The following is a 144,179-nucleotide window of genomic DNA, read 5'->3' on the forward strand; positions in this document are numbered from 1 at the left end:
GGAGAAGCAAGGGGCAGTTACCTTTCCAAGGAAATGTACTTCCTAAATAGGCCTATGATTAGGCTATAGTTTACAAAATTGCCTATAAATAAATATTGGCCACCTATATTTCTCCGTCTGAGTTTCCTCCCATTCCTAAAAGGTAGGATATAAAAATAGCTCAAGACAAGATCTCCATCTCTCCAACTCTGATCTCTTCAAACTACATCTATCATATTGGCTGACAGAGTCCAGTAATACAGATAGCCTACTATAGTCATCTATCATATTGGCTGATATAGCCCAATAATACAGATAGCCTACTATAATCATCTATCATATTGGCTGATATAGTCGAATAATACAGATAGCCTACAATAATCATCTATCATATTGGCTGACAGAGTCCAGTAATACAGATAGCCTACTATAAGCATCTATCATATTGGCTGCCAGTAATACAGATAGCCTACTATAATACTCTACCATAGTGGCTGACAGAGTCCAGTAATACAGAAAGCCTACTATAATAATCTACCATAGTGGCTGAAATAGTCCAGTAATACAGATAGCCTACTATAATAATCTACCATAGTGGCTGCCAGTAATACAGATAGCCTACTATAATAATCTACCATAGTGGCTGATATAGTCCAGTAATACAGATAGCCTAATATAATAATCTACCATAGTGGATGCCAGTAATACAGATAGCCTACTATAATAATCTACCATAGTGGCTGATATAGTCCAGTAATACAGATAGACTAATATAATAATCTACCATAGTGGCTGATATAGTCCAGTAATACAGATAGCCTACTATAATAATCTACCATAGTGGCTGATATAGTCCAGTAATACAGATAGCCTACTATAATAATCTACCATTGTGGCTGATATTGTCCATTAATACAGATAGCCTACTATAATAATCTATCATAGTGGCTGATATAGCCCAGTAATACAGATAGCCTACTATAATAATCTACCATAGTGGCTGCCAGTAATACAGATAGCCTACTATAATAATCTATCATAGTGGCTGATATAGTCCAGTAATACAGATAGCCCACTATAATAATCTACCATAGTGGCTGACAGTAATACAGATAGCCTAATATAATAATCTATCATAGTGGCGGATATAGCCCAGTAATACAGATAGCCTACTATAATAATGTACCATAGTGGCTGCCAGTAATACAGATAGACTACTATAATAATCGATCATAGTGGATGATATAGTCCAGTAATACAGATAGCCTACTATAATAATCTACCATTGTGGTTGATATTGTCCAGTAATACAGATAGCCTACTATAATAATCTACCTGTCACGTCCTGACCAGTAAAAGGGGTTATTTGTTATTGTAGTTTGGTCAGGGCGTGGCAGGAGGTGTTTGTTTTGTGTGTTTCGGGGTTTTTGGTTTATGTTCTATGTTTTCTATTTCTATGTGGGTTTTCTAGTTTGTCTATTCTATGTTAGTTTTGGGAACAACCTCCAATTAGAAGCAGCAGGTTGTCGTTGCTTTTAATTGGAGGCCATATTTAAGTGGGTTTATTTTCTCTTGTGTTTGTGGGTGGTTGTTCCATGTATAGTCATTGTACCTTACAGGACTGTTTTTCGTCGTTCTTTTGGTCAGTGATAATTTCTTTAATAAATCAAGAAGATGATTCACATCCCTGCTGCAGTTTGGTCCGATCATTACGACGCTTATGACAATACCATAGTGGCTGATATTGTCCAGTAATACAGATAGCCTACTATAATAATCTACCATAGTGGCTGCCAGTAATACATATGGCCCCCTATAATAATCTACCATAGTGGCTGATATTGTCCAGTAATACAGATACCCTAATATAATAATCTACCATAGTGGTTGCCAGTAATACAGATAGCCTACTATAATAATCTACCATAGTGGCAGATATAGTCCAGTAATACAGATAGCCTACTATAATAATCTACCATTGTGGCTGATATTGTCCATTAATACAGATAGCCTACTATAATAATCTACCATAGTGGCTGATATAGTCCAGTAATACAGATAGCCTACTATAATAATCTACCATAGTGGCTGCCAGTAATACAGATAGCCTACTATAATAATCTACCATTGTGGCTGATATTGTCCAGTAATACAGATAGCCTACTATAATAATCTACCTGTCACGTCCTGACCAGTAAAAGGGGTTATTTGTTATTGTAGTTTGGTCAGGGCGTGGCAGGAGGTGTTTGTTTTGTGTGTTTCGGGGTTTTTGGTTTATGTTCTATGTTTTCTATTTCTATGTGGGTTTTCTAGTTTGTCTATTCTATGTTAGTTTTGGGAACGACCTCCAATTAGAAGCAGCTGGTTGTCGTTGCTTCTAATTGGAGGCCATATTTAAGTGGGTTTATTTTCTCTTGTGTTTGTGGGTGGTTGTTCCATGTATAGTCATTGTACCTTACAGGACTGTTTTTCGTCGTTCTTTTGGTCAGTGTTAATTTCTTTAATAAATCAAGAAGATGATTCACATCCCCGCTGCAGTTTGGTCCGATCATTACGACGCTTATGACAATACCATAGTGGCTGATAGCCCACTATAATAATCTACCATAGTGGCTGCCAGTAATACATATGGCCCCCTATAATAATCTACCACAGTGGCTGATATTGTCCAGTAATACAGATAGCCTAATATAATAATCTACCATAGTGGTTGCCAGTAATACAGATAGCCTACTATAATAATCTACAAAAGTGGCAGATATAGTCCAGTAATACAGATAGCCTACTATAATAATCTACCATAGTGGCTGATATTGTCCAGTAATACAGATAGCCTACTATAATAATCTACCATAGTGGCTGATATTGTCCAGTAATACAGATAGCCTACTATAATAATCTACCATAGTGGCTGACATTGTCCATGAATACAGATAGTCTACTATAATAATCTACCATAGTGGCTGATATTGTCCAGTAATACAGATAGCCTACTATAATAATCTACCATAGTGGCTGATATTGTCCAGTAATACAGATAGCCTACTATAATAATCTACCATAGTGGCTGATATAGTCCAGTAATACAGATAGCCTACTATAATAATCTACCATAGTGGCTGCCAGTAATACAGATAGCCTACTATAATCATCTACCATAGTGACTGATATAGTCCAGTAATACAGATAGCCTACTATAATCATCTACCATAGTGGCTGATATAGTCCAGTAATACAGATAGCCTACTATAATCATCTACCATAGTGGCTGATATAGTCCAGTAATACAGATAGCCTACTATAATCATCTACCATAGTGGCTGATATAGTCCAGTAATACAGATAGCCTACTATAATCATCTACCATAGTGGCTGATATAGTCCAGTAATACAGATAGCCTACTATAATCATCTACCATAGTGGCTGATATAGTCCAGTAATACAGATAGCCTACTATAATCATCTACCATAGTGGCTGCCAGTAATACAGATAGCCTACTATAATCATCTACCATAGTGGCTGATATAGTCCAGTAATACAGATAGCCTACTATAATAATCTACCATAGTGGCTGATATAGTCCAGTAATACAGATAGCCTACTATAATAATCTACCATAGTGGCTGATATAGTCCAGTAATACAGATAGCCTACTATAATGTGCCACGTGAAAATCTCTCATATTTTAACCTATTTCTTAAGTTATTTTTTGCGCATTTGATATTGCCTATACAGGGCGCAAAAATGCTGGGACCATGGCTTGCAAGTGAGCTTCGTCACATACGTCTAAAATAACATTGCGGGACTGCGGTTGGGTTTGGGACCAGTTCTTGCGGTAGCGGGTTGGAGTCGGGACATAAAACCAGCGGGTGCGCTATGAAAAGCTGTGGGGACCGGAGGCTAACCCCAAATCAAACACTTCACTACCAAACCATACAAGGATATCAATAGTCAATGATTTGTGTATCAGTAATCTTTTGTCAAAGAACAGGACATTCGTTGTTTGGGGTAGGCGATAGTTCAGAATTCATGAGTGAATGATTCTTCTCCAGTGTTGCGGGAAGTGCCGGAACAAAACGGGGAACTCTGAGGTAAAACAAATACATTATAATAAATTATAATAAAGCAGTAAAGGTATATAATTGCATTTGCGTAGTGGCCTAGAGCAGTAGAGTAGAGGCACTTATAGAAGTTGCAAACATGGCGAATTTCTTTTGTAGCCTATGGTCCCGAGAAAAAAAATTGGCCTTTTATAAAAGCATTTCATGCAATTTTATGTCATTTTACATGACTGGAGACTTTGTCACAATCTTTTTTTAATACTAAACACATGATCGAAATGTCAGGCTACTTTGACATAACAAACTGACAATCTGAGATCAATAAAAACGACCTTGTCTTGAATCCATCAATAGCCTTAGTGTGTGGATACACTCTAAACATGTGGGGTTCAACAAGGGTTACCTCTAAGATCCTCAAAGTTCTTCAAAGAACCTTAGGGTTCTTGGCACTGAAAATTGGCCCCCAAAAGGTTCCTCCAAGAACCCCCCCATAGGAGGTGGGGTTCATCGTGGAACCTCCTTAGATGGTGGGGTTTCTTGCAGGAACCTAACTGCCCAACTGAAACATTTGGATTTGAATTTGAAAGAACAGCAGGTGAAGGCACTAAACTGAATTTTTTTTAAGATCTCCTCAGTTTAAGGAAAGGTTGGTCCCTTATATATAATCTACATTGATTTGGTTTTATGATCATATCATCTATCTTTTTATATTGGTGCAAATCTTTCTAAAAACAGAAAATGGACACAATTCAATGGTTATCAATCAACAAAGAGGTCAGAATATGTCGGCTATGAGAACATGTTGAAGGCTAGCTGTATTGGATGCAGATGACTGAACTGCTCACTTTTGTGTCTGTGTCTGGGCCTGTGTCTGCCTGTGCCTGTGTCTGTCTCTGTGCCTGTGTCTGGGCCTGTGCCTGTGTCTGGGCCTGTGTCTGGGCCTGTGTCTGTGTCTGTCTCTGCAGGTATACAGACGAGGAGTCATACAAGGGTATGTCAAAAAAGAAGAAAGAAAAAAAGAAATGTCCCCCCACTTCTAAAACCAAAGTCGTGCCCCTGGTATAATTAGTAAATACTATTTTTGGGGGATTCACAGATTTGACCCTCCCTACACCTCTGATGAATATAACAGGAAACCTGTTCCTGCACGGGCAAAATTATTCTGGCTATGGATACGGAGAACATCACCACATTAACATCAACACACCAGAGGATATATCCAATGGACTTAGGGCTCTGCTGGGAGTTTACCTCATATTAAAATCATAAACACCGATAACAAAAATATTGTGTTATTGTTATGCATATTATTATTAATAAAAGAATAGGGGGGCTAGTTCAAATATTAACCCCAAAAGGTTCTCCAAAAGGTCCTTCAAGGATCCATTAAAACGGGTTCTTTGAATAACTCTTTTCATATTTATTTAATTTAACCTTTATTTAACCTTTATTTAACTTGGCAAATCAGTTAAGAACAAATTCTGATTTACAATGACGGTCTACTTTTAAAGGGTTCTTCGAAGAATTTATAGAGGTTGTCACATCCTGACCAGTAAAGGGGTCATTTTGTTATTGTAGTTGGTCAGGACGTGGCAGGGGTGTGTTTGTTTTGTGTGTTTTGGGTTTTTTGGGGTTATGTTCTATGTTAATATATTTCTATGTTTGTTCTAGTACTTCTATTTCTATGTTTAGTTTATTGGGTTGACCTTCAATTAGAGGCAACTGTTTCTCGTTGCCTCTAATTGAAGGTCCTATTTAGTAGGGGTGTTTTTCCATGGGATTTCTGGGTAGTTGTTTCTTTGTATAGCTGTGTAGCCTTACAGGACTGTCGTTCGTTTTCTTGTTTTGTTTAGTGTTCACGTTTAAAAAATAAAAGTATAAGTATGGACACTTACCACGCTGCGTATTGGTCCGATATTACTTACTCCTCAGAAGACGAAGATTATGACAGAGGTTCCCTCATAGTTTCAATTTGAAGGGGCCCTAAAGGATATTCCAGGAACATTTTCTTTTTAGAGTGTACATATTGTAGGCTACAATATGAGGAGGAAATTATAGTCCTGAAAATGCTTTCCAGTTTCACTGACTGACCCAATGACGCACTGCTCACTAGCTGGTGATGGCTGATGCGTTGGTGTCAAAAAACGTTCTCTCTTGTTTAACTTTGTAAAAATATATTTGGAAGTTGATTCAATATTTTGGTAGCCTACAGCAGATAGATAAGAGTTGTGTCTTTTCAGCAGAAGTCATTTTCTTTCCAACCTGTGTTTTCCCGCGATGCTATTTGAAATATTGCAAAAAGGCCTGTTTTGTCTGCATGCTGTTTGTTCGCTGACAGATTTGCCGCGCGTTCCTGACTGTAAATTGAGTGTTAGAATGTGCTGGACTGTAGGCTATGCTTTGTTATTGGGGTACATACACAGCTAGGCTATTTAAAGAAGAAGAAGCCATTGATCTAAATTATAGGCCTTATTTAGGTGTGTTAGGCTATTCTGAATTATTTCATTTCTTTTTGAACAGACAGCAGTAATTCTATAATTTTGGAAAATTTCTATCAATTTATCAGGGGTGCTGCGGCTCCTCCAGAACCCGTCGCACGGCTATGATTCTATAAGTAAACAAAGTATTAAGTGCAACGCTGGAGAAATGAGAGTTGTAGGTTCATGTCTATCAGAGAAGAGAGTGGGAGAGAGATCATGATAAGTGAATCTCATTCTAGTTCTGTGAGAGATACAGGCATGCTTCTCACACAACCACAGCCAGGTGTTGGTCTCAAACAGGTTAGTTACCATGGTAAGGAAGCAAAAAATATTGTAATCAGATTACAGATTACTTTTGAAAAACGAGATGATTACTTCGAGGATTACTTTTAAATTCAGAAAGGATGTTTTCTCAACGACATTCAAATCAGCATTGAAAAAAACCGCAAGTTTAAGTTTGTTCCACCTGAGCGAGTCAGACCACCAATCAGAGATCACCACTATGATGACACACCAAATGACAACCACCAATCAGAGATCACCACTATGATGACACACCAAATGACAACCACCAATCAGAGATCACCACTATGATGACACACCAAATGACAACCACCAATCAGAGACCACTATGATGACACACCAAATGACGACCGCCAATCAGAGATCACTGTGATGACACACCAAATGGCGACCACCAATCAGAGATCACTGTGATGACACACCAAATGACGACCACCAATCAGAGATCACCACTATGATGACACACAAAATGACGACCACCAATCAGCGACCACTATGATGACACACCAAAAGATGACCACCAATCAGAGACTACTATGATGACACACCAAATGACGACCACCAATCAGAGATCACCACTATGATGACACACCAAATGACGACCACCAATCAGAGACCACTATGATGACACACCAAATGTGTTTGATGGATCGCGGGGAAAAGAGCAGGAATGGGCTTTTATAGGCTACGGTCCAAACTATGTCTTCCAATGGTGCGACTGCTGTCGGCATCCAAAGATTATCCAACTTGAATAAACGCTTGGAGGTAAATGATGACAGCAGTGGTGTATTCTACGGCGATACGGATATCACTTATTATTGTTATCTACATAGAGCATTGATGTGAATCACACTGCTGCTCTCTCATTTAGCTATTTGTGCCTTACGGATTGTGGTTGTTGTGGACGGCTGTTCACAAATCTGAATGTATATTTGAACCTGTAACGGCTGTTGCAGGGAGTAGACCAAGGCGCAGAGTGTTGAGTGCTCATCATGTATTTATTGTACTGAGAACACATAAACAAAGAAACAAAAACCGACAGCCAAACAGTTCTCAGGTTAGCAACACTAAACAGAAATTAACCCACCCACAAAACCCAAAGGAAAACAGGCTGCCTAAGTATGGCTCCCAATCAGAGACAACGATGTACAGCTGTCCCTGATTGAGAACCATACCCAACCAAAACAAAGAAATACAAAACATAGAAAAAAGGACATAGAATGCCCACCCTAGTCACACCCTGGCCTAACCAAAATAGAGAACAAAACCCTCTCTATGTCCAGGGCGTGACAGAACCCAATTAATGGTTGATTTCAAGAACTTTAAGCTGCCTATGAATCGTTGTTTTTGAAACCAGTGGACAGCCAGTGAAAAAATGCGCTCTTGAAACAGATGCACATCCCAGCCTATGGAATAAAAGTGGGGCTTTTATTGCTCAATCTAATTCAGGCTGATAAAATACATCCATAGGCCTAATGGACAGACACGCTCAAACTAGCACACGTCTGATAGACTTAAAGGGACAATCTGTAGTTGCTACATCCATTATATATATTAATGTAAAGATATAATTTAATCATATTATTATATGTAGTAGAAAGCAATGGGTTAGAAGAAGCCTACATAACCAACCCATAAAGTAAAAATTAACATCCATGTATGGCCAGCTATGTAAACTTTAACATGGGTTTATCCTGCAATAATGTAATTCAATTGGTAACATACATTCTATGTCTTCTTCCAATGCCTCTTAAGGGGAAAGTCATCTTAAAGAAGTAACTGAATGTAATCAGATTACATCACCGAGTTTGGGTAATCCAAAAGTTACTTTACTGATTACAATTTTGGACAGGTAACTTGTAACTGTAACGGATTACATTTAGGAAGTAACCTACCCAACCAACCCTGTTAGTTATAATGTTGCTGAAGCCATAAACACGGGGCGGCCCAACCCGAATCAACTGTTAGAATATCAGGCCGGGGTGAAAAAATCAACTTTTTCACATTAAGGGGGTGCAGAAGAATGAAAGAATACACAACTTGAATGAAATTTGATTGCTTTGAATCAAATTTTTACATTGCAAAAAGTGAGACTTTTTTTTTTATGCCACTATAAGTACCGTATCAGGCCAAATAAGTTCCGGAAAGAAATAGTCCAAAACGGAGAGGTGTCGGATCCTGTTCTGGCAGGATCAGGCTTAAATTAGGCACTGATCCCCTCTAAAAGTTGTAACCAGACAGACCCAAAGAGTACTGATTTATGTGAAATTTTTTTATCCAAAATATTCATATGGTAAATGTACATGGTGCATCAACCTGGTCTCAGAGAATTTCGTATTATTCTGTATGTAAATCCAGGACATTCTATTTAGTATGATATGTTACGTTTCGTAAGTTATGTATTAATTTGTGGATGTCCATCACCCATTTCATATATGTTACGAATTACAATTCGTATTATATGTTATGAATTTGCAAAACATACAATACGCAATGAATTTGCGAATGTACACTATGTTATGAATTTTTAAAAAGTATAATATGTTACGAATTCTAGCTAGGTGGCTAACATTAGCTAGCTCGCTAGCTAGGCTAGGGTTTAGGGGTTAGGAGATACGTTTTGGAGGTTAAAGGGTTAACGTTGCAAGTTCATTTCTATCAGAGAGAGAGAGAGAGAGAGAGAGAGAGAGAGAGAGAGAGAGAGAGATAAGTGAATCTCATTCTAGTTCTGTGAGGGGGGGAAGGGTTAGCTAAAGGGGTTAGTAGATACAAAGTAGCTCAAAAGTAGTAAGAAGTTGTAAAGTTGCTAATTAGCTAAAGTTGTCCATGATGAGATTCGAACTCACAACCTTTGAGTTGCTAGTTGTTCACGTTATACGCCCACCCATCTACCCTGAACAACCACCTTCCTTTAGTTTTTGCCTTAAGTAACTCTCTGTCTTATGTAACCATACCAAACGTAACATATCAAGCTAAATGGAGTGTCTCGGATATACGTACAGAATAATACGAAATGCTCTTAGACCAAGTTGCAACGCTTATCAATCCAATGATCTAATATGCCTACACTCCATTAAACTGAATAATATAATATTATTTTACATTTCTCAAGTTCTCCATTTTCTTATCCACTTCTTCAAATTGAATAATAGAAAACAGTTTTATATGTTTACATTTCTCAAATTTCTACCCTGTAAAATTGAGATTTTGATATAGTTTTCTGATTTTCTAATGTACCCTTTATTCAGTGGTGTATTTGAGCGTATACACAGCCATATACCCACTTTTCTTCCACTGGGCATTCCAAATACTCACTTCTTAAGCCTCGTGTCCACCAGATGCATCGACTCTGTGTGTTCCGGCGGAAGTCATTCATTGTCAACGGAGCAGTCCCCCAACGCCACGTCCCCCAACGCCACGTCCCCCAACGCCACGTTAGGGATGCCGCACTAGGCTGCGGTGCGTTCTGTGTACCTCACGTGTTTAAATATTTTCAACTCGTGCGTTGCTTTACCGTGCGGTGGTACAAACGGAAGTACACACACTAACTAGCTTTTAGCGATTTGAAAAGCGATGCACGTGTGGGTCAAGTACGGAGAAAAATGCGGAAAACAAAACCAAAAGCTTATGTGTCTGGTGGACATGGGGGCCTTAATCCCCACTGATGCGTATCAAAGTAGTGTGTAGTGGAGGTACGGTATGATCCCTTATTGATGTCACTTGTTAAATCCACTTCAAATCAGTGTAGATGAAGGGGAGGAGACGGGTTAAAGAAGGAGCTTTAAGCCTTGAGACAATTGAGACATGGATTGTGTTTGTGTACCATTCAGAGGGTGAATGAGCAAGACAAAATATTGAAGTGTCTTTGAAGGGGTTATGTTAGTAGGTGCCAGGGGCACGGGTTTGTTTCAAGAACTACACTGCTGCTAGGTTTTTCAGGCTCAACACTTTCCTGTGTGTGTCAAAACATTAGGAACACCTTCCTAATATTGAGTTGCTACAGGGCAACAGTTTCCTGTGTGTATCAAGAATGGTCCACCAACCAAAGGACATCCAGCCAACTTAATACAACTGTGGGAAGCGTTGTAGTCAACATGGGCCAGCATCCCTGTGGAACGCTTTAGACACCTTGTCACCTTGACTCAGAGATGCTGGCCCTGTAGCAACTCAATATTAGGAAGGTGTTCCTAATGTTTATACACTTAGTGTAAGAAATATTGACAGATTTTCTTTTTGCGAAGACACAAGATAAAAACATAATGATGAGCAGTATGTTATGTTGTTCTATGTTGACCCCCCAGTGTGTGTGTGTGTGTGTGTGTGTGTGTGTGTGTGTGTGTGTGTGTGTGTGTGTGTGTGTGTGTGTGTGTGTGTGTGTGTGTGTGTGTGTGTGTGTGTGTGTGTGTGTGTGTGTGTGTGTGTGTGTGTGTGTGCGTGTGCGCCCAAGCGTGAGTGTCAGGTGACAATGGACTCCCATTTGAACACACACACACACACACACACACACACACACACATACAGTTGTAAACAGTTATATTGTTTGTTTCTTGTCTATATTTCACAGGGTGTCTGGTCTGAGGCAGTGGGAATCTTCAAGAAGCAAGGAGTCTCTCTCTCTCTCACTTGAGTGGATAAACTTTGAAATTGAAGCATCTGGGCAGGCAAATAGAACGGCAGGTTTGTCAGTCTTGAGGACTTAAGAGACATGGTTCACCTAAGGCCCACGTTCTGGCCTTAACAACAGCAGAAAAACAGAAAGATAGAAGCATTGGGAAGGCAGCGGAGGCCGTGACCGAGTCCTCCATGAAGGAAACCAAAGCTCTATTTCAAACAGTGTATCATTTGGCCCCCAAAAGAACCTGACCTTTTTCTGATCACGAGAGCCTCATTGAGCTGCAGGAACCGAATGGTGTTAAAATGGTTTTAAAAAAAATATTAAAATAATGTAACCTTTATTTAACTAGGCAAGTCAGTTAAGAACAAATTCTTATTTTACAATGACGGCCTACAAGGGAACAGTGGGTTAACTGCCTTGTTCAGGGGCAGAATAACAGATTTCTACCTTGTCAGCTCTGGGATTCGATCCAGCAACCTTTCGGTAACTGGCCTAACACTCTAACCACTAGGCTACCTGCCGCCTCTATGCTCTAACCACTAGGCTACCTGCCGCCTCTACGCTCTAACCACTAGGCTACCTGCCGCCTCTACGCTCTAACCACTAGGCAACCTGCCTCCTCTACACTCTAACCACTAGGCTACCTGCCGCCTCTACGCTCTAACCACTAGGCTACCTGCCGCCTCTACGCTCTAACCACTAGGCAACCTGCCGCCTCTACGCTCTAACCACAAGGCTACCTGCCGCCTCTACACTCTAACCACAAGGCTACCTGCCGCCTCTACGCTCTAACCACTAGGCAACCTGCCGCCTCTACGCTCTAACCACTAGGCAACCTGCCTCCTCCACACTCTAACCACTAGGCTACCTGCCGCCTCTACACTCTAACCACTAGGCTACCTGCCGCCTCTACACTCTAACCACTAGGCTACTTACCACCTCTACGCTCTAACCACTAGGCAACCTGCCACCTCTACGCTCTAACCACTAGGCTACCTGCCGCCTCTACGCTCTAACCACTAGGCAACCTGCCGCCTCTACGCTCTAACCACTAGGCAACCTGCCTCCTCCACACTCTAACCACTAGGCTACCTGCCGCCTCTACACTCTAACCACTAGGCTACCTGCCGCCTCTACACTCTAACCACTAGGCTACTTACCACCTCTACGCTCTAACCACTAGGCAACCTGCCACCTCTACGCTCTAACCACTAGGCTACCTACCACCTCTACACTCTAACCACTAGGCTACCTACCACCTCTACACTCTAACCACTAGGCTACCTGCCACCTCTACACTCTAACCACTAGGCTACCTACCACCTCTACACTCTAACCACTAGGCTACCTGCCACCTCTACACTCTAACCACTAGGCTACCTGCCACCTCTACACTCTAACCACTAGGCAACCTGCCACCTCTACACTCTAACCACTAGGCAACCTGCCGCCTCTACGCTCTAACCACTAGGCAACCTGCCGCCTCTACGCTCTAACCACTAGGCAACCTCCCACCTCTACACTCTAACCACTAGGCAACCTGCCACCTCTACACTCTAACCACTAGGCTACCTGCCGCCTCTACACTCTAACCACTAGGCTACCTGCCACCTCTACACTCTAACCACTAGGCAACCTGCCACCTCTACACTCTAACCACTAGGCTACCTGCCGCCTCTACACTCTAACCACTAGGCTACCTACCACCTCTATACTCTAACCACTAGGCAACCTGCCACCTCTACACTCTAACCACTAGGCAACCTGCCACCTCTACACTCTAACCACTAGGCAACCTGCCACCTCTACACTCTAACCACTAGGCAACCTGCCACCTCTACACTCTAACCACTAGGCAACCTTCCACCTCTACACTCTAACCACTAGGCTACCTGCCGCCTCTACACTCTAACCACTAGGCTACCTGCCACCTCTACACTCTAACCACTAGGCAACCTGCCACCTCTACACTCTAACCACTAGGCTACCTGCCGCCTCTACACTCTAACCACTAGGCTACCTACCACCTCTATACTCTAACCACTAGGCAACCTGCCACCTCTACACTCTAACCACTAGGCAACCTGCCACCTCTACACTCTAACCACTAGGCAACCTGCCACCTCTACACTCTAACCACTAGGCAACCTGCCACCTCTACACTCTAACCACTAGGCAACCTGCCACCTCTACACTCTAACCACTAGGCTACCTGCCGCCCCGGGTTAAAATTGTCTCACTACTTAATTCACGTTACAGTGCAACCTAAATTACCAAACATGTGGCCACAGATGCAGAGCAACATTGTGAGTATCTCAATGTCCTCATGGAGAAAGTTTTCCTTTATTGACAAGTTCTCTACTTTAACCTACGAAGCTGTCATGACCGTCTCAGTGAAAGCATCAGTGCAAGGAGAAAGTCCTGAATTCATGTTCCTTGATCTGAAAGCAGAGGGCGTAGTAGAAACTTTAGGGAAAGGGGGGATACCTAGTCAGTTGTACAACTGAATACATTCAACTGAAATGTGTCTTCCTCATTTAACCCCACCCCTCTGAATCAGAGAGGTGGGGGGGGGGCTGCCTTAATCAACATCCACGTTTTGGGCGCCCCGGGGAACAGTGGGTTAACTGCCTTGTTCAGGGGCACAGAGAACTGGGTTTATTTTGTATTTGATTGAGCCAGTGTCATGCTAGGGAGAATTTCAGGTGTAGCAACCCGGTTGACCTCAAGATGCACAAAGCGTTTTACATGGTAATGTATGGAACCACAGACTTGTTTTACATGGTAATGTATGGAACCACAGACTTGTTTTACATGGTAATGTATGAAACCACAGACTTGTTTTACATGGTAATGTATGGAACCACAGACTTGTTTTACATGGTAATGTATGAAACCATAGACTTGTTTTACATGGTAATGTATGGAACCACAGACTTGTTTTACATGGTAATGTATGGAACCACAGACTTGTTTTACATGGTAATGTATGGAACCACAGACTTGTTTTACATGGTAATGTATGGAACCACAGACTTGTTTTACACGGTAGTTGTATGAACCACATACTTGAACTAGGGCTGTATCAGATACAGTTGATGAGGTCAACGCTGTCAACCATTCTAAAGCGTTTTATGAAGAAGCTATACTGTCTACATAGTATGTCAAACAAAAATTGAACGTTGAACTCAGGGACGCAGCAGCCCAAGTAGGCTCACAACTTCTTCCGAAATCATCAGGGTGTTGGATGTGCGCTGGGTCGCCAGTGGTTTTTTGTTCTGTCTGTACGTCGCCGGGTGCAGTTGTGCAGCTCTTCTAAAATGCCTGTGCAGATGAGAGGAGAACCAACAAAGAGATACAAACGGACAAAGGGTGATTAGACCGCGGCCTTATGCATGATACACTGCTTGATCTAAGCATCACAATCACTCTAGAACTCTCCTCAGAGCAGAGCTGCTACATCACACAGACCGATACGTTCTCAATCACACAGACCGATACGTTCTCAATCACACAGACCGATACGTTCTCAATCACACAGACCGATACGTTCTAAATCACACAGACCGATACGTTCTAAATCACACAGACCGATACGTTCTCAATCACACAGACCGATACGTTCTAAATCACACAGACCGATACGTTCTAAATCACACAGACCGATACGTTCTCAATCACACAGACCGATACGTTCTAAATCACACAGACCGATACGTTCTAAATCACACAGACCGATACGTTCTCAATCACACAGACCGATACGTTCTCAATCACACAGACCGATACGTTCTAAATCACACAGACCGATACGTTCTAAATCACACAGACTGATAAGTTCCTTCAAGGAAAGTTCAGGAGAGAAGTATGCAAAGACTTTGGAAGCGCAAAAAAGAGTGGCGAGTATCGGTCAATAACCTTAAAACCAAAAGCAAAGCTCAAGTCAATCAATGCGGGTCAGTTTCTACCAAGACTCATTAACAACTTGGAGAAACGCTTGCCTTTTTGAGGATGAAATAAAATCTAAGACTTCAGCATTCTGGATCAGACTTCTGCTCCCCATCGTTACGAACACACCTGCTCCCCATCGTTACGCACACACCTGCTCCCCATCGTTACGCACACACCTGCTCCCCATCGTTACGAACACACCTGCTCCCCATCGTTACGCACACACCTGCTCCCCATCGTTACGAACACACCTGCTCCCCATCGTTACGAACACACCTGCTCCCCATCGTTACGAACACACCTGCTCCCCATCGTTACGAACACACCTGCTCCCCATCGTTACGAACACACCTGCTCCCCATCGTTACGCACACACCTGCTCCCCATCGTTACGAACACACCTGCTCCCCATCGTTACGCACACACCTGCTCCCCATCGTTACGAACACACCTGCTCCCCATCGTTACGAACACACCTGCTCCCCATCGTTACGCACACACCTGCTCCCCATCGTTACGAACACACCTGCTCCCCATCGTTACGAACACACCTGCTCCCCATCGTTACGAACACACCTGCTCCCCATCGTTACGCACACACCTGCTCCCCATCGTTACGAACACACCTGCTCCCCATCGTTACGAACACACCTGCTCCCCATCGTTACGAACACACCTGCTCCCCATCGTTACGAACACACCTGCTCCCCATCGCTACGAACACACCTGCTCCCCATCGCTACGCACACACCTGCTCCCCATCGTTACGAACACACCTGCTCCCCATCGTTACGCACACACCTGCTCCCCATCGTTACGAACACACCTGCTCCCCATCGTTACGCACACACCTGCTCCCCATCGCTACGCACACACCTGCTCCCCATCGTTACGAACACACCTGCTCCCCATCGTTACGAACACACCTGCTCCCCATCGTTACGAACACACCTGCTCCCCATCGTTACGAACACACCTGCTCCCCATCGTTACGAACACACCTGCTCCCCATCGTTACGAACACACCTGCTCCCCATCGTTACGAACACACCTGCTCCCCATCGTTACGAACACACCTGCTCCCCATCGTTACGCACACACCTGCTCCCCATCGTTACGAACACACCTGCTCCCCATCGTTACGAACACACCTGCTCCCCATCGTTATGAACACACCTGCTCCCCATCGCTACGAACACACCTGCTCCCCATCGTTACGAACACACCTGCTCCCCATCGTTACGCACACACCTGCTCCCCATCGTTACGAACACACCTGCTCCCCATCGTTACGCACACACCTGCTCCCCATCGTTACGAACACACCTGCTCCCCATCGTTACGAACACACCTGCTCCCCATCGTTACGCACACACCTGCTCCCCATCGTTACGAACACACCTGCTCCCCATCGTTACGAACACACCTGCTCCCCATCGTTACGAACACACCTATTCCCCATCGTTACGCACACACCTGCTCCCCATCGTTACGAACACACCTGCTCCCCATCGCTACGCACACACCTGCTCCCCATCGTTACGCACACACCTGCTCCCCATCGCTACGCACACACCTGCTCCCCATCGTTACGAACACACCTGCTCCCCATCGTTACGCACACACCTGCTCCCCATCGTTACGAACACACCTGCTCCCCATCGTTACGCACACACCTGCTCCCCATCGTTACGCACACACCTGCTCCCCATCGTTACGAACACACCTGCTCCCCATCGTTACGCACACACCTGCTCCCCATCGTTACGAACACACCTGCTCCCCATCGTTACGAACACACCTGATCCCCATCGTTACGAACACACCTGCTCCCCATCGTTACGCAACACACCTGCTCCCCATCGTTACGAACACACCTGCTCCCCATCGTTACGCACACACCTGCTCCCCATCGTTACGAACACACCTGCTCCCCATCGTTACGCACACACCTGCTCCCCATCGTTACGAACACACCTGCTCCCCATCGTTACGCACACATCTGCTCCCCATCGTTACGAACACACCTGCTCCCCATCGTTACGAACACACCTGCTCCCCATCGTTACGAACACACCTGCTCCCCATCGTTACGAACACACCTGCTCCCCATCGTTACGAACACACCTGCTCCCCATCGTTACGAACACACCTATTCCCCATCGTTACGCACACACCTGCTCCCCATCGTTACGAACACACCTGCTCCCCGATTGCTACGCACACACCTGCTCCCCATCGTTACGCACACACCTGCTCCCCATCGCTACGCACACACCTGCTCCCCATCGTTACGAACACACCTGCTCCCCATCGTTACGCACACACCTGCTCCCCATCGTTACGAACACACCTGCTCCCCATCGTTACGCACACACCTGCTCCCCATCGTTACGCACACACCTGCTCCCCATCGTTACGAACACACCTGCTCCCCATCGTTACGCACACACCTGCTCCCCATCGTTACGAACACACCTGCTCCCCATCGTTACGAACACACCTGCTCCCCATCGTTACGCACACACCTGCTCCCCATCGTTACGAACACACCTGCTCCCCATCGTTACGAACACAGCTGCTCCCCATCGTTACGAACACACCTATTCCCCATCGTTACGCACACACCTGCTCCCCATCGTTACGAACACACCTGCTCCCCATCGTTACGCACACACCTGCTCCCCATCGTTACGCACACACCTACTCCCCATCGTTACGAACACATCTGCTCCCCATCGTTACGCACACACCTGCTCCCCATCGTTACGAACACACCTGCTCCCCATCGTTACGAACACCCCTGCTCCCCATCGTTACGAACACACCTGCTCCCCATCGTTACGAACACACCTGCTCCCCATCGTTACGAACACACCTGCTCCCCATCGTTACGAACACACCTGCTCCCCATCGTTACGAACACACCTGCTCCCCATCGTTACGAACACACCTGCTCCCCATCGTTACGAACACACCTGCTCCCCATCGTTACGCACACACCTGCTCCCCATCGTTACGAACACACCTGCTCCCCATCGTTACGCACACACCTGCTCCCCATCGTTACGAACACATCTGCTCCCCATCGTTACGCACACACCTGCTCCCCATCGTTACGCACACACCTGCTCCCCATCGTTACGAACACACCTGCTCCCCATCGTTACGCACACACCTGCTCCCCATCGTTACGAACACACCTGCTCCCCATCGTTACGAACACACCTGCTCCCCATCGTTACGAACACACCTGCTCCCCATCGTTACGCATACACCTGCTCCCCATCGTTAAGAACACACCTGCTCCCCATCGTTACGCACACACCTGCTCCCCATCGTTACGAACACACCTGCTCCCCATCGTTACGCACACACCTGCTCCCCATCGTTACGAACACACCTGCTCCCCATCGTTACGCACACACCTATTCCCCATCGTTATGAACACACCTGGACCTCATCATCACCTTGATTACTCTCCCTTTATCTAACCCTCTGTAGCATCAGTCAGTATTAGTTTAGGTTGTGTTCAGTACGCTGCTCCTGTTTTGTATAATCTAACCCTCTGTAGCATCAGTCAGTATTAGTTTAGGTTGTGTTCAGTACGCTGCTCCTGTTTTGTATAATCTAATCCTCTGTAGCATCAGTCATCAGGCAGTATTAGATTAGGTTGCGTTTATAACGTTACAGAGATGTACTGTTAAAATGTTGACATGAAATATACATGAAATTCTAAGTGACCAAAACAACGCTATTGTCACGTCCTGACCAGCAGATGGAGCTATTGTATTAGTTTTGGGGTCAGGACGTGGCAGTTTTGTGTGTGTGAATGTTTGTTGGTGATTGGGACTTCCAATTGAAGGCAGGTGTGTTGAGTTGCCTTTGATTGGAAGTCCTATATAGGTGTGTGTGTTTTTCTTTGGGGTTGTGGGTAGTTGTTTTTGCACTGCGTTTAATAGCTTGCAGAACTGTTGCTGTTGTCATCTTTATTGTTTTGTCAAGTGGATGCTTTACTCTTTTTTTTATTATTAAAACCATGAGTATCCACATTCCCGCTGCGCTTTGGTCCTCTTCTCTCCAGTACGACATTTTCTCTGACGAGTACGACATTTTCTGTGACAGCTATTTGTTTTGTAAATATTGATTTAATACCGTAACAGTTGAGGTATTTAAAATGTTGACAGGTATGAATATGATATCAAGTCAAAATGTGTCAAACCACCTCAGCAGGCTGAAACGCCATTATATGGCTCCTGAGTACATCTTGGTGTATTCATGCATTAAGCCTATTGTATGTTCTGTAGTTTCATCCAAAAGTATTTCATCTTCTCCAGTTACCCAACTTGCTGTCCAGGTGTATCTATTTTTAATAATTGATAGAAGGGGTACAGTGCAGCTCATTAGCCTATATTATGCGGTACTGTCACCGAACCCTTTATCTCACATGTTCAATTTCAGCACAGGCTCCCACAGGCTCCCACCGGCTCCCACAGGCTTCCACAGGCTCCCACAGGCTTCCAGGCTTCCTCAGAATTCCACAGACTTCCACCGGCTTCTGCAGACTTCCAGGCTTCCTCAGGCTTCCACAGGCTTCCAGCAACTGCTGAATGACAAACCAGGCCTGCCTAGTTCAGCTTGGCTCTGTAGTGTGAAGAGAGATACACTCTTAGACAAAAAGGGTGCTTTCTTCGGATGTCCCCATAGGAGAACCCCTTTAAAGAATCCTTTTTGGTTCCTGGTAGAACTGTTTCAGTTCCACGTAGAACCCTTTTGGGTTCCATGCAAAACCCTTTCCAAAAAGAGTTCTACTTGGAACCAAAATTGGTTCTACCTGGAACCAAAAAAAGGTTCTCCTGTGGAGACAGAAAAAAAGGGTTCCAAAAGGGTTCTTTGGCTAAGGGTGTACTGTAGGAACTCAGAGCATAAGAACACAATGGTGGTTTACACACTGCGGGACTAAGCTGACACTGAGCCATGCCAAGCCAAGCCTGGACATGCATCCAACATAATGGTTTGAACCATGCTAGAAATGTTAGTGTGAAGAACATATCCAGGCCAGCCCAGTACAGCTTGGGGCTGGTCTTGTCCTGAATGTGAAAGAGCAATAGGGGATTTATACATTTTAGGTCATTCAGAGAACAGTGCTCTCCAATAATATTGGCACTGTTGGTAAATATGAGCAAAATGGCTGTGAAAAAAAAGGTCTTTGCTGTTTATCCTCTTGGTATTTCATTCAAAAATATTCACAAAAATCAAACATTTTAATTTAAGTAAAATGATTGGGGGAAAAATGTATGTGAAATAAATGAAATAAATGTTTTTCTCCAAAACACGTGTGCCACAATTATTGGCACCCCTAGAAATTCTTATGAGTCAAATCTAACTAAAGTATATTCCCATTCATATTTTACATGTTTTATGTTCACCTGAGTGATTAGGAACACTTAAGTGGTAAGCCATGACTTCCTGTTTCACTGGGGAATAAATATGAGGTGACACACAGGCCAAGTTCCCATAGTCATCCATCACAATGGGAAAGACCCGAGAATACAGTAATGATGTGCGACAAAAGGTTGTTGAGCTGCACAAATCAGGAAATGGCTATAAGAAAATAGTTTAATGGTTGAAAATACCCATTTCCACTATCAGGGCAATAATGAAGAAGTTTAAAACAACTAGAGATGTCAAAAATCTGCCTGGAAGAGGACGTGTTTCTATATTGACCCCACGCACAGTGAGGAAGATGGTTCGAGTGGTCAAAAAAATCTCCAAGGATCACAGCTGGAGAATTGCAGACGTTAGTTGGGTTTTGGGGTCAGAAAGTCTCCAAAAACTACGACCAGACGTCATCTACATAACCACAAGTTGTTTAGGAGGGTTGGCATAAAAAAAGCCTTTGCTGTCATCCAACAACAAACTCAAGCGCCTACAGTTTGCCAAACGTTACTGGAACTTTCAATGGGACCGGGTTCTATGGTCAGATGAGACCAACATAGAGATTCAATGGGACCGGGTTCTATGGTCAGATGAGACCAACATAGAGATTCAATGGGACCGGGTTCTATGGTCAGATGAGACCAACATAGAGATTCAATGGGACCGGGTTCTATGGTCAGATGAGACCAACATAGAGATTCAATGGGACCGGGTTCTATGGTCAGATGAGACCAACATAGAGATTCAATGGGACCGGGTTCTATGGTCAGATGAGACCAACATAGAGATTCAATGGGACCGGGTTCTATGGTCAGATGAGACCAAAATGGAAACAAACACCAGACACCAGAGGTGGGTTTGGCGAAGACAGAAAGATAGCCATGCAGAAATGTACCTCATCCACACTGTGAAGTACGGTGGTGGATCTTTGATGTTGTGGGGCTGTTTTTTCTTCCAAAGCTCCTGGACAACTTGTTAGGATACATGTTATCATGGACTCCATCAATTACCAGCAGATATTCAATCAAAACCTGACTGCCTCTGCTAGGATGCTTAAACTGGGCTGTGGTTGGATCTTCCAGCAGGACAATGATCCAAAGAACACCTCAAAATCAACACAAAAATGATTCACTGACCACAGAATCAAGGTTTGGCCATGGCCATCCCAGTCCCCTGAACTAAACCCCACAGAAAACCTGTGGGATGAGCTGAAGAGGAGAGTCCACAAGCGTGGACCTGGGAATCTGAAGGATCTGGAGAGATTCTGTATGGAGGAATGGTCTCAGATCCCTGTGTTCTCCAACCTCTATGTATTATAGGAGAAGACTCAGAGCTGTTATCTTGGCAAAGGGAGGTTGCACAAAGTATTGAATGAAGGGGTGCCAATAATTGTGGCACACATATATTTGAGAAAAATATTTGTTTTATGATAAGAATGTATTTTTTGTTTCAATTGTTTTACTTTAATTAAAGGTTAGATTTTTGTGAATATTTTGAATTAAAGACCAATTCACAGCCTGTTTTGCTCATATTTACCAAGGGTGCCAATATTAGTGGAGAGGACTGCACATGTCACTGTTTCTCATGGAATTTTTTCAAACAGGGTGCCTTTCTTTTGCCGGGATGAAAGGTTTGGGGTATAAGGGTATACCCACTTCTCCAGGCACAACTATACCACTGCTTTTATTAGTTTGAAAAATGATGGCAAAGTCACACACACACACACACACACACACACACTCCAGGTATCCCCAAAGCAATGCTATAGGCCTAGGACTACCATTATAATGGCCATGTCGTGTGTTGTCTGGACACGGAATGGATTTGACTCTCTTGGTACTGTCGCTGAATGTGAACACATGGAGTTTATCCTCTTGGTACTGTCGCTGAATGTGAAGACATGGAGTTTATCCTCTTGGTACTGTCGCTGAATGTGAACACATGGAGTTTATCCTCTTGGTACTGTCGCTGAATGTGAACACATGGAGTTTATCCTCTTGGTACTGTCGCTGAATGTGAAGACATGGAGTTTATCCTCTTGGTACTGTCGCTGAATGTGAACACATGGAGTTTATCCTCTTGGTACTGTCGCTGAATGTGAACACATGGAGTTTATCCTCTTGGGACTGTCGCTGAATGTGAACACATGGAGTTTATCCTCTTGGTACTGTCGCTGAATGTGAACACATGGAGTTTATCCTCTTGGTACTGTCGCTGAACGTGAAGACATGAAGTTTACTCTCTTGGTACTGTCGCTGAATGTGAACACATGGAGTTTATCCTCTTGGTACTGTCGCTGAATGTGAACACATGGAGTTTATCCTCTTGGTACTGTCGCTGAATGTGAAGACATGAAGTTTACTCTCTTGGTACTGTCGCTGAATGTGAAGACATGGAGTTTACTCTCTTGGTACTGTCGCTGAATGTGAAGACATGAAGTTTACTCTCTTGGTACTGTCGCTGAATGTGAAGACATGAAGTTTACTCTCTTGATACTGTCGCTGAATGTGAAGACATGGAGTTTATCCTCTTGGTACTGTCGCTGAATGTGAACACATGGAGTTTACTCTCTTGGTACTGTCGCTGAATGTGAACACATGGAGTTTATCCTCTTGGTACTGTCGCTGAATGTGAACACATGGAATTTACCCTCTTGGTACTGTCGCTGAATGTGAAGACATGAAGTTTACTCTCTTGGTACTGTCGCTGAATGTGAACACATGGAGTTTATCCTCTTGGTACTGTCGCTGAATGTGAACACATGGAGTTTACTCTCTTGGTACTGTCGCTGAATGTGAACACATGGAGTTTATCCTCTTGGTACTGTCGCTGAATGTGAACACATGGTGTTGCATACATCAATCCCTGTCAGGCTGCCCTTCAAATGTGCTAAGATGTTATTTCCTCAGTTCCCTGCGTATGCCAACACCTTGCATGTTATAGAGAGTCCACAGCTAGGCCTAGCCTCTATGTCCCAACGGAAGGTTCATTTACAAATCTGTGTGTAGTGGCAAGGTGTTTTATGTAGGCCTACACTTCCTACACTTCCATACACTTCCATACACTTCCTACACTTCATACACTTCTTCCTACACTTCCTACACTTCCATACACTTCCTACATTTCCATACACTTCCATACAATTCATACACTTCCTACACTTTATACACTTCCTACACTTCCATACACTTCCTACACTTCCATACAATTCATACACTTCCTACATTTCCATACACTTCCATACAATTCCTACACTTCCTACACTTCCATACACTTCCATACAATTCATACACTTCCTACACTTCCATACACTTCCATACACTTCCTACACTTCCATACACTTCCTACATTTCCATACACTTCCTACACTTCCATACACTTCCTACATTTCCATACACTTCCTACACTTCCATACACTTCCTACACTTCCATACACTTCCTACACTTTCATACACTTCCTACACTTTCATACACTTCCTACACTTCCATACACTTCCTACATTTCCATACACTTCCTACACTTCCTACTTTGTGAATGTAGCCTAATGCACGGATTGAGTTAAGAAGGCTGTCTGGCTCACCGGCTGCCCCCGAACCCCTGTGATTGACACCTTGCATAGCCACAGGGCAGGGAGCATGTGTTCGGGTAAAGCCCTGTCTGAGACAGCAATTTTACAGTCCATTATAGTAACCTATTACAGGTCTAACCACAAGCCTCAGTCTATATATGATGAGTCATTATACAAAAATGGTGTCTTTCCTGTCCCCCACCTTAACTACCAGGAAAAACACTTAAATGTAAAATAATGACACAATACATGTTTTTGTTTTAATTTAAGTGTTTTATTGTTTATAAAAACATATGTGTAAGAGAGTTATATTGTAAATAATTATTTTTATATATTTTAGGCGGGCTGTTTTGAAAAGCACATCGTGAGTCTTCACTTTCGTCATATGTTAAGCAATTTGACGACTAATTTGGTAATTTCATATATTTTTATATTTGATATTTTTACAAAATTGGCTGGTCAAAGGGCCACCATTTTTGTAGTGGTAGCCTATCAGAGACAAATGCTTAGCCTATAAATGAGAAGAATCCCCTATGCATCATTCATTACTCCCATCCCTAAACACCCCCCATTTTTTATATATCAAATAATCTATAACTAACAGGTTATAGAGGCAAGGCATATGAACTAACAGGTTATAGAGGCATATGAACTAACAGGTTATAGAGGCAAGGCATATGAACTAACAGGTTATAGAGGCAAGGCATATGAACTAACAGGTTATAGAGGCATATGAACTAATAGGTTATAGAGGCAAGGCATATGAACTAACAGGTTATAGAGGCAAGGCATATGAACTAACAGGTTATAGAGGCATATGAACAAACAGGTTATAGAGGCAAGGCATATGAACTAACAGGTTATAGAGGCAAGGCATATGAACTAACAGGTTATAGAGGCATATGAACTAACAGGTTATAGAGGCAAGGCATATGAACTAACAGGTTATAGAGGCAAGGCATATGAACTAACAGGTTATAGAGGCATATGAACTAACAGGTTATAGAGGCAAGGCATATGAACTAACAGGTTATAGAGGCAAGGCATATGAACTAACAGGTTATAGAGGCATATGAACTAACAGGTTATAGAGGCAAGGCATATGAACTAACAGGTTATAGAGGCAAGGCATATGAACTAACAGGTTATAGTGGCATATGAACTAACAGGTTATAGAGGCAAGGCATATGAACTAACAGGTTATAGAGGCAAGGCATATGAACTAACAGGTTATAGAGGCATATGAACTAACAGGTTATAGAGGCAAGGCATATGAACTAACAGGTTATAGAGGCAAGGCATATGAACTAACAGGTTATAGAGGCATATGAACTAACAGGTTATAGAGGCAAGGCATATGAACTAACAGGTTATAGAGGCAAGGCATATGAACTAACAGGTTATAGAGGCATATGAACTAACAGGTTATAGAGGCAAGGCATATGAACTAACAGGTTATAGAGGCAAGGCATATGATCTAACAGGTTATAGAGGCATATGAACTAACAGGTTATAGAGGCAAGGCATATGAACTAACAGGTTATAGAGGCATATGAACTAACAGGTTATAGAGGCAAGGCATATGAACTAACAGGTTATAGAGGCAAGGCATATGAACTAACAGGTTATAGAGGCAAGGCATATGATCTAACAGGTTATAGAGCAAACAACGCAATTATCACAACACATAGGTTGTAATCTGTCTTTTTTCTGGCTTGGCTTCCCCAGTGATTTTACCTATGCATTCTACTGGATTTTTAGTTACCCCCTATTCTGAACTTCTCTTTCGTTATATAGGCCCAGCTGTTAGACTTCCTAAACTAGGCTATGCAAGGTGTTCGCCTAAATTATGCAGAAGAACGTTGTAGCTAATTCTGGGTACAGACTGACTGGGACTCAACCCCAGGCCTCTTCGCAGTCAGTGACCACAGACATTAAAACCAGTCGCTGACAGTGCCAAGAGAAAATTCTTCATTTGCTTGTGCTCATAACCGTTCTGAGTGTATGCCTGGTCTGCAGTTGCAAGGGGAAATTTTTTTGAAATTGAAACATTGAAACTAATATTATCCCATTTCACTGAGTGTAGTAGATCATTGGGTTGGTAGAAGCACTGTACATGTAGTGCTTGTCTTTGCCACTGAGTGTAGTAGATCATTGGGTTGGTAGAAGCACCGTACATGTAGTGCTTGTCTTTGCCACTGAGTGTAGTAGATCATTAGGTTGGTAGAAGCACCGTACATGTAGTGCTTGTCTTTGCCACTGAGTGTAGTAGATCATTGGGTTGGTAGAAGCACCGTACATGTAGTGCTTGTCTTTGCCACTGAGTGTAGTAGATCATTGGGTTGGTAGAAGCACCGTACATGTAGTGCTTGTCTTTGCCACTGAGTGTAGTAGATCATTGGGTTGGTAGAAGCACCGTACATGTAGTGCTTGTCTTTGCCACTGAGGCTGCTGTTTTTCTTCCTTCCCTCTCTGCCGCCAACTACCAGATTCAACTTGGACGTCTCTCCCAACGCGAGGTCATTTGTTTTAGTCGGCACACGCTAAAATATCCCGGCTAAACCCATTGATTATCGGATTAATTATTAAAGATAAAAACAATGGATAATCCACAAATGTAATAGTTCATCGACTATATTTGCATTTGATACTTCATTTTAAAGAAAATGGCTGAAATCAACTTAGCCCTCACCAAAGAAGGCTGGTGGGTAGCTTGTGGCTAATGTGTTAGCTAGCTAGCTACATTACACGTTCACTTTGCTAGCATAGCTTTGGCTTTTCTAGTTAACGTTAGCTAAATTAACACCTAATGTTAGATTTAGGATCTCACATACTATGATGCCTGTGCTAATGTAGCTTAAATGTTTGTACGCCAGATATGTGTAACTAGCTATGGTATTACATACCTGGCGTACGAACTGATAACAGTAGCTAATAATGATTATTTTGGCAGTTGATGTTGCGAAGTGTGTCATTTGTCTTGCAAATTGCTGTCAATTATTTTTTTAGCATGTATAGCTTTGGTACGCTAACTAACAAGGCAATGTATGCTCATTTGAAGCTAAGTAGCTACCTAGCTAGCTACCAAAGTAAACAACTCCGTGACCACCGGTGTAGCTAGCTAGCTCTACATAACTGTACTGCAGCTAGCTAGCTCTACATAACTGTACTGTAGCTAGCTAGCTCTACATAACTGTACTGTAGCTAGCTAGCTCTACATAACTGTACTGTAGCTAGCTAGCTCTACATAACTGTACTGTAGCTAGCTAGCTCTACATAACTGTACTGTAGCTAGCTAGCGCTACATAACTGTACAGTAGCTAGCTAGCTCTACATTACTGTACTGTAGCTAGCTAACTTAGTAAACAACTCCGTGACCACCGGTGAAGCTAGCTAGCTCTACATTACTGTACTGTAGCTAGCTAGCTTAGTAAACAACTCCGTGACCACCGGTGTAGTTAGCTAGCTCTACATTACTGTACTGTAGCTAGCTAGCTCTACATAACTGTACTGTAGCTAGCTAGCTCTACATTACTGTACTGTAGTTAGCTAGCTCTACATAACTGTACTGTAGCTAGCTAGCTATTAATATATCTTCAAAGTTGATCTGCTAGTCAGTTGTTAGCTACGTTAGTTAAGTACACTGGAGTGATATGCGAGTTGGCTGGCTAGTTTTTTAAATGTCAATGTGTTTGGCCACTGTAGCTATGTGGAGTGTTGTTGTTTAACCACAGTACACAGGTTACGCCCTTTATTTTGGTTTACCTCCTACACAGGTACCTTACAGACGAAGGAATAGAGGAGTTGAAACGCACTTCTGAGAAACCCACAGCTAATTACATTATTCGCATTGCACTTAATGTAAGTAGCTAGTATTCTCACATCTCTCTTCTACTATACAGAAAAAAACGTTTTCCCTTCACCTGTGTAGATGTACATTTAACTGACCCCTGGGGTTTGAGTAGAAAAAAGAGACTGTTTGTCAAGTGCTTACAGTCGACCTCATTTCAAAATCAATCAAGCTTTACAAAACAGGTTTGTGTCAGACCCACAAAACGGATTCCTCTACATTGCTTTGAATATTGCTTATTGAATGTTTTGCCGGTATGTCAGTAAATCAAAGTCAACCTAATATGGCAGCATTCCAATTCTCCACCCTTGTTTGTAGTTGAACACTCCCCCGTCCCTCCATCCAAATGCTTACGACAATCTAGTCTGAATAATCAGGCTGTAATACACACTTAATTGGTATATACAGCCTGAGACATTTGTGTGCACAATGTTTGTAAATGTTCCTTTACAAGCCAGAATGTTGATTAAAATTGCATGTTAACTTACTCTACCGGTTGTTTGTGTGGTTTGTCCTTCCGCTGCTCTAAATTTGAGACAAAATATCCACAGGAAAGTATTGTTTAAGTGACTTTTTAGTGTGCTCAAAGCCCAGAATCTCTTGTCAATAGCTATTGAACCAAGCATGCCATGACAATGAAAATGGTATATTCTGTCAACAGTTATTGAACCAAGTATGCATGACAATGAAAATGGTATATTCTGAATATTTTTTTTGAAGATTGAAATCCCAATATCCAATATAAAACTCACTTTACCTCAGTACCAAACCACATACCTACCGGCTCTCTACAATGTCAGGTAAACAAGACCTTCCTGTGGATATTTTGTCTAAAGTTTCGAGCAGAGGAAGGGACAAACGGGGAGAGTAAGTTCAAATGTAATTCTATTAAACATTCTGGCTTGTAAGGAACATTTGCACACGTCTGGCCGTCTATACCAATTAATTGTATATTACAACCTGATTAATCAGACTAACACCAATCCAATAGTTTTTGAAGTCCATGACAGGGAGTGTGCTCATGCCTACTTTGGGAGATGTGTGGAGAATCAGGATGCAGGCAATATTTGCCACTGATTTCAAAACAGGTTTCTCTACATTGCTTTCAATTATGCTTCTCGAGGTTTACAGGTAATATCATTGTCAGCCTAATATGTTGGTTGGTAAAGTATTGCTTATCCCCCCCTGTCTCTGTGACTATCTCTACAGAGTGACCTGAGGCCTATTGGCAGGAAGTTTCTCCCTGCAGACATCAACAGTGGCCGGGTGGAGAAGGTGAGGCGTTTTGTGTGTGTATTAGCACAGATGTGTGTACGCCAAATGGTCAGAGAAACTGTCAAAGATCCTATCATAATGATTCAACACAGAACAAAAACAAAGTTAAAACCAACACGACTGTGTAATATTCAGTGGATGGAGGTTAGTCAAGCTAGACTGCTATGGTGAGTAACCATGCTGAAGACATATGGCAACTTAGGAAGCTAATTCATAGGCCTTAGCTCAGTGGGCTATTTATCTCAGCCTTGAAAACAACATGCACCTGACCCGGGTTTGATACCCTGTTGGTTACACTGTCCTGTGCACATTTCAGAAATACTGAAATGCACTACTTCCAAAGGCCACTAGATGTCTCTGTCACTCTAGCTTTAAAATACCTTCATTCCTTCCTTCAGCCATGGGGAGTTGCATTGAGTTCAACAGAGAAAATGCCACAGATGATGACGAGGGAGATAATTAATGAATTAATTTGTATGTTAGCAAATAACCCACAGTCCTACTAAGGCTCAGAGAGCTAATAACCCACGGTCCTCCTAAGGCTCAGAGAGCTAATAACCCACAGTCCTCCTAAGGCTCAGAGAGCTAATAACCCACGGTCCTCCTAAGGCTCAGAGAGCTAATAACCCACGGTCCTCTTAAGGCTCAGAGAGCTAATAACCCACGGTCCTCCTAAGGCTCAGAGAGCTAATAACCCACGGTCCTCCTAAGGCTCAGAGAGCTAATAACCCACGGTCCTCCTAAGGCTCAGAGAGCTAATAACCCACGGTCCTCCTAAGGCTCAGAGAGCTAATAACCCACGGTCCTTCTAAAGCTCAGAGAGCTAATAACCCACGGTCCTTCTAAAGCTCAGAGCCAATAACCCACGGTCCTTCTAAAGCTCAGAGAGCTAATAACCCACGGTCCCCCTAAAGCTCAGAGAGCTAATAACCCACGGTTCTCCTAAAGCTCAGAGAGCTAATAACCCACGGTCCCCCTAAAGCTCAGAGAGCTAATAACCCACGGTCCTCCTAAAGCTCAGAGAGCTAATAACCCACGGTCCTCCTAAAGCTCAGAGAGCTAATAACCCACGGTCCCCCTAAAGCTCAGAGAGCTAATAACCCACGGTCCTCCTAAAGCTCAGAGAGCTAATAACCCACGGTTCTCCTAAGGCTCAGAGAGCTAATAACCCACGGTTCTCCTAAAGCTCAGAGAGCTAATAACCCACGGTCCTCCTAAAGCTCAGAGAGCTAATAACCCACGGTCCTCCTAAGGCTCTGTATAAGATATTGCACTCCTTTCAGGTAAGTACAACTCTCACTCTGCATTAGTCTAACAGCGAAAGCGCCATCAATACTGGTAATTCAGAATTTCTCAGTCTGTCTGCATTAAGTTATTATTTTTTTTGCCTGGCTCTTTTCCCAGAGTAGGTTATCACTAGATTGCAATTAATATGTACTGCATTTACAAAGAGGTGATTGAATATGGCGTAGAATGCCAGCTCTTGGAGATAAACTAGTTTAATTGGAACGTGTAAACCTCCAGTTGAATGTAAAGGAGGGAACCAGAGCTGTTCATTAAAAGAAGACCCATCTGAGTAGTTGTATTTCTTTATGGCCCTTTAGTTGCCACTTCTCTGTTTACAGCATGGAACTGAAGAACAAACACACTGTTTAACGGTACATAAGCATTAACCTGTTGAGGACAGACGTTCCGCTAGCGGAACCCCTAGCCAACAGCCAATGGCATCGCACGGCGCGAAATACAAAACCAACTAAAATACCACAATTACATTTTCTCAAACAATCAACTATTTTACACCATTTTAAAGATAAGACTCTCGTTAATCACATTGTCCGATTTCAAAAAGGCTTTACAGCGAAAGCAAATCATTAGATTATGTCAGGAGAGTACATAGACACAAATAATCACACAGCCATTTTCCAAGCAAGCATATATGTCACATAAACCCAAACCACAGCTAAATGCAGCACTAACCTTTGATGATCTTCATCAGATGACACTCCTAGGACATTATGTTATACAATACATGCATGTTTTGTTCAATCAAGTTCATATTTATATCAAAAACCAGCTTTTTACATCAGCATGTGATGTTCAGAACTAGCATACCCACCGAAAACCTCCGGTGAATTTACTAAATTACTCATGATAATTACAGAACTCCTTTATGCAATCGCTATGTCCGATTTTAAAATAGCTTTTCGGCGAAAGCACATTTTGCAATATTCTGAGTACATAGCTCGGCCATCACAGGCTAGCTAATTTGACACCCACCAAGTTTGGGGCTCACTAAACTCAGAATTACTGTTAGAAAAATGGATTACCTTTGCTGTTCTTCGTCAGAATGCACTCCCAGGACTTCTACTTCAACAACAAATGTTGTTTTGGTTCCAAATAATCCATAGTTATATCCAAATACCGCTGTTTTGTTTGTTTGTTCGTGCGTTCAGGTCACTATCCGAAGGGTGACGCGCGAGCACATTTTGTGACAAAAAATTTCGAAATATTCCATTACCGTACTTAGAAGCATGTCAAATGCTGTTTAAAATCAATTTTTATGCTATTTTTCTCATAAAATAGTGATAATATTCCAACCGGGCAACGTTGTATTCATTCAAAGGCTGAAAGAAAAATATTTAGAAGTCTCGTGACTGCGCATCTCCAGTCTCACTGTCCCCAGGCTGACCACTCACAAACAGAGCTGCTGTACTTTGCCCAGAGACAGCATACACCCCATTCCACTTTCTGGCGGCTTTGGAGAGCCAATGGAAGCCTTAGAAAGTGTCACGTTACAGCACAGATGCTGTAATGTCGATAGAGATGCAACAGAAGGACAACAAATTGTCAGACAGGGCACTTCCTGTATGGAATCTTCTCAGGTTTTGGCCTGCCATATAAGTTCTGTTATACTCACAGACATCATTCAAACAGTTTTAGAAACTTTAGGGTGTTTTCTATCCAAAGCCAATAATTATATGCATATTCTAGTTACTGGGCAGGAGTAGTAACCAGATTAAATTGGGTACGTTTTTTATCCAGCCGTGAAAATACTGCCCCCTATCCCAAAGAAGTTAAGGAAGGTCAGGTACATAAGCATTAAGGAAGGTCGGGTACATAAGCATTAAGGAAGGTCGGGTACATAAGCATTAACCTGTTGGGTCTAGGGGGCAGCATTTGCACGTCTGGATAAAAAAAATGTACCCGATTTAATCTGGTTACTAATCCTACCCAGTAACTAGAATATGCATATACTTATTATATATGGATAGAAAACACTCTAAAGTTTCCAAAACTGTTTGAATGGTGTCTGTGAGTATAACAGAACTCATTTGGCAGGCAAAACCCTGAGACATTTTCTGACAGGAAGTGGATACCTGATGTGTTGTATTGACTTTAAACCTATCCCATTGAAAAACACAGGGGTTTAGGAATATTTTGGCACTTCCTATTGCTTCCACTAGATGTCACCAGCCTTTACAAAGTGTTTTGAGTCTTCTGGAGGGAGATCTGACCGAACAAGAGCCATGGAACGGTGATGTCCCATTAGACACCTGGCGCGCTACTTCATGTTGGGTACCCTCGTTCCAATACGTTATAAAAGACTATGCATTCGTCCACCTTGAATATTATTCATGTTCTGGTTAAAAAGGCCCTAATGATTTATGCTATACAACGTTTGACATGTTTGAACGAACGGAAATATATTTTTTCCCCTCGTTCATGACGAGAAGTCCGGCTGGCTTACATCATGTGCTAACGAGACGGAGATTTTTGGACATAAATGATGAGCTTTTTTGAACAAAACTACATTCGTTATGGACCTGTGATACCTGGAAGTGACATCTGATGAAGAGAATCAAAGGTAATGGATTATTTACATAGTATTTTCGATTTTAGATCTCCCCAACATGACGTCTAGTCTGTATCGCAACGCGTATTTTTCTGGGCACAGTGCTCAGATTATTGCAAAGTGTGATTTCCCAGTAAGGTTATTTTTAAATCTGGCAAGTTGATTGCGTTCAAAAGATGTAAATCTATAATTCTTTAAATGACAATATAATATTTTACCAATGTTTTCTAATTTTAATTATTTAATTTGTGACGCTGACTTGACTGCCGGTTATTGGAGGGAAACGATTTCCTCAACATCAATGCCATAGTAAAACGCTGTTTTTGGATATAAATATCAACTTGATAGAACTAAAAATGCATGCATTGTCTAACATAATGTCCTAGGAGTGTCATCTGATGGAGATTGTAAAAGGTTAGTGTATCATTTTAGCTGGTTTTATGGTTTTGGTGACCCTGTCTTTGACTTGACAAAACATTACACACAACTCTTGTAAATGTACTGTCCTAACATACTCTAAATTTATGCTTTCGCCGTAAAACCTTTTTGAAATCGTAAAACGTGGTTAGATTAAGGAGATGTTTATCTTTTCAAATGGTGTAACATAGTTGTATTTTTGAAAAATTTGAATTTTGACATTTATTTGGATTCAAATTTGCCGCTCTTGAAATGCACCTGCTGTTGATGGAGTGCACCACGGGTGGCACGCTAGCGTCCCACCTAGCCCCAAGAGGTTGGAAGGTCGGGTACATAAGCATTAAGGAAGACCCGGTACATAAGCATTAAGGAAGGTCGGGTACATAAGCATTAAGGAAGACCCGGTACATAAGCATTAAGGAAGACCCGGTACATAAGCATTAAGGAAGACCCGGTACATAAGCATTAAGGAAGACCCGGTACATAAGCATTAAGGAAGACCCGGTACATAAGCATTAAGGAAGGTCTGTTACTTAAGCATTAAGGAAGGTCCGGTACTTAAGCATTAAGGAAGGGCAGGTACTTACAGTTGAAGTCAGAAGTTTACATACACCTTAGCCAAATACATTTAAACTCAGTTTTTCACAATTCCTGACATTTAATCCTAGCAAAAATTCCCTTTCTAGGTCAGTTAGGATCACCACTTTATTTTAAGAATGTGAAATGCCAGAATAATAGTAGAGAGAAATATTTATTTCAGCTTTTATTTTTTTCATCACATTCCCAGTGGGTCAGAAGTTTACATACACTCAATTAGTATTTGGTAGCATTGCATTTAAATTGTTTAACTTGGGTCAAACGTTTCGGGTAGCCTTCCGCAAGCTTCCCACAATAAGTTGGGTGAATTTTGGCTCATTCCTCCTGACAGAGCTGGTGTAACTGAGTCAGGTTTGTAGGCCTCCTTGCTCGCACATGCTTTGTCAGTTCTGCCCACAGATTTTCTATATGATTGAGGTCAGGACTTTGTGATGGCCATTCCAATACCTTGACTTTGTTGTCCTTAAGCCATTTTGCCACAACTTTGGAAATATGCTTGGGGTCATTGTCCATTTGGAAGACCCATTTGCGACCAAGCTTTAACTTCCTGACTGATGTCTTGAGATGTTGCTTCAATATATCCACATCATTTTCCTACCTCATGATGCCATCTATTTTGTGAAGTGCACCAGTCCCTCCTGCAGCAAAGCACCCCCACAACATGATGCTGCCACCCCCGTGCTTCACGGTTGGGATGGTGTTCTTCGGCTTGCAAGCCTCCCCCTTTTTCCTCCAAACAAAACGATGGTCATTATGGCCAAACAGCTCTATTTTTGATTTCATCAGACCAGAGGACGTTTCTCCAAAAAGTTCTATCTTTGTCCCTATGTGCAGTTGCAAACTGTAGTCTGGCTTTTTTATGGCGGTTTTGGAGCAGTGGCTTCTTCCTTGCTGAGCGGACTTTCAGGTTATGTCGATATAGGACTCATTTTACTGTGGATATAGATACTTTTGTACCTGTTTCCTCCAGAATTTTCACAAGGTCCTTTGTTGTTGTTCTGGGATTGGTTTGCACTTTTCGCACCGAAGAACGTTCATCTCTAGGAGACAGAACGCGTCTCCTTCCTGAGCGGTATGACGGCTGCGTGGTCCCATGGTGTTTATACTTGCGTACTATTGTTTGTACAGATTAACGTGGTACCTTCAGGCGTTTGGAAATTACTCCCAAGGATGAACCAGACTTGTTGAGGTCTACAATTATTTTTCTGAGGTCTTGGCTGATTTCTTTTGATTTTCCCATGATTTCAAGCAAATAGGCACTGAGTTTGAAGGTAGGCCTTGAAATACATCCACAGGTTCACCTCCAATTGACTCAAATGATGTCAATTAGCCTATCAGAAGCTTCTAAAGCCATGACATCATTTTCTGGAATTCCCCAAGCTGTTTAAAGGCACAGTCAACTTAGTATATGTAAACTTCTGACTGACTGGAATTGTGATACAGTGAATTATAAGTGAAATAATCTGTCTGTGAACAAATCTTGGAAAAATTACTTGTCATGCACAAAGTAGATGTCCTAACCGACTTGCCAAAACGATAGTTTGTTAACAAGAAATGTGTGGAGTGGTTGAAAAACGAGTTTTAATGACTCCAACCGAAGTGTATGTGAACTTCCCACTTCAACTGTAAAAGCAGTAAGGTCAATTTGAGCAAGGAGATAGCGAGGGTAGCTCAATTCAATACACTTTATTCATCCCAGAGGAGCAGTTATTGAAGCTGGGACCATCTGGTGAGGTTGTTTGTCAGTTAGTGCTTACAAGGCTGATATCTTTACTGCAACAAACCCTGGCATTAGGACACACCGTAGCAAAAATGTTTTGCAACGTAAAAACAAAAAGATTACATTTCTTATTGGACAAGTTCAGGTCCCCTCTCGCTTTGTCTGTTTTGATCCGTTTGGTGCCTAATCAATACGGACCCTTAACTCACTCTCTGGCTGTAAAATATTTTTGCTAACAGTGTGCCCTAATTAACAGGACCGTTGTCTTTCGTCTCGCCCTACCCGTTCCCACCATCAGTTGGAGGGTCCGTGTGTGCTGCAGGTTCAGAAGGTGAGGAACGCATCGGCTCCCAAGGACAATGAGGAGTCTCAGGGAGCCCCCAGGATGCTGCGGCTGCAGATGACAGACGGACACACCAACGCTGTGGGCCTTGAGTTCAAACACCTGTCTCAGATCAGGTAGAGAACAATTACTGGTTCAAACACCTGTCTCAGATCAGGTAGAGAACAACTACTGGTTCAAACACCTGTCCCAGATCAGGTAGAGAACAACTACTGGTTCAAACACCAGGCTAATTAATCTGTTTGATTGATCAGGTAGAGAACAACTACTGGTTCAAACACCTGTCCCAGATCGAGGAATTTACCACCCAGGAAAAGTACCGTACGGTGCCAGGAACGGAGAAAAACAAACAAATATATGTACAGTGCATTCAGAAAGTATTCAGACCTCTTCACTTTTCCCACATTTTGTTACGTTACAGCCTTATTCTAAAATGGATTAAAAAAAAAACATTTTCCCCTAATCAATCTTCACGCATTACCCCATAATGACTAAGCAAAAATTGGTTTTTAGACAACATTACTCCTAGATAGGGCCTTCCATCTGAATATCTGGTCATCAATTAATTACTCCTAGATGGGGCCTACCATCTGAATATCTGGTCATCAATTAATTACTCCTAGATAGGGCCTTCCATCTGAATATCTGGTTATCAATTAATTACTCCTAGATAAGGCCTTCCATCATGGAATATCTGGTCATCAATTAATTACTCCTAGATAGGGCCTTCCATCTGAATATCTGGTCATCAATTAATTACTCCTAGATAGGGCCTACCATCTGAATATCTGGTCATCAATTAATTACTCCTAGATAGGGCCTTCCATCTGAATATCTGGTCATCAATTAATTACTCCTAGATAGGGCCTACCATCATGGAATATCTGGTCATCAATTAATTACTCTTAGATGGGGCCTACCATCTGAATATCTGGTCATCAATGAATTACTCCTAGATAGGGCCTACCATCTGAATATCTGGTCATCAATGAATTACTCCTAGATAGGGCCTTCCATCATGGAATATCTGGTCACCAATTAATTACTCCTAGATAGGGCCTTCCATCATGGAATATCTGGTCATCAATTAATTACTCCTAGATAGGGCCTTCCATCTGAATATCTGGTCACCAATTTATTACTCCTAGATAGGGCCTACCATCATGGAATATCTGGTCATCAATTAATTACTCCTAGATAGGGCCTACCATCATGGAATATCTGGTCATCAATTAATTACTCCTAGATAGGGCCTTCCATCATGGAATATCTGGTCATCAATTAATTACTCCTAGATAGGGCCTTCCATCTGAATATCTGGTCATCAATTAATTACTCCTAGATAGGGCCTTCCATCATGGAATATCTGGTCATCAATTAATTACTCCTAGATAGGGCCTTCCATCTGAATATCTGGTCATCAATTAATTACTCCTAGATAGGGCCTTCCATCTGAATATCTGATCATCAACGAATTACTCCTAGATAGGGCCTACCATCATGGAATATCTGGTCATCAATTAATTACTCCTAGATAGGGCCTTCCATCTGAATATCTGGTCATCAATTAATTACTCCTAGATAGGGCCTACCATCTGAATATCTGGTCATCAATTAATTACTCCTAGATAGGGCCTTCCATCTGAATATCTGGTCATCAATTAATTACTCCTAGATAGGGCCTACCATCATGGAATATCTGGTCATCAATTAATTACTCCTAGATGGGGCCTACCATCTGAATATCTGGTCATCAATGAATTACTCCTAGATAGGGCCTTCCATCATGGAATATCTGGTCACCAATTAATTACTCCTAGATCGGGCCTTCCATCATGGAATATCTGGTCATCAATTAATTACTCCTAGATAGGGCCTTCCATCTGAATATCTGGTCACCAATTTATTACTCCTAGATAGGGTCTTCCATTATGGAATATCTGGTCATCAATTAATTACTCCTAGATAGGGTCTTCCATTATGGAATATCTGGTCATCAATTAATTACTCCTAGATAGGGCCTACCATCATGGAATATCTGGTCATCAATTAATTACTCCTAGATAGGGCCTACCATCAAGGAATATCTGGTCATCAATTAATTACTCCTAGATAGGGCCTTCCATCATGGAATATCTGGTCATCAATTAATTACTCCTAGATAGGGCCTTCCATCTGAATATCTGGTCACCAATTTATTACTCCTAGATAGGGTCTTCCATCATGGAATATCTGGTCATCAATTAATTACTCCTAGATAGGGCCTTCCATCATGGAATATCTGGTCACCAATGAATTACTCCTAGATAGGGCCTTCCATCTGAATATCTGATCATCAATGAATTACTCCTAGATAGGGCCTACCATCATGGAATATCTGGTCATCAATTAATTACTCCTAGATAGGGCCTTCCATCTGAATATCTGGTCATCAATTAATTACTCCTAGATAGGGCCTTCCATCATGGAATATCTAGTCATCAATTAATTACTCCTAGATAGGAATAATTGGCCTGGTAGTCCCGTGTGGCTCAGTTGGTAGAGCATGGAGCTTGCAACGTCAGGGTTGTGGGTTCGATTCCCACGGGAGACCAGTATGAAAAATGCTCAGATATCTCTGTTGATGATTCTGGCTATTCCCTACGTAGAGCATTTCTTTTGACCAGAGTTCTATGGGTCCTCCCTATGGGTCCTTGTCTAAAGTAGTGCCCTATAGAAGGAGTAGAAGGCCATTTGGGATGCAAGCCTCGATCTAACAGGCTGATGAAATAACACTTCTTCCTTTTTCAGAAGTACAAAGGAGGCTTCAGATCACGGAGGCTTTAGCATTAAGCCAGCCACTTGATTGGCGTTCACTTCTTCTGTAAAAAAACAAATAAACAATGGTTTCTTCCAACCGTGTTAATTGGTTGAGAGAAGGGACGTATCAGAGCAGGAGGAGGCCCTTCTCTGTGTTTCTTAGCTGCGTGGTTATTCAGGTGTATATGTGGTATGAAGGTATGAACACTGCATACAATATCACAGCGAATCCATCCTCTTTAACCCCCTATAACCCCCTATATAAAACTCCCCCATCACTGCATACAATATCACAGCGAATCCGTCCTCTTTAACCCCCTATATAAAACTCCCCCAATCAGAATCTGTCAGTTTATGCTGGAGATGTTTTTTTGTTGCTTTTTGGATGCGTCTCAATCCATCGTATCAGTCGATGATGTCGCACATCTGCGGGTGGCAGAGCTAGAGCGGTGTTTGTCAGACTATGAGAGACATCCCGAAAATCAGTCTGTCACGAAACACGTCTGTAGCGTCCGAATGGTTTGGCGTACAGATGAGACTCTCAGGAACACCATGGTGTTCTCCGTTTTTTGCTCTACGACCCCCACAAGCCACTCTGGACTTTTCTGAAGTCGGTTCCACCGATCTGCCAACTTCTGTCCAAACAGTTTGGGCTACACATTAATATGACCCCTCTGTGGAAAGGTGAGACTCTCACGAACACGTACGTGTGGGTTGTTTTGCTCTAGGACACCAACAAGCCTCACAAGACTCGTTTGAATGTCCCCGGGAAACGAGTTTAAAAAATGAATGGGAAGATATATGGAGATAGTTTAGTGCCAACAATAAGAGGTAAAATACATGTCCCAGATAATATAAAAAGTTTCCTGATCTTTCTTATATCTCTCAGATATAGGACAAACTTCCTTATGATTTTTTTGGGGGGTTTATCTGTTCCATGTAGTGAATCTGTTATTCAATGCCTTTCTATTGTCTAATAGCCGTAAGGCCAAATACAAGTTTTCATCAAAAACATATTTTTTTTATACTTCAAGGGGGTCTTAAAATTCTAAATCAAATAGCTAAATGATCCTTGGTATGACCTTTTAAAATAATTCCATGTAGCTTAGTAAAGAAATGCCCTTTTATGACCTTTATAAAACAATTCCAAATAGCTTAGTAGACCCCCGCCCCCACCTTGTTAGACAGGGCTTTTTTATATTTATTTTGTAAGGAAATGCCATTTTATGACCTTTCAGTTGATTTCCCCCAAAATATGTTAGTACTCTGAATGTGTACCTCATGTAAAAGTATAAAAATGACTGAAGAAAGTAACTGTCAGTCATTCGTATGGTCTTGGTGACACATTATGAATTACCATTTAGAAGTGGATACAGTTCAAATCACTTCCTGTTGACTATATAAACCTGTAGACTGATGCTGCTTCAGTCCTGTCTACAAATCACCTCCTGTTGACTATATAAACCTGTAGACTGATGCTGCTTCAGTCCTGTACACAAATCACCTCCTGTTGACTATATAAACCTGTAGACTGATGCTGCTTCAGTCCTGTACACAAATCACCTCCTGTTGACTATATAGACCTGTAGACTGATGCTGCTTCAGTCCTGTCTACAAATCACTTCCTGTTGACTATATAGACCTGTAGACTGATGCTGCTTCAGTCCTGTCTACAAATCACTTCCTGTTGACTATATAGACCTGTAGACTGATGCTGCTTCACTCCTGTCTACAAATCACCTCCTGTTGACTATATAGACCTGTAGACTGATGCTGCTTCACTCCTGTCTACAAATCACCTCCTGTTGACTATATAGACCTGTAGACTGATGCTGCTTCACTCCTGTCTACAAATCACCTCCTGTTGACTATATAGACCTGTAGACTGATGCTGCTTCACTCCTGTCTACAAATCACCTCCTGTTGACTATATAGACCTGTAGACTGATGCTGCTTCACTCCTGTCTACAAATCACCTCCTGTTGACTATATAGACCTGTAGACTGATGCTGCTTCACTCCTGTCTACAAATCACCTCCTGTTGACTATATAGACCTGTAGACTGATGCTGCTTCAGTCCTGTCTACCAATCAGCCAGTATCGTCGCTAGATCCTAATTTTCAACCAAAATACTCGTCTTACTTTTGGAATGGAAGCACAGACAGATGTTGGTGACTTTCTGAACTTCCCCTCCCTCCCTCCCTCCCCCGGTCTCCATCTCTCGCTTTCTTCTCCTCCCTCGCAATTTCCACTCGTCGGTGGCTGATCCGCTACCAATCCGTTTCCTTAATTACAACTCCATCCAAGCAGCGTCCGCGGCGACGGCTGCCGTGGCTACCAGCCAGCCCCTACAGGTGGAGTGGCCGGAGAGGAGCGCTGAGTCCCACATGCTTCCCTATTATCTATGGACTCTGGTCAACAAAAAAGCAGTGCACTACAAAGGGAATAGGGTCCCATTTGGGACGGAGAGGAGAGCTTGCCCAGAATCTATCCATGAGGAGAGAACAGTACAACCCTTTTATAATGACAACACTAACTAGTGTCTGTTCTGTTGATATCAGCTAGCTCTGATAGGGGAGGGAGGGAGGGAGGGAGGGAGGGAGGGAGGGAGGGGGAAACAGAAGGAGATGGATGAGAGGATGGATAGAAGGAAACAGAAAGAGGTTAGTTTGTAACGGCGTACAGCTCCGTTCCACGGTGTCGTTATGAAGCAGTACCCTGAGAGAGGACCCTGCTCCAGCCCCAGCTAGCTCCATGCTGTCCCAAATGGCTTCCTATTGCCTATGTAGTGCACTACTACTTGCCCTATTGGGGGGAGGGGGGGGGGTCTCGTGTCAAACATGATGTCCTATATAGGGGGAAAGGCTGCCGTTTGAGACCTACTGGGTCATTGGGCTGGAAGTGAAATCCCTAATTGCTGCATCAGCATCTGGACATCCCTCTAAGTCCCTGTGCTTTTTAATGAGAGGACTAGGGGCTGAATTCCAAATGGTACCTTATTCCCTATAGGGCCCTGGGCAAAAGTAGTGCACTACATAGGGAATAGGATCCCGTTTGGGACGCGGGCCGGGGGCTCAGAGCTGGGGGTGATCAGAACAGGGCTGTTAATTTAAAATGAGAATCGGCCTGGACCGGGGACGGGATTATTCCTAGGGTATGTCCCAATTTGGCCCCCTATTCTCTATATAGTGCACTACTTTTGACCACAGGCCATGCCCTATCCAGACCACTAAATGACACAACTGTGCTATTTTAGGACACAATCCCTAGTCTCGCTAGTCTCACCATCCTACTGCAACACAGCGTGTCATTTAGAAGAGTGGTCTGGATAGGGCATGGTCGGACAGGACAGAGGGGAGAGGTTTGTGGGTAACGTAAGCTAAGCTGTTCTTTTGGCATGGCTAGCCCTGTTGGACAGTAGCCACCACAGGCATAGCTGGCTGGATGAAGTGTTTTAGGAGGGAAAATGAATCGTGATGATTTGTGATTTTCTTTTCTAATTAAAGCTGGGCCAAAACTGCTTTCATATCAATACACTGTTTGTTCTGTCTGTTGTTTATGTCGTCGTTACAGAGATAGAAATCTATTGTTTATCAATCTCCCTGTTGTTGTTGTCCTGTCCAATATTAGGTTAACATATGATCTGTGCTTCCATTCCATTCCTGTAGCCAATCTGTATTAAATGTAACTGTAAACATGTTCCATGTTTATTATAATGTCCTTGTTTGTTTGTTTGTTTTGGCATTGGTTTAAGCTTCCTTAACCGCTGAATTGATTTGATCTACTTAGAGCTCTCCATATAATACAAAATGGGTTCTCTATGGAGCTGTCCTCTGGCCTCCCTAATTCACCCCCTGTATTGTGTTTTTTAGCCTGGACACCCCTCCAGGAACCAAGGTGAAGGTCCTTGGTACGGTCCAGGTGAAGAATGGCATTCTGCTTCTGGACGACTCCAAGATATCCGTCCTCGGAGGGGAGGTCGACCACATGATGGAGAAATGGGAACTGCAAAGGGTGAGGAGGAGTTTTACCCTTCGTTTTACAGCAGACTGTCTCTGTGGGTGTGTTCCAAACAGTACCTTATTCCCTACATAGGGCATGCACTTCAAAAGTAGTGCACTAGACTCTTTATACTATACAGGGAATAGAGAGCCTGCGCCTCAAATTATAGTGTTTATTACGCTGTTACTGGACAGCTGTTCATTCTATCTGGTTCAAAGGACCATGAAAAAGGCTGTCCTGAAGGCTGTCCTGAAGGGCGTACTAAAGGGTGTTCTAAAGGGCGTACTAAAGGGCGCTCTAAAGGGCGCACTAAAGGGCGTTTTTAGATTTTTACATCAGCAAATAACCTTCAATTCATTACATTTTATCTGTTATCAAAATTAAAAGAGACCAATAAACACATTTATTCAATTACATTTAAAAAATATATATATTATCTTTCTCAAAAACGTTTGTATATTGTCCCATACAATAATCTGTACTCTTAAATATTTTGTTACTAAAATAGAAGGTTAAAAAAAAATCGAATCTAATTGTATTGGTCACATACACGTGTTAAGCAGATGTTATTGCGGGTGTAGAGAAATGCTTGTGTTTCTAGCTCCGACAGTGCAGTAATATCTAACAAATTACACAACATATACCCAATACACACAAATATAATTTCACAACATATACCCAATACACACAAATCTAATTTCACAACATATACCCAATACACACAAATCTAATTTCACAACATATACCCAATACACACAAATCTAATTTCACAACATATACCCAATACACACAAATCTAATTTCACAACATATACACACAAATCTAATTTCACAACGTATACCCAATACACACAAATCTAATTTCACAACGTATACCCAATACTAATTTCACAAAAAATACACACAAATCTAATTTCACAACGTATACCCAATACACACAAATCTAATTTCACAACGTATACCCAATACACACAAATCTAATTTCACAACGTATACCCAATACACACAAATCTAATTTCACAACGTATACCCAATACACACAAATCTAATTTCACAACATATACACACAAATCTAATTTCACAACATATACCCAATACACACACATCTAATTTCACAACGTATACCCAATACACACAAATCTAATTTCACAACATATACCCAATACACACAAATCTAATTTCACAATGTATACCCAATACACACATCTAAATAAAGGAATGGAATTAAGAATGTATAGATATATGTACTAAAGGGCGTTCTAAATTCCCCTCCTCTTCTCACCTTTGACCTCCAGAGCTTGGCCAAACACAGCAGGAGTAACATCGGAAGGGAAGGTGGAGCCCCTCCCTTTGTGCCTTTCGGACAGGTATGACCTGCCAATATTTAACTAGTTCCACACACAGCCAATCAGACTGAATCTCTCTCCATTGACTAACCAATCAGACTGATTCTCTCTCTGTTGACTAACCAATCAGACTGATTCTCTCTTTGATGACTAACCAATCAGACTGATTCTCTCTCTGTTGACTAACCAATCAGACTGATTCTCTCTCTGTTGACTAACCAATCAGACTGATTCTCTCTGTTGATTAACCAATCAGACTGATTCTCTCTCTGTTGACTAACCAATCAGACTGATTCTCTCTGTTGATTAACCAATCAGACTGATTCTCTCTCTGTTGACTAACCAATCAGACTGATTCTCTCTCTGTTGATTAACCAATCAGACTGATTCTCTCTCTGTTGACTAACCAATCAGACTGATTCTCTCTGTTGATTAACCAATCAGACTGATTCTCTCTCTGTTGACTAACCAATCAGACTGATTCTCTCTCTGTTGACTAACCAATCAGACTGATTCTCTCTTTGTTGACTAACCAATTAGACTGATTCTCTCTTTGATGACTAACTAATCAGACTGATTCTCTCTCCGTTGACTAACCAATCAGACTGATTCTCTCTCTGTTGACTAACCAATCAGACTGATTCTCTCTCTGTTGACTAACCAATCAGACTGATTCTCTCTCCGTTGACTAACCAATCAGACTGATTCTCTCTCTGTTGACTAACCAATCAAACTGATTCTCTCTCTGTTGACTAACCAATCAGACTGATTCTTTCTCTGTTGACTAACCAATCAGACTGATTCTCTCTCTGTTGATTAACCAATCAGACTGATTCTCTCTTTGATGACTAACCAATCAGACTGATTCTCTCTTTGATGACTAACCAATCAGACTGATTCTCTCTCTGTTGACTAACCAATCAGACTGATTCTCTCTCTGTTGACAAACCAATCAGACTAATTCTCTCTTTGATGACTAACCAATCAGACTGATTCTCTCTTTGATGACTAACCAATCAGACTGATTCTCTCTCCGTTGACTAACCAATCAGACTGATTCTCTCTCTGTTGATTAACCAATCAGACTGATTCTCTCTTTGATGACTAACCAATCAGACTGATTCTCTCTTTGATGACTAACCAATCAGACTGATTCTCTCTCTGTTGACTAACCAATCAGACTGATTCTCTCTCTGTTGACAAACCAATCAGACTAATTCTCTCTTTGATGACTAACCAATCAGACTGATTCTCTCTTTGATGACTAACCAATCAGACTGATTCTCTCTCCGTTGACTAACCAATCAGACTGATTCTCTCTCTGTTGACTAACCAATCAGACTGATTCTCTCTCTGTTGACTAACCAATCAGACTGATTCTCTCTCCGTTGACTAACCAATCAGACTGATTCTCTCTCTGTTGACTAACCAATCAGACTGATTCTTTCTCTGTTGACTAACCAATCAGACTGATTCTCTCTCTGTTGATTAACCAATCAGACTGATTCTCTCTTTGATGACTAACCAATCAGACTGATTCTCTCTTTGATGACTAACCAATCAGACTGATTCTCTCTCTGTTGACTAACCAATCAGACTGATTCTCTCTCTGTTGACTAACCAATCAGACTGATTCTCTCTCCGTTGACTAACCAATCAGACTGATTCTCTCTCTGTTGACTAACCAATCAGACTGATTCTCTCTTTGTTGACTAACCAATCAGACTGATTCTCTCTCTGTCGACTAACCAATCAGACTGATTCTCTCTTTGATGACTAACCAATCAGACTGATTCTCTCTTTGATGACTAACCAATCAGACTGATTCTCTCTCCGTTGACTAACCAATCAGACTGATTCTCTCTCTGTTGACTAACCAATCAGACTGATTCTCTCTCTGTTGACTAAGCAATCAAACTGATTCTCTCTCCGTTGACTAACCAATCAGACTGATTCTCTCTCCGTTGACTAACCAATCAGACTGATTCTCTCTCTGTTGACTAACCAATCAGACTGATTCTCTCTCTGTTGACTAACCAATCAGACTGATTCTCTCTCCGTTGACTAACCAATCAGACTGATTCTCTCTCTGTTGACTAACCAATCAGACTGATTCTCTCTCTGTTGACTAACCAATCAGGCTGATTCTCTCTCCGTTGACTAACCAATCAGACTGATGAAATTCTCTTCTCTGTGCTCCTCAGAAGTGTGTGAGGAATGAAGAGGTGGACTCTAGAGAGCTGGACACCAGGAAAACCCTGGTCAGCACCAGTGTGGTGAAAACAGCTGACGAGAACGAAGAGTTTGAGAAGCAGAGGCTAGCGGCCATCGCTGAGGTTGCCAAGAACAAAGAGGTGTGTGTGTGTGTGTGGTTTTATCCCTGTTGTCGTAGCTATAGTAACTGGATCACCCGTGTCTGTTAGACTCCGTGTCCCACTGTGTGAGTTGGTACTGTTTCTACTGGCTTGTTGTAAATTAAGGGCCAGTTTCCCAGACACAGATTAGGTCTACATTCTCCATTCAAACAGTTGTTTAGTCCAGGAAGAGACTTTGTCTGTCTGTCGGGGAAACCAATCTCTTGACCTCTTCTGAAGGGAACTCGGACGTTTGGCGGCGGAGGCAATGCTGGGGGAAACCTGGTTAATACAGGCAGCCGGGACAGCTACCGACGAGGAGATCGAGGAGACAGGGACTCGTACCGGCAGAGACGAGAGGAGAGGATGGAGAGGTTGGAGGAGTCCAGCCGACCAGAAGGAAACTACAGAGAGCTCGGGAGTTACCGGGAACAACCAAACTACCGGGAACTAGGAAATTACCGCGAGCTGGTGAGGGCTTTGACCTTTTCACCCAGTGTTTCCCTTAGCTCTGTATAGGCGGGTGGGTCTCTTACCCTCTGTCTAACCCCCCCCTTTCAGTTGTAATTGAAGATGTTTGAGGTCTTTGTGGTCAGGAGAATAATTCTGGGAAAATATGCCTTGGCTTTCTGGTTTTGGGCTTGACCTGTCTAGGCTTCACATCAACAACAACTCAGTTTAATTCATTCATTCGTTTGTTTCATCTAGATTCCTGGCTTGCAGTAAAAATGTCTCTGATTTGGTTTTTATTGGGCGTTTTGGTGTCCTTTGTGGTGTGATTGTGAAATAATGTTGGGGACCCTCATTGGTTTTAGACGGTGTGGGACTGGGCAGGCCTCAACAACAACCACACTAGTATTCCATTCAGTTGTGTAATATAGACCCCTCCCTTCCCCCATTAGGCTGTCTCCCAAAGGGCACCATATTCCCTATATAGTGCACTACTTTAGACCATATTCCCTATATAGTGCACTACTTTAGACCCTATTTCCTATATAGTGCACTACTTTAGACCCTATTCCCTATATAGTGCACTACTTTAGACCCTATTCCCTATATAGTGCACTACTTTAGACCCTATTCCCTATATAGTGCACTACTTTAGACCCTATTCCCTATATAGTGCACTACTTTAGACCCTATTCCCTATATAGTGCACTACTTTAGACCATATTCCATATATAGTGCACTACTTTAGACCCTATTCCCTATATAGTGCACTACTTTAGACCCTATTTCCTATATAGTGCACTACTTTAGACCCTATTCCCTATATAGTGCACTAATTTAGAGCCTGTTCCCTATATAGTGCACTACTTTAGACCCTGTTCCCTATATAGTGCACTACTTTAGACCATATTTCCTATGTAGTGCACTACTTTAGACCCGAGCCCTATTGTACCCTGTTCCCTATATAGTGCACTACTTTACACTCTGTTCCCTATATAGTGCACTACTTTAGACCCTATTCCCTATATAGTGCACTACTTTAGACCCTGTTCTCAATATAGTGCACTACTTTAGACGCTATTCCCTATATAGTGCACTACTTTAGACCCTGTTCTCTATATAGTGTACTACTTTAGACCATATTCCCTATATAGTGCACTACTTTAGACCCTATTCCCTATATAGTGCACTACTTTAGACCCTATTCTCTATATAGTGCACTACTTTAGACCAGAGCCCTATTGCACCCTATTCCCTATATAGTGCACTACTTTAGACCCTATTCCCTATATAGTGCATTACTTTAGACCCTATTCTCTATATAGTGCACTACTTTAGACCAGAGCCCTATTGCACCCTATTCCCTATATAGTGCACTACTTTAGACCCTATTCCCTATATAGTGCACTACTTTAGACCCTATTCCCTCTATGGTGCACTAGTTTTGCGTGTAGGGAATAGAATGCCATCTGGGACATGGGCTATGTTTCCACCTCAGTGTGTCTTGACGGGAGGGGGGAGGAGAGAGTGGAGGAGAGAGGAGGGGAAGGGTGGGGAGAGGAGGAGAGGGGGGAGGGGAGAGGAGGGGAAGGGTGGGGGAGAGGAGGAGAGGTGGAGGGGAGAGGAGGGGAAGGGGTGGGGAGAGGAGGGGAAGGGTGGGGAGAGGAGGGGAAGGGTGGGGAGAGGAGGAGAGGTGGAGGGGAGAGGTGGGGAAGGGTGGGGAGAGGAGGTGGAGGGGAGAGGGGAGGATAACAGATTAAGGAGATAATCTGAGGAGTCTCAATAGAATAGAAAGGTTGTTAATCTGGATCAGACTACAGCAGAAGTGATGATCAACTGTGGATGGAGTTTTATTAATGAAGACCAGAGAGAGAGAAGTTCAAATGGGGGGGGGTTAATGAAGACCAGAGAGAGAGAGGGAAGTTCAAATGGGGTGGGGGTTAGGGTAATGAAGACCAGAGAGAGAGAGAGAGGGAAGTTCCAATGGGGGGGGGGGTTAATGAAGACCAGAGAGAGAGAGGGAAGTTCAAATGGGGGGGTTAGGGTAATGAAGTACAGAGAGAGAGAGAGAGAGGGAAGTTCAAATGGGGGGGTAATGAAGACCAAGAGAGAGAGAGAGGGAAGTTCAAATGGGGGGGGTTAATGAAGACCAGAGAGAGATCGGGAAGTTCAAATGGGGGGGGTTAATGAAGACCAGAGAGAGAGAGGGAAGTTCAAATGGGGGGGGTTAGGGTAATGAAGACCAGAGAGAGGGAGGTTCAAATGGGGGGGGGTTAGGTTAATGAAGACCAGAGAGAGAGAGGGAAGACCAAATGGGGGGGTAATGTAGACCAGAGAGAGAGAGGGAAGACCAAATGGGGGGGGGGTAATGTAGACCAGAGAGAGAGAGAGGGAAGACCAAATTGGGGGGGGGGGTTAGGTCAATGAAGACCAGAGAGAGAGGGAAGACCAAATGGGTGGGGTAATGTAGACCAGAGAGAGAGAGGGAAGACCAAATGGGGGGGGGGGGGTTAGGTTAATGAAGACCAGAGCACATCGTTACAACACTGTATATAGACATACACATTTGAAATGTCTTTATTATTTTGGAATTTAGGAGAGGTGACGCACTTCTCTCAATTTAATTTAAGGGGCTTTATTGTCATGGGAGACATATGTTAACGTTGCCAAAGCAAGTGAAATAATCAATAAAAATGAACAGTAAACATTACACTCACAGAAGTTCCAAATTAATAAATACACTTCAAATGTCATATTATGTCTATATACAGTGTTGTAACGATGTGCTCTGGTCTTCATTAACCTAACCCCCCCCCCCATTTGAACTTCCCTCTCTCTCTCTGGTCATCATTAACCCCCCCATTTGAACTTCCCTCTCTCTCTCTCTGGTCTTCATTACCCCCCCATTTGAACTTCCCTCTCTCTCTCTGGTCTACATTACCCCCCCCCCATTTGGTCTTCCCCCTCTCTCTCTGGTCTACATTACCCCCCCCATTTGGTCTTCCCTCGCTCTCTCTGGTCTTCATTAACCTAACCCCCCATTTGAACTTCCCCCCTCTCTCTGGTCTTCATTAACCTAACCCCCCATTTGAACTTCCCCTCTCTCTCTGGTCTTCATTAACCTAACCCCCCATTTGAACTTCCCTCTCTCTCTCTGGGCTTCATTAACCTAACCCCCCATTTGAACTTCCCTCTCTCTCTCTGGTCTTCATTAACCTAACCCCCCCATTCGAACTTCCCTCTCTCTCTCTGGTCTTCATTAACCTAACCCCCCATTTGAACTTCCCCCTCTCTCTCTGGTCTTCATTAACCTAACCCCCCCATTTGAACTTCCCTCTCTCTCTCTGGTTTTCATTAACCTAACCCCCCCATTTGAACTTCCCTCTCTCTCTCTGGTCTTCATTAACCTAACCCCCCATTTGAACTTCCCTCTCTCTCTCTGGTCTTCATTAACCTAACCCCCCATTCGAACTTCCCTCTCTCTCTCTGGTCTTCATTAACCCCTCCACTCCCTCCCCCATTTGAACTTCTCCTCTTTATCTCTCCTTTTTCCCTCCTCCCTTCACCCCTGCATAATTGATCTCTGCTACTATACTCCCTCATCCCATCCCTCCATCTCTCCATCCTCCCTCCCTCCCCTCCGTCATCCCTCCATCACCCCTCCCTCCCATCCCTCCATCCCCCCTCCTTCCCATCCCTCCATCCCCCCTCCTTCCCATCCCTCCACCCCACCTCCCTCCCTCCATCACCCCTCCCTCCCCTCCCTCCATCCCCCTCCCTCCCATCCCTCCATCCCCCTCCCTCCCATCCCTCCATCCCCCTCCCTCCCTCCCATCCCTCCATCCCCCTCACTCGCATCCCTCGATCTCCCCTCCCTCCCATCCCTCCATCCCCCCTCCCTCCCTCCCTCCATCCCCCTCCCTCCCTTCCATCCCCCCTCCTTCCCTTCCATCCCCCCTCCCTCCCTCCCTCCCATCCCTCCATCCCCCTCCCTCGCATCCCTCGATCTCTCCTCCCTCCCATCCCTCCCTCCCATCCCTCCATCCCCCCTCCCTCCATCCCCCCTCCCTCCCATCCCCCATCCCTCCATCCCCCTCCCTCCCCTCCCTCCATCCCCCTCCCTCCCATCCCTCCATCCCCCTCCCTCCCATCCCTCCATCCCCCCTCCCTCCATCCCCCTCCCTCCATCCCCCTCCCTCCCATCCCTCCATCCCCCTCCCTCCATCCCCCTCCCTCCCATCCCTCCATCCCCCCTCCCTCCATCCCCCTCCCTCCCATCCCTCCATCCCCCTCCCTCCCCTCCCTCCATCCCCCTCCCTCTAGGTGGATGAGCGGGCCCTAAGGGACATTATGGAGATGGGGTTTGATAAGGAGGATGCTCGTCAGGCCCTGATGGACAACAACAACAACATGGAGGTGGCTCTCAACAGTCTACTGACGGGGACCTTCAAACCCCCCCACCCCCCGAGGAACCGAGCAGACCCCCCACCCAGAGGTAAGCCCTGTTCCCATCCCTCCCCCACCCAGAGGTAAGCCCTGTTCCCATCCCTCCCCCACCCAGAGGTAAGCCCTGTTCCCATCCCTCCCCCACCCAGAGGTAAGCCCTGTTCCCATCCCTCCCCCACCCAGAGGTAAGCCCTGTTCCCATCCCTCCCCCACCCAGAGGTAAGCCCTGTTCCCATCCCTCCCCCACCCAGAGGTAAGCCCTGTTCCCATCCCTCCCCCACCCAGAGGTAAGCCCTGTTCCCATCCCTCCCCCACCCAGAGGTAAGCCCTGTTCCCATCCCTCCCCCACCCAGAGGTAAGCCCCTCCCTGAAGAGATGCTTAAACACATGACCTACGACTACGTAATAACTATAGCATCCCATTGATAATGTGACTTTCCTGCTGCGTCTGTTTCCTCCATGCAGCAGACAGAGGAAGGGGTCGTGGCCGGGGTCGGGGGAGGTTCAGTAGGTTTGGGGGTGAGGATGAGGAGGAGGGAGCAGGAGGAAGACCATCAGGACCCAGCACTCTGTTTGACTTCCTGGAATCCAAGATGGGGAGCTTCTCCATACAAGGTACAGTTAGGGGTCCTGTCCTTCCTTTACCAATAGTCTTCTACATACAAGGTACAGTTAGGGGTCCTTCCTTTACCAATAGTCTTCTACATACAAGGTACAGTTAGGGGTCCTGGATTCCTTTACCAATAGTCTTCTATATACAAGGTACATTTAGGGGTCCTGTCCTTCCTTTACCAATAGTCTTCTCCCTACAAGGTACAGTTAGGGGTCCTGTCCTTCCTTTACCAATAGTCTTCTCCCTACAAGGTACAGTTAGGGGTCCTTCCTTTACCAATAGTCTTCTCCCTACAAGGTACAGTTAGGGGTCCTGTCCTTCCTTTACCAATAGTCTTCTACATACAAGGTACAGTTAGGGGTCCTGTCCTTCCTTGACCAATAGTCTTCTCCCTACAAGGTACAGTTAGGGGTCCTGTCCTTCCTTTACCAATAGTCTTCTACATACAAGGTACAGTTAGGGGTCCTTCCTTTACCAATAGTCTTCTACATACAAGGTACAGTTAGGGGTCCTTCCTTTACCAATAGTCTTCTCCCTACAAGGTACAGTTAGGGGTCCTGTCCTTCCTTTACCAATAGTCTTCTCCCTACAAGGTACAGTTAGGGGTCCTGTCCTTCCTTTACCAATAGTCTTCTACATACAAGGTACAGTTAGGGGTCCTTCCTTTACCAATAGTCTTCTTCATACAAGGTACAGTTAGGGGTCCTTCCTTTACCAATAGTCTTCTCCCTACAAGGTACAGTTAGGGGTCCTGTCCTTCCTTTACCAATAGTCTTCTACATACAAGGTACAGTTAGGGGTCCTTCCTTTACCAATAGTCTTCTACATACAAGGTACAGTTAGGGGTCCTTCCTTTACCAATAGTCTTCTCCCTACAAGGTACAGTTAGGGGTCCTTCCTTTACCAATAGTCTTCTACATACAAGGTACAGTTAGGGGTCCTGTCCTTCCTTTACCAATAGTCTTCTACATACAAGGTACAGTTAGGGGTCCTTCCTTTACCAATAGTCTTCTACATACAAGGTACAGTTAGGGGTCCTGTCTTTCCTTTACCAATAGTCTTCTCCCTACAAGGTACAGTTAGGGGTACTTCCTTTACCAATAGTCTTCTCCCTACAAGGTACAGTTAGGGGTCCTGTCCTTCCTTTACCAATAGTCTTCTCCCTACAAGGTACAGTTAGGGGTCCTGTCCTTCCTTTACCAATAGTCTTCTACATACAAGGTACAGTTAGGGGTCCTTCCTTTACCAATAGTCTTCTACATACAAGGTACAGTTAGGGGTCCTGTCCTTCCTTTACCAATAGTCTTCTACATACAAGGTACAGTTAGGGGTCCTGTCCTTCCTTTACCAATAGTCTTCTCCCTACAAGGTACAGTTAGGGGTCCTTCCTTTACCAATAGTCTTCTCCCTACAAGGTACAGTTAGGGGTCCTGTCCTTCCTTTACCAATAGTCTTCTCCCTACAAGGTACAGTTAGGGGTCCTGTCCTTCCTTTACCAATAGTCTTCTACATACAAGGTACAGTTAGGGGTCCTTCCTTTACCAATAGTCTTCTACATACAAGGTACAGTTAGGGGTCCTGTCCTTCCTTTACCAATAGTCTTCTATATACAAGGTACATTTAGGGGTCCTGTCCTTCCTTTACCAATAGTCTTCTCCCTACAAGGTACAGTTAGGGGTCCTGTCCTTCCTTTACCAATAGTCTTCTCCCTACAAGGTACAGTTAGGGGTCCTGTCCTTCCTTTACCAATAGTCTTCTCCCTACAAGGTACAGTTAGGGGTCCTGTCCTTCCTTTACCAATAGTCTTCTCCCTACAAGGTACAGTTAGGGGTCCTTCCTTTACCAATAGTCTTCTCCCTACAAGGTACAGTTAGGGGTCCTGTCCTTCCTTTACCAATAGTCTTCTACATACAAGGTACAGTTAGGGGTCCTGTCCTTCCTTTACCAATATTCTTCTCCCTACAAGGTACAGTTAGGGGTCCTTCCTTTACCAATAGTCTTCTACATACAAGGTACAGTTAGGGGTCCTTCCTTTACCAATAGTCTTCTCCCTACAAGGTACAGTTAGGGGTCCTGTCCTTCCTTTACCAATAGTCTTCTCCCTACAAGGTACAGTTAGGGGTCCTGTCCTTCCTTTACCAATAGTCTTCTCCCTACAAGGTACAGTTAGGGGTCATGTCCTTCCTTTACCAATATTCTTCTACATACAAGGTACAGTTAGGGGTCCTGTCCTTCCTTTACCAATAGTCTTCTCCCTACAAGGTACAGTTAGGGGTCCTGTCCTTCCTTTACCAATAGTCTTCTACATACAAGGTACAGTTAGGGGTCCTTCCTTTACCAATAGTCTTCTACATACAAGGTACAGTTAGGGGTCCTTCCTTTACCAATAGTCTTCTACATACAAGGTACAGTTAGGGGTCCTGTCCTTCCTTTACCAATAGTCTTCTACATACAAGGTACAGTTAGGGGTCCTTCCTTTACCAATAGTCTTCTACATACAAGGTACAGTTAGGGGTCCTGTCCTTCCTTTACCAATAGTCTTCTCCCAACAAGGTACAGTTAGGGGTCCTGTCCTTCCTTTACCAATAGTCTTCTACATACAAGGTACAGTTAGGGGTCCTTCCTTTACCAATAGTCTTCTCCCTACAAGGTACAGTTAGGGGTCCTGTCCTTCCTTTACCAATAGTCTTCTCCCTACAAGGTACAGTTAGGGGTCCTGTCCTTCCTTTACCAATAGTCTTCTACATACAAGGTACAGTTAGGGGTCCTGTCCTTCCTTTACCAATAGTCTTCTACATACAAGGTACAGTTAGGGCGTCCTTCCTTTACCAATAGTCTTCTACATACAAGGTACAGTTAGGGGTCCTTCCTTTACCAATAGTCTTCTCCCTACAAGGTACAGTTAGGGGTCCTGTCCTTCCTTTACCAATAGTCTTCTACATACAAGGTACAGTTAGGGGTCCTTCCTTTACCAATAGTCTTCTCCCTACAAGGTACAGTTAGGGGTCCTTCATTTTCCACTAGTCTTCTCCCTACAAGGTACAGTTAGGGGTCCTGTCCTTCCTTTACCAATAGTCTTCTCCCTACAAGGTACAGTTAGGGGTCCTGTCCTTCCTTTACCAATAGTCTTCTACATACAAGGTACAGTTAGGGGTCCTTCCTTTACCAATAGTCTTCTCCCTATAAGGTACAGTTAGGGGTACTTCCTTTACCAATAGTCTTCTACATACAAGGTACAGTTAGGGGTCCTGTCCTTCCTTTACCAATAGTCTTCTACATACAAGGTACAGTTAGGGGTCCTTCCTTTACCAATAGTCTTCTACATACAAGGTACAGTTAGGGGTCCTTCCTTTACCAATAGTCTTCTCCCTACAAGGTACAGTTAGGGGTCCTGTCCTTCCTTTACCAATAGTCTTCTACATACAAGGTACAGTTAGGGGTCCTTCCTTTACCAATAGTCTTCTACATACAAGGTACAGTTAGGGGTCCTTCCTTTACCAATAGTCTTCTCCCTACAAGGTACAGTTAGGGGTCCTTCCTTTACCAATAGTCTTCTACATACAAGGTACAGTTAGGGGTCCTGTCCTTCCTTTACCAATAGTCTTCTACATACAAGGTACAGTTAGGGGTCCTTCCTTTACCAATAGTCTTCTACATACAAGGTACAGTTAGGGGTCCTGTCCTTCCTTTACCAATAGTCTTCTCCCTATAAGGTACAGTTAGGGGTCCTTCCTTTACCAATAGTCTTCTCCCTACAAGGTACAGTTAGGGGTCCGGTCCTTCCTTTACCAATAGTCTTCTCCCTACAAGGTACAGTTAGGGGTCCTGTCCTTCCTTTACCAATAGTCTTCTACATACAAGGTACAGTTAGGGGTCCTTCCTTTACCAATAGTCTTCTACATACAAGGTACAGTTAGGGGTCCTGTCCTTCCTTTACCAATAGTCTTCTACATACAAGGTACAGTTAGGGGTCCTGTCCTTCCTTTACCAATAGTCTTCTCCCTACAAGGTACAGTTAGGGGTCCTTCCTTTACCAATAGTCTTCTCCCTACAAGGTACAGTTAGGGGTCCTGTCCTTCCTTTACCAATAGTCTTCTCCCTACAAGGTACAGTTAGGGGTCCTGTCCTTCCTTTACCAATAGTCTTCTACATACAAGGTACAGTTAGGGGTCCTTCCTTTACCAATAGTCTTCTACATACAAGGTACAGTTAGGGGTCCTGTCCTTCCTTTACCAATAGTCTTCTATATACAAGGTACATTTAGGGGTCCTGTCCTTCCTTTACCAATAGTCTTCTCCCTACAAGGTACAGTTAGGGGTCCTGTCCTTCCTTTACCAATAGTCTTCTCCCTACAAGGTACAGTTAGGGGTCCTGTCCTTCCTTTACCAATAGTCTTCTCCCTACAAGGTACAGTTAGGGGTCCTGTCCTTCCTTTACCAATAGTCTTCTCCCTACAAGGTACAGTTAGGGGTCCTGTCCTTCCTTTACCAATAGTCTTCTCCCTACAAGGTACAGTTAGGGGTCCTGTCCTTCCTTTACCAATAGTCTTCTCCCTACAAGGTACAGTTAGGGGTCCTGTCCTTCCTTTACCAATAGTCTTCTCCCTACAAGGTACAGTTAGGGGTCCTTCCTTTACCAATAGTCTTCTCCCTACAAGGTACAGTTAGGGGTCCTGTCCTTCCTTTACCAATAGTCTTCTACATACAAGGTACAGTTAGGGGTCCTGTTTCCTTTACCAATATTCTTCTCCCTACAAGGTACAGTTAGGGGTCCTTCCTTTACCAATAGTCTTCTACATACAAGGTACAGTTAGGGGTCCTTCCTTTACCAATAGTCTTCTCCCTACAAGGTACAGTTAGGGGTCCTGTCCTTCCTTTACCAATAGTCTTCTCCCTACAAGGTACAGTTAGGGGTCCTGTCCTTCCTTTACCAATAGTCTTCTCCCTACAAGGTACAGTTAGGGGTCATGTCCTTCCTTTACCAATAGTCTTCTACATACAAGGTACAGTTAGGGGTCCTGTCCTTCCTTTACCAATAGTCTTCTCCCTACAAGGTACAGTTAGGGGTCCTGTCCTTCCTTTACCAATAGTCTTCTACATACAAGGTACAGTTAGGGGTCCTTCCTTTACCAATAGTCTTCTACATACAAGGTACAGTTAGGGGTCCTTCCTTTACCAATAGTCTTCTACATACAAGGTACAGTTAGGGGTCCTGTCCTTCCTTTACCAATAGTCTTCTACATACAAGGTACAGTTAGGGGTCCTTCCTTTACCAATAGTCTTCTACATACAAGGTACAGTTAGGGGTCCTGTCCTTCCTTTACCAATAGTCTTCTCCCAACAAGGTACAGTTAGGGGTCCTGTCCTTCCTTTACCAATAGTCTTCTACATACAAGGTACAGTTAGGAGTCCTTCCTTTACCAATAGTCTTCTCCCTACAAGGTACAGTTAGGGGTCCTGTCCTTCCTTTACCAATAGTCTTCTCCCTACAAGGTACAGTTAGGGGTCCTGTCCTTCCTTTACCAATAGTCTTCTACATACAAGGTACAGTTAGGGGTCCTGTCCTTCCTTTACCAATAGTCTTCTACATACAAGGTACAGTTAGGGGTCCTTCCTTTACCAATAGTCTTCTACATACAAGGTACAGTTAGGGGTCCTTCCTTTACCAATAGTCTTCTCCCTACAAGGTACAGTTAGGGGTCCTGTCCTTCCTTTACCAATAGTCTTCTACATACAAGGTACAGTTAGGGGTCCTTCCTTTACCAATAGTCTTCTCCCTACAAGGTACAGTTAGGGGTCCTTCATTTTCCACTAGTCTTCTCCCTACAAGGTACAGTTAGGGGTCCTGTCCTTCCTTTACCAATAGTCTTCTCCCTACAAGGTACAGTTAGGGGTCCTGTCCTTCCTTTACCAATAGTCTTCTACATACAAGGTACAGTTAGGGGTCCTTCCTTTACCAATAGTCTTCTCCCTACAAGGTACAGTTAGGGGTCCTTCCTTTACCAATAGTCTTCTACATACAAGGTACAGTTAGGGGTCCTGTCCTTCCTTTACCAATAGTCTTCTACATACAAGGTACAGTTAGGGGTCCTTCCTTTACCAATAGTCTTCTACATACAAGGTACAGTTAGGGGTCCTTCCTTTACCAATAGTCTTCTCCCTACAAGGTACAGTTAGGGGTCCTGTCCTTCCTTTACCAATAGTCTTCTACATACAAGGTACAGTTAGGGGTCCTTCCTTTACCAATAGTCTTCTACATACAAGGTACAGTTAGGGGTCCTTCCTTTACCAATAGTCTTCTCCCTACAAGGTACAGTTAGGGCGTCCTTCCTTTACCAATAGTCTTCTACATACAAGGTACAGTTAGGGGTCCTGTCCTTCCTTTACCAATAGTCTTCTACATACAAGGTACAGTTAGGGGTCCTTCCTTTACCAATAGTCTTCTACATACAAGGTACAGTTAGGGGTCCTGTCCTTCCTTTACCAATAGTCTTCTCCCTACAAGGTACAGTTAGGGGTCCTTCCTTTACCAATAGTCTTCTCCCTACAAGGTACAGTTAGGGGTCCTGTCCTTCCTTTACCAATAGTCTTCTCCCTACAAGGTACAGTTAGGGGTCCTGTCCTTCCTTTACCAATAGTCTTCTACATACAAGGTACAGTTAGGGGTCCTTCCTTTACCAATAGTCTTCTACATACAAGGTACAGTTAGGGGTCCTGTCCTTCCTTTACCAATAGTCTTCTATATACAAGGTACATTTAGGGGTCCTGTCCTTCCTTTACCAATAGTCTTCTCCCTACAAGGTACAGTTAGGGGTCCTGTCCTTCCTTTACCAATAGTCTTCTCCCTACAAGGTACAGTTAGGGGTCCTGTCCTTCCTTTACCAATAGTCTTCTCCCTACAAGGTACAGTTAGGGGTCCTTCCTTTACCAATAGTCTTCTCCCTACAAGGTACAGTTAGGGGTCCTGTCCTTCCTTTACCAATAGTCTTCTACATACAAGGTACAGTTAGGGGTCCTGTCCTTCCTTTACCAATAGTCTTCTCCCTACAAGGTACAGTTAGGGGTCCTGTCCTTCCTTTACCAATAGTCTTCTACATACAAGGTACAGTTAGGGCGTCCTTCCTTTACCAATAGTCTTCTACATACAAGGTACAGTTAGGGGTCCTTCCTTTACCAATAGTCTTCTCCCTACAAGGTACAGTTAGGGGTCCTGTCCTTCCTTTACCAATAGTCTTCTCCCTACAAGGTACAGTTAGGGGTCCTGTCCTTCCTTTACCAATAGTCTTCTACATACAAGGTACAGTTAGGGGTCCTTCCTTTACCAATAGTCTTCTACATACAAGGTACAGTTAGGGGTCCTTCCTTTACCAATAGTCTTCTCCCTACAAGGTACAGTTAGGGGTCCTGTCCTTCCTTTACCAATAGTCTTCTACATACAAGGTACAGTTAGGGGTCCTTCCTTTACCAATAGTCTTCTACATACAAGGTACAGTTAGGGCGTCCTTCCTTTACCAATAGTCTTCTCCCTACAAGGTACAGTTAGGGGTCCTTCCTTTACCAATAGTCTTCTACATACAAGGTACAGTTAGGGGTCCTGTCCTTCCTTTACCAATAGTCTTCTACATACAAGGTACAGTTAGGGGTCCTTCCTTTACCAATAGTCTTCTACATACAAGGTACAGTTAGGGGTCCTGTCTTTCCTTTACCAATAGTCTTCTCCCTACAAGGTACAGTTAGGGGTACTTCCTTTACCAATAGTCTTCTCCCTACAAGGTACAGTTAGGGGTCCTGTCCTTCCTTTACCAATAGTCTTCTCCCTACAAGGTACAGTTAGGGGTCCTGTCCTTCCTTTACCAATAGTCTTCTACATACAAGGTACAGTTAGGGGTCCTTCCTTTACCAATAGTCTTCTACATACAAGGTACAGTTAGGGGTCCTGTCCTTCCTTTACCAATAGTCTTCTACATACAAGGTACAGTTAGGGGTCCTGTCCTTCCTTTACCAATAGTCTTCTCCCTACAAGGTACAGTTAGGGGTCCTTCCTTTACCAATAGTCTTCTCCCTACAAGGTACAGTTAGGGGTCCTGTCCTTCCTTTACCAATAGTCTTCTCCCTACAAGGTACAGTTAGGGGTCCTGTCCTTCCTTTACCAATAGTCTTCTACATACAAGGTACAGTTAGGGGTCCTTCCTTTACCAATAGTCTTCTACATACAAGGTACAGTTAGGGGTCCTGTCCTTCCTTTACCAATAGTCTTCTACATACAAGGTACAGTTAGGGGTCCTGTCCTTCCTTTACCAATAGTCTTCTCCCTACAAGGTACAGTTAGGGGTCCTGTCCTTCCTTTACCAATAGTCTTCTCCCTACAAGGTACAGTTAGGGGTCCTGTCCTTCCTTTACCAATAGTCTTCTCCCTACAAGGTACAGTTAGGGGTCCTGTCCTTCCTTTACCAATAGTCTTCTCCCTACAAGGTACAGTTAGGGGTCCTGTCCTTCCTTTACCAATAGTCTTCTCCCTACAAGGTACAGTTAGGGGTCCTGTCCTTCCTTTACCAATAGTCTTCTACATACAAGGTACAGTTAGGGGTCCTGTCCTTCCTTTACCAATAGTCTTCTCCCTACAAGGTACAGTTAGGGGTCCTGTCCTTCCTTTACCAATAGTCTTCTCCCTACAAGGTACAGTTAGGGGTCCTTCCTTTACCAATAGTCTTCTCCCTACAAGGTACAGTTAGGGGTCCTGTCCTTCCTTTACCAATATTCTTCTCCCTACAAGGTACAGTTAGGGGTCCTTCCTTTACCAATAGTCTTCTACATACAAGGTACAGTTAGGGGTCCTTCCTTTACCAATAGTCTTCTCCCTACAAGGTACAGTTAGGGGTCCTGTCCTTCCTTTACCAATAGTCTTCTCCCTACAAGGTACAGTTAGGGGTCCTGTCCTTCCTTTACCAATAGTCTTCTCCCTACAAGGTACAGTTAGGGGTCATGTCCTTCCTTTACCAATAGTCTTCTACATACAAGGTACAGTTAGGGGTCCTGTCCTTCCTTTACCAATAGTCTTCTCCCTACAAGGTACAGTTAGGGGTCCTTCCTTTACCAATAGTCTTCTACATACAAGGTACAGTTAGGGGTCCTGTCCTTCCTTTACCAATAGTCTTCTACATACAAGGTACAGTTAGGGGTCCTTCCTTTACCAATAGTCTTCTACATACAAGGTACAGTTAGGGGTCCTGTCCTTCCTTTACCAATAGTCTTCTCCCAACAAGGTACAGTTAGGGGTCCTGTCCTTCCTTTACCAATAGTCTTCTACATACAAGGTACAGTTAGGGGTCCTTCCTTTACCAATAGTCTTCTCCCTACAAGGTACAGTTAGGGGTCCTGTCCTTCCTTTACCAATAGTCTTCTCCCTACAAGGTACAGTTAGGGGTCCTGTCCTTCCTTTACCAATAGTCTTCTACATACAAGGTACAGTTAGGGGTCCTTCCTTTACCAATAGTCTTCTCCCTACAAGGTACAGTTAGGGGTCCTGTCCTTCCTTTACCAATAGTCTTCTACATACAAGGTACAGTTAGGGGTCCTTCCTTTACCAATAGTCTTCTCCCTACAAGGTACAGTTAGGGGTCCTTCATTTTCCACTAGTCTTCTCCCTACAAGGTACAGTTAGGGGTCCTGTCCTTCCTTTACCAATAGTCTTCTCCCTACAAGGTACAGTTAGGGGTCCTGTCCTTCCTTTACCAATAGTCTTCTACATACAAGGTACAGTTAGGGGTCCTTCCTTTACCAATAGTCTTCTCCCTACAAGGTACAGTTAGGGGTCCTTCCTTTACCAATAGTCTTCTACATACAAGGTACAGTTAGGGTCCGTCCTTCCTTTACCAATAGTCTTCTACATACAAGGTACAGTTAGGGGTCCTTCCTTTACCAATAGTCTTCTACATACAAGGTACAGTTAGGGGTCCTTCCTTTACCAATAGTCTTCTCCCTACAAGGTACAGTTAGGGGTCCTGTCCTTCCTTTACCAATAGTCTTCTACATACAAGGTACAGTTAGGGGTCCTTCCTTTACCAATAGTCTTCTACATACAAGGTACAGTTAGGGGTCCTTCCTTTACCAATAGTCTTCTCCCTACAAGGTACAGTTAGGGGTCCTTCCTTTACCAATAGTCTTCTACATACAAGGTACAGTTAGGGGTCCTGTCCTTCCTTTACCAATAGTCTTCTACATACAAGGTACAGTTAGGGGTCCTTCCTTTACCAATAGTCTTCTACATACAAGGTACAGTTAGGGGTCCGTCCTTCCTTTACCAATAGTCTTCTACCTATAAGGTACAGTTAGGGGCGTCCTTCCTTTACCAATAGTCTTCTACCTACAAGGTACAGTTAGGGGCCGGTCCTTCCTTTACCAATAGTCTTCTACATACAAGGTACAGTTAGGGGTCCGTCCTTCCTTTACCAATAGTCTTCTACATACAAGGTACAGTTAGGGGCTGTCCTTCCTTTACCAATAGTCTTCTACATACAAGGTACAGTTAGGGGGTCCTTCCTTTACCAATAGTCTTCTCCCTACAAGGTACAGTTAGGGGTCCTTCCTTTACCAATAGTCTTCTACATACAAGGTACAGTTAGGGGGGTCCTTCCTTTACCAATAGTCTTCTCCCTACAAGGTACAGTTAGGGGTCCTGTCCTTCCTTTACCAATAGTCTTCTACATACAAGGTACAGTTAGGGGTCCTTCCTTTACCAATAGTCTTCTACATACAAGGTACAGTTAGGGGTCCTGTCCTTCCTTTACCAATAGTCTTCTACATACAAGGTACAGTTAGGGGTCCTGTCCTTCCTTTACCAATAGTCTTCTCCCTACAAGGTACAGTTAGGGGTCCTTCCTTTACCAATAGTCTTCTCCCTACAAGGTACAGTTAGGGGTCCTGTCCTTCCTTTACCAATAGTCTTCTCCCTACAAGGTACAGTTAGGGGTCCTGTCCTTCCTTTACCAATAGTCTTCTACATACAAGGTACAGTTAGGGGTCCTTCCTTTACCAATAGTCTTCTACATACAAGGTACAGTTAGGGGTCCTGTCCTTCCTTTACCAATAGTCTTCTATATACAAGGTACAGTTAGGGGTCCTGTCCTTCCTTTACCAATAGTCTTCTCCCTACAAGGTACAGTTAGGGTCCTGTCCTTCCTTTACCAATAGTCTTCTCCCTACAAGGTACAGTTAGGGGTCCTGTCCTTCCTTTACCAATAGTCTTCTACCTACAAGGTACAGTTAGGGGTCCTGTCCTTCCTTTACCAATAGTCTTCTACATACAAGGTACAGTTAGGGGTCCTGTCCTTCCTTTACCAATAGTCTTCTACCTACAAGGTACAGTTAGGGGTCCTGTCCTTCCTTTACCAATAGTCTTCTACATACAAGGTACAGTTAGGGGTCCTGTCCTTCCTTTACCAATAGTCTTCTCCCTACAAGGTACAGTTAGGGGTCCTGTCCTTCCTTTACCAATAGTCTTCTCCCTACAAGGTACAGTTAGGGGTCCTGTCCTTCCTTTACCAATAGTCTTCTCCCTACAAGGTACAGTTAGGGGTCCTGTCCTTCCTTTACCAATAGTCTTCTCCCTACAAGGTACAGTTAGGGGTCCTGTCCTTCCTTTACCAATAGTCTTCTCCCTACAAGGTACAGTTAGGGGTCCTGTCCTTCCTTTACCAATAGTCTTCTCCCTACAAGGTACAGTTAGGGGTCCTTCCTTTACCAATAGTCTTCTCCCTACAAGGTACAGTTAGGGGTCCTGTCCTTCCTTTACCAATAGTCTTCTACATACAAGGTACAGTTAGGGGTCCTGTCCTTCCTTTACCAATATTCTTCTCCCTACAAGGTACAGTTAGGGGTCCTTCCTTTACCAATAGTCTTCTACATACAAGGTACAGTTAGGGGTCCTTCCTTTACCAATAGTCTTCTCCCTACAAGGTACAGTTAGGGGTCCTGTCCTTCCTTTACCAATAGTCTTCTCCCTACAAGGTACAGTTAGGGGTCCTGTCCTTCCTTTACCAATAGTCTTCTCCCTACAAGGTACAGTTAGGGGTCATGTCCTTCCTTTACCAATAGTCTTCTACATACAAGGTACAGTTAGGGGTCCTGTCCTTCCTTTACCAATAGTCTTCTCCCTGCAAGGTACAGTTAGGGGTCCTGTCCTTCCTTTACCAATAGTCTTCTACATACAAGGTACAGTTAGGGGTCCTTCCTTTACCAATAGTCTTCTACATACAAGGTACAGTTAGGGGTCCTTCCTTTACCAATAGTCTTCTACATACAAGGTACAGTTAGGGGTCCTGTCCTTCCTTTACCAATAGTCTTCTACATACAAGGTACAGTTAGGGGTCCTTCCTTTACCAATAGTCTTCTACATACAAGGTACAGTTAGGGGTCCTGTCCTTCCTTTACCAATAGTCTTCTCCCAACAAGGTACAGTTAGGGGTCCTGTCCTTCCTTTACCAATAGTCTTCTACATACAAGGTACAGTTAGGAGTCCTTCCTTTACCAATAGTCTTCTCCCTACAAGGTACAGTTAGGGGTCCTGTCCTTCCTTTACCAATAGTCTTCTCCCTACAAGGTACAGTTAGGGGTCCTGTCCTTCCTTTACCAATAGTCTTCTACATACAAGGTACAGTTAGGGGTCCTGTCCTTCCTTTACCAATAGTCTTCTACATACAAGGTACAGTTAGGGGTCCTTCCTTTACCAATAGTCTTCTACATACAAGGTACAGTTAGGGGTCCTTCCTTTACCAATAGTCTTCTCCCTACAAGGTACAGTTAGGGGTCCTGTCCTTCCTTTACCAATAGTCTTCTACATACAAGGTACAGTTAGGGGTCCTTCCTTTACCAATAGTCTTCTCCCTACAAGGTACAGTTAGGGGTCCTTCATTTACCAATAGTCTTCTCCCTACAAGGTACAGTTAGGGGTCCTGTCCTTCCTTTACCAATAGTCTTCTCCCTACAAGGTACAGTTAGGGGTCCTGTCCTTCCTTTACCAATAGTCTTCTACATACAAGGTACAGTTAGGGGTCCTTCCTTTACCAATAGTCTTCTCCCTACAAGGTACAGTTAGGGGTCCTTCCTTTACCAATAGTCTTCTACATACAAGGTACAGTTAGGGGTCCTGTCCTTCCTTTACCAATAGTCTTCTACATACAAGGTACAGTTAGGGGTCCTTCCTTTACCAATAGTCTTCTCCATACAAGGTACAGTTAGGGGTCCTTCCTTTACCAATAGTCTTCTACATACAAGGTACAGTTAGGGGTCCTGTCCTTCCTTTACCAATAGTCTTCTACATACAAGGTACAGTTAGGGGTCCTTCCTTTACCAATAGTCTTCTACATACAAGGTACAGTTAGGGGTCCTGTCCTTCCTTTACCAATAGTCTTCTACATACAAGGTACAGTTAGGGGTCCTTCCTTTACCAATAGTCTTCTACATACAAGGTACAGTTAGGGGCTGTCCTTCCTTTACCAATAGTCTTCTACATACAAGGTACAGTTAGGGGTCCGTCCTTCCTTTACCAATAGTCTTCTCCATACAAGGTACAGTTAGGGTCGTCCTTCCTTTACCAATAGTCTTCTCCATACAAGGTACAGTTAGGGTCGGTCCTTCCTTTACCAATAGTCTTCTCATACAAGGTACAGTTAGGGGTCCTGTCCTTCCTTTACCAATAGTCTTCTACCTACAAGGTACAGTTAGGGGTCCTTCCTTTACCAATAGTCTTCTCCCTACAAGGTACAGTTAGGGGCCTGTCCTTCCTTTACCAATAGTCTTCTCCCTACAAGGTACAGTTAGGGGTCTGTCCTTCCTTTACCAATAGTCTTCTACATACAAGGTACAGTTAGGGGTCCGTCCTTCCTTTACCAATAGTCTTCTACATACAAGGTACAGTTAGGGGGTCCTTCCTTTACCAATAGTCTTCTCCATACAAGGTACAGTTAGGGGTCCTGTCCTTCCTTTACCAATAGTCTTCTACCTACAAGGTACAGTTAGGGGTCCTTCCTTTACCAATAGTCTTCTCACTACAAGGTACAGTTAGGGGTCTGTCCTTCCTTTACCAATAGTCTTCTCCATACAAGGTACAGTTAGGGGTCCTGTCCTTCCTTTACCAATAGTCTTCTACATACAAGGTACAGTTAGGGGCTGTCCTTCCTTTACCAATAGTCTTCTACATACAAGGTACAGTTAGGGGGTCCTTCCTTTACCAATAGTCTTCTCATACAAGGTACAGTTAGGGGTCCTGTCCTTCCTTTACCAATAGTCTTCTACATACAAGGTACAGTTAGGGGTCCTGTCCTTCCTTTACCAATAGTCTTCTACATACAAGGTACAGTTAGGGGTCTGTCCTTCCTTTACCAATAGTCTTCTCCCTACAAGGTACAGTTAGGGGTCCTGTCCTTCCTTTACCAATAGTCTTCTCATACAAGGTACAGTTAGGGGTCCTGTCCTTCCTTTACCAATAGTCTTCTACATACAAGGTACAGTTAGGGGTCCTTCCTTTACCAATAGTCTTCTCCCTACAAGGTACAGTTAGGGGTCCTTCCTTTACCAATAGTCTTCTACATACAAGGTACAGTTAGGGGTCCTGTCCTTCCTTTACCAATAGTCTTCTCCCTATAAGGTACAGTTAGGGGTCCTTCCTTTACCAATAGTCTTCTCCCTACAAGGTACAGTTAGGGGTCCTGTCCTTCCTTTACCAATAGTCTTCTACATACAAGGTACAGTTAGGGGTCCTGTCCTTCCTTTACCAATATTCTTCTCCCTACAAGGTACAGTTAGGGGTCCTTCCTTTACCAATAGTCTTCTACATACAAGGTACAGTTAGGGGTCCTTCCTTTACCAATAGTCTTCTCCCTACAAGGTACAGTTAGGGGTCCTGTCCTTCCTTTACCAATAGTCTTCTCCCTACAAGGTACAGTTAGGGGTCCTGTCCTTCCTTTACCAATAGTCTTCTCCCTACAAGGTACAGTTAGGGGTCATGTCCTTCCTTTACCAATAGTCTTCTACATACAAGGTACAGTTAGGGGTCCTGTCCTTCCTTTACCAATAGTCTTCTCCCTACAAGGTACAGTTAGGGGTCCTGTCCTTCCTTTACCAATAGTCTTCTACATACAAGGTACAGTTAGGGGTCCTTCCTTTACCAATAGTCTTCTACATACAAGGTACAGTTAGGGGTCCTTCCTTTACCAATAGTCTTCTACATACAAGGTACAGTTAGGGGTCCTGTCCTTCCTTTACCAATAGTCTTCTACATACAAGGTACAGTTAGGGGTCCTTCCTTTACCAATAGTCTTCTACATACAAGGTACAGTTAGGGGTCCTGTCCTTCCTTTACCAATAGTCTTCTCCCAACAAGGTACAGTTAGGGGTCCTGTCCTTCCTTTACCAATAGTCTTCTACATACAAGGTACAGTTAGGAGTCCTTCCTTTACCAATAGTCTTCTCCCTACAAGGTACAGTTAGGGGTCCTGTCCTTCCTTTACCAATAGTCTTCTCCCTACAAGGTACAGTTAGGGGTCCTGTCCTTCCTTTACCAATAGTCTTCTACATACAAGGTACAGTTAGGGGTCCTGTCCTTCCTTTACCAATAGTCTTCTACATACAAGGTACAGTTAGGGGGTCCTTCCTTTACCAATAGTCTTCTACATACAAGGTACAGTTAGGGGTCCTTCCTTTACCAATAGTCTTCTCCCTACAAGGTACAGTTAGGGGTCCTGTCCTTCCTTTACCAATAGTCTTCTACATACAAGGTACAGTTAGGGGTCCTTCCTTTACCAATAGTCTTCTCCCTACAAGGTACAGTTAGGGGTCCTTCATTTTCCACTAGTCTTCTCCCTACAAGGTACAGTTAGGGGTCCTGTCCTTCCTTTACCAATAGTCTTCTCCCTACAAGGTACAGTTAGGGGTCCTGTCCTTCCTTTACCAATAGTCTTCTACATACAAGGTACAGTTAGGGGTCCTTCCTTTACCAATAGTCTTCTCCCTACAAGGTACAGTTAGGGGTCCTTCCTTTACCAATAGTCTTCTACATACAAGGTACAGTTAGGGGTCCTTCCTTTACCAATAGTCTTCTACATACAAGGTACAGTTAGGGGTCCTTCCTTTACCAATAGTCTTCTACATACAAGGTACAGTTAGGGGTCCTTCCTTTACCAATAGTCTTCTCCCTACAAGGTACAGTTAGGGGTCCTGTCCTTCCTTTACCAATAGTCTTCTACATACAAGGTACAGTTAGGGGTCCTTCCTTTACCAATAGTCTTCTACATACAAGGTACAGTTAGGGGTCCTTCCTTTACCAATAGTCTTCTCCCTACAAGGTACAGTTAGGGGTCCTTCCTTTACCAATAGTCTTCTACATACAAGGTACAGTTAGGGGTCCTGTCCTTCCTTTACCAATAGTCTTCTACATACAAGGTACAGTTAGGGGTCCTTCCTTTACCAATAGTCTTCTACATACAAGGTACAGTTAGGGGTCCTGTCCTTCCTTTACCAATAGTCTTCTCCCTATAAGGTACAGTTAGGGGTCCTTCCTTTACCAATAGTCTTCTCCCTACAAGGTACAGTTAGGGGTCCGGTCCTTCCTTTACCAATAGTCTTCTCCCTACAAGGTACAGTTAGGGGTCCTGTCCTTCCTTTACCAATAGTCTTCTACATACAAGGTACAGTTAGGGGTCCTTCCTTTACCAATAGTCTTCTACATACAAGGTACAGTTAGGGGTCCTGTCCTTCCTTTACCAATAGTCTTCTACATACAAGGTACAGTTAGGGGTCCTGTCCTTCCTTTACCAATAGTCTTCTCCCTACAAGGTACAGTTAGGGGTCCTTCCTTTACCAATAGTCTTCTCCCTACAAGGTACAGTTAGGGGTCCTGTCCTTCCTTTACCAATAGTCTTCTCCCTACAAGGTACAGTTAGGGGTCCTGTCCTTCCTTTACCAATAGTCTTCTACATACAAGGTACAGTTAGGGGTCCTTCCTTTACCAATAGTCTTCTACATACAAGGTACAGTTAGGGGTCCTGTCCTTCCTTTACCAATAGTCTTCTATATACAAGGTACATTTAGGGGTCCTGTCCTTCCTTTACCAATAGTCTTCTCCCTACAAGGTACAGTTAGGGGTCCTGTCCTTCCTTTACCAATAGTCTTCTCCCTACAAGGTACAGTTAGGGGTCCTGTCCTTCCTTTACCAATAGTCTTCTCCCTACAAGGTACAGTTAGGGGTCCTGTCCTTCCTTTACCAATAGTCTTCTCCCTACAAGGTACAGTTAGGGGTCCTGTCCTTCCTTTACCAATAGTCTTCTCCCTACAAGGTACAGTTAGGGGTCCTGTCCTTCCTTTACCAATAGTCTTCTCCCTACAAGGTACAGTTAGGGGTCCTGTCCTTCCTTTACCAATAGTCTTCTCCCTACAAGGTACAGTTAGGGGTCCTTCCTTTACCAATACTCTTCTCCCTACAAGGTACAGTTAGGGGTCCTGTCCTTCCTTTACCAATAGTCTTCTACATACAAGGTACAGTTAGGGGTCCTGTCCTTCCTTTACCAATATTCTTCTCCCTACAAGGTACAGTTAGGGGTCCTTCCTTTACCAATAGTCTTCTACATACAAGGTACAGTTAGGGGTCCTTCCTTTACCAATAGTCTTCTCCCTACAAGGTACAGTTAGGGGTCCTGTCCTTCCTTTACCAATAGTCTTCTCCCTACAAGGTACAGTTAGGGGTCCTGTCCTTCCTTTACCAATAGTCTTCTCCCTACAAGGTACAGTTAGGGGTCATGTCCTTCCTTTACCAATAGTCTTCTACATACAAGGTACAGTTAGGGGTCCTGTCCTTCCTTTACCAATAGTCTTCTCCCTACAAGGTACAGTTAGGGGTCCTGTCCTTCCTTTACCAATAGTCTTCTACATACAAGGTACAGTTAGGGGTCCTTCCTTTACCAATAGTCTTCTACATACAAGGTACAGTTAGGGGTCCTTCCTTTACCAATAGTCTTCTACATACAAGGTACAGTTAGGGGTCCTGTCCTTCCTTTACCAATAGTCTTCTACATACAAGGTACAGTTAGGGGTCCTTCCTTTACCAATAGTCTTCTACATACAAGGTACAGTTAGGGGTCCTGTCCTTCCTTTACCAATAGTCTTCTCCCAACAAGGTACAGTTAGGGGTCCTGTCCTTCCTTTACCAATAGTCTTCTACATACAAGGTACAGTTAGGAGTCCTTCCTTTACCAATAGTCTTCTCCCTACAAGGTACAGTTAGGGGTCCTGTCCTTCCTTTACCAATAGTCTTCTCCCTACAAGGTACAGTTAGGGGTCCTGTCCTTCCTTTACCAATAGTCTTCTACATACAAGGTACAGTTAGGGGTCCTGTCCTTCCTTTACCAATAGTCTTCTACATACAAGGTACAGTTAGGGGTCCTTCCTTTACCAATAGTCTTCTACATACAAGGTACAGTTAGGGGTCCTTCCTTTACCAATAGTCTTCTCCCTACAAGGTACAGTTAGGGGTCCTGTCCTTCCTTTACCAATAGTCTTCTACATACAAGGTACAGTTAGGGGTCCTTCCTTTACCAATAGTCTTCTCCCTACAAGGTACAGTTAGGGGTCCTTCATTTTCCACTAGTCTTCTCCCTACAAGGTACAGTTAGGGGTCCTGTCCTTCCTTTACCAATAGTCTTCTCCCTACAAGGTACAGTTAGGGGTCCTGTCCTTCCTTTACCAATAGTCTTCTACATACAAGGTACAGTTAGGGGTCCTTCCTTTACCAATAGTCTTCTCCCTACAAGGTACAGTTAGGGGTCCTTCCTTTACCAATAGTCTTCTACATACAAGGTACAGTTAGGGGTCCTGTCCTTCCTTTACCAATAGTCTTCTACATACAAGGTACAGTTAGGGGTCCTTCCTTTACCAATAGTCTTCTCCCTACAAGGTACAGTTAGGGGTCCTTCCTTTACCAATAGTCTTCTACATACAAGGTACAGTTAGGGGTCCTGTCCTTCCTTTACCAATAGTCTTCTACATACAAGGTACAGTTAGGGGTCCTTCCTTTACCAATAGTCTTCTACATACAAGGTACAGTTAGGGGTCCTTCCTTTACCAATAGTCTTCTCCCTACAAGGTACAGTTAGGGGTCCTGTCCTTCCTTTACCAATAGTCTTCTACATACAAGGTACAGTTAGGGGTCCTTCCTTTACCAATAGTCTTCTACATACAAGGTACAGTTAGGGGTCCTTCCTTTACCAATAGTCTTCTCCCTACAAGGTACAGTTAGGGGTCCTTCCTTTACCAATAGTCTTCTACATACAAGGTACAGTTAGGGGTCCTGTCCTTCCTTTACCAATAGTCTTCTACATACAAGGTACAGTTAGGGGTCCTTCCTTTACCAATAGTCTTCTACATACAAGGTACAGTTAGGGGTCCTGTCCTTCCTTTACCAATAGTCTTCTCCCTATAAGGTACAGTTAGGGGTCCTTCCTTTACCAATAGTCTTCTCCCTACAAGGTACAGTTAGGGGTCCGGTCCTTCCTTTACCAATAGTCTTCTCCCTACAAGGTACAGTTAGGGGTCCTGTCCTTCCTTTACCAATAGTCTTCTACATACAAGGTACAGTTAGGGGTCCTTCCTTTACCAATAGTCTTCTACATACAAGGTACAGTTAGGGGTCCTGTCCTTCCTTTACCAATAGTCTTCTACATACAAGGTACAGTTAGGGGTCCTGTCCTTCCTTTACCAATAGTCTTCTCCCTACAAGGTACAGTTAGGGGTCCTTCCTTTACCAATAGTCTTCTCCCTACAAGGTACAGTTAGGGGTCCTGTCCTTCCTTTACCAATAGTCTTCTCCCTACAAGGTACAGTTAGGGGTCCTGTCCTTCCTTTACCAATAGTCTTCTACATACAAGGTACAGTTAGGGGTCCTTCCTTTACCAATAGTCTTCTACATACAAGGTACAGTTAGGGGTCCTGTCCTTCCTTTACCAATAGTCTTCTATATACAAGGTACATTTAGGGGTCCTGTCCTTCCTTTACCAATAGTCTTCTCCCTACAAGGTACAGTTAGGGGTCCTGTCCTTCCTTTACCAATAGTCTTCTCCCTACAAGGTACAGTTAGGGGTCCTGTCCTTCCTTTACCAATAGTCTTCTCCCTACAAGGTACAGTTAGGGGTCCTGTCCTTCCTTTACCAATAGTCTTCTCCCTACAAGGTACAGTTAGGGGTCCTGTCCTTCCTTTACCAATAGTCTTCTCCCTACAAAGTACAGTTAGGGGTCCTGTCCTTCCTTTACCAATAGTCTTCTCCCTACAAGGTACAGTTAGGGGTCCTGTCCTTCCTTTACCAATAGTCTTCTCCCTACAAGGTACAGTTAGGGGTCCTTCCTTTACCAATAGTCTTCTCCCTACAAGGTACAGTTAGGGGTCCTGTCCTTCCTTTACCAATAGTCTTCTACATACAAGGTACAGTTAGGGGTCCTGTCCTTCCTTTACCAATATTCTTCTCCCTACAAGGTACAGTTAGGGGTCCTTCCTTTACCAATAGTCTTCTACATACAAGGTACAGTTAGGGGTCCTTCCTTTACCAATAGTCTTCTCCCTACAAGGTACAGTTAGGGGTCCTGTCCTTCCTTTACCAATAGTCTTCTCCCTACAAGGTACAGTTAGGGGTCCTGTCCTTCCTTTACCAATAGTCTTCTCCCTACAAGGTACAGTTAGGGGTCATGTCCTTCCTTTACCAATAGTCTTCTACATACAAGGTACAGTTAGGGGTCCTGTCCTTCCTTTACCAATAGTCTTCTCCCTACAAGGTACAGTTAGGGGTCCTGTCCTTCCTTTACCAATAGTCTTCTACATACAAGGTACAGTTAGGGGTCCTTCCTTTACCAATAGTCTTCTACATACAAGGTACAGTTAGGGGTCCTTCCTTTACCAATAGTCTTCTACATACAAGGTACAGTTAGGGGTCCTGTCCTTCCTTTACCAATAGTCTTCTACATACAAGGTACAGTTAGGGGTCCTTCCTTTACCAATAGTCTTCTACATACAAGGTACAGTTAGGGGTCCTGTCCTTCCTTTACCAATAGTCTTCTCCCAACAAGGTACAGTTAGGGGTCCTGTCCTTCCTTTACCAATAGTCTTCTACATACAAGGTACAGTTAGGAGTCCTTCCTTTACCAATAGTCTTCTCCCTACAAGGTACAGTTAGGGGTCCTGTCCTTCCTTTACCAATAGTCTTCTCCCTACAAGGTACAGTTAGGGGTCCTGTCCTTCCTTTACCAATAGTCTTCTACATACAAGGTACAGTTAGGGGTCCTGTCCTTCCTTTACCAATAGTCTTCTACATACAAGGTACAGTTAGGGGTCCTTCCTTTACCAATAGTCTTCTACATACAAGGTACAGTTAGGGGTCCTTCCTTTACCAATAGTCTTCTCCCTACAAGGTACAGTTAGGGGTCCTGTCCTTCCTTTACCAATAGTCTTCTACATACAAGGTACAGTTAGGGGTCCTTCCTTTACCAATAGTCTTCTCCCTACAAGGTACAGTTAGGGGTCCTTCATTTTCCACTAGTCTTCTCCCTACAAGGTACAGTTAGGGGTCCTGTCCTTCCTTTACCAATAGTCTTCTCCCTACAAGGTACAGTTAGGGGTCCTGTCCTTCCTTTACCAATAGTCTTCTACATACAAGGTACAGTTAGGGGTCCTTCCTTTACCAATAGTCTTCTCCCTACAAGGTACAGTTAGGGGTCCTTCCTTTACCAATAGTCTTCTACATACAAGGTACAGTTAGGGGTCCTGTCCTTCCTTTACCAATAGTCTTCTACATACAAGGTACAGTTAGGGGTCCTTCCTTTACCAATAGTCTTCTACATACAAGGTACAGTTAGGGGTCCTTCCTTTACCAATAGTCTTCTCCCTACAAGGTACAGTTAGGGGTCCTGTCCTTCCTTTACCAATAGTCTTCTACATACAAGGTACAGTTAGGGGTCCTTCCTTTACCAATAGTCTTCTACATACAAGGTACAGTTAGGGGTCCTTCCTTTACCAATAGTCTTCTCCCTACAAGGTACAGTTAGGGGTCCTTCCTTTACCAATAGTCTTCTACATACAAGGTACAGTTAGGGGTCCTGTCCTTCCTTTACCAATAGTCTTCTACATACAAGGTACAGTTAGGGGTCCTTCCTTTACCAATAGTCTTCTACATACAAGGTACAGTTAGGGGTCCTGTCCTTCCTTTACCAATAGTCTTCTCCCTACAAGGTACAGTTAGGGGTCCTTCCTTTACCAATAGTCTTCTCCCTACAAGGTACAGTTAGGGGTCCTGTCCTTCCTTTACCAATAGTCTTCTCCCTACAAGGTACAGTTAGGGGTCCTGTCCTTCCTTTACCAATAGTCTTCTACATACAAGGTACAGTTAGGGGTCCTTCCTTTACCAATAGTCTTCTACATACAAGGTACAGTTAGGGGTCCTGTCCTTCCTTTACCAATAGTCTTCTATATACAAGGTATATTTAGGGGTCCTGTCCTTCCTTTACCAATAGTCTTCTACATACAAGGTACAGTTAGGGGTCCTTCCTTTACCAATAGTCTTCTACATACAAGGTACAGTTAGGGGTCCTGTCCTTCCTTTACCAATAGTCTTCTCCCTACAAGGTACAGTTAGGGGTCCTTCCTTTACCAATAGTCTTCTCCCTACAAGGTACAGTTAGGGGTCCTGTCCTTCCTTTACCAATAGTCTTCTCCCTACAAGGTACAGTTAGGGGTCCTGTCCTTCCTTTACCAATAGTCTTCTACATACAAGGTACAGTTAGGGGTCCTTCCTTTACCAATAGTCTTCTACATACAAGGTACAGTTAGGGGTCCTGTCCTTCCTTTACCAATAGTCTTCTATATACAAGGTACATTTAGGGGTCCTGTCCTTCCTTTACCAATAGTCTTCTCCCTACAAGGTACAGTTAGGGGTCCTGTCCTTCCTTTACCAATAGTCTTCTCCCTACAAGGTACAGTTAGGGGTCCTGTCCTTCCTTTACCAATAGTCTTCTCCCTACAAGGTACAGTTAGGGGTCCTTCCTTTACCAATAGTCTTCTCCCTACAAGGTACAGTTAGGGGTCCTGTCCTTCCTTTACCAATAGTCTTCTACATACAAGGTACAGTTAAGGGTCCTGTCCTTCCTTTACCAATATTCTTCTCCCTACAAGGTACAGTTAGGGGTCCTTCCTTTACCAATAGTCTTCTACATACAAGGTACAGTTAGGGGTCCTGTCCTTCCTTTACCAATAGTCTTCTCCCTACAAGGTACAGTTAGGGGTCCTGTCCTTCCTTTACCAATAGTCTTCTACATACAAGGTACAGTTAGGGGTCCTTCCTTTACCAATAGTCTTCTCCCTACAAGGTAGTTAGGGGTCCTTCCTTTACCAATAGTCTTCTCCCTACAAGGTACAGTTAGGGGTCATTCCTTTACCAATAGTCTTCTCCCTACAAGGTACAGTTAGGGGTCCTGTCCTTCCTTTACCAATAGTCTTCTCCCTACAAGGTACAGTTAGGGGTCCTGTCCTTCCTTTACCAATAGTCTTCTACATACAAGGTACAGTTAGGGGTCCTTCCTTTACCAATAGTCTTCTACATACAAGGTACAGTTAGGGGTCCTTCCTTTACCAATAGTCTTCTCCCTACAAGGTACAGTTAGGGGTCCTGTCCTTCCTTTACCAATAGTCTTCTCCCTACAAGGTACAGTTAGGGGTCCTGTCCTTCCTTTACCAATAGTCTTCTCCCTACAAGGTACAGTTAGGGGTCCTGTCCTTCCTTTACCAATAGTCTTCTACATACAAGGTACAGTTAGGGGTCCTTCCTTTACCAATAGTCTTCTACATACAAGGTACAGTTAGGGGTCCTGTCCTTCCTTTACCAATAGTCTTCTCCCTACAAGGTACAGTTAGGGGTCCTGTCCTTCCTTTACCAATAGTCTTCTCCCTACAAGGTACAGTTAGGGGTCCTTCCTTTACCAATAGTCTTCTCCCTACAAGGTACAGTTAGGGGTCCTGTCCTTCCTTTACCAATAGTCTTCTACATACAAGGTACAGTTAAGGGTCCTGTCCTTCCTTTACCAATATTCTTCTCCCTACAAGGTACAGTTAGGGGTCCTTCCTTTACCAATAGTCTTCTACATACAAGGTACAGTTAGGGGTCCTGTCCTTCCTTTACCAATAGTCTTCTCCCTACAAGGTACAGTTAGGGGTCCTGTCCTTCCTTTACCAATAGTCTTCTACATACAAGGTACAGTTAGGGGTCCTTCCTTTACCAATAGTCTTCTCCCTACAAGGTAGTTAGGGGTCCTTCCTTTACCAATAGTCTTCTCCCTACAAGGTACAGTTAGGGGTCATTCCTTTACCAATAGTCTTCTCCCTACAAGGTACAGTTAGGGGTCCTGTCCTTCCTTTACCAATAGTCTTCTCCCTACAAGGTACAGTTAGGGGTCCTGTCCTTCCTTTACCAATAGTCTTCTACATACAAGGTACAGTTAGGGGTCCTTCCTTTACCAATAGTCTTCTACATACAAGGTACAGTTAGGGGTCCTTCCTTTACCAATAGTCTTCTCCCTACAAGGTACAGTTAGGGGTCCTGTCCTTCCTTTACCAATAGTCTTCTCCCTACAAGGTACAGTTAGGGGTCCTGTCCTTCCTTTACCAATAGTCTTCTCCCTACAAGGTACAGTTAGGGGTCCTGTCCTTCCTTTACCAATAGTCTTCTACATACAAGGTACAGTTAGGGGTCCTTCCTTTACCAATAGTCTTCTACATACAAGGTACAGTTAGGGGTCATGTCCTTCCTTTACCAATAGTCTTCTACATACAAGGTACAGTTAGGGGTCCTGTCCTTCCTTTACCAATAGTCTTCTCCCTACAAGGTACAGTTAGGGGTCCTGTCCTTCCTTTACCAATAGTCTTCTACATACAAGGTACAGTTAGGGGTCCTTCCTTTACCAATAGTCTTCTACATACAAGGTACAGTTAGGGGTCCTTCCTTTACCAATAGTCTTCTACATACAAGGTACAGTTAGGGGTCCTGTCCTTCCTTTACCAATAGTCTTCTACAAACAAGGTACAGTTAGGGGTCCTGTCCTTCCTTTACCAATAGTCTTCTACATACAAGGTACAGTTAGGGGTCCTTCCTTTACCAATAGTCTTCTCCCTACAAGGTACAGTTAGGGGTCCTGTCCTTCCTTTACCAATAGTCTTCTACATACAAGGTACAGTTAGGGGTCCTTCCTTTACCAATAGTCTTCTCCCTACAAGGTACAGTTAGGGGTCCTTCATTTTCCACTAGTCTTCTCCCTACAAGGTACAGTTAGGGGTCCTGTCCTTCCTTTACCAATAGTCTTCTCCCTACAAGGTACAGTTAGGGGTCCTGTCCTTCCTTTACCAATAGTCTTCTACATACAAGGTACAGTTAGGGGTCCTTCCTTTACCAATAGTCTTCTCCCTACAAGGTACAGTTAGGGGTCCTGTCCTTCCTTTACCAATCGTCTTCAGCAGGGTTGTTGGCTACAGTTGAAACGTGTTGGTTTTAACAATAAAGAAGTGTCTCTACTTCACTTTGCCCCATGAATTCATGCACCTTGGTGGGAGAGCGAGGTAGCATCAGGGATCGTTTCCTTCCTCTACCTTTATCCTGCTGTGGTGCCTGCTTTCAACCTGATATTTTCACAAAGCACATAGCAGTCTGTTACACCTATTTGTGACATTTATTGAAAAGGGGGAATTTTCTATTATAGGTAGATAATCATTTTCTTCATCCTGTTTGTCTTTCTGATTCACACTCTTTTTCCAGCATCAAAGCTTAACTGTCATTCAAAATTCCTTAAAATATTGTACATTTTTATAAGAAATATATATTTTTAAAGAAAGGGTATGGTGTAAATCTGTGTTGGAGTGGGTAACTCTCCCGGCTCCATGGACATGTTCCGTTCCCCTCTGGAGAGCAGGGTTCAACTTCCAAGTCCATCTTTCACACTTCTGTTTCCTCTTAATATTTCACCCCCTTTGTTTCTGATCCATCTGTCATAAAACAAATCAAATAGGTCAGGATTAAAACACATGTTAATACAGAGCTCCACACTGTGTGTTATTGTCTCTGGTCCTGTAGTCCTGTCTCTGGTGTTATAGTCTCTGGTGTTGTAGTCTCTGGTCCTGTAGTCCTGTCTCTGGTGTTATAGTCTCTGGTGTTGTAGTCTCTGGTCCTGTAGTCCTGTCTCTGGTGTTATAGTCTCTGGTGTTATAGTCTCTGGTGTTGTAGTCTCTGGTGTTATAGTCTCTGGTGTTGTAGTCTCTGGCGCTGTAGTCCTGTCTCTGGTGTTATAGTCTCTGGTGTTGTAGTCTCTGGTGTTATAGTCTCTGGTGTTGTAGTCTCTGGTGCTGTAGTCTCTGATGTTATAGTCTCTGGTGTTGTAGTCTCTTGTGTTGTAGTCCTGTCTCTTGTGTTGTAGTCCTGTCTCTGGTGTTATAGTATCTGGTGTTGTAGTCCTGTCTCTGGTGTTGTAGTCCTGTCTCTGGTGTTGTAGTCCTGTCTCTGGTGTTGTAGTCCTGTCTCTGGTGTTGTAGTCTCTGGTGTTGTAGTCCTGTCTCTGGTGTTGTAGTCTCTGGTGTTGTCGTCCTGTCTCTGGTGTTATAGTCTCTGGTGCAGTAGTCCTGTCTCTGGTGCAGTAGTCCTGTCTCTGGTGCGGTAGTCCTGTCTCTGGTGCTGTAGTCCTGTCTCTGGTGATGTAGTCTCTGGTGCTGTAGTCTCTGGTGCTGTAGTCTGGTGTTATAGTCTCTGGTGTTGTCATCCTGTCTCTGGTGCTGTAGTCTCTGGTGCTGTAGTCCTGTCTCTGGTGCTGTAGTCTCTGGTGCAGTAGTCCTGTCTCTGGTGCTGTAGTCTCTGGTGCTATAGTGTCTGGTGCTGTAGTCTCTGGTGCTGTAGTGTCTGGTGCTGTAGTCTCTGGTGCTGTAGTCCTGTCTCTGGTGCGGTAGTCTCTGGTGCTCTAGTCTGGTGCTGTAGTCCTGTCTCTGGTGCTGTAATCCTGTCTCTGGTGCCGTAGTCCTGTCTCTGGCGCCGTAGTCCTGTCTCTGGCGCCGTAGTCCTGTCTCTGGCGCCGTAGTCCTGTCTCTGGCGCCGTAGTCCTGTCTCTGGCGCCGTAGTCCTGTCTCTTGCGCCGTAGTCCTGTCTCTTGCGCCGTAGTCCTGTCTCTTGCGCCGTAGTCCTGTCTCTTGCGCCGTAGTCCTGTCTCTTGCGCCGTAGTCCTGTCTCTGGCGCCGTAGTCCTGTCTCTGGCGCCGTAGTCCTGTCTCTGGCGCCGTAGTCCTGTCTCTGGCGCCGTAGTCCTGTCTCTGGCGCCGTAGTCCTGTCTCTGGCGCCGTAGTCCTGTCTCTGGCGCCGTAGTCCTGTCTCTGGTGCTGTAGTCCTGTCTCTTGTGCTGTAGTCCTGTCTCTCCTCTGGTGGTTATAGTGAGGAGCCAGCCAGATGGTCTGTGTGTCTCTCTACAGAGGGTATTAAGCTGTATAAAACAGTGCTGCCGTTAGTTAAGTCTCTGACATCAGTGGGTATGCATGGAGACAAACTGACATATGGTTCACCACAGAGGGTGAAATGGACACAGCCAACAGAGAGGGATGGGTTTCATTTCCTGCCTTTCATGAGGGGAAGTTACTGTTTGATGTTTGGGCTCATTTCAAGTATTTAGATGTTTGAAACCAGAGTTTGGGATCATGCCATTTTTACTGAACTCTGGCATTGATGTTTGTTTCCCCCTTCTTTGTTTATATACGGGTATATAATGACGTATGTTTCGATTTTATTTGTATTTGTTTCTCAGGTCTCCAATTAAAAGACAGTATCTAGAATTTAAGCATGGGTGTGTGTGTACATGTCAGGGATGTGACCAATGGACAATTTTGCTTAACGTTTAATCTGCATTTTTCTACATATAATTTTCTGTTAAAACGATACAAGAAAAATCTGAAAATTCCACGTCAATTTACAATGCAGAATAATGATCCTATTAATTCACGATGCAGAATAATTCATTCATGATGCAGAATAATTCATTCACGATGCAGAATAATTCATTCACGATGCAGAATAATTCATTCACGATGCAGAATAATGGTCCTAATAAGGACAACTAGGGCCAGACAGTGAAGTTCTGTCTCCCTCAGTCATATCCCCTTGAAAGCACCTCTGCTACGGTCTGTTTGTTTGTCTGTGAGGGTACACGACAGCTGTTTAAACACCAAACCTTCTCTGGAGATGGATTGGAAGCGCCCGCTGAACGGGTATTTTACTTGTCTGTAAAGGAAGGTCGCTTCTGAAGTGGGACTTAACGTCCTTCACGAGGCGTCCAGAACTGTCCATCAAATGAATCTTGAGCTGCCTGTGGGATAAACTATCGTACAGCCTGCCGCCTGCTCCTCTTTACATCTTGTTAAATACCATGACTTACCAATTTTATTTATTTTATTTCAACTTTATTTAACCAGGTAGGCCAGTTGAGAACAAGTTCTCATTTACAACTACGACCTGGCCAAGATAAAGCAAAGCAGTGCGACACAAACAACGACGCAGAGTTACACATGGAATAAACAAGCGTACAGTCAATAACACTATAGAAAAGTCTATATACAGTGTGTGTAAATGTAGTAAGGAGACATTTAGTAGAAAGAAAATACATCTTCCTCTAGGAATCGCCTCCTAAGATTCAGTATTTTTGAAACGGAGACTGATTAGTTGCCGTACTTCAGAGAACACAAACACTCACAGCAGGTCTGCCACCAGACAGACAGAACCGGGCACTGGGCCAATCAGTATAGGCAGGTCTGCCACCAGACAGACAGAACCGGGCACTGGGCCGATCAGTATAGGCAGGTCAGCCACCAGACAGACAGAACCGGGCACTGGGCCGATCAGTATAGGCAGGTCAGCCACCAGACAGACAGAACCGGCACTAGGCCGATCAGTATAGGCAGGTCAGCCACCAGACAGACAGAACCGGGCACTGGGCCGATCAGTATAGGCAGGTCAGCCACCAGACAGACAGAACCGGGCACTGGGTCGATCAGTATAGGCAGGTCAGCCACCAGACAGACAGAACCGGCACTGGGCCGATCAGTATAGGCAGGTCAGCCACCAGACAGACAGAACCGGGCACTGGGCCGATCAGTATAGGCAGGTCAGCCACCAGACAGACAGAACCGGGCACTGGCCCGATCAGTATAGGCAGGTCAGCCACCAGACAGACAGAACCGGGCACTGGGCCGATCAGTATATGCAGGTCAGCCACCAGACAGACAGAACCGGGCACTGGGCCGATCAGTATAGGCAGGTCAGCCACCAGACAGACAGAACCGGGCACTGGGCCGATCAGTATAGGCAGGTCAGCCACCAGACAGACAGAACCGGGCACTAGGCCTGTCTATCGGCAAACAAAAACAACATTTTGTTGAAATGTTTAAACGTTCACAACGTGTGTGTGTGTGTGTGTGTGTGTGTGTGTGTGTGTGTGTGTGTGTGTGTGTGTGTGTGTGTGTGTGTGTGTGTGTGTGTGTGTGTGTGTGTGTGTGTGTGTGTGTGTGTGTGTGTGTGTGTGAATATCTTTTTCTCTGGGTTTCTCCTCCAGAGCCAAAGAGCCAGTCCTCTCAGAGGCATCATGATGGTAAGATGACGTTCCCCCCTAACCACCAGTCCCAGGACAGGTACCCCCAACGCAGCGACAGCCGCAACGACAGGTCAGACAGTAGGAATGACTGGTCCAGGAACGACAGATCACGGAAGGAGAGGAACGATAGATCAGACTTCAGGAACGATAGGAACGACAGACCACCTCGCTTCCAGAGGGATAGTGACAAGGATTTCCCTAAACCTGGCCACGACCCTTCCATCACCACATCCACCCCTTCCCCAGCTCCAGTCTCAGCTCCAGCAGGGGGCCAGCAGGGCCAGGAGAGAGCCCAGGACAGAGGCCAGGAAAGGGGCCAGACACAGGAGAAGGCCCCTCCTGGAGGTGGAGGAGGGACAGAGAGGTGGAGAGAGGCCCAGAATGAGAGACAAGCAGCCAGGGAGGCCAGAGGACAGGCATCAGTGTTCTGCCCAGCTACGTACCCCGCCCCTGGCCAGCGGAACAGAGAACCCAGAGACGGAACCCAGGGGGATCCTTTTGGTTCTGGAACCTTCCAGCAGGGAATCAGAGTAGGTTCTAGTTTTGGTTCCGGAGGGTTCCAGAACCAAAGTCGGAGAGAGCAGCACTCGGTACCTGATCTGTCGTTTAATAAGAGAGGAGGAGGGATGAAGCAGAACAACGGGTCTGCACCAGCTGCCTCTAAACCAGGCCAGCACCAGACAGAGTCCAGTTCTAACTGTGTATCAGAACCTAAAGGGGTCCAGAGATCTGACAGCAGAGCAGACAACAGGTATGGATACTAGATTAGACTTGATTATGAATGTCGTCTCATCAAATCAAGTTTTATTGGTCACATACACATGGATAGCAGATGTTAATGTGAGTGTAGCGAAATGCTTGTGCTTCTAGTTCCGACAGTGCAGTAATATCTAACAAATAATCTAACAATTCCACAACAACTACCTAATACACACAAGTGTAAAGGAATGAATACGAATATATGAATGAGTGATGGCCGAACGGCATAGGCAAAATGCAGTAGACGGTATAGAGTACAGTATATACATATGAGATGAGTAATGTAGGGTATGTAAACATTATATAAAGTGGCATTATTTGTATGGATACTTGATTAGACTTGCATTGTCAATGTCATCCGTGTTTATGAATACAATGTGCGAGGATTGACTGTTTTCTCATGTGTATGCAATGGTTTTCATTCTTGTACGATGATGCCAATGAAAGAATGTGCATTCTGGGATGTACAGTAAAGTTGTGTTGTATTGTAGAGCTGAGCCCAACAGCAGAAGGAGAGGAGGGGGGAAGTCCCACAGGGAAAGGCCCAACTCTGACAACTTTGATCGTTACCGGGACAACGGACCGTCAAACTCTTCTGCGTTGTGGGCGGGGCAAGAGGAGGACTGTAGCGCCGGGACGCAGGACTGGGGCGTGTCCCGTGGGGAGTCTCGTCCAGTGAAAGGCCAAGTGGGCGGCGGCCCAGGCTCGGGTCCACATCTCCAAAACGGTGACTCGTCAACGGAACACCGGACAGGGCCAATCAAACAACAGAACTACTCCTCTGGTCCCGCCCCCAGGGAGAGGGAGGAGCCACACAACAGGAACAGCACTAACCCCGCCCATAACAACTCCAACACCGCCCCTAAGAAGAGGTCAGGGCAGGTCAAAGGGCAGAGGTCAGACCAGGGACAGGTTGGGTCCATGGAGCCTCAAGGCCTGGGGAACTTGAAACCAGGAGACCAGGTTCTAGCGCTCTACTGGGAAGACAACAAGGTACAATTATATTAACACTGGACTCATGGTTAGATAGATGGAAGGATGACAATCAATTATATTAACACTGGACTCATGGTTAGATAGATGGAAGGATGACAATCAATTATATTAACACTGGAGTCATGGTTAGATAGATGGAAGGATGACAATCAATCATATTGAAATCTCCTAAAATAAATGGCGAATAATTTGACGATATTAAACACTGTTTACATTCTTGAGTTTGATATAACTTTCAACACTTGTCCAAAGCTTTACATAGATGTTAGACGTGTTCTTGGACAGAATAGACTGGTTGTATGCTGTGTATAAAGACACTTCTGTGTGTAGTTCTACAGGTCCAGGATAGATGCTGTGTATAATGACACCTCTGTGTGTAGTTCTACAGGTCCAGGATAGATGCTGTGTATAATGACACCTCTGTGTGTAGTTCTACAGGTCCAGGATAGATGCTGTGTATAATGACACCTCTGTGTGTAGTTCTACAGATCCAGGATAGATGCTGTGTATAATGACACCTCTGTGTGTAGTTCTACAGGTCCAGGATAGATGCTGTGTATAATAACACCTCTGTGTGTAGTTCTACAGGTCCAGGATAGATGCTGTGTATAATGACACCTCTGTGTGTAGTTCTACAGGTCCAGGATAGATGCTGTGTATAATAACACCTCTGTGTGTAGTTCTACAGATCCAGGATAGATGCTGTGTATAATAACACCTCTGTGTGTAGTTCTACAGATCCAGGATAGATGCTGTGTATAATAACACCTCTGTGTGTAGTTCTACAGATCCAGGATAGATGCTGTGTATAATGACACCTCTGTGTGTAGTTCTACAGATCCAGGATAGATGCTGTGTATAATGACACCTCTGTTTGTAGTTCTACAGATCCAGGATAGATGCTGTGTTTAATGACACCTCTGTGTGTAGTTCTACAGATCCAGGATAGATGCTGTGTATAATGACACCTCTGTGTGTAGTTCTACAGATCCAGGATAGATGCTGTGTATAATGACACCTCTGTGTGTAGTTCTACAGATCCAGGATAGATGCTGTGTATAATGACACCTCTGTGTGTAGTTCTACAGATCCAGGATAGATGCTGTGTATAATGACACCTCTGTGTGTAGTTCTACAGATCCAGGATAGATGCTGTGTATAATAACACCTCTGTGTGTAGTTCTACAGATCCAGGATAGATGCTGTGTATAATGACACCTCTGTGTGTAGTTCTACAGATCCAGGATAGATGCTGTGTATAATGACACCTCTGTGTGTAGTTCTACAGATCCAGGATAGATGCTGTGTATAATAACACCTCTGTGTGTAGTTCTACAGGTCCAGGATAGATGCTGTGTATAATGACACCTCTGTGTGTAGTTCTACAGGTCCAGGATAGATGCTGTGTATAATGACACCTCTGTTTGTAGTTCTACAGATCCAGGATAGATGCTGTACATCCCTCTGGTCTCACAGCGGTCGTGGTCTTTACTGAGTATGGAAACTGTGAGGAGGTCCTTCTACACAACATCAGACCTGTCAACACGGACTTCTGGGTAAGTATCTATGGACTGCAGTTGCTCTGTCTCAACTCACCTTTCCGTGATTCCTCACGTCCTCTCTCCTCTCCAGCTTCTCAACCGTATTGGAGGAGAATGTCCAAGGTCCCTCCCCCACCCTAGACCGTCTCCTCTAATGGGTTTTAGAGAAGGAGGAGAGAAGAGGATGTAAGGAAACGAGGATAGACTCATTGAGAATGAGCCTACGTTCTGCCTAAAGAAAGTCCTTGGTTCCGTCTGAGATGACGCTACGTATTCAGTTGTGAATACACCGACTGATACGACGTGGTTTTGTCTTCAGGAAGACCTCTATCAGCTGGTTCTAATATAATCTCATAAACCAGGGCCTGTATTCACAGTGTCTTGAGCCAGAGTGCAGATCTTGGATCAGGTCCTGCCTGTGAAAATAGAATCTTATTCAGTACGATGTTAAAAGGCCAAACTGATGGTAGATCTGTATGTGTGGTAGCAGAAGGAAGAGGAGGGGTTAGAGTACCGGCGCGGGGGAGACGGGCAGCCTCGGACCACCACGAGGACACGGCCCACGGTCCAGTATTACCAGCCGCCCAGGGCCAGGGACTGACTGACTGATCACATCATGACTGAGTTACGGTACGGACACAACACCTGTACTACACTACATGACTGAGTTACGGTACGGACACAACACCTGTACTACACCACATGACTGAGTTACGGTACGGACACAACACCTGTACTACACCACATGACTGAGTTACGGTACGGACACAACACCTGTACTACACCACATGACTGAGTTACGGTACGGACACAACACCTGTACTACACCACATGACTGAGTTACGGTACGGACACAACACCTGTACTACACCACATGACTGAGTTACGGTATGGACACAACACCTGTACTACACTACATGACTGAGTTACGGTACGGACACAACACCTGTACTACACTACATGACTGAGTTACGGTACGGACACAACACCTGTACTACACCACATGACTGAGTTACGGTACGGACACAACACCTGTACTACACTACATGACTGAGTTACGGTACGGTCACAACACCTGTACTACACCACATGACTGAGTTACGGTACGGACACAACACCTGTACTACACATGACTGAGTTACGGTACGGACACAACACCTGTACTACACCACATGACTGAGTTACGGTACGGACACAACACCTGTACTACACTACATGACTGAGTTACGGTACGGACACAACACCTGTACTACACCACATGACTGAGTTACGGTACGGACACAACACCTGTACTACACCACATGACTGAGTTACGGTACGGACACAACACCTGTACTACACTACATGACTGAGTTACGGTATGGACACAACACCTGTACTACACTACATGACTGAGTTACGGTACGGACACAACACCTGTACTACACCACATGACTGAGTTACGGTACGGACACAACACCTGTACTACACTACATGACTGAGTTACGGTACGGACACAACACCTGTACTACACTACATGACTGAGTTACGGTACAGACACAACACCTGTACTACACCACATGACTGAGTTACGGTACGGACACAACACCTGTACTACACCACATGACTGAGTTACGGTACGGACAGGTTACACTTGTACTACACTACATGACTGAGTTACGGTACGGACACAACACCTGTACTACACCACATGACTGAGTTACGGTACGGACACAACACCTGTACTACACCACATGACTGAGTTACGGTACGGACACAACACCTGTACTACACCACATGACTGAGTTACGGTACGGACAGGTTACACCTGTACTACACTACATGACTGAGTTACGGTACGGACACAACACCTGTACTACACCACATGACTGAGTTACGGTACGGACACAACACCTGTACTACACTACATGACTGAGTTACGGTACGGACACAACACCTGTACTACACTACATGACTGAGTTACGGTACGGACACAACACCTGTACTACACCACATGACTGAGTTACGGTACGGACACAACACCTGTACTACACCACATGACTGAGTTACGGTACGGACACAACACCTGTACTATACCACATGACTGAGTTACGGTACGGACAGGTTAGACCTGTACTACACTACATGACTGAGTTACGGTACGGACACAACACCTGTACTACACCACATGACTGAGTTATGGTACGGACACAACACCTGTACTACACTACATGACTGAGTTACGGTACGGACACAACACCTGTACTACACTACATGACTGAGTTACGGTACGGACACAACACCTGTACTACACCACATGACTGAGTTACGGTACGGACACAACACCTGTACTACACCACATGACTGAGTTACGGTACGGACACAACACCTGTACTACACTACATGACTGAGTTACGGTACGGACACAACACCTGTACTACACCACATGACTGAGTTACGGTACGGACACAACACCTGTACTACACTACATGACTGAGTTACGGTACGGACACAACACCTGTACTACACCACATGACTGAGTTACGGTACGGACACAACACCTGTACTACACCACATGACTGAGTTATGGTACGGACACAACACCTGTACTACACTACATGACTGAGTTACGGTACGGACACAACACCTGTACTACACCACATGACTGAGTTACGGTACGGACACAACACCTGTACTACACCACATGACTGAGTTACGGCATCGGACACAACACCTGTACTACACTACATGACTGAGTTACGGTACAGACACAACACCTGTACTACACCACATGACTGAGTTACGGTACGGACACAACACCTGTACTACACCACATGACTGAGTTACGGTACGGACACAACACCTGTACTACACCACATGACTGAGTTACGTGCACGGACAGGTTACACCTGTACTACACTACATGACTGAGTTACGGTACGGACACAACACCTGTACTACACCACATGACTGAGTTACGGTACGGACACAACACCTGTACTACACCACATGACTGAGTTACGGTACGGACACAACACCTGTACTACACCACATGACTGAGTTACGGTACGGACACAACACCTGTACTACACTACATGACTGAGTTACGGTACGGACACAACACCTGTACTACACCACATGACTGAGTTACGGTACGGACACAACACCTGTACTACACCACATGACTGAGTTACGGTACGAACACAACACCTGTACTACACTACATGACTGAGTTACGGTACGGACACAACACCTGTACTACACCACATGACTGAGTTACGGTACGGACACAACACCTGTACTACACTACATGACTGAGTTACGGTACGGACACAACACCTGTACTACACCACATGACTGAGTTACGGCACGGACACAACACCTGTACTACACCACATGACTGAGTTACGTGCACGGACACAACACCTGTACTACACCACATGACTGAGTTACGGTACGGACACAACACCTGTACTACACTACATGACTGAGTTACGGTACAGACACAACACCTGTACTACACCACATGACTGAGTTACGGTACGGACACAACACCTGTACTACACCACATGACTGAGTTACGGTACGGACAGGTTACACCTGTACTACACTACATGACTGAGTTACGGTACGGACACAACACCTGTACTACACCACATGACTGAGTTACGGTACGGACACAACACCTGTACTACACCACATGACTGAGTTACGGTACGGACACAACACCTGTACTACACTACATGACTGAGTTACGGTACAGACACAACACCTGTACTACACCACATGACTGAGTTACGGTACGGACACAACACCTGTACTACACCACATGACTGAGTTACGGTACGGACAGGTTACACCTGTACTACACTACATGACTGAGTTACGGTACGGACACAACACCTGTACTACACCACATGACTGAGTTACGGTACGGACACAACACCTGTACTACACCACATGACTGAGTTACGGCACGGACACAACACCTGTACTACACCACATGACTGAGTTACGTGCACGGACAGGTTACACCTGTACTACACTACATGACTGAGTTACGGTACGGACACAACACCTGTACTACACCACATGACTGAGTTACGGTACGGACACAACACCTGTACTACACCACATGACTGAGTTACGGTACGGACACAACACCTGTACTACACCACATGACTGAGTTACGGTACGGACACAACACCTGTACTACACCACATGACTGAGTTACGGTACGGACACAACACCTGTACTACACTACATGACTGAGTTACGTGCACGGACACAACACCTGTACTACACCACATGACTGAGTTACGGTACGGACACAACACCTGTACTACACCACATGACTGAGTTACGGTACGGACACAACACCTGTACTACACTACATGACTGAGTTACGGTACGGACACAACACCTGTACTACACCACATGACTGAGTTACGGTATGGACACAACACCTGTACTACACTACATGACTGAGTTACGGTACGGACACAACACCTGTACTACACCACATGACTGAGTTACGGTACGGACACAACACCTGTACTACACTACATGACTGAGTTACGGTATGGACACAACACCTGTACTACACTACATGACTGAGTTACGGTACAGACACAACACCTGTACTACACCACATGACTGAGTTACGTGCACGGACACAACACCTGTACTACACCACATGACTGAGTTACGGTGCACGGACAGGTTACACCTGTACTACACTACATGACTGAGTTACGGTACGGACACAACACCTGTACTACACCACATGACTGAGTTACGGTACGGACACAACACCTGTACTACACCACATGACTGAGTTACGGTATGGACACAACACCTGTACTACACTACATGACTGAGTTACGGTACGGACACAACACCTGTACTACACCACATGACTGAGTTACGGTACAGACACAACACCTGTACTACACCACATGACTGAGTTACGGTACGGACACAACACCTGTACTACACCACATGACTGAGTTACGGTACGGACACAACACCTGGACCCCTTGCCATGTAAACACTATAGCAAGTTAGTCCCAAATGGCCCTCTATTCCCTCGATAGTGCGCTTCTGTTGACCAGATTGCTACGGGTTAGTCCTATGGGCCCTGGTCTAAAGTAGTGTACTGTATAGGAAATGTAGTGCCATTTCTGAGAACCACCACACTGACCGTTCACACTAGATCCCTCCCTCCCTCCCTCCCTCCCTCCCTCCCTCCCTCCCTCCCTCCCTCCCTCCCTCCCTCCCTCCCTCCCTCCCTCCCTCCCTCCACACAGTTAGTCAGTACCTCCCTCCCTCCCTCCCTCCACACTGTTAGTCAGTAGCTTTCCTGAGGGCCTTATCGTCAAGTAAACAGCCCCAGAGAGCAAACAGCAGCCATTACCGTGGTTACCAGCGCTCCGTGACGTTAATATGAAAGGTAGGTTTGTGTGTTTATTGACAGAGAGATGTTTACTCCCCAAGGCTGGATGATCTTGGACAAAGCAGTGTGAACTGAACACAGGGTTGATGGTGGTTTGACAAGGTGAACTGACTCTCTGACTCTCTGTCTGTTTCCTTTTCCCCTCAGACGGAGTCCACGAAGGATCCCAGAGGTCCACGCATCTGACCTCAAAAACCACATCTTTCTTCTCTCGGGTTGCAAAATTCCAGCAAGTTTTCCAGAATTCCTAGTTGGAGGATTCCACGTCCTTATTGTTCCCTCCTGATTCCTTCAAAATCTTTCAAATGTGGATTTCAGAAAAACTGACTTTTGGGAAAGTTAGTGGGATTTTGCAATCCTTCTCTCCTCTTCACCAAATACACGATGACAACTCTTCCTCTGTGTTCACTTGGGTCTCCATATCAAGAAGTGTGAAACATTCAGGAAAAGGGCTTGTTGCTCAAATATGCTGACAACAAGGACTCTAGCTAACAAACTTTGTAAAGCACACAGCCACTGTACATGGGGAAGATTTGTAAAATAGTTTATTGTTAGACTAATAAAAATGCTGCTCCTGTATTTCTCAGGTTTTTATTTGTCTGATTTGAAATCTCTTTTCCTATGAACGGTCTCATGTTGCACCTTTAATGGTTCAGTCCATGTTCCTCTCTGACACCTCAGTCTGTTACTACAGTCCATGTGTTCCTCTCTGACAGCTCAGTCTGTTACTACAGTCCATGTGTTCCTCTCTGACAGCTCAGTCTGTTACTACAGTCCATGTGTTCCTCTCTGTCAGCTCAGTCTGTTACTACAGTCCATGTGTTCCTCTTGTCTCTGACAGCTGAGTCTGTTACTACAGTCCATGTGTTCCTCTCGTCTCTCAGGCAGGTCAAGCTCATTTGTAGCGTTCAGTGAAGCGGCTCAGAAGGGTAAGACGATCCGTAATAGAGACTGCTGGAAGAGATTACAAAGGGAGCGAGCGCCACAGCTCTTCAGCCATGATTGGACACAGAGCTATTTATATGGGACCCACCATGGACACGACTCCTCGTGCGTTTTACAGATTTTGTGCGTCCCAAATGTTACCGTATTCCTTGTAAGGTACACTGTTGACCAGAGTCCATATGAATATGGTGCCATTTGGGATACATCCATTTGAAACAATCTCCTCAGAGGAGGAGGTTAAGGTTTGAGAGTTCCACTGGACAGAGGAGGTTAAGGTTTGAGAGGTCACCCACAAGATCCACTGGATAGAGGAGGTTAAGGTTTGAGAGGTCACCCACCAGATCCACTGGACAGAGGAGGTGAAAGTTTGAGAGGTCACCCACCAGGGCCACTGGACAGAGGAGGTTAAGGTTTGAGAGGTCACCCACCAGATCCACTGGACAGAGGAGGTTAAGGTTTGAGAGGTCACCCACCAGATCCACTGGACAGAGGAGGTTAAGGTTTGAGAGGTCACCCACCAGATCCACTGGACAGAGGAGGTTAAGGTTTGAGAGGTCACCCACCAGGGCCACTGGACAGAGGAGGTTAAGGTTTGAGAGGTCACCCACCAGGGCCACTGGACAGAGGAGGTTAAGGTTTGAGAGGTCACCCACCAGATCCACTGGACAGATGAGGTTAAGGTTTGAGAGGTCACCCACCAGGGCCACTGGACAGAGGAGGTTAAGGTTTGAGAGGTCACCCACCAGGGCCACTGGACAGAGGAGGTTAAGGTTTGAGAGGTCACCCACCAGGGCCACTGGACAGAGGAGGTTAAGGTTTGAGAGGTCACCCACCAGATCCACTGGACAGAGGAGGTTAAGGTTTGAGAGGTCACCCACCAGGGCCACTGGACAGATGAGGTTAAGGTTTGAGAGGTCACCCACCAGGGCCACTGGACAGAGGAGGTTAAGGTTTGAGAGGTCACCCACCAGGGCCACTGGACAGAGGAGGTTAAGGTTTGAGAGGTCACCCACCAGGGCCACTGGACAGATGAGGTTAAGGTTTGAGAGGTCACCCACCAGGGCCACTGGACAGAGGAGGTTAAGGTTTGAGAGGTCACCCACCAGGGCCACTGGACAGAGGAGGTTAAGTTTGAGAGGACACCTGTTATTCTATATTCCCCAGCTTGATGCAGCTCCATCAGAGCATAGATGAATAATAGATGGGCAGTAATATGGAAACCTATCTAGCAGGATGGATAGATAGATGGATGGATGCATAGATAGATGGACAGATAGACACACAGACAGATAGATGGTGCTGAAAGTGGAGTGGCGCTGACAGAAGATCCACTGTTACAGATGAGCTGTTTAAAAGGAAGTAGGCTTGCTTGGTTGGAGACGGTAGTGAGTTGGGAGGAATTGATTCCTCTTGTCATTGAACGCAGGGCCCTAGTTGCCTACTCTACTAACTCGTTAATAGAACTTTGGCAGGGAGCAGTTGTGTTGTCAAATACAATAGTGAACAGTAGCCCTGATTGAATGACTCATAGAATTAGGAATTAGCATACTAGAATGGATATGAAAGGTACTATGACTCATAGAATTAGGAATTAGAATACTACAATGGATATGAAAGGTACTATGACTCATAGAATTAGGAATTAGCATACTAGAATGGATATGAAAGGTACTATGACTCATAGAATTAGGAATTAGAATACTAGAATGGATATGAAAGGTACTATGACTCATAGAATTAGGAATTAGCATACTAGAATGGATATGAAAGGTACTATGATTCATAGAATTAGGAATTAGAATACTAGAATGGATATGAAAGGTACTATGACTCATAGAATTAGGAATTAGAATACTAGAATGGATATGAAAGGTACTATGACTCATAGAATTAGGAATTAGAATACTAGAATGGATATGAAAGGTACTATGACTCATAGAATTAGAATATTAGAATGGATATGAAAGGTATTATGACAGAATAAAAGGTCAGGGAGGTGGTCAAACATGATTAGCCAGTGTGAATAAGTCATGGCACACTGGCTGACCAGTTTAAATGTAGATGTTCCAAAGGTGCACATCAGTGGCTTGTATGAGGCCTGGAAATGCTAAACGTGTTTGTTTATTAATGGTCGATTACAGTTCATTCGGTAAGTATTCAGACCCCTTCCCTTTTCCACATTTTGTCACCACAGTTGACAGTGCATATCAGAGCAAAAACCAAGCCATTTAGGTCGAAGGAATTGTCCGTAGAGCTCCGAGACAGGATTGTGTCTGGATTTCTGTAGCATTGAAGGTCCCCAAGAACACAGTGGCCTCCATCATTCTTAAATGGAAGAAGTTTGGAACCACCAAGACTCTTCCTAGAGCTGGCTGCAAGGGCCAAACTGAGCAATCAGGGGAGAAGGGCCTTGATCAGGGAGGTGACCAAGAACCCAATGGTCACTCTGACAGAGCTCTAGAGTTCCTCTGTGGAGAAGGGAGAACCTTCCGGAAGGACAACCATCTCTGCAGCATTCCACTAATCAGGCCTTTATTGTAGAGTGTCATGACGGAAGCCTCTCCTCAGTAAAAGGTACATGACAGCCAGCTTGGAGTTTGCCAAAAGGCACCTAAAGGTCTCTCACACAATGAGAAACATGATTCTCTGGTCTGATGAAACCAAGATTAAACTCTTTTGCCTGAATGCCAAGCGTCACATTTGGAGGAAACCTGGTACCATTAATATGGTGAAGTATGGTGATGGCAGCAGCATCCTGCTAGTCAGGATCGAGGGAAAGATGAACGGAGCAAAGTACAGAGAGATCCTTGACGAAAACCTGCTCCACTGCGCTCAGGACCTCAGACTCGGGCGAAGGTTTACCTTCAAACAGGACAACGACCCTCAGGACACAGCCAAGACAATGCACGAGTGGCTTCGGGAGAAGTCTCTGAATGTCCTTGAGTGGCCCAGCCAGAGCCCGGACTTGAACCCGATCGAACATCTCTGGAGGGACCTGAAAATAGCTGTGCAGCGACACTCCCCATCCAACCTGACAGAGCTTGAGAAGATCTGCAGAGAAGAATGCTCACAGCGTTCCAGAAGGACAACAATTTCTGCAGCATTCCACTTATCAGGCCTTTATGGTAGAATGGTAGATGTTTCTTTTATTTTCCTGCATCAGTTAAAAACAGGAAATGCATCATCCTTTGGGTATACTGCTATTCAATCCAATTAGACTGGTTTGGATTTCTCCCTCAACACAACGGCTGTAGTTTTCATACCATTCTGGAACTGAGGGTTTATGACAGTCCCTCCAGTAATTCTATAGGATCTCTATGGGGAGAATAACGTCCGTATGGAATCAACCTGGAACCCCAGATTTGACGTTTTAGAACTGCTGATTCTAGAGACCATTGTCTTTAGGTGTTTATGTACCACAGTTTAAACTCAAATGGGATGTTTGACTAAATCCTCTTGTCCAGCTAACAGGTAAATACATGAAGGTTTTTTGTAAACAAGTGGTTTATTAGAGTCTTTTTCACAGATGCTCAGATGTCAAAAGACTTGATTTCCTGAGAAAGACTTTGTTCTGTCACGGTAGCCAGTAAATAAAGTGATAAACACTGTCACAGTAGAAGGTAAATAAAGTGATAAACACTGTCACAGTAGAAGGTAAATAAAGTGATAAACACTGTCACAGTAGAAGGTAAATAAAGTGATAAACACTGTCACAGTAGAAGGTAAATAAAGTGATAAACACATCACAGTAGAAGGTAAATAAACTGATAAACACTGTCACAGTAGAAGGTAAATAAAGTGATAAACACTGTCACAGTAGAAGGTAAATAAAGTGATAAACACTGTCACAGTAGAAGGTAAATAAAGTGATAATTGTGTTATTGTGGTTGGGGATGCCTGTGTGATCATGATTACCACAGTTGAGTCATTTCTTGTTTTGACAAGCTGTTAGACCCCGATTGACTTGGAAGCTTTCTGTGTCAATGATTGAGATGTTTTCTCTCACATTGAGTTTATGAAGCCCAGTTTATGTCTATCATGGTGATGTCTGACATGCGGTGGGAAGAGATCACTGATGTTAGAGCTCTGTGTAGATACGAGTAACGTCTACAGACCGAACTGAACAAATGAGGAAGTGGCTGTCTATAATCCTACCTCAAAGGACAAAAATATATATATTTTTAAAACTGTTTAACAAATGTTATTTTACTAAATGAAAATGTTGAAACTTTTGAGTGTTAGTTTGTGTTTGTTGATAGAATCATCTAGCTGTTTTGATCTCAATCTGAATAGTGAGAATACTTGTTTCTGTTTCCTGGGAAATGTTGCTGATATCTCCTCTGGGGTGTTATCTCTGTGTATCCCAAATGGCACCCTACACAGTGCACTACCACAGTCCATGCCATAGGGCCCTGGTCAAAAGTAGTGCACTATATAGGGACTAGGGTTCCATTTGATGTTTCATTTACTCTGGATGAGAAGCAGGAACCAGTATGTTCCCAGGGTCAGTTGGGATTTCATTTACTCTGGATGAGAAGCAGGAACCAGTATGTTCCCAGGGTCAGTTGGGATTTCATTCACTCTGGATGAGAAGCAGGAACCAGTATGTTCCCAGGGTCAGTTGGGATTTCATTCACTCTGGATGAGAAGCAGGAACCAGTATGTTCCCAGGGTCAGATGGGATTTCATTTACTCTGGATGAGAAGCAGGAACCAGTATGTTCCCAGGGTCAGATGGGATTTCATTTACTCTGGATGAGAAGCAGGAACCAGTATGTTCCCAGGGTCAGTTGGGATTTCCATCAGATTGAAAAGGGATTTGTTTGCTGCTTTTCCAGGAAGTGTGGTAGAAATGTGTTCTAATAGATGTCTTATACACCCCCCCCCCCACCATACCACATACTGCGTACTCCCTGCTTTTCCTCCAGCGCTGGTTTTCCATCCAGGCAGAGATGAGTATTTAATGATGTTTTCCCTACAGTGCTGCAGCGTACTGGGCCCATCTCTCTCTCTCTCTCTCTCTCTCTCTCTCTCTCTCTCTCTCTCTCTCTCTCGGACCATCACACACACAAACGCACGCACACACACACACTCTGGGACCATCACACACACAAACGCACACAGTCCGTCCGATCACACATCACACAGAAGAAATCTGTTAGAGAAGCATTGGAGACCCTCCGAGGCCCTTGCCTCTAATCTGTCTCTGCTCTCGTCTCCCAGCCGGCGACTTCCCAGTCAAGCTTCTGTCTTTGTCTGGCCGCGTCCCAAGTGGCACCCTATTCCCTATAGTGTGCACACATTTCGACCGGAGCCCTATGGACCCTGGTCAACAGTAGTGCACTACATACTGTAGGTAATGGGGTGCTATTTCAGCTTCACTCTCAGAAGCTCTGACACTCTTACTCTGTACTGCTGGGTATTCACTGGTCCCTCTGACACACACACACACACACACACACACAGAGTGAGTGAACGGAGGTGGGGGGCATCTAAAGAGAGGCCCTTTAGTGTTTCAGCCCTGGGGTTCCCAGCTAGTCGAGCCTCTCCCACAGTCCCTCTCGGAACCCGATAAGCTTTGCTAACAGACGGTGGAATGCCTTCCTGGCTTTGAGAGAAAGAGGGAAACCCCCCCACCCCTTGCAACCTCCTCCCTCCATCCGTCGCTCCATCCCTATCCACATCTATTGGACATTATTTCAGCAGTCACCTCTCCTCCTCTCCTCCTCTCCTCCCCCTCTCCCTCCTATTCACAGCAGCTCTACAGTAGCAGCAGAGTGGAGACCGTGATATCTGACCCTGTAGTGTGGACTAACGGTGTCCTTTCTCTCCCTCTAAACCTTCCCCTCTCCCGCCTCGTCCTCTCCCTCTAAACCTTCCCCTCTCCCGCCTCGTCCTCTCCCTCTAAACCTTCCCCTCTCCCGCCTCGTCCTCTCCCTCTAAACCTTCCCCTCTCCCGCCTCGTCCTCTCCCTCTAAACCTTCCCCTCTCCCGCCTCGTCCTCTCCCTCTAAACCTTCCCCTCTCCCGCCTCGTCCTCTCCCTCTAAACCTTCCCCTCTCCCGCCTCGTCCTCTCCCTCTAAACCTTCCCCTCTCCCGCCTCGTCCTCTCCCTCTAAACCTTCCCCTCTCCCGCCTCGTCCTCTCCCTCTAAACCTTCCCCTCTCCCGCCTCGTCCTCCCTCTAAACCTTCTCCTCTCCCGCCTCGTCCTCTCCCTCTAAACCTTCCCCTCTCCCCCTCACTCCCTCGTTCCCCCTTCTGTCTCCCCTCTCCCCTCCCTTGTGTTTTAAGAGAGGGAGGTCAACTCAACAGTGAGCTAACTACTCAGAATGAGGCCTTTACAAGTGAAAGCCCTGTCATCTATAGCCTGAGTCTGTAGAATGAGGCCTTTACAAGTGAAAGCCCTGTCATCTATAGCCTGAGTCTGTAGAATGAGGCCTTTACAAGTGAAAGCCCTGTCATCTATAGCCTGAGTCTGTAGAATGAGGCCTTTACAAGTGAAAGCCCTGTCATCTATAGCCTGAGTCTGTAGAATGAGGCCTTTACAAGTGAAAGTCCTGTCATCTATAGCCTGAGTCTGTAGAATGAGGCCTTTACAAGTGAAAGCCCTGTCATCTATAGCCTGAGTCTGTAGAATGAGGCCTTTACAAGTGAAAGCCCTGTCATCTATAGCCTGAGTCTGTAGAATGAGGCCTTTACAAGTGAAAGTCCTATCAGTTACAGCAGCAGCTGAGTATATGACCCTTCACAGAGCCACAGTATATAATGCTCTGTTACACAACATAATGGGTTACATTGTGAAGTGTAATGCTTTGTGTTCAGGACAAAAAGTTAATTTCTTTGTTGCAGTTTTACTTTAGTGCCTTATTGCAAACAGGATGCATGATTTATAATATTTATATTCTGTACAGACTTACTTCTTTTCACTCTGTCATTTAGGTTAGTATTGTGGAGTAACTACAATGTTGTTGATCCATCCTCAGTTTTCTCCCATCACAGCCATTAAACTCTGCAACTGTTTTAAAGTCACTATTGACCTCATGGTGAAATCCCTGAGCGGTTTCCTTCCTCTCCGGCAACTGAGTTATGAAGGACGCCTGTATCTTTGTAGTGAGTGGGTGTATTGATACACCATCCACAGTGTAATTAATAACTTCACCACGTTCTAAGGGATGATCAATGTCTGCTTTCTATCTATCAATACTGGTCCCTTCTTTGTGAAGCATTGGAAAACCTCCCTGGTCTTTGTAGTTGAATCTGTGTTTGAAATTCACTGCTCGACTGAGGGACTGTACAGATAACTGTATGTGTTGGGATACAGAGATGAGGTACATTTAGACTCCTGAACTCATTTAGACATGCCATAACAAAGTGGTTGAATACTTATTGATTCAAGAAATTTCAGCTTTGAATTTCTTATTAATTTATAAAAATGTGTCAAAACATATAACCTACACAGGTTATAGTAAACTATCTGTTCAGACCCCAGTACTACCTACAGGTTATAGTAAACTATCTGTTCAGATCCCAGTCCTACCTACAGGTTATAGTAAACTATCTGTTCAGATCCCAGTCCTACCTACAGGTTATAGTAAACTATCTGTTCAGACCCCAGTCCTACCTACGGGTTATAGTAAACTATCTGTTCAGACCCCAGTCCTACCTACAGGTTATAGTAAACTATCTGTTCAGACCCCAGTCCTACCTACGGGTTATAGTAAACTATCTGTTCAGATCCCAGTCCTACCTACAGGTTATAGTAAACTATCTGTTCAGATCCCAGTCCTACCTACAGGTTATAGTAAACTATCTGTTCAGATCCCAGTCCTACCTACAGGTTATAGTAAACTATCTGTTCAGACCCCAGTCCTACCTACAGGTTATAGTAAACTATCTGTTCAGATCCCAGTCCTACCTACAGGTTATAGTAAACTATCTGTTCAGATCCCAGTCCTACCTACAGGTTATAGTAAACTATCTGTTCAGACCCCAGTCCTACCTACTGGTTATAGTAAACTATCTGTTCAGATCCCAGTCCTACCTACAGGTTATAGTAAACTATCTGTTCAGATCCCAGTCCTACCTACAGGTTATAGTAAACTATCTGTTCAGACCCCAGTCCTACCTACAGGTTATAGTAAACTATCTGTTCAGGTCCCAGTCCTACCTACAGGTTATAGTAAACTATCTGTTCAGATCCCAGTCCTACCTACAGGTTATAGTAAACTATCTGTTCAGATCCCAGTCCTACCTACAGGTTATAGTAAACTATCTGTTCAGATCCCAGTCCTACCTACAGGTTATAGTAAACTATCTGTTCAGATCCCAGTCCTACCTACAGGTTATAGTAAACTATCTGTTCAGATCCCAGTCCTACCTACAGGTTATAGTAAACTATCTGTTCAGATCCCAGTCCTACCTACAGGTTATAGTAAACTATCTGTTCAGATCCCAGTCCTACCTACAGGTTACCACAAAACCTCAGAGGTGCCATATTGATATTATAAACTAGTTACCAATGTAATTAGAGCAGTAAAGCCAATCAGCATTCAGGGCTCGAACCACACAGTTTATAATATAATTAATGTGGGTTTGTTTGCCTTCGAGTCGCCTGAGTGCCAGGGAAGGCTTACTGTTGCTAGCTGTGGGGGAGGTGTGTGTGTGTGTGTGTGTGTGTGTGTGTGTGTGTGTGTGTGTGTGTGTGTGTGTGTGTGTGTGTGTGTGTGTGTGTGTGTGTGTGTGTGTGTGTGTGTGTGTGTGTGTGTGTTTGTACACATGTACTCTGATAAACATGCGCATGCCATCAGCAACCCCTTAGGCTTTTCTATCACGTTCAAATAGACCTCTATTTCCAAACTGTTATGATTTCAGGAGAGGAGTCTTTTGCTGAAGGACACAAGAGAGAAGGAATGAGGAAATGGCAGCTTAAAAAAAGATTAAGACTTTACATGGAATTATCAGGACAGGAAGTTTATATTTGCATTTATTATGGATCCCCATTAGCTGCTGCCAAAGCAGCAGCTACTCTTCCTGGGGTCCAGCAAAATGAAGGAAGTTTATACAATAAAAAAAACAACATTACAATACATTGACAGATTTCACAACACACCGTGTGCCCTCAGGCCCCTACTCCACCACTACTGCTTGTGTCAGTTACTTGAAGTGGAATAGAGTTCCATGTAGTCATGGCTCTATGTAGTATTGTTCACCTCTCATAGTCTGTTCTGGACTTGGGGACTGTGAAGAGACCTCTTGTGGCATGTCTTGTGGGGTATGCATGGGTGTCCGAGCTGTGTGCCAGTAGTTTAGACAGACAGCTCGGTGCATTCAACATGTCAATACCTCTCATAAATACAAGTAGTGTTGAAGTCAATCTTCTCCTCCACTTTGAGCCAGGAGAGATTGACATGCATATTATTAATATTAGCTCTCTGTGTACATCCAAGGGCCAGCTGTGCTGCCCTGTACTGAGCCAATTGCAATTTTCTTGCGTCCTTTTTTGTTGCACCTGACCACACGACTGAACAGTAGTCCAGGTGCGACAAAACTAGGGCCTGTAGGACCTACCTTGTTGATAGTGTTGTTAAGACGGTAGAAACTAGGGCCTTTAGGATCTGCCTTGTTGATAGTGTTGTTAAGAAGGCAGAGCATCGCTTTATTATAGACATCTTAGCTACTGTTGCATCAATATGTTTTGACCAAGACAGTTTACAATCCAGGGTTACTCCAAGCAGTTTAGTCATCTCAACTTGCTCAATTTCCACATTATTTATTACAATATGTAGTTGAGGTTTAGTGAGTGTTTTGTTCCAGATACAATGCTTTTAGTTTTAGAAATATTTAGGGCTAACTTATTCCTTGCCACCCATTCTGAAACTAACTGCATCTCTTTGTTGAGTGTTGCAGTCATTTCAGTCGCTTTAGTAGCTGACGTGTATAGTGTTGAGTCATCCACATACATAGACACTCTGGCTTTACCTAAAGCCAGTGGCATGTCGTTAGTAAAAAATTAAAAAAGCAAGGGGCCTAAACAGCTACCCTGGGGAATTCCCGATTCTAACTGGATGATGTTTGAGAGGCTTCCATTAAAGAGCACCCTCTGTGTTCTGTTAGATAAGTAACTCTTTATCCACATTATAGCAGCGGGTGTAAAGCCATAACACATACGTTTTTCCAGCAGCAGACTATGATTGATAATGTCAAAAGCTGCACTGAAGTCTAACAAGACAGCCCCCACAATCATTTGATCATCAATTTATCTCAGCCAATCATCAGTCATTTGTGTAAGTGCTAAGCTTGTTGAGTGTCCTTCCCTATAAGCATGCTGAAATTCTGTTGTCAATTTGTTTACTGTGAAATAGCATTTTATCTGGTCAAACACCATTTTTTCCAGAAGTTTACTAAGGGTTGGTAACAGGCTGATTGGTCGGCTATTTGAGCCAGTAAAGGGGGCTTTACTATTCTTGGGTAGCGGAATCACTTTAGCTTCCCTCCAGGCCTGAGGGCACACACTCTCTAGTAGGCTTAGATTGAAGATGTGACAAATAGGAGTGGCAATATCGTCTGCTTTTATCCTCAGTAATTTTCCATCCAGATTGTCAGACCCTGGTGGTTTGTCATTTGTTGATAGACAACAATACTTTTTTCACCTCTTCCACACTGACTTTACGGAATTCAAAAGTACAATTCTTGTCTTTCATAATTTGGTCTGATATACTTGGATGTGTAGTGTCAGTGTTTGTTGCTGGCATGTCATCCCTACGTTTGCTTATCTTGCCAATGAAAAAGTAATTTGCAATATCAGTGGGATTTGTGATGAATGAGCCATCTGATTTCAATGAATGAAGGAGCTGAGTTTTTAAGGTGCTCTAAAGATTTTTACTATCATTCTTTATCTTTACATTTTTGTCATTTAGCAGACGCTCTCATCCAGAGCGACTTACAGTAGTGAATGCATACATTTCATACATTTTTTTCTCCGTACTGGTCCCCCGTGGGAATCGAACCCACAACCCTGGTGTTGCAAACACCATGCTCTACCAACTGAGCCACACGGGACCGTACGTAGTGTAGTTTATTTTTATTTTGTTTAGTCACATGATTTCTTAATTTGCAGTACGTTTGCCAATCAGTTGTGCAGCCAGACTTATTTGCCATTCCTTTTGCCTCATCCCTCTCAACCATAACATTTTTCAATTCCTCATCAATCCAAGGAGATTTAATAGTTTTTACAGTCATTTTCTTAATGGGTGCTTATTAGTAACTGGAATAAGCAAATCCATAAATGCATCAAGTGCAGCATCTGGTTGCTCCTCATTACACACCACAGACTAGCAAATATTCTTTACATCATCAACATATGAATCACTACAAAACGTATTGTATGACCTCTTATACAGTATATTGGGCCCAGCCTTTGGGATTTTGGTTTCCCTAGACATGGCTATTATATTTTGATCACTACATCCTATGGATTTGGATACTGCTTTTAAAGCAAATATCTGCAGCATTAGTAAAGATGTGATCAATACATGTTGATGATTTAATTCCTGTGCTGTTTGTAAATACCCTGGTAGGTTGACTGATAACCTGAACCTGGTTGTAGGCACTGGTTACAGTTTGAAGTTTTATCTTGAGTGGACAGCTTGATGAAAGCCAGTCAATATTTAAATCACACAGAAAATATACTTCTGTTGATATCACATACATTATCAAGAATTTCACACACGTTGTCCCGATACTGACTGTTAGCACTTGGTGGTCTGTAGCAGCTTCCCACTAGAATGGGCTTTAGGTGAGGCAGATGAACCTGTATCCATATAACTTCAACAGTATTTAACATGAGATCATCTCTAATCTTTACAGGAATGTGGTTCTGAATATGACCAGCAACACCTCCACCTTTGGTATTTCTTTCTTTTCTGTAGATGTTATAACCATGTATTACTACCACTGTATCATCAAAGTGAGTTTCAGAGATGGTCAGAATATGAATGTCATCTGTAACAAGCCAGTTATTGACTTGATGGACCTTGTTTCTTCGGCTACATATGTTAATATGTGCTATTTTTAGCACTTTTCTGTGTTGCTTGATTGTTTTTAATGCTTTACTGGGAAGCTTATCAGAGGTAGACTTACTCATGTTATTTACATTGGAGCTGATAGCGCAGGGCGAGCTGCATAAAGTGGTCTTCCTACTATTGCACACCGCCTCAGTGCTAACAGTGTAACTCTGGTTTATAGGCTCATGATTACTGCTGACAATAGCTGTAGGATAAACAGATGTATTCGGTGCAATTAGGGGTACATAAATTAAATTACTTACATTGTGTTTGCCAATGCCCCTTGGATCATGTACATTTGATGCAGCATTATGAAGACTCATTGTAACAATGGTAGGGATTAACTGAGCTGGTCCTGGATCATTTACCAGTCATTGTTTCAACGCAGCCTTGAAATGAGTCCAGGAGCCAAGATGATTTGGACTCTGTCGTTCCTGTAGAGTATCTTCTGTTTTCAGAAGGTGTCAATTCACCATGCTACAGTTAAGAGGCCTAGCTACAATCTGTAACATGGTGAATGATCAAGACAGGAAGTTGAGAAGCCTAGCTACAATCTGTAGCATAGTAAATTATCAAGACAGGAAGTTGAGAGGCCTAGCTACAATCTGTAGCATGGTGAATTTTCAGGACAGGAAGTTGAGAGGCCTAGCTACAATCTGTAGCATAGTGAATTATCAGGACAGGAAGTTCAGAGGCCTACTACAATCTGTAGCATGGTGAATTTTCAGGACAGGAAGTTGAGAGGCCTAGCTACAATCTGTAGCATGGTGAATTTTCAGGACAGGAAGGTGAGAGGCCTTGCTACAATCTGTAGCATGGTGTGTTTGCATAGCCTTTATATGTCCACGGTCGACCAGTCACACACTCTTGTCTATGTATGTGTGTGTGCTCAATTGCGCGTGTTAGTGTCCGTGTGTGTGTGTGTGTGTGTGTGTGTGTGTGTGTGTGTGTGTGTGTGTGTGTGTGTGTGTGTGTGTGTGTGTGTGTGTGTGTGTGTGTGTGTGTGCGCAGATGCACATTATACCAAGAGAGGGTTGTTTGGAAATTGAAAGGAACCCAAGAATCAACATGACCAGCTGCTGGCTGCCTGACTGGCTGTCCGACTGACAGACTGACAGACTGGCTGCTTGGCTGACTGACTGGCTGTTTGCCTGACTGTCCGACTGACTGACTGGCTGCTTGGCTGACTGACTGGCTGCTTGGCTGACTGACTGGCTGTTTGCCTGACTGTCCGACTGACTGACTGGCTGCTTGGCTGACTGACTGACTGGCCGACTGACTGGCTGCTTGGCTGACTGACTAGCTGTTTACCTGACTGTCCGACTGGCTGCTTGGCTGACTGACTGACTGACTGGCTGCTTGGCTGACTGACTGACTGACTGACTGGCTGACTGACTGGCTGGATGACTGACTGACTGACTGACTGACTGGCTGGCTGCTTGGCTGACTGACTGACTGGCTGGATGACTGACTGACTGACTGACTGGCTGCTTGGCTGGCTGACTGACTGGCTGACTGACTGGCTGACTAGCTGACTGACTGACTGACTGACTGACTGGCTGACTGACTGGCTGACTGGCTGCTTGGCTGACTGACTGACTGATTGACTGACTGGCTGCTTGACTGACTGACTGACTGACTGACTGACTGACTGACTGACTGGACTAACATGCAGAATAAAAATGTCACGGTGGAGTGGGATGGTAATGCTGATACTCTACATGCAAGACGACTGTCTGCTGATCTATAGAGAGAAGAAGAAGAAGCACAACAACAAACAGTAACAGCAGACAGTAACAAAACAACAGACAGTAACAGCAGACTGTAACAACACAACAGGCAGTAACAGCAGACAGTAACAAAACAGCAGACAGTAACAAAACAACAGACAGTAACAAAACAACAGACAGTAACATAACAACAGACGGTAACCGCAGACAGTAACAAAACAGACAGTAACATCAGACAGTAACAGCAGACAGCAACAGCAACAAAACAACAGACAGTAACAGCAGACAGCAACAAAACAACAGACAGTAACAGCAGACAGTAACATAACAACAGACAGTAACATAACAACAGACGGTAACAGCAGACAGTAACAAAACAACAGACAGTAACAGCAGACAGTAACATAACAACAGGCAGTAACAGCAGACAGTAACAAAACAACAGACAGTAACCGAACAGCAGACAGTAACAACAGACAGTAACAACAGACAGTAACAACAGACAGTAACCGAACAACAGACAGTAACAACCGACAATAACAAAACAACAGACAGTAACAACAGACAGTAACAAAACAACAGACAGTAACAAAACAACAGATAGTAACAGAACAACAGACAGTAACAACACAGAAGACAGTAACAACAGACAGTAACAAAACAACAGACGGTAACAACAGACAGTACCAAAACAACTGACAGTAACAAAACAACAGACAGTAACAACAGACAGTAACAACAGACAGTAACAACAGACAGTAACCGAACAACAGACAGTAACAACCGACAATAACAAAACAACAGACAGTAACAACAGACAGTAACAAAACAACAGACAGTAACAAAACAACAGATAGTAACAGAACAACAGACAGTAACAACACAGAAGACAGTAACAACAGACAGTAACAAAACAACAGACGGTAACAACAGACAGTACCAAAACAACTGACAGTAACAAAACAACAGACAGTAACAAAACAACTGACAGTAACAGCAGACAGTAACATAACAACAGGCAGTTGAGTGTTGAGTGTTGCAGTCATTTCAGTCGCTTTAGTAGCTGACGTGTATAGTGTTGAGTCATCCACATACATAGACACTCTGGCTTTACCTAAAGCCAGTGGCATGTCGTTAGTAAAAAATTAAAAAAGCAAGGGGCCTAAACAGCTACCCTGGGGAATTCCCGATTCTAACTGGATGATGTTTGAGAGGCTTCCATTAAAGAGCACCCTCTGTGTTCTGTTAGATAAGTAACTCTTTATCCACATTATAGCAGCGGGTGTAAAGCCATAACACATACGTTTTTCCAGCAGCAGACTATGATTGATAATGTCAAAAGCTGCACTGAAGTCTAACAAGACAGCCCCCACAATCATTTGATCATCAATTTATCTCAGCCAATCATCAGTCATTTGTGTAAGTGCTAAGCTTGTTGAGTGTCCTTCCCTATAAGCATGCTGAAATTCTGTTGTCAATTTGTTTACTGTGAAATAGCATTTTATCTGGTCAAACACCATTTTTTCCAGAAGTTTACTAAGGGTTGGTAACAGGCTGATTGGTCGGCTATTTGAGCCAGTAAAGGGGGCTTTACTATTCTTGGGTAGCGGAATCACTTTAGCTTCCCTCCAGGCCTGAGGGCACACACTCTCTAGTAGGCTTAGATTGAAGATGTGACAAATAGGAGTGGCAATATCGTCTGCTTTTATCCTCAGTAATTTTCCATCCAGATTGTCAGACCCTGGTGGTTTGTCATTTGTTGATAGACAACAATACTTTTTTCACCTCTTCCACACTGACTTTACGGAATTCAAAAGTACAATTCTTGTCTTTCATAATTTGGTCTGATATACTTGGATGTGTAGTGTCAGTGTTTGTTGCTGGCATGTCATCCCTACGTTTGCTTATCTTGCCAATGAAAAAGTAATTTGCAATATCAGTGGGATTTGTGATGAATGAGCCATCTGATTTCAATGAATGAAGGAGCTGAGTTTTTAAGGTGCTCTAAAGATTTTTACTATCATTCTTTATCTTTACATTTTTGTCATTTAGCAGACGCTCTCATCCAGAGCGACTTACAGTAGTGAATGCATACATTTCATACATTTTTTTTCTCCGTACTGGTCCCCCGTGGGAATCGAACCCACAACCCTGGTGTTGCAAACACCATGCTCTACCAACTGAGCCACACGGGACCGTACGTAGTGTAGTTTATTTTTATTTTGTTTAGTCACATGATTTCTTAATTTGCAGTACGTTTGCCAATCAGTTGTGCAGCCAGACTTATTTGCCATTCCTTTTGCCTCATCCCTCTCAACCATAACATTTTTCAATTCCTCATCAATCCAAGGAGATTTAATAGTTTTTACAGTCATTTTCTTAATGGGTGCTTATTAGTAACTGGAATAAGCAAATCCATAAATGCATCAAGTGCAGCATCTGGTTGCTCCTCATTACACACCACAGACTAGCAAATATTCTTTACATCATCAACATATGAATCACTACAAAACGTATTGTATGACCTCTTATACAGTATATTGGGCCCAGCCTTTGGGATTTTGGTTTCCCCTAGACATGGCTATTATATTTTGATCACTACATCCTATGGATTTGGATACTGCTTTTAAAGCAAATATCTGCAGCATTAGTAAAGATGTGATCAATACATGTTGATGATTTAATTCCTGTGCTGTTTGTAAATACCCTGGTAGGTTGACTGATAACCTGAACCTGGTTGTAGGCACTGGTTACAGTTTGAAGTTTTATCTTGAGTGGACAGCTTGATGAAAGCCAGTCAATATTTAAATCACACAGAAAATATACTTCTGTTGATATCACATACATTATCAAGAATTTCACACACGTTGTCCCGATACTGACTGTTAGCACTTGGTGGTCTGTAGCAGCTTCCCACTAGAATGGGCTTTAGGTGAGGCAGATGAACCTGTATCCATATAACTTCAACAGTATTTAACATGAGATCATCTCTAATCTTTACAGGAATGTGGTTCTGAATATGACCAGCAACACCTCCACCTTTGGTATTTCTTTCTTTTCTGTAGATGTTATAACCATGTATTACTACCACTGTATCATCAAAGTGAGTTTCAGAGATGGTCAGAATATGAATGTCATCTGTAACAAGCCAGTTATTGACTTGATGGACCTTGTTTCTTCGGCTACATATGTTAATATGTGCTATTTTTAGCACTTTTCTGTGTTGCTTGATTGTTTTTAATGCTTTACTGGGAAGCTTATCAGAGGTAGACTTACTCATGTTATTTACATTGGAGCTGATAGCGCAGGGCGAGCTGCATAAAGTGGTCTTCCTACTATTGCACACCGCCTCAGTGCTAACAGTGTAACTCTGGTTTATAGGCTCATGATTACTGCTGACAATAGCTGTAGGATAAACAGATGTATTCGGTGCAATTAGGGGTACATAAATTAAATTACTTACATTGTGTTTGCCAATGCCCCTTGGATCATGTACATTTGATGCAGCATTATGAAGACTCATTGTAACAATGGTAGGGATTAACTGAGCTGGTCCTGGATCATTTACCAGTCATTGTTTCAACGCAGCCTTGAAATGAGTCCAGGAGCCAAGATGATTTGGACTCTGTCGTTCCTGTAGAGTATCTTCTGTTTTCAGAAGGTGTCAATTCACCATGCTACAGTTAAGAGGCCTAGCTACAATCTGTAACATGGTGAATGATCAAGACAGGAAGTTGAGAAGCCTAGCTACAATCTGTAGCATAGTAAATTATCAAGACAGGAAGTTGAGAGGCCTAGCTACAATCTGTAGCATGGTGAATTTTCAGGACAGGAAGTTGAGAGGCCTAGCTACAATCTGTAGCATAGTGAATTATCAGGACAGGAAGTTCAGAGGCCTACTACAATCTGTAGCATGGTGAATTTTCAGGACAGGAAGTTGAGAGGCCTAGCTACAATCTGTAGCATGGTGAATTTTCAGGACAGGAAGGTGAGAGGCCTTGCTACAATCTGTAGCATGGTGTGTTTGCATAGCCTTTATATGTCCACGGTCGACCAGTCACACACTCTTGTCTATGTATGTGTGTGTGCTCAATTGCGCGTGTTAGTGTCCGTGTGTGTGTGTGTGTGTGTGTGTGTGTGTGTGTGTGTGTGTGTGTGTGTGTGTGTGTGTGTGTGTGTGTGTGTGTGTGTGTGCGCAGATGCACATTATACCAAGAGAGGGTTGTTTGGAAATTGAAAGGAACCCAAGAATCAACATGACCAGCTGCTGGCTGCCTGACTGGCTGTCCGACTGACAGACTGACAGACTGGCTGCTTGGCTGACTGACTGGCTGTTTGCCTGACTGTCCGACTGACTGACTGGCTGCTTGGCTGACTGACTGGCTGCTTGGCTGACTGACTGGCTGTTTGCCTGACTGTCCGACTGACTGACTGGCTGCTTGGCTGACTGACTGACTGGCCGACTGACTGGCTGCTTGGCTGACTGACTAGCTGTTTACCTGACTGTCCGACTGGCTGCTTGGCTGACTGACTGACTGACTGGCTGCTTGGCTGACTGACTGACTGACTGACTGACTGGCTGACTGACTGGCTGGATGACTGACTGACTGACTGACTGACTGGCTGGCTGCTTGGCTGACTGACTGACTGGCTGGATGACTGACTGACTGACTGACTGGCTGCTTGGCTGGCTGACTGACTGGCTGACTGACTGGCTGACTAGCTGACTGACTGACTGACTGACTGGCTGACTGACTGGCTGACTGGCTGCTTGGCTGACTGACTGACTGATTGACTGACTGACTGGCTGCTTGACTGACTGACTGACTGACTGACTGACTGACTGGACTAACATGCAGAATAAAAATGTCACGGTGGAGTGGGATGGTAATGCTGATACTCTACATGCAAGACGACTGTCTGCTGATCTATAGAGAGAAGAAGAAGAAGCACAACAACAAACAGTAACAGCAGACAGTAACAAAACAACAGACAGTAACAGCAGACTGTAACAACACAACAGGCAGTAACAGCAGACAGTAACAAAACAGCAGACAGTAACAAAACAACAGACAGTAACAAAACAACAGACAGTAACATAACAACAGACGGTAACCGCAGACAGTAACAAAACAGACAGTAACATCAGACAGTAACAGCAGACAGCAACAGCAACAAAACAACAGACAGTAACAGCAGACAGCAACAAAACAACAGACAGTAACAGCAGACAGTAACATAACAACAGACAGTAACATAACAACAGACGGTAACAGCAGACAGTAACAAAACAACAGACAGTAACAGCAGACAGTAACATAACAACAGGCAGTAACAGCAGACAGTAACAAAACAACAGACAGTAACCGAACAGCAGACAGTAACAACAGACAGTAACAACAGACAGTAACAACAGACAGTAACCGAACAACAGACAGTAACAACCGACAATAACAAAACAACAGACAGTAACAACAGACAGTAACAAAACAACAGACAGTAACAAAACAACAGATAGTAACAGAACAACAGACAGTAACAACACAGAAGACAGTAACAACAGACAGTAACAAAACAACAGACGGTAACAACAGACAGTACCAAAACAACTGACAGTAACAAAACAACAGACAGTAACAACAGACAGTAACAACAGACAGTAACAACAGACAGTAACCGAACAACAGACAGTAACAACCGACAATAACAAAACAACAGACAGTAACAACAGACAGTAACAAAACAACAGACAGTAACAAAACAACAGATAGTAACAGAACAACAGACAGTAACAACACAGAAGACAGTAACAACAGACAGTAACAAAACAACAGACGGTAACAACAGACAGTACCAAAACAACTGACAGTAACAAAACAACAGACAGTAACAAAACAACTGACAGTAACAGCAGACAGTAACATAACAACAGGCAGTTGAGTGTTGAGTGTTGCAGTCATTTCAGTCGCTTTAGTAGCTGACGTGTATAGTGTTGAGTCATCCACATACATAGACACTCTGGCTTTACCTAAAGCCAGTGGCATGTCGTTAGTAAAAAATTAAAAAAGCAAGGGGCCTAAACAGCTACCCTGGGGAATTCCCGATTCTAACTGGATGATGTTTGAGAGGCTTCCATTAAAGAGCACCCTCTGTGTTCTGTTAGATAAGTAACTCTTTATCCACATTATAGCAGCGGGTGTAAAGCCATAACACATACGTTTTTCCAGCAGCAGACTATGATTGATAATGTCAAAAGCTGCACTGAAGTCTAACAAGACAGCCCCCACAATCATTTGATCATCAATTTATCTCAGCCAATCATCAGTCATTTGTGTAAGTGCTAAGCTTGTTGAGTGTCCTTCCCTATAAGCATGCTGAAATTCTGTTGTCAATTTGTTTACTGTGAAATAGCATTTTATCTGGTCAAACACCATTTTTTCCAGAAGTTTACTAAGGGTTGGTAACAGGCTGATTGGTCGGCTATTTGAGCCAGTAAAAGGGGGCTTTACTATTCTTGGGTAGCGGAATCACTTTAGCTTCCCTCCAGGCCTGAGGGCACACACTCTCTAGTAGGCTTAGATTGAAGATGTGACAAATAGGAGTGGCAATATCGTCTGCTTTTATCCTCAGTAATTTTCCATCCAGATTGTCAGACCCTGGTGGTTTGTCATTTGTTGATAGACAACAATACTTTTTTCACCTCTTCCACACTGACTTTACGGAATTCAAAAGTACAATTCTTGTCTTTCATAATTTGGTCTGATATACTTGGATGTGTAGTGTCAGTGTTTGTTGCTGGCATGTCATCCCTACGTTTGCTTATCTTGCCAATGAAAAAGTAATTTGCAATATCAGTGGGATTTGTGATGAATGAGCCATCTGATTTCAATGAATGAAGGAGCTGAGTTTTTAAGGTGCTCTAAAGATTTTTACTATCATTCTTTATCTTTACATTTTTGTCATTTAGCAGACGCTCTCATCCAGAGCGACTTACAGTAGTGAATGCATACATTTCATACATTTTTTTTCTCCGTACTGGTCCCCCGTGGGAATCGAACCCACAACCCTGGTGTTGCAAACACCATGCTCTACCAACTGAGCCACACGGGACCGTACGTAGTGTAGTTTATTTTTATTTTGTTTAGTCACATGATTTCTTAATTTGCAGTACGTTTGCCAATCAGTTGTGCAGCCAGACTTATTTGCCATTCCTTTTGCCTCATCCCTCTCAACCATAACATTTTTCAATTCCTCATCAATCCAAGGAGATTTAATAGTTTTTACAGTCATTTTCTTAATGGGTGCTTATTAGTAACTGGAATAAGCAAATCCATAAATGCATCAAGTGCAGCATCTGGTTGCTCCTCATTACACACCACAGACTAGCAAATATTCTTTACATCATCAACATATGAATCACTACAAAACGTATTGTATGACCTCTTATACAGTATATTGGGCCCAGCCTTTGGGATTTTGGTTTCCCTAGACATGGCTATTATATTTTGATCACTACATCCTATGGATTTGGATACTGCTTTTAAAGCAAATATCTGCAGCATTAGTAAAGATGTGATCAATACATGTTGATGATTTAATTCCTGTGCTGTTTGTAAATACCCTGGTAGGTTGACTGATAACCTGAACCTGGTTGTAGGCACTGGTTACAGTTTGAAGTTTTATCTTGAGTGGACAGCTTGATGAAAGCCAGTCAATATTTAAATCACACAGAAAATATACTTCTGTTGATATCACATACATTATCAAGAATTTCACACACGTTGTCCCGATACTGACTGTTAGCACTTGGTGGTCTGTAGCAGCTTCCCACTAGAATGGGCTTTAGGTGAGGCAGATGAACCTGTATCCATATAACTTCAACAGTATTTAACATGAGATCATCTCTAATCTTTACAGGAATGTGGTTCTGAATATGACCAGCAACACCTCCACCTTTGGTATTTCTTTCTTTTCTGTAGATGTTATAACCATGTATTACTACCACTGTATCATCAAAGTGAGTTTCAGAGATGGTCAGAATATGAATGTCATCTGTAACAAGCCAGTTATTGACTTGATGGACCTTGTTTCTTCGGCTACATATGTTAATATGTGCTATTTTTAGCACTTTTCTGTGTTGCTTGATTGTTTTTAATGCTTTACTGGGAAGCTTATCAGAGGTAGACTTACTCATGTTATTTACATTGGAGCTGATAGCGCAGGGCGAGCTGCATAAAGTGGTCTTCCTACTATTGCACACCGCCTCAGTGCTAACAGTGTAACTCTGGTTTATAGGCTCATGATTACTGCTGACAATAGCTGTAGGATAAACAGATGTATTCGGTGCAATTAGGGGTACATAAATTAAATTACTTACATTGTGTTTGCCAATGCCCCTTGGATCATGTACATTTGATGCAGCATTATGAAGACTCATTGTAACAATGGTAGGGATTAACTGAGCTGGTCCTGGATCATTTACCAGTCATTGTTTCAACGCAGCCTTGAAATGAGTCCAGGAGCCAAGATGATTTGGACTCTGTCGTTCCTGTAGAGTATCTTCTGTTTTCAGAAGGTGTCAATTCACCATGCTACAGTTAAGAGGCCTAGCTACAATCTGTAACATGGTGAATGATCAAGACAGGAAGTTGAGAAGCCTAGCTACAATCTGTAGCATAGTAAATTATCAAGACAGGAAGTTGAGAGGCCTAGCTACAATCTGTAGCATGGTGAATTTTCAGGACAGGAAGTTGAGAGGCCTAGCTACAATCTGTAGCATAGTGAATTATCAGGACAGGAAGTTCAGAGGCCTACTACAATCTGTAGCATGGTGAATTTTCAGGACAGGAAGTTGAGAGGCCTAGCTACAATCTGTAGCATGGTGAATTTTCAGGACAGGAAGGTGAGAGGCCTTGCTACAATCTGTAGCATGGTGTGTTTGCATAGCCTTTATATGTCCACGGTCGACCAGTCACACACTCTTGTCTATGTATGTGTGTGTGCTCAATTGCGCGTGTTAGTGTCCGTGTGTGTGTGTGTGTGTGTGTGTGTGTGTGTGTGTGTGTGTGTGTGTGTGTGTGTGTGTGTGTGTGTGTGTGTGTGTGTGTGCGCAGATGCACATTATACCAAGAGAGGGTTGTTTGGAAATTGAAAGGAACCCAAGAATCAACATGACCAGCTGCTGGCTGCCTGACTGGCTGTCCGACTGACAGACTGACAGACTGGCTGCTTGGCTGACTGACTGGCTGTTTGCCTGACTGTCCGACTGACTGACTGGCTGCTTGGCTGACTGACTGGCTGCTTGGCTGACTGACTGGCTGTTTGCCTGACTGTCCGACTGACTGACTGGCTGCTTGGCTGACTGACTGACTGGCCGACTGACTGGCTGCTTGGCTGACTGACTAGCTGTTTACCTGACTGTCCGACTGGCTGCTTGGCTGACTGACTGACTGACTGGCTGCTTGGCTGACTGACTGACTGACTGACTGGCTGACTGACTGGCTGGATGACTGACTGACTGACTGACTGGCTGGCTGCTTGGCTGACTGACTGACTGGCTGGATGACTGACTGACTGACTGACTGGCTGCTTGGCTGGCTGACTGACTGGCTGACTGACTGGCTGACTAGCTGACTGACTGACTGACTGACTGGCTGACTGACTGGCTGACTGGCTGCTTGGCTGACTGACTGACTGATTGACTGACTGACTGGCTGCTTGACTGACTGACTGACTGACTGACTGACTGACTGACTGGACTAACATGCAGAATAAAAATGTCACGGTGGAGTGGGATGGTAATGCTGATACTCTACATGCAAGACGACTGTCTGCTGATCTATAGAGAGAAGAAGAAGAAGCACAACAACAAACAGTAACAGCAGACAGTAACAAAACAACAGACAGTAACAGCAGACTGTAACAACACAACAGGCAGTAACAGCAGACAGTAACAAAACAGCAGACAGTAACAAAACAACAGACAGTAACAAAACAACAGACAGTAACATAACAACAGACGGTAACCGCAGACAGTAACAAAACAGACAGTAACATCAGACAGTAACAGCAGACAGCAACAGCAACAAAACAACAGACAGTAACAGCAGACAGCAACAAAACAACAGACAGTAACAGCAGACAGTAACATAACAACAGACAGTAACATAACAACAGACGGTAACAGCAGACAGTAACAAAACAACAGACAGTAACAGCAGACAGTAACATAACAACAGGCAGTAACAGCAGACAGTAACAAAACAACAGACAGTAACCGAACAGCAGACAGTAACAACAGACAGTAACAACAGACAGTAACAACAGACAGTAACCGAACAACAGACAGTAACAACCGACAATAACAAAACAACAGACAGTAACAACAGACAGTAACAAAACAACAGACAGTAACAAAACAACAGATAGTAACAGAACAACAGACAGTAACAACACAGAAGACAGTAACAACAGACAGTAACAAAACAACAGACGGTAACAACAGACAGTACCAAAACAACTGACAGTAACAAAACAACAGACAGTAACAACAGACAGTAACAACAGACAGTAACAACAGACAGTAACTGAACAACAGACAGTAACAACCGACAATAACAAAACAACAGACAGTAACAACAGACAGTAACAAAACAACAGACAGTAACAAAACAACAGATAGTAACAGAACAACAGACAGTAACAACACAGAAGACAGTAACAACAGACAGTAACAAAACAACAGACGGTAACAACAGACAGTACCAAAACAACTGACAGTAACAAAACAACAGACAGTAACAAAACAACTGACAGTAACAGCAGACAGTAACATAACAACAGGCAGTTGAGTGTTGAGTGTTGCAGTCATTTCAGTCGCTTTAGTAGCTGACGTGTATAGTGTTGAGTCATCCACATACATAGACACTCTGGCTTTACCTAAAGCCAGTGGCATGTCGTTAGTAAAAAATTAAAAAAGCAAGGGGCCTAAACAGCTACCCTGGGGAATTCCCGATTCTAACTGGATGATGTTTGAGAGGCTTCCATTAAAGAGCACCCTCTGTGTTCTGTTAGATAAGTAACTCTTTATCCACATTATAGCAGCGGGTGTAAAGCCATAACACATACGTTTTTCCAGCAGCAGACTATGATTGATAATGTCAAAAGCTGCACTGAAGTCTAACAAGACAGCCCCCACAATCATTTGATCATCAATTTATCTCAGCCAATCATCAGTCATTTGTGTAAGTGCTAAGCTTGTTGAGTGTCCTTCCCTATAAGCATGCTGAAATTCTGTTGTCAATTTGTTTACTGTGAAATAGCATTTTATCTGGTCAAACACCATTTTTTCCAGAAGTTTACTAAGGGTTGGTAACAGGCTGATTGGTCGGCTATTTGAGCCAGTAAAGGGGGCTTTACTATTCTTGGGTAGCGGAATCACTTTAGCTTCCCTCCAGGCCTGAGGGCACACACTCTCTAGTAGGCTTAGATTGAAGATGTGACAAATAGGAGTGGCAATATCGTCTGCTTTTATCCTCAGTAATTTTCCATCCAGATTGTCAGACCCTGGTGGTTTGTCATTTGTTGATAGACAACAATACTTTTTTCACCTCTTCCACACTGACTTTACGGAATTCAAAAGTACAATTCTTGTCTTTCATAATTTGGTCTGATATACTTGGATGTGTAGTGTCAGTGTTTGTTGCTGGCATGTCATCCCTACGTTTGCTTATCTTGCCAATGAAAAAGTAATTTGCAATATCAGTGGGATTTGTGATGAATGAGCCATCTGATTTCAATGAATGAAGGAGCTGAGTTTTTAAGGTGCTCTAAAGATTTTTACTATCATTCTTTATCTTTACATTTTTGTCATTTAGCAGACGCTCTCATCCAGAGCGACTTACAGTAGTGAATGCATACATTTCATACATTTTTTTTCTCCGTACTGGTCCCCCGTGGGAATCGAACCCACAACCCTGGTGTTGCAAACACCATGCTCTACCAACTGAGCCACACGGGACCGTACGTAGTGTAGTTTATTTTTATTTTGTTTAGTCACATGATTTCTTAATTTGCAGTACGTTTGCCAATCAGTTGTGCAGCCAGACTTATTTGCCATTCCTTTTGCCTCATCCCTCTCAACCATAACATTTTTCAATTCCTCATCAATCCAAGGAGATTTAATAGTTTTTACAGTCATTTTCTTAATGGGTGCTTATTAGTAACTGGAATAAGCAAATCCATAAATGCATCAAGTGCAGCATCTGGTTGCTCCTCATTACACACCACAGACTAGCAAATATTCTTTACATCATCAACATATGAATCACTACAAAACGTATTGTATGACCTCTTATACAGTATATTGGGCCCAGCCTTTGGGATTTTGGTTTCCCTAGACATGGCTATTATATTTTGATCACTACATCCTATGGATTTGGATACTGCTTTTAAAGCAAATATCTGCAGCATTAGTAAAGATGTGATCAATACATGTTGATGATTTAATTCCTGTGCTGTTTGTAAATACCCTGGTAGGTTGACTGATAACCTGAACCTGGTTGTAGGCACTGGTTACAGTTTGAAGTTTTATCTTGAGTGGACAGCTTGATGAAAGCCAGTCAATATTTAAATCACACAGAAAATATACTTCTGTTGATATCACATACATTATCAAGAATTTCACACACGTTGTCCCGATACTGACTGTTAGCACTTGGTGGTCTGTAGCAGCTTCCCACTAGAATGGGCTTTAGGTGAGGCAGATGAACCTGTATCCATATAACTTCAACAGTATTTAACATGAGATCATCTCTAATCTTTACAGGAATGTGGTTCTGAATATGACCAGCAACACCTCCACCTTTGGTATTTCTTTCTTTTCTGTAGATGTTATAACCATGTATTACTACCACTGTATCATCAAAGTGAGTTTCAGAGATGGTCAGAATATGAATGTCATCTGTAACAAGCCAGTTATTGACTTGATGGACCTTGTTTCTTCGGCTACATATGTTAATATGTGCTATTTTTAGCACTTTTCTGTGTTGCTTGATTGTTTTTAATGCTTTACTGGGAAGCTTATCAGAGGTAGACTTACTCATGTTATTTACATTGGAGCTGATAGCGCAGGGCGAGCTGCATAAAGTGGTCTTCCTACTATTGCACACCGCCTCAGTGCTAACAGTGTAACTCTGGTTTATAGGCTCATGATTACTGCTGACAATAGCTGTAGGATAAACAGATGTATTCGGTGCAATTAGGGGTACATAAATTAAATTACTTACATTGTGTTTGCCAATGCCCCTTGGATCATGTACATTTGATGCAGCATTATGAAGACTCATTGTAACAATGGTAGGGATTAACTGAGCTGGTCCTGGATCATTTACCAGTCATTGTTTCAACGCAGCCTTGAAATGAGTCCAGGAGCCAAGATGATTTGGACTCTGTCGTTCCTGTAGAGTATCTTCTGTTTTCAGAAGGTGTCAATTCACCATGCTACAGTTAAGAGGCCTAGCTACAATCTGTAACATGGTGAATGATCAAGACAGGAAGTTGAGAAGCCTAGCTACAATCTGTAGCATAGTAAATTATCAAGACAGGAAGTTGAGAGGCCTAGCTACAATCTGTAGCATGGTGAATTTTCAGGACAGGAAGTTGAGAGGCCTAGCTACAATCTGTAGCATAGTGAATTATCAGGACAGGAAGTTCAGAGGCCTACTACAATCTGTAGCATGGTGAATTTTCAGGACAGGAAGTTGAGAGGCCTAGCTACAATCTGTAGCATGGTGAATTTTCAGGACAGGAAGGTGAGAGGCCTTGCTACAATCTGTAGCATGGTGTGTTTGCATAGCCTTTATATGTCCACGGTCGACCAGTCACACACTCTTGTCTATGTATGTGTGTGTGCTCAATTGCGCGTGTTAGTGTCCGTGTGTGTGTGTGTGTGTGTGTGTGTGTGTGTGTGTGTGTGTGTGTGTGTGTGTGTGTGTGTGCGCAGATGCACATTATACCAAGAGAGGGTTGTTTGGAAATTGAAAGGAACCCAAGAATCAACATGACCAGCTGCTGGCTGCCTGACTGGCTGTCCGACTGACAGACTGACAGACTGGCTGCTTGGCTGACTGACTGGCTGTTTGCCTGACTGTCCGACTGACTGACTGGCTGCTTGGCTGACTGACTGGCTGCTTGGCTGACTGACTGGCTGTTTGCCTGACTGTCCGACTGACTGACTGGCTGCTTGGCTGACTGACTGACTGGCCGACTGACTGGCTGCTTGGCTGACTGACTAGCTGTTTACCTGACTGTCCGACTGGCTGCTTGGCTGACTGACTGACTGACTGGCTGCTTGGCTGACTGACTGACTGACTGACTGGCTGACTGACTGGCTGGATGACTGACTGACTGACTGACTGACTGACTGACTGGCTGGCTGCTTGGCTGACTGACTGACTGGCTGGATGACTGACTGACTGACTGACTGGCTGCTTGGCTGGCTGACTGACTGGCTGACTGACTGGCTGACTAGCTGACTGACTGACTGACTGACTGACTGACTGGCTGACTGACTGGCTGACTGGCTGCTTGGCTGACTGACTGACTGATTGACTGACTGACTGGCTGCTTGACTGACTGACTGACTGACTGACTGACTGGACTAACATGCAGAATAAAAATGTCACGGTGGAGTGGGATGGTAATGCTGATACTCTACATGCAAGACGACTGTCTGCTGATCTATAGAGAGAAGAAGAAGAAGCACAACAACAAACAGTAACAGCAGACAGTAACAAAACAACAGACAGTAACAGCAGACTGTAACAACACAACAGGCAGTAACAGCAGACAGTAACAAAACAGCAGACAGTAACAAAACAACAGACAGTAACAAAACAACAGACAGTAACATAACAACAGACGGTAACCGCAGACAGTAACAAAACAGACAGTAACATCAGACAGTAACAGCAGACAGCAACAGCAACAAAACAACAGACAGTAACAGCAGACAGCAACAAAACAACAGACAGTAACAGCAGACAGTAACATAACAACAGACAGTAACATAACAACAGACGGTAACAGCAGACAGTAACAAAACAACAGACAGTAACAGCAGACAGTAACATAACAACAGGCAGTAACAGCAGACAGTAACAAAACAACAGACAGTAACCGAACAGCAGACAGTAACAACAGACAGTAACAACAGACAGTAACAACAGACAGTAACCGAACAACAGACAGTAACAACCGACAATAACAAAACAACAGACAGTAACAACAGACAGTAACAAAACAACAGACAGTAACAAAACAACAGATAGTAACAGAACAACAGACAGTAACAACACAGAAGACAGTAACAACAGACAGTAACAAAACAACAGACGGTAACAACAGACAGTACCAAAACAACTGACAGTAACAAAACAACAGACAGTAACAACAGACAGTAACAACAGACAGTAACAACAGACAGTAACCGAACAACAGACAGTAACAACCGACAATAACAAAACAACAGACAGTAACAACAGACAGTAACAAAACAACAGACAGTAACAAAACAACAGATAGTAACAGAACAACAGACAGTAACAACACAGAAGACAGTAACAACAGACAGTAACAAAACAACAGACGGTAACAACAGACAGTACCAAAACAACTGACAGTAACAAAACAACAGACAGTAACAAAACAACTGACAGTAACAGCAGACAGTAACATAACAACAGGCAGTTGAGTGTTGAGTGTTGCAGTCATTTCAGTCGCTTTAGTAGCTGACGTGTATAGTGTTGAGTCATCCACATACATAGACACTCTGGCTTTACCTAAAGCCAGTGGCATGTCGTTAGTAAAAAATTAAAAAAGCAAGGGGCCTAAACAGCTACCCTGGGGAATTCCCGATTCTAACTGGATGATGTTTGAGAGGCTTCCATTAAAGAGCACCCTCTGTGTTCTGTTAGATAAGTAACTCTTTATCCACATTATAGCAGCGGGTGTAAAGCCATAACACATACGTTTTTCCAGCAGCAGACTATGATTGATAATGTCAAAAGCTGCACTGAAGTCTAACAAGACAGCCCCCACAATCATTTGATCATCAATTTATCTCAGCCAATCATCAGTCATTTGTGTAAGTGCTAAGCTTGTTGAGTGTCCTTCCCTATAAGCATGCTGAAATTCTGTTGTCAATTTGTTTACTGTGAAATAGCATTTTATCTGGTCAAACACCATTTTTTCCAGAAGTTTACTAAGGGTTGGTAACAGGCTGATTGGTCGGCTATTTGAGCCAGTAAAGGGGGCTTTACTATTCTTGGGTAGCGGAATCACTTTAGCTTCCCTCCAGGCCTGAGGGCACACACTCTCTAGTAGGCTTAGATTGAAGATGTGACAAATAGGAGTGGCAATATCGTCTGCTTTTATCCTCAGTAATTTTCCATCCAGATTGTCAGACCCTGGTGGTTTGTCATTTGTTGATAGACAACAATACTTTTTTCACCTCTTCCACACTGACTTTACGGAATTCAAAAGTACAATTCTTGTCTTTCATAATTTGGTCTGATATACTTGGATGTGTAGTGTCAGTGTTTGTTGCTGGCATGTCATCCCTACGTTTGCTTATCTTGCCAATGAAAAAGTAATTTGCAATATCAGTGGGATTTGTGATGAATGAGCCATCTGATTTCAATGAATGAAGGAGCTGAGTTTTTAAGGTGCTCTAAAGATTTTTACTATCATTCTTTATCTTTACATTTTTGTCATTTAGCAGACGCTCTCATCCAGAGCGACTTACAGTAGTGAATGCATACATTTCATACATTTTTTTTCTCCGTACTGGTCCCCCGTGGGAATCGAACCCACAACCCTGGTGTTGCAAACACCATGCTCTACCAACTGAGCCACACGGGACCGTACGTAGTGTAGTTTATTTTTATTTTGTTTAGTCACATGATTTCTTAATTTGCAGTACGTTTGCCAATCAGTTGTGCAGCCAGACTTATTTGCCATTCCTTTTGCCTCATCCCTCTCAACCATAACATTTTTCAATTCCTCATCAATCCAAGGAGATTTAATAGTTTTTACAGTCATTTTCTTAATGGGTGCTTATTAGTAACTGGAATAAGCAAATCCATAAATGCATCAAGTGCAGCATCTGGTTGCTCCTCATTACACACCACAGACTAGCAAATATTCTTTACATCATCAACATATGAATCACTACAAAACGTATTGTATGACCTCTTATACAGTATATTGGGCCCAGCCTTTGGGATTTTGGTTTCCCTAGACATGGCTATTATATTTTGATCACTACATCCTATGGATTTGGATACTGCTTTTAAAGCAAATATCTGCAGCATTAGTAAAGATGTGATCAATACATGTTGATGATTTAATTCCTGTGCTGTTTGTAAATACCCTGGTAGGTTGACTGATAACCTGAACCTGGTTGTAGGCACTGGTTACAGTTTGAAGTTTTATCTTGAGTGGACAGCTTGATGAAAGCCAGTCAATATTTAAATCACACAGAAAATATACTTCTGTTGATATCACATACATTATCAAGAATTTCACACACGTTGTCCCGATACTGACTGTTAGCACTTGGTGGTCTGTAGCAGCTTCCCACTAGAATGGGCTTTAGGTGAGGCAGATGAACCTGTATCCATATAACTTCAACAGTATTTAACATGAGATCATCTCTAATCTTTACAGGAATGTGGTTCTGAATATGACCAGCAACACCTCCACCTTTGGTATTTCTTTCTTTTCTGTAGATGTTATAACCATGTATTACTACCACTGTATCATCAAAGTGAGTTTCAGAGATGGTCAGAATATGAATGTCATCTGTAACAAGCCAGTTATTGACTTGATGGACCTTGTTTCTTCGGCTACATATGTTAATATGTGCTATTTTTAGCACTTTTCTGTGTTGCTTGATTGTTTTTAATGCTTTACTGGGAAGCTTATCAGAGGTAGACTTACTCATGTTATTTACATTGGAGCTGATAGCGCAGGGCGAGCTGCATAAAGTGGTCTTCCTACTATTGCACACCGCCTCAGTGCTAACAGTGTAACTCTGGTTTATAGGCTCATGATTACTGCTGACAATAGCTGTAGGATAAACAGATGTATTCGGTGCAATTAGGGGTACATAAATTAAATTACTTACATTGTGTTTGCCAATGCCCCTTGGATCATGTACATTTGATGCAGCATTATGAAGACTCATTGTAACAATGGTAGGGATTAACTGAGCTGGTCCTGGATCATTTACCAGTCATTGTTTCAACGCAGCCTTGAAATGAGTCCAGGAGCCAAGATGATTTGGACTCTGTCGTTCCTGTAGAGTATCTTCTGTTTTCAGAAGGTGTCAATTCACCATGCTACAGTTAAGAGGCCTAGCTACAATCTGTAACATGGTGAATGATCAAGACAGGAAGTTGAGAAGCCTAGCTACAATCTGTAGCATAGTAAATTATCAAGACAGGAAGTTGAGAGGCCTAGCTACAATCTGTAGCATGGTGAATTTTCAGGACAGGAAGTTGAGAGGCCTAGCTACAATCTGTAGCATAGTGAATTATCAGGACAGGAAGTTCAGAGGCCTACTACAATCTGTAGCATGGTGAATTTTCAGGACAGGAAGTTGAGAGGCCTAGCTACAATCTGTAGCATGGTGAATTTTCAGGACAGGAAGGTGAGAGGCCTTGCTACAATCTGTAGCATGGTGTGTTTGCATAGCCTTTATATGTCCACGGTCGACCAGTCACACACTCTTGTCTATGTATGTGTGTGTGCTCAATTGCGCGTGTTAGTGTCCGTGTGTGTGTGTGTGTGTGTGTGTGTGTGTGTGTGTGTGTGTGTGTGTGTGTGTGTGTGTGTGTGTGTGTGTGTGTGTGTGTGTGTGTGCGCAGATGCACATTATACCAAGAGAGGGTTGTTTGGAAATTGAAAGGAACCCAAGAATCAACATGACCAGCTGCTGGCTGCCTGACTGGCTGTCCGACTGACAGACTGACAGACTGGCTGCTTGGCTGACTGACTGGCTGTTTGCCTGACTGTCCGACTGACTGACTGGCTGCTTGGCTGACTGACTGGCTGCTTGGCTGACTGACTGGCTGTTTGCCTGACTGTCCGACTGACTGACTGGCTGCTTGGCTGACTGACTGACTGGCCGACTGACTGGCTGCTTGGCTGACTGACTAGCTGTTTACCTGACTGTCCGACTGGCTGCTTGGCTGACTGACTGACTGACTGGCTGCTTGGCTGACTGACTGACTGACTGACTGGCTGACTGACTGGCTGGATGACTGACTGACTGACTGACTGACTGGCTGGCTGCTTGGCTGACTGACTGACTGGCTGGATGACTGACTGACTGACTGACTGGCTGCTTGGCTGGCTGACTGACTGGCTGACTGACTGGCTGACTAGCTGACTGACTGACTGACTGACTGACTGGCTGACTGACTGGCTGACTGGCTGCTTGGCTGACTGACTGACTGATTGACTGACTGACTGGCTGCTTGACTGACTGACTGACTGACTGACTGACTGACTGACTGACTGGACTAACATGCAGAATAAAAATGTCACGGTGGAGTGGGATGGTAATGCTGATACTCTACATGCAAGACGACTGTCTGCTGATCTATAGAGAGAAGAAGAAGAAGCACAACAACAAACAGTAACAGCAGACAGTAACAAAACAACAGACAGTAACAGCAGACTGTAACAACACAACAGGCAGTAACAGCAGACAGTAACAAAACAGCAGACAGTAACAAAACAACAGACAGTAACAAAACAACAGACAGTAACATAACAACAGACGGTAACCGCAGACAGTAACAAAACAGACAGTAACATCAGACAGTAACAGCAGACAGCAACAGCAACAAAACAACAGACAGTAACAGCAGACAGCAACAAAACAACAGACAGTAACAGCAGACAGTAACATAACAACAGACAGTAACATAACAACAGACGGTAACAGCAGACAGTAACAAAACAACAGACAGTAACAGCAGACAGTAACATAACAACAGGCAGTAACAGCAGACAGTAACAAAACAACAGACAGTAACCGAACAGCAGACAGTAACAACAGACAGTAACAACAGACAGTAACAACAGACAGTAACCGAACAACAGACAGTAACAACCGACAATAACAAAACAACAGACAGTAACAACAGACAGTAACAAAACAACAGACAGTAACAAAACAACAGATAGTAACAGAACAACAGACAGTAACAACACAGAAGACAGTAACAACAGACAGTAACAAAACAACAGACGGTAACAACAGACAGTACCAAAACAACTGACAGTAACAAAACAACAGACAGTAACAACAGACAGTAACAACAGACAGTAACAACAGACAGTAACCGAACAACAGACAGTAACAACCGACAATAACAAAACAACAGACAGTAACAACAGACAGTAACAAAACAACAGACAGTAACAAAACAACAGATAGTAACAGAACAACAGACAGTAACAACACAGAAGACAGTAACAACAGACAGTAACAAAACAACAGACGGTAACAACAGACAGTACCAAAACAACTGACAGTAACAAAACAACAGACAGTAACAAAACAACTGACAGTAACAGCAGACAGTAACATAACAACAGGCAGTTGAGTGTTGAGTGTTGCAGTCATTTCAGTCGCTTTAGTAGCTGACGTGTATAGTGTTGAGTCATCCACATACATAGACACTCTGGCTTTACCTAAAGCCAGTGGCATGTCGTTAGTAAAAAATTAAAAAGCAAGGGGCCTAAACAGCTACCCTGGGGAATTCCCGATTCTAACTGGATGATGTTTGAGAGGCTTCCATTAAAGAGCACCCTCTGTGTTCTGTTAGATAAGTAACTCTTTATCCACATTATAGCAGCGGGTGTAAAGCCATAACACATACGTTTTTCCAGCAGCAGACTATGATTGATAATGTCAAAAGCTGCACTGAAGTCTAACAAGACAGCCCCCACAATCATTTGATCATCAATTTATCTCAGCCAATCATCAGTCATTTGTGTAAGTGCTAAGCTTGTTGAGTGTCCTTCCCTATAAGCATGCTGAAATTCTGTTGTCAATTTGTTTACTGTGAAATAGCATTTTATCTGGTCAAACACCATTTTTTCCAGAAGTTTACTAAGGGTTGGTAACAGGCTGATTGGTCGGCTATTTGAGCCAGTAAAGGGGGCTTTACTATTCTTGGGTAGCGGAATCACTTTAGCTTCCCTCCAGGCCTGAGGGCACACACTCTCTAGTAGGCTTAGATTGAAGATGTGACAAATAGGAGTGGCAATATCGTCTGCTTTTATCCTCAGTAATTTTCCATCCAGATTGTCAGACCCTGGTGGTTTGTCATTTGTTGATAGACAACAATACTTTTTTCACCTCTTCCACACTGACTTTACGGAATTCAAAAGTACAATTCTTGTCTTTCATAATTTGGTCTGATATACTTGGATGTGTAGTGTCAGTGTTTGTTGCTGGCATGTCATCCCTACGTTTGCTTATCTTGCCAATGAAAAAGTAATTTGCAATATCAGTGGGATTTGTGATGAATGAGCCATCTGATTTCAATGAATGAAGGAGCTGAGTTTTTAAGGTGCTCTAAAGATTTTTACTATCATTCTTTATCTTTACATTTTTGTCATTTAGCAGACGCTCTCATCCAGAGCGACTTACAGTAGTGAATGCATACATTTCATACATTTTTTTTCTCCGTACTGGTCCCCCGTGGGAATCGAACCCACAACCCTGGTGTTGCAAACACCATGCTCTACCAACTGAGCCACACGGGACCGTACGTAGTGTAGTTTATTTTTATTTTGTTTAGTCACATGATTTCTTAATTTGCAGTACGTTTGCCAATCAGTTGTGCAGCCAGACTTATTTGCCATTCCTTTTGCCTCATCCCTCTCAACCATAACATTTTTCAATTCCTCATCAATCCAAGGAGATTTAATAGTTTTTACAGTCATTTTCTTAATGGGTGCTTATTAGTAACTGGAATAAGCAAATCCATAAATGCATCAAGTGCAGCATCTGGTTGCTCCTCATTACACACCACAGACTAGCAAATATTCTTTACATCATCAACATATGAATCACTACAAAACGTATTGTATGACCTCTTATACAGTATATTGGGCCCAGCCTTTGGGATTTTGGTTTCCCCTAGACATGGCTATTATATTTTGATCACTACATCCTATGGATTTGGATACTGCTTTTAAAGCAAATATCTGCAGCATTAGTAAAGATGTGATCAATACATGTTGATGATTTAATTCCTGTGCTGTTTGTAAATACCCTGGTAGGTTGACTGATAACCTGAACCTGGTTGTAGGCACTGGTTACAGTTTGAAGTTTTATCTTGAGTGGACAGCTTGATGAAAGCCAGTCAATATTTAAATCACACAGAAAATATACTTCTGTTGATATCACATACATTATCAAGAATTTCACACACGTTGTCCCGATACTGACTGTTAGCACTTGGTGGTCTGTAGCAGCTTCCCACTAGAATGGGCTTTAGGTGAGGCAGATGAACCTGTATCCATATAACTTCAACAGTATTTAACATGAGATCATCTCTAATCTTTACAGGAATGTGGTTCTGAATATGACCAGCAACACCTCCACCTTTGGTATTTCTTTCTTTTCTGTAGATGTTATAACCATGTATTACTACCACTGTATCATCAAAGTGAGTTTCAGAGATGGTCAGAATATGAATGTCATCTGTAACAAGCCAGTTATTGACTTGATGGACCTTGTTTCTTCGGCTACATATGTTAATATGTGCTATTTTTAGCACTTTTCTGTGTTGCTTGATTGTTTTTAATGCTTTACTGGGAAGCTTATCAGAGGTAGACTTACTCATGTTATTTACATTGGAGCTGATAGCGCAGGGCGAGCTGCATAAAGTGGTCTTCCTACTATTGCACACCGCCTCAGTGCTAACAGTGTAACTCTGGTTTATAGGCTCATGATTACTGCTGACAATAGCTGTAGGATAAACAGATGTATTCGGTGCAATTAGGGGTACATAAATTAAATTACTTACATTGTGTTTGCCAATGCCCCTTGGATCATGTACATTTGATGCAGCATTATGAAGACTCATTGTAACAATGGTAGGGATTAACTGAGCTGGTCCTGGATCATTTACCAGTCATTGTTTCAACGCAGCCTTGAAATGAGTCCAGGAGCCAAGATGATTTGGACTCTGTCGTTCCTGTAGAGTATCTTCTGTTTTCAGAAGGTGTCAATTCACCATGCTACAGTTAAGAGGCCTAGCTACAATCTGTAACATGGTGAATGATCAAGACAGGAAGTTGAGAAGCCTAGCTACAATCTGTAGCATAGTAAATTATCAAGACAGGAAGTTGAGAGGCCTAGCTACAATCTGTAGCATGGTGAATTTTCAGGACAGGAAGTTGAGAGGCCTAGCTACAATCTGTGATAGTGAATTATCAGGACAGGAAGTTCAGAGGCCTACTACAATCTGTAGCATGGTGAATTTTCAGGACAGGAAGTTGAGAGGCCTAGCTACAATCTGTAGCATGGTGAATTTTCAGGACAGGAAGGTGAGAGGCCTTGCTACAATCTGTAGCATGGTGTGTTTGCATAGCCTTTATATGTCCACGGTCGACCAGTCACACACTCTTGTCTATGTATGTGTGTGTGCTCAATTGCGCGTGTTAGTGTCCGTGTGTGTGTGTGTGTGTGTGTGTGTGTGTGTGTGTGTGTGTGTGTGTGTGTGTGTGTGTGTGTGTGTGTGTGTGTGCGCAGATGCACATTATACCAAGAGAGGGTTGTTTGGAAATTGAAAGGAACCCAAGAATCAACATGACCAGCTGCTGGCTGCCTGACTGGCTGTCCGACTGACAGACTGACAGACTGGCTGCTTGGCTGACTGACTGGCTGTTTGCCTGACTGTCCGACTGACTGACTGGCTGCTTGGCTGACTGACTGGCTGCTTGGCTGACTGACTGGCTGTTTGCCTGACTGTCCGACTGACTGACTGGCTGCTTGGCTGACTGACTGACTGGCCGACTGACTGGCTGCTTGGCTGACTGACTAGCTGTTTACCTGACTGTCCGACTGGCTGCTTGGCTGACTGACTGACTGACTGGCTGCTTGGCTGACTGACTGACTGACTGACTGACTGGCTGACTGACTGGCTGGATGACTGACTGACTGACTGACTGACTGGCTGGCTGCTTGGCTGACTGACTGACTGGCTGGATGACTGACTGACTGACTGACTGGCTGCTTGGCTGGCTGACTGACTGGCTGACTGACTGGCTGACTAGCTGACTGACTGACTGACTGACTGACTGGCTGACTGACTGGCTGACTGGCTGCTTGGCTGACTGACTGACTGATTGACTGACTGACTGGCTGCTTGACTGACTGACTGACTGACTGACTGACTGACTGGACTAACATGCAGAATAAAAATGTCACGGTGGAGTGGGATGGTAATGCTGATACTCTACATGCAAGACGACTGTCTGCTGATCTATAGAGAGAAGAAGAAGAAGCACAACAACAAACAGTAACAGCAGACAGTAACAAAACAACAGACAGTAACAGCAGACTGTAACAACACAACAGGCAGTAACAGCAGACAGTAACAAAACAGCAGACAGTAACAAAACAACAGACAGTAACAAAACAACAGACAGTAACATAACAACAGACGGTAACCGCAGACAGTAACAAAACAGACAGTAACATCAGACAGTAACAGCAGACAGCAACAGCAACAAAACAACAGACAGTAACAGCAGACAGCAACAAAACAACAGACAGTAACAGCAGACAGTAACATAACAACAGACAGTAACATAACAACAGACGGTAACAGCAGACAGTAACAAAACAACAGACAGTAACAGCAGACAGTAACATAACAACAGGCAGTAACAGCAGACAGTAACAAAACAACAGACAGTAACCGAACAGCAGACAGTAACAACAGACAGTAACAACAGACAGTAACAACAGACAGTAACCGAACAACAGACAGTAACAACCGACAATAACAAAACAACAGACAGTAACAACAGACAGTAACAAAACAACAGACAGTAACAAAACAACAGATAGTAACAGAACAACAGACAGTAACAACACAGAAGACAGTAACAACAGACAGTAACAAAACAACAGACGGTAACAACAGACAGTACCAAAACAACTGACAGTAACAAAACAACAGACAGTAACAACAGACAGTAACAACAGACAGTAACAACAGACAGTAACCGAACAACAGACAGTAACAACCGACAATAACAAAACAACAGACAGTAACAACAGACAGTAACAAAACAACAGACAGTAACAAAACAACAGATAGTAACAGAACAACAGACAGTAACAACACAGAAGACAGTAACAACAGACAGTAACAAAACAACAGACGGTAACAACAGACAGTACCAAAACAACTGACAGTAACAAAACAACAGACAGTAACAAAACAACTGACAGTAACAGCAGACAGTAACATAACAACAGGCAGTTGAGTGTTGAGTGTTGCAGTCATTTCAGTCGCTTTAGTAGCTGACGTGTATAGTGTTGAGTCATCCACATACATAGACACTCTGGCTTTACCTAAAGCCAGTGGCATGTCGTTAGTAAAAAATTAAAAAAGCAAGGGGCCTAAACAGCTACCCTGGGGAATTCCCGATTCTAACTGGATGATGTTTGAGAGGCTTCCATTAAAGAGCACCCTCTGTGTTCTGTTAGATAAGTAACTCTTTATCCACATTATAGCAGCGGGTGTAAAGCCATAACACATACGTTTTTCCAGCAGCAGACTATGATTGATAATGTCAAAAGCTGCACTGAAGTCTAACAAGACAGCCCCCACAATCATTTGATCATCAATTTATCTCAGCCAATCATCAGTCATTTGTGTAAGTGCTAAGCTTGTTGAGTGTCCTTCCCTATAAGCATGCTGAAATTCTGTTGTCAATTTGTTTACTGTGAAATAGCATTTTATCTGGTCAAACACCATTTTTTCCAGAAGTTTACTAAGGGTTGGTAACAGGCTGATTGGTCGGCTATTTGAGCCAGTAAAGGGGGCTTTACTATTCTTGGGTAGCGGAATCACTTTAGCTTCCCTCCAGGCCTGAGGGCACACACTCTCTAGTAGGCTTAGATTGAAGATGTGACAAATAGGAGTGGCAATATCGTCTGCTTTTATCCTCAGTAATTTTCCATCCAGATTGTCAGACCCTGGTGGTTTGTCATTTGTTGATAGACAACAATACTTTTTTCACCTCTTCCACACTGACTTTACGGAATTCAAAAGTACAATTCTTGTCTTTCATAATTTGGTCTGATATACTTGGATGTGTAGTGTCAGTGTTTGTTGCTGGCATGTCATCCCTACGTTTGCTTATCTTGCCAATGAAAAAGTAATTTGCAATATCAGTGGGATTTGTGATGAATGAGCCATCTGATTTCAATGAATGAAGGAGCTGAGTTTTTAAGGTGCTCTAAAGATTTTTACTATCATTCTTTATCTTTACATTTTTGTCATTTAGCAGACGCTCTCATCCAGAGCGACTTACAGTAGTGAATGCATACATTTCATACATTTTTTTTCTCCGTACTGGTCCCCCGTGGGAATCGAACCCACAACCCTGGTGTTGCAAACACCATGCTCTACCAACTGAGCCACACGGGACCGTACGTAGTGTAGTTTATTTTTATTTTGTTTAGTCACATGATTTCTTAATTTGCAGTACGTTTGCCAATCAGTTGTGCAGCCAGACTTATTTGCCATTCCTTTTGCCTCATCCCTCTCAACCATAACATTTTTCAATTCCTCATCAATCCAAGGAGATTTAATAGTTTTTACAGTCATTTTCTTAATGGGTGCTTATTAGTAACTGGAATAAGCAAATCCATAAATGCATCAAGTGCAGCATCTGGTTGCTCCTCATTACACACCACAGACTAGCAAATATTCTTTACATCATCAACATATGAATCACTACAAAACGTATTGTATGACCTCTTATACAGTATATTGGGCCCAGCCTTTGGGATTTTGGTTTCCCCTAGACATGGCTATTATATTTTGATCACTACATCCTATGGATTTGGATACTGCTTTTAAAGCAAATATCTGCAGCATTAGTAAAGATGTGATCAATACATGTTGATGATTTAATTCCTGTGCTGTTTGTAAATACCCTGGTAGGTTGACTGATAACCTGAACCTGGTTGTAGGCACTGGTTACAGTTTGAAGTTTTATCTTGAGTGGACAGCTTGATGAAAGCCAGTCAATATTTAAATCACACAGAAAATATACTTCTGTTGATATCACATACATTATCAAGAATTTCACACACGTTGTCCCGATACTGACTGTTAGCACTTGGTGGTCTGTAGCAGCTTCCCACTAGAATGGGCTTTAGGTGAGGCAGATGAACCTGTATCCATATAACTTCAACAGTATTTAACATGAGATCATCTCTAATCTTTACAGGAATGTGGTTCTGAATATGACCAGCAACACCTCCACCTTTGGTATTTCTTTCTTTTCTGTAGATGTTATAACCATGTATTACTACCACTGTATCATCAAAGTGAGTTTCAGAGATGGTCAGAATATGAATGTCATCTGTAACAAGCCAGTTATTGACTTGATGGACCTTGTTTCTTCGGCTACATATGTTAATATGTGCTATTTTTAGCACTTTTCTGTGTTGCTTGATTGTTTTTAATGCTTTACTGGGAAGCTTATCAGAGGTAGACTTACTCATGTTATTTACATTGGAGCTGATAGCGCAGGGCGAGCTGCATAAAGTGGTCTTCCTACTATTGCACACCGCCTCAGTGCTAACAGTGTAACTCTGGTTTATAGGCTCATGATTACTGCTGACAATAGCTGTAGGATAAACAGATGTATTCGGTGCAATTAGGGGTACATAAATTAAATTACTTACATTGTGTTTGCCAATGCCCCTTGGATCATGTACATTTGATGCAGCATTATGAAGACTCATTGTAACAATGGTAGGGATTAACTGAGCTGGTCCTGGATCATTTACCAGTCATTGTTTCAACGCAGCCTTGAAATGAGTCCAGGAGCCAAGATGATTTGGACTCTGTCGTTCCTGTAGAGTATCTTCTGTTTTCAGAAGGTGTCAATTCACCATGCTACAGTTAAGAGGCCTAGCTACAATCTGTAACATGGTGAATGATCAAGACAGGAAGTTGAGAAGCCTAGCTACAATCTGTAGCATAGTAAATTATCAAGACAGGAAGTTGAGAGGCCTAGCTACAATCTGTAGCATGGTGAATTTTCAGGACAGGAAGTTGAGAGGCCTAGCTACAATCTGTAGCATAGTGAATTATCAGGACAGGAAGTTCAGAGGCCTACTACAATCTGTAGCATGGTGAATTTTCAGGACAGGAAGTTGAGAGGCCTAGCTACAATCTGTAGCATGGTGAATTTTCAGGACAGGAAGGTGAGAGGCCTTGCTACAATCTGTAGCATGGTGTGTTTGCATAGCCTTTATATGTCCACGGTCGACCAGTCACACACTCTTGTCTATGTATGTGTGTGTGCTCAATTGCGCGTGTTAGTGTCCGGTGTGTGTGTGTGTGTGTGTGTGTGTGTGTGTGTGTGTGTGTGTGTGTGTGTGTGTGTGTGTGTGTGTGTGTGTGTGTGTGTGCGCAGATGCACATTATACCAAGAGAGGGTTGTTTGGAAATTGAAAGGAACCCAAGAATCAACATGACCAGCTGCTGGCTGCCTGACTGGCTGTCCGACTGACAGACTGACAGACTGGCTGCTTGGCTGACTGACTGGCTGTTTGCCTGACTGTCCGACTGACTGACTGGCTGCTTGGCTGACTGACTGGCTGCTTGGCTGACTGACTGGCTGTTTGCCTGACTGTCCGACTGACTGACTGGCTGCTTGGCTGACTGACTGACTGGCCGACTGACTGGCTGCTTGGCTGACTGACTAGCTGTTTACCTGACTGTCCGACTGGCTGCTTGGCTGACTGACTGACTGACTGGCTGCTTGGCTGACTGACTGACTGACTGACTGGCTGACTGACTGGCTGGATGACTGACTGACTGACTGACTGGCTGGCTGCTTGGCTGACTGACTGACTGGCTGGATGACTGACTGACTGACTGACTGGCTGCTTGGCTGGCTGACTGACTGGCTGACTGACTGGCTGACTAGCTGACTGACTGACTGACTGACTGGCTGACTGACTGGCTGACTGGCTGCTTGGCTGACTGACTGACTGATTGACTGACTGACTGGCTGCTTGACTGACTGACTGACTGACTGACTGACTGACTGACTGGACTAACATGCAGAATAAAAATGTCACGGTGGAGTGGGATGGTAATGCTGATACTCTACATGCAAGACGACTGTCTGCTGATCTATAGAGAGAAGAAGAAGAAGCACAACAACAAACAGTAACAGCAGACAGTAACAAAACAACAGACAGTAACAGCAGACTGTAACAACACAACAGGCAGTAACAGCAGACAGTAACAAAACAGCAGACAGTAACAAAACAACAGACAGTAACAAAACAACAGACAGTAACATAACAACAGACGGTAACCGCAGACAGTAACAAAACAGACAGTAACATCAGACAGTAACAGCAGACAGCAACAGCAACAAAACAACAGACAGTAACAGCAGACAGCAACAAAACAACAGACAGTAACAGCAGACAGTAACATAACAACAGACAGTAACATAACAACAGACGGTAACAGCAGACAGTAACAAAACAACAGACAGTAACAGCAGACAGTAACATAACAACAGGCAGTAACAGCAGACAGTAACAAAACAACAGACAGTAACCGAACAGCAGACAGTAACAACAGACAGTAACAACAGACAGTAACAACAGACAGTAACCGAACAACAGACAGTAACAACCGACAATAACAAAACAACAGACAGTAACAACAGACAGTAACAAAACAACAGACAGTAACAAAACAACAGATAGTAACAGAACAACAGACAGTAACAACACAGAAGACAGTAACAACAGACAGTAACAAAACAACAGACGGTAACAACAGACAGTACCAAAACAACTGACAGTAACAAAACAACAGACAGTAACAACAGACAGTAACAACAGACAGTAACAACAGACAGTAACCGAACAACAGACAGTAACAACCGACAATAACAAAACAACAGACAGTAACAACAGACAGTAACAAAACAACAGACAGTAACAAAACAACAGATAGTAACAGAACAACAGACAGTAACAACACAGAAGACAGTAACAACAGACAGTAACAAAACAACAGACGGTAACAACAGACAGTACCAAAACAACTGACAGTAACAAAACAACAGACAGTAACAAAACAACTGACAGTAACAGCAGACAGTAACATAACAACAGGCAGTTGAGTGTTGAGTGTTGCAGTCATTTCAGTCGCTTTAGTAGCTGACGTGTATAGTGTTGAGTCATCCACATACATAGACACTCTGGCTTTACCTAAAGCCAGTGGCATGTCGTTAGTAAAAAATTAAAAAAGCAAGGGGCCTAAACAGCTACCCTGGGGAATTCCCGATTCTAACTGGATGATGTTTGAGAGGCTTCCATTAAAGAGCACCCTCTGTGTTCTGTTAGATAAGTAACTCTTTATCCACATTATAGCAGCGGGTGTAAAGCCATAACACATACGTTTTTCCAGCAGCAGACTATGATTGATAATGTCAAAAGCTGCACTGAAGTCTAACAAGACAGCCCCCACAATCATTTGATCATCAATTTATCTCAGCCAATCATCAGTCATTTGTGTAAGTGCTAAGCTTGTTGAGTGTCCTTCCCTATAAGCATGCTGAAATTCTGTTGTCAATTTGTTTACTGTGAAATAGCATTTTATCTGGTCAAACACCATTTTTTCCAGAAGTTTACTAAGGGTTGGTAACAGGCTGATTGGTCGGCTATTTGAGCCAGTAAAGGGGGCTTTACTATTCTTGGGTAGCGGAATCACTTTAGCTTCCCTCCAGGCCTGAGGGCACACACTCTCTAGTAGGCTTAGATTGAAGATGTGACAAATAGGAGTGGCAATATCGTCTGCTTTTATCCTCAGTAATTTTCCATCCAGATTGTCAGACCCTGGTGGTTTGTCATTTGTTGATAGACAACAATACTTTTTTCACCTCTTCCACACTGACTTTACGGAATTCAAAAGTACAATTCTTGTCTTTCATAATTTGGTCTGATATACTTGGATGTGTAGTGTCAGTGTTTGTTGCTGGCATGTCATCCCTACGTTTGCTTATCTTGCCAATGAAAAAGTAATTTGCAATATCAGTGGGATTTGTGATGAATGAGCCATCTGATTTCAATGAATGAAGGAGCTGAGTTTTTTAAGGTGCTCTAAAGATTTTTACTATCATTCTTTATCTTTACATTTTTGTCATTTAGCAGACGCTCTCATCCAGAGCGACTTACAGTAGTGAATGCATACATTTCATACATTTTTTTTCTCCGTACTGGTCCCCCGTGGGAATCGAACCCACAACCCTGGTGTTGCAAACACCATGCTCTACCAACTGAGCCACACGGGACCGTACGTAGTGTAGTTTATTTTTATTTTGTTTAGTCACATGATTTCTTAATTTGCAGTACGTTTGCCAATCAGTTGTGCAGCCAGACTTATTTGCCATTCCTTTTGCCTCATCCCTCTCAACCATAACATTTTTCAATTCCTCATCAATCCAAGGAGATTTAATAGTTTTTACAGTCATTTTCTTAATGGGTGCTTATTAGTAACTGGAATAAGCAAATCCATAAATGCATCAAGTGCAGCATCTGGTTGCTCCTCATTACACACCACAGACTAGCAAATATTCTTTACATCATCAACATATGAATCACTACAAAACGTATTGTATGACCTCTTATACAGTATATTGGGCCCAGCCTTTGGGATTTTGGTTTCCCCTAGACATGGCTATTATATTTTGATCACTACATCCTATGGATTTGGATACTGCTTTTAAAGCAAATATCTGCAGCATTAGTAAAGATGTGATCAATACATGTTGATGATTTAATTCCTGTGCTGTTTGTAAATACCCTGGTAGGTTGACTGATAACCTGAACCTGGTTGTAGGCACTGGTTACAGTTTGAAGTTTTATCTTGAGTGGACAGCTTGATGAAAGCCAGTCAATATTTAAATCACACAGAAAATATACTTCTGTTGATATCACATACATTATCAAGAATTTCACACACGTTGTCCCGATACTGACTGTTAGCACTTGGTGGTCTGTAGCAGCTTCCCACTAGAATGGGCTTTAGGTGAGGCAGATGAACCTGTATCCATATAACTTCAACAGTATTTAACATGAGATCATCTCTAATCTTTACAGGAATGTGGTTCTGAATATGACCAGCAACACCTCCACCTTTGGTATTTCTTTCTTTTCTGTAGATGTTATAACCATGTATTACTACCACTGTATCATCAAAGTGAGTTTCAGAGATGGTCAGAATATGAATGTCATCTGTAACAAGCCAGTTATTGACTTGATGGACCTTGTTTCTTCGGCTACATATGTTAATATGTGCTATTTTTAGCACTTTTCTGTGTTGCTTGATTGTTTTTAATGCTTTACTGGGAAGCTTATCAGAGGTAGACTTACTCATGTTATTTACATTGGAGCTGATAGCGCAGGGCGAGCTGCATAAAGTGGTCTTCCTACTATTGCACACCGCCTCAGTGCTAACAGTGTAACTCTGGTTTATAGGCTCATGATTACTGCTGACAATAGCTGTAGGATAAACAGATGTATTCGGTGCAATTAGGGGTACATAAATTAAATTACTTACATTGTGTTTGCCAATGCCCCTTGGATCATGTACATTTGATGCAGCATTATGAAGACTCATTGTAACAATGGTAGGGATTAACTGAGCTGGTCCTGGATCATTTACCAGTCATTGTTTCAACGCAGCCTTGAAATGAGTCCAGGAGCCAAGATGATTTGGACTCTGTCGTTCCTGTAGAGTATCTTCTGTTTTCAGAAGGTGTCAATTCACCATGCTACAGTTAAGAGGCCTAGCTACAATCTGTAACATGGTGAATGATCAAGACAGGAAGTTGAGAAGCCTAGCTACAATCTGTAGCATAGTAAATTATCAAGACAGGAAGTTGAGAGGCCTAGCTACAATCTGTAGCATGGTGAATTTTCAGGACAGGAAGTTGAGAGGCCTAGCTACAATCTGTAGCATAGTGAATTATCAGGACAGGAAGTTCAGAGGCCTACTACAATCTGTAGCATGGTGAATTTTCAGGACAGGAAGTTGAGAGGCCTAGCTACAATCTGTAGCATGGTGAATTTTCAGGACAGGAAGGTGAGAGGCCTTGCTACAATCTGTAGCATGGTGTGTTTGCATAGCCTTTATATGTCCACGGTCGACCAGTCACACACTCTTGTCTATGTATGTGTGTGTGCTCAATTGCGCGTGTTAGTGTCCGTGTGTGTGTGTGTGTGTGTGTGTGTGTGTGTGTGTGTGTGTGTGTGTGTGTGTGTGTGTGTGTGTGTGTGCGCAGATGCACATTATACCAAGAGAGGGTTGTTTGGAAATTGAAAGGAACCCAAGAATCAACATGACCAGCTGCTGGCTGCCTGACTGGCTGTCCGACTGACAGACTGACAGACTGGCTGCTTGGCTGACTGACTGGCTGTTTGCCTGACTGTCCGACTGACTGACTGGCTGCTTGGCTGACTGACTGGCTGCTTGGCTGACTGACTGGCTGTTTGCCTGACTGTCCGACTGACTGACTGGCTGCTTGGCTGACTGACTGACTGGCCGACTGACTGGCTGCTTGGCTGACTGACTAGCTGTTTACCTGACTGTCCGACTGGCTGCTTGGCTGACTGACTGACTGACTGGCTGCTTGGCTGACTGACTGACTGACTGACTGGCTGACTGACTGGCTGGATGACTGACTGACTGACTGACTGACTGACTGGCTGGCTGCTTGGCTGACTGACTGACTGGCTGGATGACTGACTGACTGACTGACTGGCTGCTTGGCTGGCTGACTGACTGGCTGACTGACTGGCTGACTAGCTGACTGACTGACTGACTGACTGACTGGCTGACTGACTGGCTGACTGGCTGCTTGGCTGACTGACTGACTGATTGACTGACTGACTGGCTGCTTGACTGACTGACTGACTGACTGACTGACTGACTGGACTAACATGCAGAATAAAAATGTCACGGTGGAGTGGGATGGTAATGCTGATACTCTACATGCAAGACGACTGTCTGCTGATCTATAGAGAGAAGAAGAAGAAGCACAACAACAAACAGTAACAGCAGACAGTAACAAAACAACAGACAGTAACAGCAGACTGTAACAACACAACAGGCAGTAACAGCAGACAGTAACAAAACAGCAGACAGTAACAAAACAACAGACAGTAACAAAACAACAGACAGTAACATAACACAGACGGTAACCGAGACAGTAACAAAACAGACAAACATCAGACAGTAACAGCAGACAGCAACAGCAACAAAACAACAGACAGTAACAGCAGACAGCAACAAAACAACAGACAGTAACAGCAGACAGTAACATAACAACAGACAGTAACATAACAACAGACGGTAACAGCAGACAGTAACAAAACAACAGACAGTAACAGCGACAGTAACATAACAACAGGCAGTAACAGCAGACAGTAACAAAACAACAGACAGTAACCGAACAGCAGACAGTAACAACAGACAGTAACAACAGACAGTAACAACAGACAGTAACCGAACAACAGACAGTAACAACCGACAATAACAAAACAACAGACAGTAACAACAGACAGTAACAAAACAACAGACAGTAACAAAACAACAGATAGTAACAGAACAACAGACAGTAACAACACAGAAGACAGTAACAACAGACAGTAACAAAACAACAGACGGTAACAACAGACAGTACCAAAACAACTGACAGTAACAAAACAACAGACAGTAACAACAGACAGTAACAACAGACAGTAACAACAGACAGTAACCGAACAACAGACAGTAACAACCGACAATAACAAAACAACAGACAGTAACAACAGACAGTAACAAAACAACAGACAGTAACAAAACAACAGATAGTAACAGAACAACAGACAGTAACAACACAGAAGACAGTAACAACAGACAGTAACAAAACAACAGACGGTAACAACAGACAGTACCAAAACAACTGACAGTAACAAAACAACAGACAGTAACAAAACAACTGACAGTAACAGCAGACAGTAACATAACAACAGGCAGTTGAGTGTTGAGTGTTGCAGTCATTTCAGTCGCTTTAGTAGCTGACGTGTATAGTGTTGAGTCATCCACATACATAGACACTCTGGCTTTACCTAAAGCCAGTGGCATGTCGTTAGTAAAAAATTAAAAAAGCAAGGGGCCTAAACAGCTACCCTGGGGAATTCCCGATTCTAACTGGATGATGTTTGAGAGGCTTCCATTAAAGAGCACCCTCTGTGTTCTGTTAGATAAGTAACTCTTTATCCACATTATAGCAGCGGGTGTAAAGCCATAACACATACGTTTTTCCAGCAGCAGACTATGATTGATAATGTCAAAAGCTGCACTGAAGTCTAACAAGACAGCCCCCACAATCATTTGATCATCAATTTATCTCAGCCAATCATCAGTCATTTGTGTAAGTGCTAAGCTTGTTGAGTGTCCTTCCCTATAAGCATGCTGAAATTCTGTTGTCAATTTGTTTACTGTGAAATAGCATTTTATCTGGTCAAACACCATTTTTTCCAGAAGTTTACTAAGGGTTGGTAACAGGCTGATTGGTCGGCTATTTGAGCCAGTAAAGGGGGCTTTACTATTCTTGGGTAGCGGAATCACTTTAGCTTCCCTCCAGGCCTGAGGGCACACACTCTCTAGTAGGCTTAGATTGAAGATGTGACAAATAGGAGTGGCAATATCGTCTGCTTTTATCCTCAGTAATTTTCCATCCAGATTGTCAGACCCTGGTGGTTTGTCATTTGTTGATAGACAACAATACTTTTTTCACCTCTTCCACACTGACTTTACGGAATTCAAAAGTACAATTCTTGTCTTTCATAATTTGGTCTGATATACTTGGATGTGTAGTGTCAGTGTTTGTTGCTGGCATGTCATCCCTACGTTTGCTTATCTTGCCAATGAAAAAGTAATTTGCAATATCAGTGGGATTTGTGATGAATGAGCCATCTGATTTCAATGAATGAAGGAGCTGAGTTTTTAAGGTGCTCTAAAGATTTTTACTATCATTCTTTATCTTTACATTTTTGTCATTTAGCAGACGCTCTCATCCAGAGCGACTTACAGTAGTGAATGCATACATTTCATACATTTTTTTTCTCCGTACTGGTCCCCCGTGGGAATCGAACCCACAACCCTGGTGTTGCAAACACCATGCTCTACCAACTGAGCCACACGGGACCGTACGTAGTGTAGTTTATTTTTATTTTGTTTAGTCACATGATTTCTTAATTTGCAGTACGTTTGCCAATCAGTTGTGCAGCCAGACTTATTTGCCATTCCTTTTGCCTCATCCCTCTCAACCATAACATTTTTCAATTCCTCATCAATCCAAGGAGATTTAATAGTTTTTACAGTCATTTTCTTAATGGGTGCTTATTAGTAACTGGAATAAGCAAATCCATAAATGCATCAAGTGCAGCATCTGGTTGCTCCTCATTACACACCACAGACTAGCAAATATTCTTTACATCATCAACATATGAATCACTACAAAACGTATTGTATGACCTCTTATACAGTATATTGGGCCCAGCCTTTGGGATTTTGGTTTCCCTAGACATGGCTATTATATTTTGATCACTACATCCTATGGATTTGGATACTGCTTTTAAAGCAAATATCTGCAGCATTAGTAAAGATGTGATCAATACATGTTGATGATTTAATTCCTGTGCTGTTTGTAAATACCCTGGTAGGTTGACTGATAACCTGAACCTGGTTGTAGGCACTGGTTACAGTTTGAAGTTTTATCTTGAGTGGACAGCTTGATGAAAGCCAGTCAATATTTAAATCACACAGAAAATATACTTCTGTTGATATCACATACATTATCAAGAATTTCACACACGTTGTCCCGATACTGACTGTTAGCACTTGGTGGTCTGTAGCAGCTTCCCACTAGAATGGGCTTTAGGTGAGGCAGATGAACCTGTATCCATATAACTTCAACAGTATTTAACATGAGATCATCTCTAATCTTTACAGGAATGTGGTTCTGAATATGACCAGCAACACCTCCACCTTTGGTATTTCTTTCTTTTCTGTAGATGTTATAACCATGTATTACTACCACTGTATCATCAAAGTGAGTTTCAGAGATGGTCAGAATATGAATGTCATCTGTAACAAGCCAGTTATTGACTTGATGGACCTTGTTTCTTCGGCTACATATGTTAATATGTGCTATTTTTAGCACTTTTCTGTGTTGCTTGATTGTTTTTAATGCTTTACTGGGAAGCTTATCAGAGGTAGACTTACTCATGTTATTTACATTGGAGCTGATAGCGCAGGGCGAGCTGCATAAAGTGGTCTTCCTACTATTGCACACCGCCTCAGTGCTAACAGTGTAACTCTGGTTTATAGGCTCATGATTACTGCTGACAATAGCTGTAGGATAAACAGATGTATTCGGTGCAATTAGGGGTACATAAATTAAATTACTTACATTGTGTTTGCCAATGCCCCTTGGATCATGTACATTTGATGCAGCATTATGAAGACTCATTGTAACAATGGTAGGGATTAACTGAGCTGGTCCTGGATCATTTACCAGTCATTGTTTCAACGCAGCCTTGAAATGAGTCCAGGAGCCAAGATGATTTGGACTCTGTCGTTCCTGTAGAGTATCTTCTGTTTTCAGAAGGTGTCAATTCACCATGCTACAGTTAAGAGGCCTAGCTACAATCTGTAACATGGTGAATGATCAAGACAGGAAGTTGAGAAGCCTAGCTACAATCTGTAGCATAGTAAATTATCAAGACAGGAAGTTGAGAGGCCTAGCTACAATCTGTAGCATGGTGAATTTCAGGACAGGAAGTTGAGAGGCCTAGCTAAACGGTAACGGAAGAGGGCCTACTACAATCTGTAGCATGGTGAATTTTCAGGACAGGAAGTTGAGAGGCCTAGCTACAATCTGTAGCATGGTGAATTTTCAGGACAGGAAGGTGAGAGGCCTTGCTACAATCTGTAGCATGGTGTGTTTGCATAGCCTTTATATGTCCACGGTCGACCAGTCACACACTCTTGTCTATGTATGTGTGTGTGCTCAATTGCGCGTGTTAGTGTCCGGTGTGTGTGTGTGTGTGTGTGTGTGTGTGTGTGTGTGTGTGTGTGTGTGTGTGTGTGTGTGTGTGTGTGTGCGCAGATGCACATTATACCAAGAGAGGGTTGTTT

General features: G+C 43.5%; 1 protein-coding gene across 6 annotated transcripts; it reads left to right on the top strand.

Annotated features, from left to right (window-relative positions):
- The first annotated feature begins 26,646 nt into the window (after positions 1-26,646).
- On the top strand, positions 26,647-91,458 carry LOC106592742 (tudor domain-containing protein 3). Of its 6 annotated transcripts, none has more exons than XM_045699591.1 (15): positions 26,650-27,103; positions 28,176-28,260; positions 29,459-29,524; positions 36,410-36,570; positions 43,126-43,267; positions 44,550-44,621; positions 46,805-46,954; positions 47,195-47,425; positions 51,728-51,899; positions 52,316-52,465; positions 82,111-82,900; positions 83,400-83,901; positions 85,335-85,460; positions 85,936-86,075; positions 91,027-91,458. In XM_045699591.1, the coding sequence occupies exons 1-14, from the start codon at positions 27,066-27,068 to the stop codon at positions 86,044-86,046; spliced, it is 2,796 nt and encodes a 931-aa protein (XP_045555547.1). In that variant the 5' UTR covers positions 26,650-27,065; the 3' UTR covers positions 86,047-86,075; positions 91,027-91,458. The 6 variants fall into 6 exon arrangements, with proteins under 6 accessions (XP_045555550.1, XP_045555551.1, XP_045555548.1 ...); XM_045699590.1 differs by having other exon boundaries at positions 26,651-27,103; positions 85,933-86,075; XM_045699592.1 differs by lacking the exons at positions 85,936-86,075; positions 91,027-91,458 and adding an exon at positions 85,537-85,923 and having other exon boundaries at positions 26,648-27,103.
- Positions 91,459-144,179: the final 52,721 nt, after the last annotated feature.

Source organism: Salmo salar, chromosome ssa17, assembly GCF_905237065.1.
Source record: "Salmo salar chromosome ssa17, Ssal_v3.1, whole genome shotgun sequence".
NCBI classification, from domain to species: domain Eukaryota; kingdom Metazoa; phylum Chordata; class Actinopteri; order Salmoniformes; family Salmonidae; genus Salmo; species Salmo salar.

Bases quoted from the DNA above. Each gene is read 5' to 3' on its own strand.
- LOC106592742 (XM_045699590.1), top strand. From the start codon at position 27,066: ATGGCTGAAATCAACTTAGCCCTCACCAAAGAAGGCTG. The intron at 29,525-36,409 runs GTGAGGCGTTTT...TCCCACCATCAG, and splicing joins ACAGTGGCCGGGTGGAGAAG to TTGGAGGGTCCGTGTGTGCT. The intron at 36,571-43,125 runs GTAGAGAACAAT...TGTGTTTTTTAG, and splicing joins AAACACCTGTCTCAGATCAG to CCTGGACACCCCTCCAGGAA.